The sequence below is a fragment of the Hippopotamus amphibius genome, chromosome X, assembly GCF_030028045.1.
Source record: "Hippopotamus amphibius kiboko isolate mHipAmp2 chromosome X, mHipAmp2.hap2, whole genome shotgun sequence".
NCBI classification, from domain to species: domain Eukaryota; kingdom Metazoa; phylum Chordata; class Mammalia; order Artiodactyla; family Hippopotamidae; genus Hippopotamus; species Hippopotamus amphibius.
The window spans coordinates 35450631-35594809 of NC_080203.1; the positions used below are offsets into that span (position 1 = coordinate 35450631).

The window sequence follows — 144179 nt, forward strand, 5'->3', positions numbered from 1 at the left end:
AAAAAGATCTCCCTCATATTTGGACTTCCTCTGTAGCTTTCACCCATAGTTTAAGTTCTGCTTTCTTGAACAACACAAAGCTAATATTTCCTTTTTTTGAGCAACTCAAATTTAATCTTTTCCTTTTCCCGGCAGAACCCTTGCAAATAGTTGAAAGCCATTATCATGTACTTTGTAAATCATTAGGTCTCAAGCTTTAATATACAAAATAATTGTCTAGGGAGCATGTTAAAAATCTAGATCACTTGATCCTATCCCCAGAGGCTCTGATTCAATAGGCCTGGGATGGATCTTAGGAATCTGAAAATTTAATAAGCATCCCAGGTAATTTTGATGCAGATAGTCTATAGACTACTCATCAAGAAACACTGCCCAGTAAAAACATGTTTAAAACTTTTTCCAATAAACTGTATTTGTAACACTTGATCTTCAGACTCATTGGATATTTCTGTTTATTCTCTTCAAGTGTAGCTCTCATGCTGGAATGAAATATTCAGTTATATTTTGATGACCAAAAAGTAAAATGAAGATATTATCTCCTTTAACCTGATTCATGTACTACTATTGAAATTGTACACATTGTGTCACCAATTTTCAGTAGATGTGTCATATCATTGACTGTGATTCCATTCTAAAACCTGTTAGGGCAGGAATGAATTACAGAGAATGGATGACCCAGAGTCACAGAAAAGAAAGAAAGAGGGAATAGGATGAGATGACAGTAGTTGAAGGCATATCCTGAAGAAGGGTAGGAATATATAGTATTTCCACCAAAGGTGGCACACAGACTCCTCAGAAACTCCAGTCTCCCTCTCCCACAGCCCATAAGATTTCCTGCTGCTGCCCAAGTATAAGAGCTGGTGCTCACCATCACCTACTGATCCTCTCTCTGAAGTCAGCAGGTGAACAATCTGTTTTGCTCTTTATTAGAAAGTTGATAGCCCTGCTTAGCCTACAATAAGAATCAGCACTCTGTAATCAGCCCTGCCACATCAGAAAGAGTTGGACCTTGGCACACTTCTTTGGAAACATTTTTGATGTCTAACAGACTACTGAGGGTACCTTGGCTTATTTGTGGAAGATGATCTAAAGCTCTAAAAATAGCCATGAGCACAATTCTCCCGCATGCATACAATTTGAATAAGTCTGGCAAGATGCTTTTAACCTCATAAAAGTGTCATAGAATGTTATGAATTGGCTTTACATGCTTCAATACACCCGGTGTACAGATTAGCACTTTCTGTTATGACACCCAGGCTCTGTGCCCTCTACTCCAAACAGCAGGGAAAATTTATGAGCTGGTAAAACTTTCTTGGATTTGGCCTTAGGGAAGTAAGCAGTGGAATTTAGTTGCTCACAAGGCTGGAGTCTGAGAAGGTACCCAGGGTTGAAAATAACAAAGGTTTGAAACATGGCAACTTTGTGTTAAATGCAAGGACAGAGAGCCATCCCAACTATGAAGTCGAAAGAGGCGAGTTTAGAACATGATTCTGAGGAAAAAAGGATCATTCTATTGCAGATGTTAGGATTAAATGATTTCAGTTCTCATACACATATATGTGTGTCTCAAAAGGGGTTGGGAACACACTCTTTTAAGTAGTACCCAGGAGCCAAATATAAGGTGTTTATCCTAAGACTTATATGGTAGTCATCTTTGCATTTCTCTATTCTGGAACAAAGATTTTTGAGTATCTACTATGTGCCAGAACCCAAATATGAATTTGACACAGTCCCTGCCTTTTAGGAGTTCACATCTGAGTGAAAGTAAATAAGACAAAAAGGTGATAATGTGTAATAACTAATATGATAGACATAAGCACAGAGTGTTTTGAGAACACAGTGAGCTGGAAGGAAGGCAACAGATAAGAAGTTGAAGGAAAGCTTTTTGGAAAAGTGATGCGTAAACTGAATCCTGAAGGATGAGTAGGAGTTACTCGGAGGAAAGATTTTGGGGAGGTCATTTATCTCAAGAGGAACAGCATGGTGTGTAGCAGGAAATGTAAATGATTTAGCATGGCTAGACTAGAGCATAAAGTAGAAAGCAAGGGAGTGGTGAGACATGAGACTGGAGAAATAGGCAGGAACCAAATCATGAAAGGCCCTGTATGCCATGCTAAGGGAGCTGGACTTTCTTCCATAGGCAATAGGGAAGCTGGTAAGTGGCCATTTTTGATAAGTCACCCTGGCAGCTGTGTGGAGAATAGAAAGGACCAGAGGCAAGACCAAAAGCAGGGAGACTAGTTAGGAAGCTGTTGTAATAATCCAAGAGAGAGATGACTAGGGTCTGAACAAAGGGAATGCATTGGGGTTGGCAGGAAAGGGATGGGTTTGAGTTTGAGACTGTTGAAGAAGAGTTTTGTTGTTCTTGTTTTGTTTTGTTTTGATCGCAAACTGCGTTTGACCTCGAGGTCAAAGTGGTTGATGTGGTGGCAGTAGAGAGAGGGTAATGGGATGGTGTGATGCAGCATCATAAAAGCGTATTTCAGATAAGCTATTTGTTGAAAATTTCTTCTGAAAGTGTTATTTTCAAAAAATACCCTTTTCTGCTCAGCTTTCAAGGTAACCATTTGCTGGAGATTGCTTGCTTAGCCTGTTGGGGGTTAATAACTCGTGTGGTCCAGCCTGCTCTAGGCTAAATTGCACAGTGGGAATAAGAAAGTTAGGGTCAGAACGAGGGAGAAGGGTTCTGCCAGCTGTCCCTTTTTCCTCTCTCCCAAAGCACAAATAGCCTCTAAGCAATCTCACAAAAAAAGAAGCTTTCTGTGCCAGAAATGTTTATTTTGCAAAGGCAGAGTCCAGAAGACTATATGGAATGCAATTGATGATGATATTCAGTTCAGAATGTACAAGAACAGTAAGAAGAAATAACTAGAATAAATGGTAAATTATTAGTACATAATCTGAATCACAGAGAATTAAGTTTAAAATACTGAAGAAAGTTTTTTAAGATAGGGATTGATATATCCATTTAAAAATGAATCTTGTGCACAAAGAAAGTCAGAATAAACAGTGTATCAGATTATGAAATAAGGTTATGATAGAACACAATTTTACATCAATGAAAGTGAACTCAGAATTCTTAATATGGAATAAATTAATCAGGAAGAATTAGATGATATATTATACTTGAATAAGAAGAGAAAAGATTCCAGGCTTAGATTACATAAATGTGACTATGTAATTATTCTTGAATATAGATGTGAAAGGAGACGTAAATGTTAAATGAATGCTAGGTATCAATCAAATGTCAAGGAAACAAGGAATAGAACTAGCGATGTGAGGGAATAAATGTCTAATCTGTCTCCAAGTCCTGTTGAGTCCTCCTATAAAATCTCTCAAATTTGTCTCCTAAACATTTCTGATACCTCTACCTTAGTCTAACGTAAGTTAATCTCCCCTACTCCAGTTTCCCTCTGCTTAAAATCATCCAACATAATGATGCCAGATCCTCTTTGAGAAATTTATCTAATGAATCCAATCTAATCACCTCTTTCTGACTTCAAGACCAACTGTAACCCAGTTCCATCTTACCTATGCAAGCTTATTTTCCCTTCTCCCCAATATACCCCCTTTGCTCTGGTCAGGCCATGCTGAATACTGTTCCTAAAACACCGCATGCTCATTTCTGTGTTTGTTCCTTCCTGAGCTGTCATAACCCTCGGCTCTGTCTAGGCAATCATTCTTCAAGGCTCAGATCAATTTCCAACCCCTTCATAAAGATTTCCTTAACTCTACTCTCTGATTTCCCAGTACAATTATAAATGGGATCACATATTCTATAATTTAATTATTATTTAACTATTTATTATATGCAAGTCTTGCTTCTACAACTACATTGCAAACTCATTGAGGGGATATAATTCACAATTACTTCAATTATCCCATTTGGGGCTAGGCCATTTTTATTCTAACATTTTGGACCATTTTGATACAGTAGGTATTTGGACTCTAAGGACATGTCAATTTCCTAATTATGTACAAATATTTGATTCAGAATTACATTTCACTATTTTTGTCAGGAAAGCATATTAAGAGTAAACTCAACTCACCCAATTTAATTCTTTGACCAATGTATATTAAATGCTATTAAAACATTTATATATCTTTTGTTTTAATTTTTATTTTACTGAAATTTTAATCTTAAAAAATCTTTTCCATGTTCATTTTACAGTGACTATTTTATCAGTTTTAACATTTTTATAGAGCTATAAGTGACATACAATAAACTGCACATATGGAAAGCGTAAATTTGATAAATTTATATATATATATATATCCCCATGTGAATATCACCATGATTAAAATAGTGAATATATCTATCACCCCCAAGAGTTTTCTTGTGCCTTTTTGTGATTTCTCTCCCCATGTTCCCAATCTCTACGTGTCCCCAGGAAAACTCGAATCTGCTTCCTGTCCATATAGATTAGTTTGCAGTTTTTGAATTTTATTTAAATGGAATCATACATTATGTACTTTTTTTTCTGGCTTTTTTCATTCAGCATATTCATTTTGAGATTCATCCACATTGTTATGTTGTATCAATAGTTCATTCCATTTATTACTGAAAGGTATTCCATTGTATGGACATAATCCAATTTGTCTATTCTCCTATTGATAGACATTTGGGTTGTTTTTAGTTTTTGGCTATTCCAAATAAATATTCTATTAACATGCATGTGTATGTCTTTGTACCTATGTGAACCTTCATATATCTTGAGCAAACACCTAGGAGCGGAATAGCTGAATCATATGGTGGGTGTGTGTTGAACATTTTGAGAAATGCCATACTGTTTCCAAAGTGGTGTTACCATTTTACATATCCAACAGCAGAGTATGAGGGTTCCAGTTTCTCCACATCCTTGTCAACACTTGATATGGTTAATTTTTTTAATATTAGCAATTCTAATAGGTGTGTAGTAGTATCTCGTAGTTTTATTTTTCATTCAGTAATGACTAATGATGTTGAGCAGGGGTCCCCACCCTGGGCCACACAGCAGGAGCTGAGCGGCAGGTGAGCAAGGGAAGCTTCATGTGCATTTACAACCACTTCCCATTGCTCACATTACTGCCTGAGCTCAGATCAGCAGCGGCATTGGATTGTCACAGGAGCGCACACCCGACTGTGAACTGCACATGCGAGGGATCTAGGCTGCACACTCCTTATGAGAATCTAATGCTAGCGTTGGGGAGCAACTGCTAATACAGATTATCATTATCAGAGAGGTTTGACTGCACAGAGACCATAATAAATCAATTGCTTGCAGACTCATATCAAAACCCTATCCGTGGGACTTCCCTGGTGGAGCGGTGGTTAAGAATCCACCTGCCATTTAATGATTCATGGGTTTGATCCCTGGCCCAGGAAGATCCCACATGCCATAGAGCAGCTAAGCCTGTGTGCCACAACTACTGAGCCTGTGCTCTAGAGCCTGCAAGCCACAACTACTGAGCCCACACACTGCAACTACTGAAGCCCACGCGCCTAGAGCCTCTGCTCTGCAACAAGAGAAGCCACGGCAATGAGGGGCCAGCGCACCACAACGAAGAGTAGCCCCCACTCACCACAACTAAAAAGAAAGCCCACGCACAACAAAAAAGACGGAACATAGCCAATAAAATTAAATAAATAAATTAATTAATTAAAAAAAAAAGAGAGAAGTTCCTAATTTTAACAACAACAACAACAACAAAAATTAGTTTGTCAATTTCTCCAAAAAAGGCCTGCTGAGGCTTCGGGGAGAACTGGTATCAATAACAATATTGTCTTCCAACCCATCAGGATGATGTATCTCTCCATTTATTTATGTCTTATTTAATTTCTTTTAGCAATGGTCTGTAGTTTGCAGTGTACAGGTGTTTCACATCTTTGTCAGATTTTCTATCCTGCAACTTTGCCAAACTCACTTATTCGTTCTTATAGCGTTATTATAGATTCCATTTATTTTCTACATAGATGATCATATCATCTGTGAATAAAGACTCCTTTCCAATCTAGATGCTTGCCTACCTGCTTTCTTTCCTTCCTTCCTCCCTTCCCCACTTCCTTCCCACCCTCCTACCGCTCCCTTCCCTCTTTTCCCCCTCCTTTCTTCCTTCCTTCCTTCCTTCCTTCCTTCCTTCCTTCCTCCCTTCCTCCCTTCCTCCCTTCCTCCCTTCCTTCCTTCTTTCCTTCTTTCTTTCTTTCTTTCTTTCTTTCTTTCTTTCTTTCTTTCTTTCTTTCTTTCTTTCTTTCTTCTTTCTTTCTTTCTTTCTCTCTTGCCTTCTTACTCTGTCTGGAAATTTTAGTACAATGTTCAATGAATTGGCGAGAGTGGGCGCCCTCATATTTTCCCCTATCTTAGAGAGAAAGCATTTAGTCTTCCTCCATCAGGATTATTGTTGGCAGTAGGTGTTTCGTAGATCCTCTTTTTTGCTGCTGAAGAAGTTTCTGGAAATGCTCTCAAAGCACTAAGATTGGGCATTTGCAGGTCTCACTTCTTTTGTGCCTCATACAGATGTTACTGTTTTTGTTGACTGATATTCAGTGTTTTGAAAGCCATAGTTCTATATACATTGTCCAAATTTTTGGTTGTTTCAGGTAGGAGGGTAAGGCTGGTCCTTTTAGGCCATGTTGGCCTGGAGCAGAAGAACTAACATTTTTTTGGTGTCGTATATAACATAGTAATGATATTTAAAAAGTGAACATTCCCAATAGTGGCAAAAATATTCTTACTTAGGTAATTTGCTGGTGGTACAGTGATTAGAACGCTGTGCTTTCATTGCTGAGGGCGCAGGTTCAATCCCTGGTCTGGGAACTAAGATCCCACAAGGTGTGCGGTGTGGCCAAAAAAAAAAATTCTTACTTATATTATTATTGACAATGTAAATTGGTACAAACCTTTTGGGAAGCAACTTCACAATGTTTATTAAGAGAATTAAGTGTGATGAATTGGGAGATTGGGATTGCCATATATACATTACTAATAAGAAAAAAATATCAAATTGTGCACTTTAAATATATGCAGTTTATTGTATGTCAATTATATCTCAATAAAAGTTCTTAAAAAAAAGAATTAAGATATTTCTACCCTATGATTGAATAACTGAATTTCTTAGGACTTAATATAAGGAAAGAATAAGTAAGAAAAATGCTTTATTCATAATAATATTAATAGAAAGCTTGTGTATAATAAAAGAATATTGGTAAAAATCTAATTATCCCATAACAGATGTACATATCAAGTAGTATATGGTTACATAATACAGAATACTACATAATATATAGTATATAGTTATAATATATGTAAAGAATATGTAATAATAAGTGTTTATATTATTTTATAAAATAAATAAATATTGTAAATATTTATAAATAAAATGAATAATGAATAAAAGAAAAAAATTATGCTAATAGGAAAACCTGGAAACAAATATGTAAAAATCTTATCACTGAACATATCCCTTTGGCTGTCTTTGTGAATTGGGACTACGGGTAAACTTTCATAATGAGAAAAAACCTTTAAAAATGCTGTTGTAATAATTTGGGTTTATGGTATTTTGAAAAATAAGCCAGTCAATATAAGTCCATATAAGAAAGTAGGTTGGCCATCATCAAAAAGTCTACAAATAATAAATGCTGGAGAAAAACAAATATCATATGCTAACGCATATATATGTAATCTAAAAAACTGGTACTGATGACCCTAGTGGCAGGGCAAGAATAAAAATGCAGATGTAGAGAATGGGCTTGAGGACACAGTGAGATTAAGCTGGGATTAAGTGAAAGAGTAGCATTGACATATATACACTACCAAATGTAAAATAGATGGCTAGTGGGAAGCACAGGGAGATCAGCTTGATGCTTGGTGACGACCTAGAGGGGTGGGATAGGGAGGGTGGGAGGGAGGCTCAAGAGGGAGAGGATGTGGACATATATGTATACATATAGCTGATTCACTTTGTTGTACAGCAGAAACTTACACAACATCTGAAAAAAAAAATGCTGTAGCGGGTGTGGAGAAAAGGGAACCCTCCTACACTGTTGGTGGGAATGTAAATTGGTGCAGCCACTATAGAAAACAGTATGGAGGTGCCCTAAAAATCTAAAAATAGAGTTACCATATGATCCTGCAATCCCACTCCTAGGCATATATCCAGAGAAAACTCTAATTTGAAAAGATACATGCACCCCAATGTTCATAGCAGCACTATTCACAATAGCCAAAACATGAAAGCAATGTAAATGTCCATCGACAGATGAATAGATAAAGGTGTGGCATATATATACAATGGAATATTACTCTGCCATAAAAAAGAATGAAATAATGACATTTGCAGCAACATTGATGAATTTAGAAATTATCATACTAAGTGAAGTAAATCAGAGAAAGACAAATATCATGATATCACTTGTATGTAGAATCTAAAAAAATGATACAAATGAACTTATTTATGAAACAGAAATAGACTCACAGACATAGAAAACAACTTTATGGTTACCAAAGGGGACAGGGAGGGGGGAGGAATAAATTAGGAGTTTGGGATTAGCAGATACACACTAGTATATACAAAAGTTAAATAGCAAGGATCTACCGTATAGCACCAGAAACTATTTTCAATATTTTGTAATAACCTACAAAGGAAAAGAATATATATATATTTAAGAATATATATATATATATATATTTAAAACTCAATCACTTTGCTATACACCTGAAACACTGTAAATTAACTATACTTCAATTTTTAAAAAAAGTAAGTTGATTTGAAACTTGATGAAAGTTGTTAGTGAATAAGCTTAATGATATTATGTAAGTTAACCAGGCAGCACTTAGCAACTGGTAATCACTGTTTTATGGAGATAGTTTGGAAGGAGTTAAGCAGCTAAGAAATTTTGGACTGAAAAAAGATACTGAGGCAGATAGATTACTGCCAGAAGTTACAGTGGTTAAGAGCCTGGGTTTAGCAGTCAGACATGCTCCTATTCAAATTTTTGCTGTGCCACTTCTCAACTGAGACCTTGAACAAGTTACTTAATTTCTCTGGACCATAGTTGCCTCACATATAAAATGGGGATAATAAAAATGTCCGCTGCACAGGACTCGTGCAATTAAGAGAGAGACTTTACCTTTCACTGCGGGATATTATTAGCCAGTGGAGTATGTTAATAACAATTGTGACAATGATACTAGCTACAGTTCTTTAAGTTCTTACTATGTGCTAGACATTTTTTAAGTAATTCTAATCCTTACACTATCTCTATAAAGTAGGTAGTATTATCATCCCTATTTTTCAGATGAGAAAATGGAGGCGCAAAGAAGCTAAGGCAACATAATTATTAAGTGGTAGAGGCGTAGAAGCAGAAAAGCCAGTTAGGAGGCTACTATAGTAGTCCAGAGAAGGAGTTAAGGTTACTGCACTAGAGATGATACTAGTAGTGAAACCAGTACGGTGCACTTATATCTTTGGCTTTGCCAATTTATCAAAAGTCTATTGCCTATGACCAGTAGGAGAAGTCATTGCCACCTAAGGAAATTTTAAAGTCCTCCAGAGTTTTATGTATGTGTCCTGGAAAAAAAGGATTTATTCTAAGTAGAGGTATGTATTTAAGATGAAGATTCTATTGAGTGTTTAAGAAATACAAAATTTAAAGTGGATGAAGTCACCAAGGATAACCTAATTGTTTACTAATTAGTACCTTAGAATTATCTACTCCATTATTTAATAACTATGGTTAGCTCTTTTAATAAAGAGACTTTAAAACCACAAAAGAGTGGCAAAGTATGTTAGTTTCCTACATTAATACAGCTGTTAGAGCCTGGAAGTGTGAAACATGAGGTCATCGCAACTGATATATTTTCTCCTGATTTGTGGAACCATACCATAATTGTAGACAAAGGACTCAAGCAGAAGTAAATATCTTCTCGAGGGTCAGCGTTGCCAACATAAACTTATAACGTAAGTGAATGTTGAAATTTCTGACTGCCTCACCAAAACAAAACACATCTAAAATATCCTACAATATTTGATCACACACTCGCTTGTTTAGGGAACAGAGCTTTGACCCTTCCTTCTGACGACCCACAAATAGGCTAACTGGGGTCAGATCATGACCATGGTTAAGAAGAAATAGTCTTGTTGCCACATAGAGAGGAGCACTGGATTTTAGGGTCACATGTGATCCAGTTATCACTTGAAGGCTTCAGGTTTACAGATTCAGTCTTTAAATTTCATCATCAATCAACAAAACCTTATAATTTGCGTACACTGCCACCAGGCCCAGGGTCACTTCAATCACAGTCCCACAGAGATTTATGTCATACGTTTATTTGATTGAGAGAAAGAAACAAAAAAACCAGAAACCTGTAACAGCCATACTTTACCATATATAGTGATGGAGATTTGAAGCAAAATTTAAGCAAAAATTAAGGTAAACAAATATAGATTTGGTAGATGCCCAACTTGATCCTTCATCATTTCATTCTAATCTTCATTTTATACACAGATTTTGGTCCAAATGTTTCTATTTCATTCTGTTTAAGGAAACACAGAATCTAAACCCTTTTGGGATTTTTCTTCTCTCCTAGGGTTTTAATCTGTCTTGGTATTGTAATTCCTTTACTAGGGTTTACTGAAATGTCATTAACATTGTTTTCTCTTTTTTTCCTCTCACAGGTATAGCCTGCTTAGAGGTAACATGATAGTTGCCTAGGTTTCCCATTTAGGAATTTGGATTTTGCTTGAAAAGGCCCTATTTCATCATTTCTCTCACAAACTGCAAGAAGAGGAAGATAATTATACAAGACAAGCTTGCCCAAAAGGCATATGGAATGTTTCCATATTTACCTATAAAAAGGAGACTTTCCAATATAATGCTAAAGAAGACTAAAAAATCTTCCTCAACCTTATATTTTCTAACTGGACATAACAGGTTTAATAATTTTATGTGATGTTTTATTTACTTTCTTTTGGCCAAGCTAAACTAAGCAAAATTCAGCAATCTGTATCTTTTACATAGTACTCTAATAAGAAACTCTTTAGGATTTTTAACAGACCTGTGTTGCTTACACAAAACAAAACATTTAAGACATATTTTTAAGAAGTATTTGGAACAGATATTTAACTGGATTTCATGATATCAGGTAAACATACTAGAAACAAAGAGGTCAAACTCTGGGATTGCATTAGAGACAGTAAGCAAGAATTGGAATCAAGTTACTGGATCGTATAGTGAAAACACAAAGGTTAGGAGAGGCAGAAACCTGGGGTGAGTCAATAAGGATGTAACTTCAAGAGCAGCACAGAGGAAAACATCCATTAGTGCTGGTAGCACAATAGTATAGAGGAATTTAAGAACTGCTATGCTGATAATTCATGGTTCACTCAGAGTTCTACTGGCAAAGTGAACCTAGAAAAAAAATAACTATTATAATATACTATGTGTTTTATGTAAATATCTCATGTAATCCTCACTATAATCTTATGAAATAGCTAATAATGTTATGATCCTTGGTTTATAGATGAGAAATCTGAGACTTTGAGAACTTAAACGACTTGTCTATCTTGCATCTTGTGTTATAGCAGGGATTCTAACCAAGACAGAACGTAATAGTGCTCATTAGCATCAACATTGAAGATTAGGTATGTAATAGCTTCTTTTAAGTAATGGTGATCATTCATACATTTGTCCAAATTCCTGAGTTAATAAATATTAACTCTGATTAATAAATTTGTTAGGATTGGTTAAAGCAATGCAAAGGGGGGATTCCCTGGCTGTCCAATAGTTAGGACGCCATGCTTCTACTGCCGGCGGCTGGGTTCGATCCCTGGACGTGGCCTAAAAAAAGAAAAAAAGAAAAAAAAAGACAGGGGAAGGAGGATCAGGGATGTCATATATAGTGTGCTATAAATTATGCTAAAATAAGTTAATGTATACTCCTCCGAAGGTTCCATGCCAGAACAGGGATTTTGGAAGGGACTGAAGATCAAGTTACCAGAGAGATGAGGGCCAAATAAATTTCTCCTTCCCTCATTTCTCTAATCATTTTAGGTGTACTTCTTAGGGCTTTCTCTAATTCAGAACTTGTGCTGAGAGTGAAGTGAGCAGAACTTCACATCACATTCTAGCAGCAGCTGTGGAATAGTTCAGTATGATGTAAATTAATATTTTTCTCTGATATATGTCTTGATGGTACTCAACATTTCATTGTCTCCCCCTCTCCCCCCGTTGGAGTTTAGTATTTAACTGATATTAAATACTGATGTTTTCAGGAAACAAACTGCAGAGACTCCCATGGCTTTTTTCTTGGATCCTGATCAGGATTAAAAAATATTTCATACTATAGTTTGATCTAGTTAATCCCCAAGTTTGTTGCCTTCTTTTAGATCCTGAGATAAAACATCTCACTTTTGATATATTTATAGGCTGGTAAGAACATTTTGTAGTCTATCCCAATCATCTTGATCTCTAATAGATGAATTTGGAGCTTTGGACTGTGCCTTTCCTTCTTAATATTATTTATAAATGTTGAGTACCAATTTGCTTGGAATAGTGGTGACTATAAACTGACCTGGAATTTCAGAAGTCCCCTCTAGAGTTCTCTTGACTACAAATCAAGTTTGTAGTTGGCTAGTGCTTTATTTAATAGAGGCTGCATATTTTGTTCAAAACCCCTTGTTTTCCTTCTATAATCTTTGATATATGTCATCTAGCCCTGGTGATTTGTCAACATTCAATTTGTAAGTTTGGCTTGGATAATTGTGGGTATTGTCTGTAATTTAACCAATTACCAATGTGTTCATATTGGGAATAACATCGAAGTGGCAATCACTGTAAATAAATCCTTTAGAGTAGACTGAAGCAAAAAATTCATGCAATATGTCAAATATCTTTTTGCCCACAATTATCAAGGAATTAACTGACTTCTTCTTTGGCCTTTTCCTTTTCATGTATTTTTTATTATTTCATTCTCTTTTATGAGGGATATAGGGGTGTAGTAGAGAAATTAACATTTATTGAGCACCTAATGCTATATATACTATTACTTGCACAGAAAATAGTTCCTGGCACAGAGTAATCGCTCAATAAATATTAAATGAATGAATGAATGAATGCCAGGTATTGCAGTGTTACTTTACATATGGATAGCACTTTTTCTTACAACAATCCTATGTGAGGTATATGCTATTTTTCTTCATCCGTAAAATGGAAGAATAATAGTTCCTATTTTACAGAATTGTTATGAAGATTGAATGACTTAATATATATATAAAGCAATTAGAACAGTTCCTGGTAAATAGTAAGCACTCTTTATATATTATTATTATTGTTATTATTAAGTATTATTGCTATTTTCCAGTGTTACCTATGAAGAAACTGAAGTACAGAGATTTTAGGTCACTTTTCCGAGTATTGCACCAGCAGTTAAAGGGTTGGAACAAATTTCTAAATTTCATGCTCCTTCTTCTAAACATTTTACTTCCTGCTAAATTAATTAAACAAGAAGACCATTAGACTGAGGAGGCTGTAATGCTGTAGTGGCCTATATAAGCAAACCGAAATCTACACCTATAAAAGCCTCAAGGTTAGGAAATCAAAATTCTAAGGACAACCAATCACAAACAGCCAACTAGGCTTTAAGCTACAGCCAATCAAATAATTTTTTTTTGCTTCCTTTCTCTAAATTTAAAAATTTTATTTATTTATCTTTTATTGGCTGTGTTGGGTCTTCAGTGCAGTGCGTGGGCTTCTCATTGCAGTGGCTTCTTTTGTTGCAGAGCACAGCCTTTAGGTGCATGGGCTTCAGTAGTTGTGGCACTCAGGCTCAGTAGTTGTGGCTTGCGGGTTCTGGAGCACAGGCTCAGTAGTTGTGACACACAGGCATGGCATGTGGGATTTTCCCCGACCAGGGCTTGAACCTGTGCCGCCTGCATTGGCAGGCGGATTCTTAACCACCGTGCCATCCGGGAAGTCCCTGCTTCCTCACTTTCTCTATATAAGTCTTTCCTTTGGCTCCTACTGGTGAGTACTTTTAACCACTTCCTGTTTGGCACTGCCCAATTCCAAGAGATAAATGCTCAAATAAACTCTTAAAATTTTAATATGCCTCAGTTTATCTTTTAATACTCCTTAGGGCCTTGGTGCTCTTGTCAAAGAGCTCCAGAATGTGTTATTTTGTCTGATTTTCATGTATATCTTGCCTATTTTGTAGGCTTGCTGTTTTTCCTACTTAGACTATCTTTTAAATTCTTTGAAAGATTACTTTCCTTCTTAAATTTGGTTGTACATGGCCTTTTTCACTCAACAGGTATCCTGATCCAGAGGACATATTTTCCTGGAGTCCATACATTGTTTTAAATAATTGCTAATTTTTTTATTGGCTAGTTACTAAACATTTTCCTAATCTTTTCTCTATCTAATGCATTTAGTTTCCCTTTCCACCCCTCTTGATTCTGGAAGTTCTCAACTGACTGACACCTGATTTGATTTTCGATGTAAGAAAGATGAGATATAAGGTACAACATTCTTTTCTGACACCAGTAGGTTTAAATAATTTGATTTCACTTGCTAATTCATTGTGGAGGTCTGATTCTCAGTTCTGTTCCTTCTGTAGGTCATGAATCTGGTAAATGTAATTTCTTGCGACATAATTATCCTTGTTAACCTGTATGGCCACAAAGGAATTTAGAGAAGTTGTAATTCTTTCCTGTATTTTTTTCCAAAGTAGAAATTTTTGTGGAGCTTTTTCCAAGAAAATGAGACTGTTGACAGATTGCTTAAACTGAAATGGATGTAAAAGAGATGCACAGGATATTCAAATTAATAACTAAATATGACCAAGCATTCTGATAGTTTTCTGGGGCAACTTTTCCATTAGTGAAAAAGATTTGAATAACTGAGTGGGAGTGGAGGGATGGCAGTGGCCTGAATGGTTGGGTTCAGGTTCTAAGAATGAGCTCCTAAAATCCAAGATTGATTAGCTTCATATCCACAGTGTTAAATCTTCAGAATTCTACCTAAAACCAAAACCTGCATTTCAAAAATAAACTTTAAGGTTGTTTGATGATCAAAGAGTTTTCCATCAGCCATACTGACATGATGAGAAGAAACTCGAGGTATTTTAGAGATCTTGGCACAACTTCAAAGATTTATAGAACAGAATGCAGAGAACTTTTCCAAGTTTTGGAAGGCAGCAGTTTGGCTGAGACCCACACACACTGAAACGAGGAGGCTTCCTTGAAAACACTTTAAAAGTCTTTTCTTATTTTGGCATTCTAAATTCTGGCAAAATTCGTATAGGCTTAAAACTCAATTCTACACCCATTTTCCTCCCCAAAGTTTCTCTCCGTGTTAACACTGCTAAAGGAGTCCCGAGGCATTTGCGGTAAGCATTTCAATCAGGTAGATGATAGTCCTTATAAATGATGTTTCAAAATATTCTGAAACGAATCCCTTTCATCTCTATCTAATATATTTGCCTTTGTCTTGCAGAACGCAAAAGGTGAAGCAACTTAGAGATTTGGGGGCATATCGCCAAATGACTTATAGTCAAGCTGTTGTCGCTTCGCAAGATTTTGGTACCCAAAGCAGCGGAACCGGGATTTAGCATCCTTCCTCTGATCATACATTTCTTAACCAAGCATTCTACACGTTCGAACATCGCCTCTTCCATACCCAACACCTCCTCCCAGCCCGCCTCCTGGTTCCCTCCCACCCTCTACCTCACCGCCCCCCTCCCCCGCCCCCAGCCTGCGCATGCGTCCTAAGAACCCCCTACACTCGCGGCACAAGCTCCGAGTATTGTCGGGGGCTATTCTCTCTCCCAGGAACATGGCGGCGAGTCAGGGAGGTGGTGGTAACGGTGGGGGCGGCGGTTGTGGTGGAGGTGGAAGTAGCTGTGGCGGTGGCGCGGCCGGAGGGGGAGGTGGTGGAGCCGGAGTGGGAGGCGGAGGCGGCGGCGGGACCCTGGTGGTGCCCATCCCGGTACCGACTCTTTTCGGTCAGCCGTTCCCCAACGGGCCGCAGTGGAACCCGGGGAGCCTGCAGCCTCAACACACCGTGAGGAGCCTGGACCGGGCCCTGGAGGAGGCGGGCAACTCCGGCATCCTGAGCCTCAGTGGTAGGAAACTCCGAGACTTCCCGGGCAGCGGCTACGACCTGACGGACACCACCCAAGCAGGTGACAGGACGGGGAGGGGGAGGGGAAGCTGGGCTGAGAAGGAGGAGGTGGGGGGAGTGGGTGGCTGCGTGGCTGCGTTGTTGGACTCTGCTGGTCTGGGCGGGTGCGCGGGGGCGGCGAGACTGACAAAGTCAGAGCAGCCAGTTTGAATGTGAGGGGCAGAGCAGGGAAAGGGGGGTGGGAGCGGGAATGCCGACTGAAGGGTGTATGGAAACCGGGTGGGATGTGAGGGGTGAAAGAGCATTATTGTTAAAGCGAGTTTCCCCAGTGAGGGGTGGGGAGGGAGGTATTGACACCTTCCTGAATGCACTTCTTCTAACTCTCGTGGATGTTCCCATGTTTCCCGGAGGAAAAAAAGACAATACATAACATAATCTATACATATTCTTTAAAGCCATACATGTCTGCAAGAATGATATATCCCTTTTCCTAGTACAGCATCAGTATTGTTACGGTTTTTTCTGTGTTCTTATTTTGTGTGTGTTTTAATCATCCTAGAATATTCTTGCCTTCTTGTCACGTATGCCTTTAAAGACTGAGATTTGTCATTTTCCTGGTGTTGAGATAGTGGTGGTTAAATTAGTATTTGCTGCAGTGGCAAATTAAATCATCAATCACTTATGTGTCTGGTTTACTAGGGGAAGGAATCCTTGTCTTGAGTTATGTTGGAGTCAATTTTTATTGCAGATATAACCGAAAATTTTAAGGGCATTTTTGAGAAACAATATTAACTCCATTTTTTTTTTGGAGTTGTGGGTTAATGGTTTATCATTTTGGATGAGAAACTGGCTATTGTAATGTTCTTCATATACTCTGGTACTCTTTGTTGTGGATGGCATTTTTGTTATGAACACACTCTTTCCCCTTTGCCTTATAAGCCAATGCTGATTATTTTTGGTGTGTTTTGGTTTGATGAAGGATTTTTTACTTTTCATAATCTTTAAATTTGTTATGTATGTGTCTGTTTTCATCTGCTTTGCTGAAAAATCATGGACAAAATTATTTTAATAGATTTAGTGATTTTGAAGCAATAGAGTAAATTCACTCAATGAGAAGTAATAAAAGACTTCTTATTTTTAGAATAACTGTTTCATTGTGTTATGTTTCTAGATATTAAATCAAGGTGTGTGTTTGGATGAGGGTAGGGAGAGGAGGAAAACCTAAAATTGAAGCCTTCTACCCGATTATTCTCTTAGAAATTATCCTAAGAACTATGAATGCATAATTGATCAGTGATTTTGTATTTTGGAAAGCATGTTTGAGTATTTACTCCTTTACTCTGAACAGATTTCCTAAACAATATGTTCACGTATTCATGATATATTGGCAAGATATTATACTACTTGGTATGTTCTTAAAAGACTTCAAGAAAAATGGTTTCAGACTGCATCATTATAGGGATATATTATTTTGCTTGTTGTTACCGATAAAAGATTTCTCTATCTGTAGGACAAATTTGAAGCATCCTCACTTGGCATTCAGGGCTTTCACTGTCTGGCTCCAATTTATTATTGCAACCTTACTCCTCAAATGCTCCTACGTAGAATCCTCTGTTCCAACTAGGTCAGCTCCCTGTACCTCAAATATATTTTATGAATTTCTGCCTCATCTTTGTAGAAGGTGATCCACATGCATGAGATTTCCTTCTTTTCTCCACCTATTTAATTTTGTTCAAGCCCCAGTTTTTCCAAGATGCTGTCTCCAACTCCCTTAGTCCATAGCAGTCTCCTGTTTCTTTGAATTCCCATGGTACTTACTGTCTTTACCACTAGTGCTGGTTTTATTTTCTTTTTATGTTTTGCTTTCCCTGAGAAGATGGAGTGCTCCTTAAAGGCAGGGAAAAAGTCATATACTTGTTCAGTTTTCTCATTATATATTGCTTATATTGTACTTAATAATATTTTTCGTAAATATGCATATCATCTTATGTGGTTATAACCACTGGCTTTTAAGGCTTCAGTTTGTTTTCTGAGGCAGATTTTAACACAAACCAGAACCGTATTTGCTCTTGGTAAAATGCATCATAAACTTTATCAGTGTTTACAGTAACAGAGAACTTTTTGAGATAATTCCACCTCATTTTACTTTTTAAAAAATTGAATTTATGTTCCTTGTGGGAACACTTCAGAACTTAAGTGAGAAGTCTGTGGGTGACTCATTTGCCATTCATTTTTGACCAAATTCAGCCATGAACTAGTGAGGGGCAATAATCTTGTATGTAAAGAGACTAGTATCCATTATATATAAATGGAACTGAAGAAAAATAGAGCATGTTTGAGATTATACATACATACATACAAATATACATACAGACATACAAATATGTATATACAAAATATTCTCTGCTTGATGAAAACAGTTCTGTTTGTTGATATTGTTATACTTAAAATGACTCCGAGTGGGATAATGTTTCAGTAGCAAACTGATGACAGCAATGGTTTATTGGGTTGGGAAGAGACTGGAAGAAGGGAAAATAGGTAGGAAGCTATTTGTTAATCTAGGTGGTGAGAATCTAGGTTAAAACAAAATTGGATTAGAAGGGGAAATTCGTACATTTCAAAGGAAGGGAGAGGACTTTTCACATTATTTTGCTGTTTCTTACATATATAAGATGAAATAGACCTGTGGTTTTCCACCTTGTCTGCATGTTAAAATTTCAAGGGAGTTTAAACCTATGCCTGGGCCCCACCCCAGACCAATTAAATCAGAGTCTCAGGGGCAAAGAGAGGTTTTGTTTTTGTTTGGTTTTTTGTTTTTTAAGAATTCCCAGGTGATTCTAATGTGCAGTCAGGGTTGGGAAACTCTAAAATAGCTCATTTTTTAGGTACTCAAGAAATATTTATTGTTTGAGTGAATGAGAACACTAATAAAAGTTTGGTGACTAACCTAAAGCTACTTGTCAAGAGGGTCAGAACCAAAGCTAGGAACTAAGAGTTCAAGTTCTAGTTCAGTTTTCTTTTTTTAAAAAATTAATTAGTTAATTTTATTGGCTGTGTTGGGTCTTTGTTGCTGCACACGGGCTTTCTCTAGTTGCGGTGAGCTGGGGCTACTCTTCATTGTGGTGCGCGGGCTCCTCATTGTAGTGGCCTCTCTTGTTGTGGAGCACGGGCTCTAGGTGCGTGGGCTTCAGTAGTTTTGGCACATGGGCTCAATAGTTGTGGCTCAGGGGCTCTAGAGCGCAGGCTCAGTAGTTGTGCCTGGGCTTAGTTGTGTACGGGCTTAGTTGCTCCGAGGCATGTGGGATCTTCCTGGGGTGGGGATCGAACCTGTGTTCCCTGCATTGGCAGGTGGATTCTTAACCACTGCACCACCTAGGAAGTCCCAGTATTCTTTTTGATAGACTTGTGTGAAGCAGACTCATTTTTTTTCATCATATTATGTCTATAGTGACTACAAATTTACCAGGAACCTATACTTTCTCCAATTCCCTACTGTTGGATAAATTTGTGGTAAGAAAATAATGCCCCTAAAATATGTGTCATGTTTTCTCTATTAACAGTCTTCCTGTGAGGGAAAGTGGATAATAGGTGGCTGATGGCAAAATTTATCTTTGGTATCTTTTTATTTCTCTTTGCATTTCTGGTGTCTGGTCTTCACCTGTCCCCTCCCTCCTGCTGCTCTCCTTATTTCTTTTTCCCTTTTCAGCCTCACTCCCCTTCCTTTGCTGGGATGGTGCTCAAGGCTAACTAATTATGGCAGCCTTTCCAGATGATTAACATTTAAAAGGGAGAGTTTGCCAATTTACTTGAATCTCCATTTGGTGGTTTGTGTTCATGACCTTTCTTGAACTGATATGCCTTACAGATACTTCATTTTTTTGGCCCTATGGCATGTGGAATCTTAGTTCACGTGGAGTCTTAACCACTGGACTGCCAGGGAAGTCCCTCCAGACACTTCTTGATTAAAATCCTCACCCATGTAAAGGCATAAAAATGGAGATCAGAAAGTTGTTTACCCATTTCAGGAAAGTGGCTAACTCTGGTTGTAATGTCTTATCTTTGCTGGTCTGTGGGTAGATTTGGCAAGACAAAGGGAAATTGCCTAGAACTTTTTAGTCTGTCTGGATACTGTGATAATTTGTTGACTTTAAGAGAGTTTGAAAATGATTTTAATGGCTACCCAAACAAATCCTGAAACTTTTCATGTTTGACTTTGTCACCATTGCTACAAATAAGTCTAAGTCTTCTAGCAGCTGCTCCCTCTGCTTCTTCATACTTCATGTCCATAAACAATAGGTCTGTGAAACAGATTGAGGAATTCTTTACATATATCAGATTGTGCTGTGTCCTGGTTAATCACGTGTTTTCCTGTAAACCTGGAGTCAACTCTAGTACTTCCTACATGTGCTGGTTCACCTCTTCAACTGTGGGGCATGGTGCATGGTATCGGCTTGTAAAATGGAGCCAGTTAAACTTTGCAGCATCTGATTTTGTAACATAGGTGCAGGCCATTTTAGCGCATTCAATGGAATAAGCTCGTGATTTTGTGGCCTGATTCAAATGTCTGCCTTGCTTTATGTAATAAATATCTTACTGAAAAATTGAATGTGAAGGACACTTTTGATGGTTGACTCATATTTTAATTGCTTCAGATTGAATTTGAGTTGCTGAACCTTGTGATTTATTTTATTCAGTGATGTATGAATTCTTCTATAGCATAAATAGTTGCTCCTTAATTTCTTTCTTTTGCAAGTTCACACTTTAAAATAAAATGTTATCTTAAATTGGAGGGTACGTTTATCATTAAAATAATACCATTTTTACAGCTCTTTTAAAATTCTAAGCACTTTCATATATATTACCCTATTGTATCCTAATAATAACCCCTTGAGCTTTGCAGAGTGCATAGTAATTACTCTTTGTTGTTGAGAGAGGTTAAGTGATTTGCCCGAAGTTAAATGGCTAGTATATGGCAGAGTGTGGGACGAGGCTAGGTTTTCCAACTCTAGCACTATTTCAGTTATTCCTATTGCAACACCTTCTCTTCTTATAACAAAGCTATTATTAAAATACACTGTGCTAATAAATAGGTTATTTAATCTGAAAGATGAATGCTTATTTAACTTCATAGATTATATAGTTTCTTGTGGTGTAGTGTGTTTTGTTTTGTGCATGCTATTTGCATAGCTTGTCTTCATGCCCCTCTGTTGGTTTTCGAATGGATTCATTAAGCAAGCGTTTATTGAACTCTAACTTTGGAAACATGATCCTTGAAGGGTTTACAAAATAGGTGAGTGTTTACAGTAATATATATAACAATTAGAAAAGATTTATAATATATAACAGTATTCAAAATTGTATGTTTTAATAAACTATACAAATAAGTGATATGGAACTGTGGCATAAGGCTTAATTTTATTGGGGGTTAAGTTAGTTTGAGAAAGTTTCCTATAAAATAGTTAGGCATTGCTGAATCTTGAGGTAAATGATCAGTATGGGATCAGGTTATAATTAAGCAGGAGGGACATTTGCAGACTTTCAGGGGAGAAATTGCACTGATACAGAGTTGAGAATGGCATTGCATATTAGGGGCAGATATTAACTGAAGGTTCACTCTGTATTTTCTCAAACATACTTGGAGGCTGAGAGGAGGGAACTAGTGGAGAGTTCAGTATTAAAATGCAAGAGGGGAAGGGAGAATCTTCATGGACTGGGTAGAGAGTTGTTAGCAATGGAAGGGAGGAGTTACCTGACTTTGGTAAGGTGAAGAGGAAGGTAGATGTCTGGGGACATTAATGTCTTAAATTTTAATCTTAAATGAGGCAGTGTTGTCTGGGAAAACAAGGTTACAAGCATAGGAATAAGTACTTAATAGAGCAGAATGCTTTAAGGAGTCATAATGCAGAATAAGCCACAGTTTAGAATTAGGACTGTGTGGTAAGCAGCTAGATTAGTTGCTTTTGAAAAATATGAGCTTACCGTGTTTTCTGAAAAAAATGATCATATATACTGCATGACAGGTAAAAGAATTGGGATATTTTTTAAATTAATTAATTGATTAATTAATTGGATGTATTGGGTTTTCGTTGCTGCGCGGGCTTTCTCTAGTTGCAGAGAACAGGGGCTACTTTTTGTTGCAGTGTGAGGGCTTCTCTTTGTGGTGGCTTTTCTTGTTGCAGAGCACGGGCTCTAGGCATGCAGGATTCAGTAGTTGTGGCTTGTGGGCCCTAGGGTACAGGCTCAGTAGTTGTGGCGCACGGGCTTAGTTGCTGTGCAGCATGTGGAATCCTTCCGGACCAGGGCTCGAACCCATGTCTCCTGCATTGGCAGGCAGATTCTTAACCACTGTGCCACCAGGGAAGCCCTGATTGGGATATTTTTGAATTGGGGTTATAGAGACACTTGCTTAAATTTTAAAATTTAGCATTTTGATTTAGATTATTTGTAACATAAACTCTGAAGCATTTATTTATCATCAAAAGCATAAAGATGTACATGGTCCAGAACCTCATCGACAGCATGAGAGACGTTGTTAAGGACACTTTTCACAAGTAAAAGTAATTGAAGACTTAGAGCATATTGATTTCCTGGAAAGTAGTATTTAAGTTCCAAGGCATGAAGTGGAACTTTGCAAAAGGGCATATCATTCTCCTAGCCTATCCCAGCAGTACACCCTAAGGGATACTTAAACTGTATGATGCCCACCCCCACTGTACAGAGGCTGTTCATCATCATGATGCAGAAGGGGAAACCTTTTACTTTTCTCTACACTTTGTGCGTATTTAGGTAGTTGTTGGAGCATTGTGATACGCTTATAATCAGTTCTCTGAAAAGTTTCAGAAAGTTTTCTCTGCTTCTCTTTTATAGAAAAAAATACCTTAGACTCCAGGGAACCATTTAGTGTAATAAAAGAAAACTGTACAAGTGAGTTTTATAACAATAATTTAAATTTATGTTTAGTTTCACTTTAAACTAGTGTATTCAGTCTGCTAAAAGTCTAACTTTTAATCTTTACATTTTTCCTGTTTCAAATTATAAATTGATAGCATTCCACTTACAGAATACCAGTCAATGGACTGTAATGGATAATTAAACAATGGATATTGTCTAATATATTTTTTGACACAAAAATTTTTTAAAGTTTTTTTTTCCAAGTAGGAAAGTAGCTTCTCTATTTGTGGACGTTGTTAATCTGTGTACTCTTATAACTTGTGACAGAGATTGTTGTCACTTTTAAATTAATTACTTAAGTTTCTTTCAGTGAAATTTTATGTATAATATTAGGGATTCAAGGTGACAAGAGACAGAAATAAAATAACTGTGCCATAAAATTTTATTTGAACTCTATGGAGACTAACCAATTCTAGAACATCTGCAGATCTAGATTTCATTAAAAAATGACTTCGTTAAATAATTATGTCCCTAAGAGACTCTAGAATGTGTAGCATAGAAAATTTCCCCCCTTAAAAAAGTAATTACAATATATAAATCCTTAATACTTTGTGTAATTGGTTGGGGATGTCTGTGTCAATGGGAAGTCAGTTATTTTTAAAGATATTTATGCATTAAAAATAGTAAATTGAACATAGCTGTCTCCTTAATCTACCTTGATGAGTAAGAATGGATTTGTCATATCTATTTTATGTAAATGGATAGGTGATAAAGTTGCTGCCTTTAAGGAACTTGTGATTTCATTGTGGTATAAAATAAGTACTCATGTATCTATTATATAGGCTAGATCAAGCTTTCAAGGAGTGGGGGAACTTGCCCCCAGATATTTGGTAATGTCTGGAGACATTTTTGACTATTACAACTTGGGGATGCTTCTGACATTTCCTGGGTAGAAGCCAGGGATGCTGCTAAGCATCATGTAATGAACAAGACTGCCTACACAACAAAGACTTACCTGGTCCAAAATGTCAAAGGTGACAAGGTTGAGCAATGCTGGACTAGAGTAAGATAAATGTCATAAGTTAAAACAGAGTGATGTGCAAATTTGAAGAGGGAGCGGTGACATCGATTGTATTGGTAGAACGTCAGAGGGGGCTTTATAATGGAAATATAGGATGGGCTTTGAAGGAGGAAGGATCAGATTTTATACGTAATCATAAAAAGAGGATATTACATGAATATTGATGTCCCAGAGTCTTTTCAAACTCAAAATGTCAAAAAAAAAAAAAATTCAACTTCGTTTTTGACCCTAGGCCCCCTGGTCTCCCAGACCAGAAACTTGGGAATTATTCTTGACTCTTCAGCTTCCCTCACCCTCTATATCTGGTTAGGACCTAAGGCCTCTTGATCATAACTCTTTGTAAATTTATGTATGTATGTACGTATGGCTGCGTTGGGTCTTCATTGCTGTGCTCGGGCTTTCTTTCCTTGCGGAGAGCAGGGGCTACTCTTTGTTGTGATGTGCTGGCTTCTCACTGTTGTACAGCACGGTTTTTAAGTGTGCAGGCTTCAGTAGTTGTAGCACACAGGCTTAGTTGCTCCATGGTATATGGGATCATCCCAGACCAGGAATCAAACCCATGTCCCCTGCGTTGGCAGGCAGATTCTTAAACCACTGTGCCACCAGGGAAGTCCCCATAACTCCTTGAATAGCTTTCAGATCTGTTTCCTTCCTGTCTGTTCTCACTGCCATTGTTGTTGTTCAGGTCCTCCTCTCCTCAACTTTCACTGGACCAATCAACAGTTTTCCCAAATGATCCCTGCCTCAGGTTCAGTTTGCTTCGAGTCCAATTAATCCTTCACACTGTAGTCAGAGTACTCTTTCTAATATGCAAATCTGATTGTCACGTTGCTGCTAAAACACCTTTGCGCCAGTCAACTAGCTCCTTAATAATACATTGCTTAGTCCTTGTTTTGAACTTTTTTTTAATAAATTTATTTATTGATTGATTGATTTAATTGGCTGTGTTGGGTCTTTTATTGCTGTGCATGGGCTTTCTTTAGTTGCAGTGAGCGGGAGCTACTCTTCGTTGTGGTGTGCGGGCTCCTCATTGCCGTGGCTTCTCTTGTTGTGGAGCATGGGCTCTAGGTGCATGGGCTTCAGTAGTTGCAGCACATGGGCTCAATAGTTGTGGCTCACGGACTCTAAAGTGCAGGCTCAATAGTTGTGGCACACAGGCTTAGTTGCTCCATGGCACGTGGGATCTTCCTGGAGCAGGGATCAAACCCATGTCCCCTGCATTGGCAGGCGGATTCTTAACCACTGCACCACCTAGGAAGCCCTTGAACTTTAAAAAAATGTAAAACATAGCTAATACATAACTCTGCTTTATATAACTGGTAGTCTTTGTATCATATTACTTAATATTAAGTTGCTAAGATTCACCCAAATTGTTGTATGAAGCTGTAGTTCATTCTTTTTGATGGCTGCATTATCTTTCATTGTGCGACTATAGCATACTTTATCCACTTTCTCACTGGTGGCCATTTGGGTTGTTAGCACATTTTTGCTCTTGTGAACAGTGCTGCTATAAGCATGCATGTCTCCTGTTGTACATGTGCAAGAATTTGTCTTGTGTATATGCTTGGGAGTGGAATAGCTGGGTTACATGGTATGCTAATGTTCAAATTAAGGAGATAATGCCCAATTGTTTACAGTTTACATTTCCTTCAACCTATATAAGAGATCCTGTGAATTCATATCTCCTCCAACACATGGTATTGTCAGATTTAAACATTTTGGCCAAACAAGTTTATTTTTTGGCTTTTTTTTGCTGCACTGCTGCATGCAGGATCCTAGTTCCCCAACCAGAAATCAAAACTGTACCCCCTGCAGTTGGAAGCGTGGAATCCTAACCCCTGGACTGCTAGGGAATTCCCCCAAATGAGTTTAAAATGGCAGTTCAATGAAGTGGTTTTTTTTTTTTTTTGTAGTATGAAACTTTTTTTTATTGAAATATACTTGATTTACAATATTGTGTTAGTTTCAGGTGTACAACAGAGTCACTCAGTTATGTATATATGTGTGTGTATATATATATCTTTTCAGATTCTTTTCCATTATAGGTTATTACAATATATTGAATGTAGTTCCCAGTGCTATACAGTAAGTCCTTGTTGTTTATATATTTTATATATAGTATCTGTTAATCCCAAACTCCTAATTTAACCGTCCCCCCCCTTTCTCATTTGGTAACCATAAATTTGTTTTCTATGTCTGTGAGTCTTTCTGTTTTGTAAATAAGGTCATTTGTATCATTTTTTTAAAGATTCTACATGCAAGTGATATCATATAACATTTATCTTTCTCTGGCTAATTTACTTGATTTAGTATGATAATCTTTAGGTCTGTCCATGTAGCTGCAAATGGCATTATTTCATTCTTTTTTATGGCTGAGTTATATTCCATTGTATATATATCTTCTTTATTCATTCATCTGTTGATGGACACTTAGGTTGCTTCTGTGTCTAGGCTGTTGTAAATAGTGCTGCTGTAAACATCGCGGTGCATGTATCTTTTCAAATTAGAGTTTTTATCTTTTCCAGATATATGCCCAGGAGTCGGATTGCCGATCATATGGTAATTCTGTTTTTAATTTTTTAAGGAACCTCCATACTGTTTTCTGTAGTGGCTGCACCAATTTACATTCCCAGCAACAGTGTAGGAGGGTTCCCTTTTCTCCATACCCTCTCCAGTATTTATTGCTTATAGACTTTTTGATGATGGCCATTCTGACTGGTTTGAGGAGGTACCTTTCTTGATTTACATTTCCCTGATCACCAGTTTGGTTAACATATCTTCAAATGTCTTGCCTACTTGGCCATATGTGTTTCCTGTATTTTGAAATAATTTATTTTGCCCCAAATACTAATACTGTAATAATCATTTGTCAGTTTTGTATATTGTGAAAGTCTTCTAGTTTATAACTTGTCTTTTTTGCTTTTTAAGGAGTCATTTGCTGAAAAAATGTTCTACATTTTAATACAAATTTATCAGTCTTTTCTAGTCACTGTTTTTAGTGTCTTGTTTAAAAATGTGTAAAATATATTCATGTGTGGTTTTTTTTTTCATGTATGTTTTTTACTGAAAGTTTTAAAGGTTTATTTTGGGTGTTTAAGTTCCTCATCAATATGGAATTGATTTTTATGTGTAGTGTGAGGTAGAGGTCCAATTTCGTGTTTTAGTACATGGATCATCTTTTTCCAGATATATTCCTGCCTATTTCTTTTCTTTTTAACATTTTATTGAGATATAATTCACATGCCAAAATTCACCCGTTTAATGTAAGTAGTTTATTGGTTGTTAATTGTACACTCATCACTGCAGTCTAATTTTGGGATATTTTTATCACTTCATAAAGAAACCCCATGCCCATTAGCATATCCCCCTACCCCTGCCACCAATCTACACCTAGGCAACCGCTAACTTACTCTTTGTGTTTATAGATTTGTTGATTCTGAACATTTCATATAAATGGATTTATACAATATGTAGCCCTTTGTAATAGTCTTCCATTTATCATAAGGTTTTAAAGTTCATTTATGTTGTATCAGTACTTCATTCTTTTTTATATCTGAATAATATTCTGTTGTACATTTTGTTTGTCCATTCATCAGCTGATGGACAGTTGGGTTGTTTCCGTTCTTTGGTTATTATTTATAATAATATTGCTATAAACATTATGTAAAAGTTGTGTAGTTGTATGTTTTCATTTCTTATATATGTAGGAGTGGAATTGCTGGATCATATGTTAATTCTGTGTTTAACATTTTGAGGAAATGCTAAATTGTTTTTCAAAGTGGCTGCACCATTTTACATTTCCATTAGCAGTGTATGAGGATTCCAGTTTCTTCATATCTTCAACAGCACTTGTTATTATTCTGTATTTTTGTTTATAGTCATCCTAGTAGGTGTGAAGTATAATCTCACTATGGTTTTGATTTGCATTTTGTGAATGACTGATGATGTTGACATCCTCTCCTGTGTTTATTGACCATTTGTATATCTTCCTAAGAGAAATGTCTGTTTAGATTCTGCCCATTTTCTAATTGGGTTGTCTTTTCATTGCTGAATTGTAAGAGTTTTTTTTTTTCTTTTTCTTCTGTACATAAAACCCTTACCCAAGTATATAGCTTGCAAATATTTCTTTCCTATTTTGTGGGTCGTCTGCTTTGAAACAAAATTTGATAAGTTTGATGAAGCCGCCCTTTTTTTTGATGAAGCCCATTTTATCTATTTTTTCTTATGTTGCTTGTGCTTTTTGTGTCATATCTAAGGAGTCATTGCCTAACCCAGGGTTATGAAGATTTACTCTTTTGTTTTTTTTTTGTTTTATAGTTTTAGCTCTTACATTAGGCCTATTATCCATCTTGAGTTCTTTTGTTTGTTTTTCAATTAAAACTTTTTTTGTTACCAGTAAATACTGTATTTTATTTTACCCCTTTAGGTGTACTGGTACTTTTCAAAATTAATTTTTTATTGGAGTATAGTTTATTTACAACGTTGTGTTAGTTTCTGCTGTACAGCAAAGTGAATCAGCCATATGTATACATATATCCACTCTCTTCTAGACTCCATTCCCATACAGGTCATTACAGAGCACCTAATAGCGTTCCCTGTGCTATATAGTAGATTCTTATTAGTTATCTATTATATATAGTAGTGTGTATATGTCAATCCCAGTCTCTCACTTTATCCACCCCCCTTCCCGCTTGGTAACCGTAAGTTTGCTTTCTATATCTGTGACTATTTCTGTTTTGTAAATAGTTTCATTGGTACCATTTTTTTAGATTCCACATGTAAGTGTTATCATATGTTATTTGTCTTTCTCTATCTGACTTAGTTCACTCAGTATGACAATCTTTCGGTCCCTCCATGTGCTGCAAATGGCATTATTTTATTCCTTTTTATGGCTGAGTAATATTCCATTGTATATATGTACCACATCTTCTTTATCCATTCCTCCATCAGTGGACATTTAGGTTGCTTCCATGTCTTGGCTATTGTAAATAGTGCTTCAGTGAACATTGGGGCTCACGTATCCTTTCGAATTACGGTTTTCTCTGGATATGTGCCCAGGAGTGGGGCTGCTGGATCATATGGTATCTCTATTTTTAGTTTTTTAAGGAATCCGCATACTGTTCTCCATAGTGGCTGTTCCAATTTACATTCCTACCAACAGTTTAGGAGGGTTCCCTTTTCTCCACACCCTTTCCAGAATTTATTGTTTGTGGCTTTTTTGATGATGGTCATTCTGACTGGTGTGAGGTTATACCTCATTGATTTGCATTTCTCTAATAATTAGTGATTTTGAACATCTTTTCGTGTACCTCTTGGCCATTTGTCCATCTTGAGTTCTTTGTGTGTGTTGTGAGATCAGGGTCCAACTTTGTTCTTTTGCTTATGTATATCTAGTTGTCCCAGCACCATTTCTGGAAAATATCTTTCCTTTCTCATCCAATTTTCTTGTTACCCTTGTCGAAAATCAATTGACCGTAAATGTGGGTGTTTGTTTCTAGACTCTCAATTCTATTCCATTGATCTGTATGTCTGTTTTTATCCCGGTACCACTCTATCTTGATTTCTGTAGCTGTGTATTAAGTTTTGTAATCGGGAGGTATGAGTCTTCTTCCAACATTTTTTTCAAGATTGCTCTGACTATTTTGGGACCAATATGAATTTTGGGATTAGCTTTTCAATTTCTTCAGAAAATACAGGTTGGGATTTTGATCAGAGTCGTGTTGAATCTGTAGGTCAATTTGGGGAAGTTTTACCATCTTAACAATACTAAATTTTCCAATCCATGAATATGGGGTGTGTTTTGATTTATTTGTATCTTCAGTTTCTTTGAGTAATATTTTGTAGTTTTCCAAAGTCTTTATTTTTTGATATACTGTTGTATATAGAAAAAATAGGATTTTTTTCTTAATTTCACTTTTGGGATATTCATTGCTAGTTTATTGAAATACGATTGACTTTTTTTTTTTTCGCTGTGCTATGAAGCTGGCAGGATCCTAATTTAGTTCCCTGACCAGGGATTGAACCTGAGCCCTAGGCAGTGAAAGTGTGGAGTCCTAACCACTGGACTGCCAGGGAATTCCCAAAATATAACTGACTTTTTATATAGTAATCTTTTATCTTGCAACCTTGCTGAACTTGTTTCTTCTTTCTAATAGTTTTTTAATGGATTCATTAGGATTTTCTGTATATAAGATCATGTCATATGCAAATATAGTTTTATTTCTTCTTTTCAAATCTGGATGCCTTTTATTTCGGTTTCTTGTCTAACCGTGCTGGCTAGAACTTCTTGTAGAGTGTTGAGTGGATATGGTGAGAGTGGACGTTCTTGTCTTATTCCTGAATTTAGGAGGAATGCATTCAGTCTTTAACCATTAAATATGGTATTAGCCCTGGTATTTTTCATAGATGCCCTTTATCAGGTTGAAGAGATTCCTTTTTATATCTAGTTTTTTGTCTTTTATTGCATTAATATGGTATATTGCATTGATTGGTTTTTAGATGTTATATCCATCTTGCATTCCTGGCCAACCTGCTTTTCAGTTTAGTCTCATAGTGCCCCCAAACTCTACATTCCAGCCAACCAAACTCCATGCTGTTCATTGAAAGTATCATGCTACTCCATGTTTTCATGTTGTTTTTCCCCTTACTGTTAATGTCCTTCTTCTCCCTCTTTTCCACCTCGTGAACTCCTGTAGATCTTTTGTATCCCAGATCAGGCCTTTCTTTATTATCTTTTCCCTTTCCCCCATCCTCTACATGTAGTGATTATTCTGTCCCTCTAACATAGCTGCTGTGATGCTTTATTGCAATTAATATATTTCCCCTATTGTAACATTCATCATCAATTTAATAACTTTTCCAGAAAAAAAAAAAACACTACCACAATAAGCACATACGTGGATTTTAGAAATGTTGACATCAGAAGAAAATGTGCATTGTAAAATCAAGGAAATATGCTATTTGTTTACATTTCTCTTTTTACTAATTTTGGAGTTTTTTGAGTGTAGTTGCTCTCTTGCCACTCCAACATTTAGTACAGTGTGTGGCACACAGTAGGTGTTTAGCACATTTGTTCAGTTTAGCCTGCTTCTTACCCTGGGTGCCTTTTCAGGTCCCTCCGAGTCTGTCTCTTTCCTTTTCTGCTATGTTTTCCACTACTTCTCATGTATGTACCTGTTCTCCAGTCAGATTGGACTTTTCATTGTCTCTCTGATTTTTGTTTTTATTGTTTTGTTATATTATTTTAAAAAAAACTATCAGAAAGAAAAAAATATCTTATTATTGCTTCATAAGCAGAGATATGACTATTAAACTTTAACAGTTGCAAATTAGCTATAATTTTTGTATGTTGTATTGTTCAATATGTTTTTATTTTAGAATAGTTGACTGCTTGTTAATATTTAGGTTAACTAATAACATAGATTTGTAAGTAGTATTTATTACATTAAATAACATGTTTGGCATTGAAAATAATTATATTATAAAATGTTCTGAGGATTAATTTGTTGTTTTAACCAATTCCATCTTGAAAATCATATTTGTAGATGAAGCCCAGGAAAAATTGTGAGGTGAATGCCTGTTTTGTGATTGGGTTTAGCAGTTTTTCCAGTAGTGTAGCTCTAAATTGTTTAAAATTATTTTTGCGTGTCTTGGTCTCGTTTTCTCTTCTTACGTTGGCCTGCTGTCCGCCATTTGCCATAAGCCCTCACAAATAATTGCTGTATATGCTCACTGCTTCTCTTGTAAAAAACCTCATCAACTCATGACTGAATATCTTAACATTAATCTATGTAATGTTGTTGCCTTAAAAGTCTTTCCACTATAGTCTATTGTGTACTTTTCTTCCAAATTACTATTCCTGAGAGTTTTCTTTATGCCACTGTTCCACTGAAGAAGAATGTTTTATAACATGATTTTTAACGACTGCCTAATAGTCTGTTGTATGTATGCACCATATTTTATTTAACCATTCCTCATTTGTTAGATGTTTAAGTTACTATTTAATATCAGTACATAGCCAGGTACAATTGTGCTCTTAGTGTTACATTGCTTCCCCCAAGAGGAGTTTGAACTCCTTGAGGGTAAATAACACTTTCTGTACAAAAATACCCTAGAGTATTTGGTTGACTGCATTGTCTCTCTGCAACAGTTGGTAGTTAATGCTTGTCAGATTTCTAAACTTAAAATTATAGGAAGGAGCATGTCGATTTTATATACTGACTTCTTGTTCTATTTGTGTGACTATAAACTAGAGGAATGGCTTTGCCATGGTATCTTGGTGATCTTGTTCATCTTCACATAGTCCACATAAGCAAGGCTGAACCGCAGTCTGACTCAAATCTTAGGAAAAGACTCTCTGATCCTCCCTGGTACATGGCAAGATAGATGACATAAGGCCATTTCATGTCCACTTCCCTATCTTGTGGGAGGCTGCCTCAAGGCAGTTTATTATCTCCTTCTCTCATTCTGGTGAGACATGGGACATTCTTTCAGATACAGCTGTGAGTACAAAATTGCAAAGCTGCAGTCTAGAGTTGGCTTCTCAATGACAGAGCAACGCTCTTTGCATGTTGTCTGTCATTTGGTCCTTCCCTCCAGTTTGGTTTTATCCTGTGGGACTAGGGACATGGGGAACCTACACCATACTGATCATGCTTTCTCTGTCTGTGTTAGTAATAAACTGTCTGAATCCATTTGGTCTTACTGGTAGCTGCCAGTGTGCTGCTACGAGCCACTTGACCACTTAAAGATAAACTAATGGGGTTTTCTTTGGCTTGGTTTGTGGAATTTGTCATTACTTTATAATTAGTTTACCGTAACTTGCTTTTAATTTTAGCGTCCAATATTTAGTGCCTTGTTAAATAGCTAAAGCAAGGATGATCCTTTCTCTGTAAATACAGTATTTTTTTAAGAAGCACAGTAGACTGGCTGTAAAACGTGTCTTAATCTGGATACATCAAAGATGAAGCAGTTAGTTTTGTTTAGCATAGTAGCTTGCACTTGGGTTTTTTTTTTGTTGTTGTTATTGTTTTTTGTTGGTTTTGTTTTGTTTTATTTTACCCTCCTCCAGGACTGTTTTTGTTTTGGAATCCAAAGCCTACTAGAGTTATCTTGGGAAATCAGTTTGATGTAGACTGTTCTCATGTTATGTTAGACTTTCCTATCTCATGAGTAGAAATGTACTAAGGTATCATAATTCATGCAAATAAAAAGTATTACTGTGTGCTTGTCTCTCAGTATCCACAGGGGATTGGTTCTAAGACCCCAACGAATACCAAAATCCACAGATGCTCAAGTCCCTTATGTAAAATGACCTAGTACAATTGGCCCGCCGTATCTGTGGGTTCCCCATCCGTAAATAAGGAGGGCCTACTGTATAAACAGACTCATTTGATTTTTAGTGACTACTTGATATTGACCTAGGCAGAAAGAACATCAATGTTAGATTAATCATGCATCAATTCAGATGTCTTAGAGATGGTCAAGGTAACATGTTTTGTTATTGCTTACTTCATTATCAGACTAATTATAACAATTCACAATGTATAGTTTTGGGGTTTTGCTTTATGGAAATGATTTACATGAAAGCATGATTTTTGACATTAACACTTGCGTACTTTCATAGTAATTTGCATTTAAAAAATTATGACATATAGTGGAATAGCAATAAAACGTGACAGCACAGTGATAGATGTTTGGTAGCAGACCAAGTTGTGCCCCATAAAAACAAAATAATTGTATATAATACCAACTTATAATTAGCCTATAACTGTCTGTATACATCATTCTTATGAATGAAATACATATGGTTAGAATTCAGTTTACATTCTGAAATATAATACTTTTAAAATACTATAATATAAATAGTGTTTTCTTATAACAGAAGCAATGTTTGCATATTGTAGAAAATTTAGAATATAGAAGCATAAAGAAGAAAATACAAAAGACTCCTTATTCTGCCAACCTTGAGTAAACATTAACATTTTGATGTATTTCCTTCATACCCCCACATTTATTACCTTGTACATACCTGTAGGCCTTTATATATGTACATAGTGATTGTATAAAATGTACATTTTAGAAGGAAACAATTGGCTCATACTGTGTATATAGCTTAATATTTTGAGTGTTGTAGTTATTACCCTCTGAGCATTCTTATTTCCATATTAAGGAATCAAATCTATAATATCATTTTTAAAGGCTGCAGGATATTTCACTTTGAGGGTATACAGTATTTTATTTAGCCTTTACCTATTGTTGGGCATTGAAGTTGTTTCTAATTTTCTACTCTTTTAAATAACTCTGAAATGTACACAGTTTTTTATGCATCTTTATTTGGTTTCAGAAATTGCTAGAGATTGAATTCTTGGATCAATGGGCATGAACATTTGTAAGAATCTTGATTCAAATTGCCAAATTTCCTTCTGGACAGGTTACCTCATTTTAAATTCCCATCAGTGGTGTATGGGGAAGTCCCCAATTCAAACTAGCCTTGCCAACACTGAGTAATATCTTTGAAAACCTTTATATTTGATGGGTGAATTATATAGTGTCTTATTCTTTACATTTCTTTTGATTAACAGTGAGTTTGAACGTACTTTCATATACATCGTGGTCATTGAAAATTTTCATTTTTGAATCTGTTTATGTTCTTTGCCCAGGCTTTATCTATGAGTTGTTGGTATCATTTTGTGTTTTGATAGACTGCAGTTTTCCTTTCTTTTTATGTACCTAAATCTAGAGATCTTTTCATTTGTGAATTATTTCTTTATTTGATACTTTGAAAGTCCATCCCCCATTCTAGAATTGAGTGACTGTTCGCTAAAATGTTTTTCTATTTTTTTATGGTTCATTTTTCATGTTTATCTTTTTCTTCCATCTGGAATTTATTTTAGTAAAAGTTATGTGATGAGGCCATAACATTTGTCTTTTGAAAATAAAAGTTTTTCAAGAACCACTTAATAAATAATACTACATGAATTCAAAATGCCAAATTTATAGTATAATAAATTTTATAGGGGTTGAAGTATAATGTCAGTGTCAAACATCACTTTGATGTTTGAATGTCATTATACTGCATTATTTCTTGGTGAAATTGAAACACTTTGTAGAATTTCCTACAGACAACTGTGCATAGAGCTGCCCCTCCCCCCTTTAAAAAGAAATAAAGTCTTGTCCTTCCACGTGGCTTAATAGTTGCATGACTCACAGTCCTTTTCTCACTGAGCATGCATATAATCTGCCCTCTGGTTAGCAGCTGTGGTTTCTCCTTGCAGCATCTGTTTTTGTTTGCCCCCTTGCTTCTCAAAGTGCCTCTGCTCAAAAGGAGCCTTCCATTATTGGTTGCTGCAGGTCACTGAGGTCTGCTTGTTATTGTTTCTCATAACTGTTGGCTTTAAATATTTTTTCTTCACTTTTTCTATTTCACAGTTTTTTTTTCTCTCCACTATACTTATGGTTATTATTTTAACTCATCATGGAGTAGCTTAGAAATTCTTGAGCTATACATCTTATTCTGTACATCTTACTCATTAAACAAGGCTTCAATGACTGACTTTTCATTATCTTGTCCTGAATGACAGCACAGTACCCTTCTAGGGAATACTGAATCAAGAAATCACCTGTCTTTGTTGCGGGCATCTGTTGAAAGCAGATGCCAGAGCCATGGGGTTGTCATTTCCCATCAGGTTTCAACATCAGAGTCTAATACTTCAAAGACACTCTCCATTCTTGCGTTGACAGACAGCTGTGGTGCCTCCTGTTTTCTTGTTGCTTTTGTTCCTAGTCCTAACATTTTTTTAGTTGGAAAAATAGATAAGGAAGCTTTAGTATTTGAGAGCATATTAATAAGATTTTACGTATTGTAACTGCTCACATTTGAGTAATATCAATTACTGAAGAGCACAGAAAGTTTAATTTTTTTCATTTTCATGTTAGGAAATAAGTATTTTAGTTAGTTGATTTTATACACTCTCCTAAAGTCATAATTCTAGCATATATTTTCCATGTAATAAGAACTGAATATAATAGTCAATTTCCATCATTTTATTTTGTATCTTTGTCAACATTATATATCATTAGGTGCAAATTGATAATTTTCCTTTCATTTCTTTTGCTTACTTCCTCTAGGGATTTTAGGTTGTTACAGAATGTTTACTGATTTCCAGTAGCTCTGAGATAGTGGGGAGAAGTAATTAAGTGATTTTGGCAATCTTTTATAGGTAATCATCAATAGAATTAGATTATAGTTCAGATACAGTCTAGTGTTCATCTACTAAATAACAGTTATACCTCATTTTTCAGTCTGTAGGACTTCTGTAAACTGTGAGATATAACCCAAGGTTGATGAAATATTGGTTCCATCACAACAGCTTTGTAAAAATCACAATTTTAGTCGAACTAAGAGGGGGTGATATTTTGTTTTTACATAGTTCCTTTCACTGAAGTGTTATTATCTGAGCCAATAATATTTGATGCTAGAGTGGAACAATAATTGGGATTGCTTAGGGTTGGTGCCTGACTGGCTTTTAACCTACCCTAAGACGTAGTACCCAGTTCGTGGTGTTTCATGGAATTTTGAATGAGTGGAACAGGCCATGAGTCAAGTTAGAATGCTGCCTGGGAGATAAGAATGAGACTTGGAAGGTGAGAATCAGGATTTGTCTGCCTCTGTCCCAGACTCTAAGGGCAGAACCACAGAGAATTTGATGCTTATGATATTTAATTATTTTACATTGTGTATTTTCTGTGGTGAGGCTGCAACTTCTAATCCTTGGTTGATAAGGAATGTACCATGGTACAGTTGGGAGATAATTTTCCATGGGTCTCATGTTTCTGCACATCTTGCTAGTGAGGCACTAACTGCCCTTTGTTTGGGACTATCTTTTGGAAGAATGGGATACTTTCTCTCTCCAGAGCAAGGGACAGTCATGCTTATTATTCAGTAATATAATGTCTCCCTTTGAACAAAGTGCAGGCATGTGTACTGTCTATTATAAAAGATTTGAGTTCCCTCAGCTGAGTTCCTCTCCTATAATGTGATATATCGTATGTGCAGGTATCCATCTATGCCCATATATATTGCCCCTGTGAGATTTGATGGGGGTGGGGGGCAAGAGGAACTGATACACATTTGCTGCTCATGCCACTTGCTGTGCTATGAGTAATAAAGTCGTTTGACTCATACAGGAATCTCATGCCTTCTGCCAGCATCCATTCAACTGTGTTAGGCTAGCTTGTTGGCTGACAAGTAGGCTAAAGTCTCAGATCCTTTAGAGTTCTTGACAGGTACTCAGCCTATAAGATGTTACAAACCTTTTGAAGAAACTTGTTTAGTTTTCTTTAATCCTTGTTTATTGAGTTGGTTAAAATATTGAAAAATTAATAAGGGTCTGTTCTTTAAGGAGCCAAGAAAGCTATGTGTTGGCTCAAACTAAACAGTTGTGAAATGGTAAATTGGAAATAGCTGAGAGCTTTATAATGGTGTTCATTATTTTAACTAAAAATTGGGACTTGAAGTAAGATTTATGTTCTGCTTCCTAGAGCAAGAAGAAACCTAGGATATGAATGAAGTTAGGAGATTTAGAATTTCTCTGACCCTGCTTTGTGGTTCCAGTGGAACAGAATATTTGAAATCTGGGACAGGAAGTCACAATAGTGTGTTGGAGGAGTGGAAAAGCACACCTAGAACATGGACTTTGAAGTCATAACTGAGTTTGGAACCCCTCTGCTGTCAGTTATTACTAGTTTTTTAACATTAGTCATGCCATTCAATATGTCTTTGAGGGACTTCCCTGGTGGTGCAGTGGTTAAGAATCCACCTGCCAAAGCAGGGGACACAGGTTTGATCCCTGGTCCGGGAAGATCCCACATGCTGCGGAGCAACTAAGCCTGTGCGCCACAACTACTGAGCCTGCGCTCTGGAGCCCGTGAGTCTATAGCCCATGCTCCACAACAAGAGAAGCCACCACAATGAGAAGCCCACACGCTGCAATGAAGAGTAGCCCCCCCCCCCCCCCCACTGCCACTCGCGGCAACTAGAGAAAGCCTGGGTACAGCAATGAAGACCCAACACAGACAATAAATAAAATAAATTAAAAAATATGTCTTTGATTCATATGTATAATGAGGAATAGTGGCTACCTCATAAGGTTGTTATGAGGATTAGAAATGATTATGCAAAGCCTATAGCCTTCTGATCTAGCATCTATGGAGAGAGAGAGAGAATGTGTGTGTGTGCACACACGCGTGTATGCATGTGCACTTGGGCACTGGCTCATGCATGAGACAATTGCTTCAGTTCCACTTAGGTTATTGTTGATGTGAATTTAAAGTTCTGATTTCAGATTATTTCTCTACTTAACTGTCATGTTTCTTTAAGCAGAAAATTCTCTGTCTCTGTTAATGATGAGTCTGTGTTCTAAAACACATTGTTAGAAGTTTTTCCATAGGTGAAAATGTGACAGTTTTTCAAACATAGTCTAGGATATTTATTTTAAATAAGAGGGACTATTAGCAATCTATATTATTAATTATCACCCAGAGAAGACTCATGTATCTTAGTTCGTTTTAACAATTTATGACAAAAGTCATACAGCCTTTTGTACACTAAGATAAAACTATAATTAGTACAGTATCATAGTATACCTTCTGAAAGTCATTTTCTATACCTTGGCAGAAATGCTAGCCAGTGGGCCAAGAATTGCACTGGGTGACAGATGGACCCGTCTGTGGCTCTTGTGGCTGCAGCTTGGGAGGCAGCAAACAGATTTCCATCCCATCTGACTGCTCTCCTCTCTTCTCTAGCTTCTTTGACCTCTGAAGCTCAAGAGTGATACAGAACATAATTTAGATCAGATTATTTAAAATCATCTATTAACGTCTCAACAGGCTCCCAGCAGTTTTACAAGGAGCAATTTGAAGGAAGGCAGGAAACAGTACACAGCAGTCTGTCTACTGTTGAATTATTGCCAGTACTGCTTGATATGATTTATAATAAAAACCAAGACAAAAGAAAAATAGTTTAGTGGTTATAAATGCACTTATCCTCAAGGATACTAAGTGAGATATCATCTTACTGCTTAAGAAAAAAAAGTACAACTATTTAATTAAAAAGTTTTTTAATTCTCTCATTAATTCTGATAAACTATTTTTGAGAAATGTGTTTGTTTCCTGTGGCTGCTGTAACAAGTGGCCACAAGCCATTCTGAGACCAGAAGTCCAAAATAAGTCTTTTGAAGCTAAAATCAAGGTTTCAGCAGAGCCATAAATCCTCTGGAGAGAATCCATTCCTTGCCTCTTCCAGCTTCTGGTGACTGCTGGCATTCCTTGGCCACTTCACTCTAATGTCTGCCTTCGTCTTCATATGGCCTTTTCCTCAACATGTCTGTCTCATTTCCCTCTGTCTTTCTCCTGTAAAGATACATGTGATAGCATTTAGGGCCCACCTGGATGATACAGGATAATCTCCATTGCAAGATACTTAATTATATCTGCAAAAAATTTTACCCTATAAGCCAACATTCACAGGTTCCGGGAATTAGGATCCGATATCTTTGAAGACCACCATTCAGCTCACTACAGGAAGATACGGAGCAAATTTTAATTTCCTTTATTTTGTGTATGGTAAAAGTGAAACATCTTTATATTGTCTTTTCCCAGGTCCTTCTTGTCCCCTAAGAAGGCAGACTTTTAAAGCTGTTGTGAAATGAATCTCCCCATAAGGAATAAATCAGTGGTTTGTTTTCCATCTTTAGATGGAACCATATTAAATAAAATACTGATTTGCATGTATTTCTTGTGTATAATATGTTCTTTTTTAGTCACATTATTCTAGTTGCCCTAGTGCACGTGTTTATTAAATGATTTTTAATATTGTAAAAACTTTCTTATGGTTTAATTGTACATCACAAGATAAAAAATTTAAATCAGAGTTTAAATTTTATCGCTTATGTCTATGTAAAAGTTAATTTTCACGTTTTTGAAGGAAAATGTGAGATGCTGTTAGTGTGAGATAGATCAAGAAATTAAAATACAGATTGTTTTGTGTTATTGTCTATCTTTGCCTCTATGGTTGTAATTTTCTTTTGGCACTGTTATTATGTTTATCCAATTCTTAGAAAAGATATATATAGAGATTTAAAATTTGAAAAAGCCTAGAATAAGATTTCCTTAATTAGAGGCTTTATAATGGCTTCAGTTTTAATTTTGACTTTATTATGCTTTATTTGCCTCACTCAATTAAATTAGAATAATTAATTGTAATTTTAAGTAGCATTTATTAAATAAATATATTAGCTCATTCAGAAAATAGTTTATGAATGCAAATTTAATTAAATTCCCTAAGGGAACTCATACATTATTCTGTAATTTAACTAAATAATCTTGTTTTTGGAGGGGAAAGAACATAAAGCATCATACAATAATATATAAATTATTAAAATATCTTGATATTATTTGTTATTAATACTGGTATTTTGGCTCTTTCTCCAGTTACTTCTTTGAACATTCTCTTTATTATGGTTCTTGTGTTTTCTGTTGACTATTATTTTCAGTCTTCTCTGCTTGCTGTTTTTTTCTCTCTCAATTTGTAAATGTTGGTCTTCTGGACAGCCCTGTCTTGAACTTTCTTTCTGACTCAGTACTCTGATTTTAGGTGATGGCTTCCATTTCTATGATTTTATAGTACTAACCATATTCCCACAACTTTCGGTCTTATATATCCCAGACCTCATGTCTGAGATCCAGAATGATCTGATCAATTGGCCATTTCACAACCCCCTTTTGGATATCTTTCAGATATTTCAGTTTGTACAGATATAAAATTGAACTCTTGATTCTAACCTCTGCTTCAAAAAACAAAGCAAAATCCTACCAACAAAAACAAGAACAAAAATCCTGTTCTACTCCTCACTCTTCTATTAAGTAGCATCATTTAGTTGCATAGGCCAGAGTTCTGGGTGCCATCCTTGATTACTCCCACTTATTTATCCCACATAGACAATCACTTGCCCGATTCCTATAAGCACTAATAACAAATGTATTTCAAATTCTGTCTACTCTTTTTTATCCCTATTCTTGCAGTCTCAATGCAAGGTACCATCAGCTGTTTCTAGGACTGCTGTATTATTTGTGAGTACTTACTAGATATTATACAGAATAACAATCTGGCATAATTTTGTTTTTAGGAATTCAAATTAACTGTAATCAGTAATTTTGAACTCCCAGGATTCTGAAGTTACAAGAATAAGAGGTAAAAGTCAAATGTAAAAGAAACATTCTAAACTAAAAAACAAAACAAAACAAAAAAAAGAAACCTTAATTTTTCCCCCTCAATACAAGTGCATGATGCTTGGGTGTCTAGAGGAGGTGAGCCAGGAAATTGAAAACTTCTATTTCAGGTTCAGATTTTGGCTTCTAATAATTTTGTCTATCATTTTATTTAGTTATTCAGAATCTTATGAGAGGAAGAAGAATTCAGATTAACTTTTATGTTATGTAATCATAACTAATGTTTTCTTTAGCCAATTACGGAATTTTGCCTTAGGTGAGTGAGAGTGTGTGTGTGTGTGTGTGTGTGTGTGTGTACACACATACGTAAAACATATTAATACATATATATTAATATTCTGAATAGGGAATTTATTATGTTGCTAAATAAATAGGTCTCATGCCTCAGAGTGAGGAAGTTGAGTGTTGGTAGGAAGCTAGTCTTATGAGGGCAGACCACATGCTAAATGAGGTACACCGTAGATGTTCTTCTTGACAGCGGAAAATGGTAAGTCTTCTATTTTTAACCAAATAAGTCTAATGAAGTAGTGTAAGCAAAGTATATTCCTGTGGTAAGATAGCTAATGTGATAATTGTTCAGGCAGTGATTCTCAACAGGGGTAGGAGAGTTTGTACTCCTGGGACACTTTTTGGCTTCCATCACTAGAGGGTGTTACTGGCATCTAGTAGGTAGATGTCAGGAATGCTGCTAACTATCCTGCAATGCCCAGAATAGCCCCATACAACAAATAGTTATACAACCCAAAAGGTCAATAGTACTTTGGTTGAGACTCTTTTAGGGTATTTTTTTTCAACCTGCCACATGATATCCTAAGTATTTTTCAAATTTTCATTTAACATATAAACTGTCAATAGAGGTATAATAGTTATAATAAATCCATGATTTTATTTTAGTGAAAACTTAAATGAATAGCAGTATATTTGTGTGTACTTGGAATAATTTAGGAGAGGAAGGAATCAAGGGCGAATGCCAAGTTTCTGGCTTGAGCAGCTCATGAGGAGGATGTGGGTGACATTATCTAAGATGAGAGAAACAGATGTGTGGAAGATCTTCAGTTCCGATTTTACACTTGGAGAGTTTGAAGTGGCTGAGAGATATCAAGAGGAAGTCCTAATGATTAGAACATAGGTGTTCACACATATATTTAATTTGAAATTTGTCAGTATAGGAATACTAACCCCGGTTTTGGATAAAATCACCTAATAGAGTATATATCTTACGGAAAGAGTTAACTTATGTCACAGTCCTTAGGAACACTAACATTCACAGTATGGCTAGTTGAGAATCTAGCAAGGGACTAAGAAGTAGCCAGGGAGATAATAGGAAATGATCCAGAAGTGTAGTCTTCCAAGCCAAGGGAAGAGAAATATTTCCAGATGGATAACTGGTGGTTGATATGGAGGCTGTTGGTGACCTTGGTGGGCATAAGAATGAATAGAAAGCACATTACAGTGGATTGAGAAGTCCATGGTAAGTAAGATATTTAGTTATGTTGTAGATTTATGTAAGTTTTGCTGTAAAAGAAGAAGAGGTGGATGGAGGGGGATGTGGGATCAGGGGAGGGTTTTTTATGTTTTTAAATATCAGAGAGAATTCCTCATTGCTATTTTAAAAGATAATGTTTAAAGATATTGAAATATATCAAGTATATTTCTCTGTATTTTTTGCCTTCAAGGTCATCGTGACCTGGAAGGCAAATGGTCAAGGTCAATATTTTAAATAGTTGCTTGGATTCTAAGTGATTCAGCAAGACACTCAAATATTACTTTTATTTTTCAGATCTTTCAAGAAATCGTTTTACAGAAATTCCTTCTGATGTCTGGTTATTTGCACCTCTTGAAACGTTAAATTTATATCATAATTGCATCAAAACCATTCCTGAAGCCATTAAAAACCTACAGATGTTAACATACCTTAACATTAGGTAAGGTAACAATTTTGAGGGGGGGGTAAATTTTGTTTTTTATTACAGTTCTAATTCTTTTTAGTTGCAAAGGAATGTATTTGGTTTGGCTGTGTAGCCTTATTTCAGTAGTATCTTATTTGTATTTTTTATATGTCCACATTACTTTATAGGCTTTTGGTCTTGTTCTTGATAGCAGTGCTTCTCAAACTTTAATGTGCACAGGAATCAGATGCAGATTCTGATTCCACAGGTCTGCAGTGGGGCCAGCATTTCTAACAACTCCCTGGTAATGCCCATGCCTGCTGGTCCTTAGATCACTTTGAGTAGCAAGGCTTTAGATCAGAAATATTTTACTGAAATCACAGTACTGCAACACAGGTTTATTTATGTGCATCCTCAGTTAAAGTGGAACATTATAAAGAAACAGTTCTTGAGTTATATTTTTCACTCTTGTGACTTCTTGTTGCTACTTCAAGGATGGATCTATTGGGATGGGAGTATTGGAAGGTTAGGAAGTAGATAATAGTTGATGTTAATAATAAGTGCTTACTGTGTGCCAAGCAGTGTTACAAATACTTTACCCATATTACCTCATCTCATCTTCACAACAGCATTTTGAGATATGTGGTTGTTATCCCTGCACTGCAGGTGAGGAAACTGAAGCACCTAGAGAGGTTAACTATTTGCCCAAAATTATGTATTTTGCAAGTGGTAGAGCCAAGATTCACATCAAAGCAGCAGTATGGCTGTAGAACTCTGATTCTTAGCTATTACCCTATATTTATAATAGGGTGAACGTTGAATAAATATAAGAAAAAAATTGCCCTATCAAATGAGTGACATTGAATGGAAACTGGTATATTGTGACTTAATTTTAGAATCTTTTTCTTATTTTTCTTTTATGTTTTGAGTTATAAGGAATAATTTCTTCCCCCCTCCTTAACAAAGTTACTTGTCTAAATTCTCATATAAGGAAGTAGTAAATATAATTAATATACATAAATAATAACATTCCTTTCTCTCTGTAATATATTATTTATTATGTATGTCTCCCCCAATGGTGTCACCTGGCAGTACATACTATAACTGAATATAATACTTTAACTGAAATCATTTTACACCTTAAACTGTGTGAGAGGAATTTCCTTCCATACATGTTGGTCATTTGGGTTGCTCCTTTCTCTAATTGGGTACATAATCTCCTTGGTCTGGCTTGGGAAAGGTTTGAGGAAAGTGAGGTATTTTTAAGTTTTTTTTTGTCTTTGTTTTATTTTGTTCTTTTATGAAAAAAGTGATTTGTCAAAATTGAATTGCATTTCTATGTTAACATCTGTGGTATATCTTAGAATAGTTTTACTAAAACTTTCTGTGATTCTTTCCTGTTTTGATCTCTAAAAGTTGACTCCTGGTTTTGTTTGCAGTCACAAAAATTTTTGAACACACTATATTAAAATAAAATAACATTTGTTCTAGTGACTGACTTCCTAGTGAAAATTGATGACTTATTAGCTGTGTGTAAAGAAATAGAGAGCTGACTGCTAACTCAATAAACCTGCTTCTTAAGGGAAGAAAAAGAAGCCAATTTTTAAACTTTCTTGGTCTGAGGGAGATTAAAATGAGTTTTTACGTGCCATTCTTTTCCCTATTTATTTTTCATTTTGGTGAAAAGATCTTGAGAAACTTGTAAGATAATTTTTTAGCTCTTTCTTTCTTCCTGTATACTACTCTCCTTTGTAGTAGAATCCTCAGGAAGATCCTTGTGTGCTCTAGACAGACCACTTTACCAAGGATCCTTACTTGATCCTTAAAGTGCAAGGTTTGTGACAAGCACCTAGCATATTTGACATTCCAACAGTCTGGCTAGGATTGCTGGTCTTGGGGCGTTATCCTTTTTTATTAAAGTCTGTGCCATGTGATTAAAGCCAGTCTAGTGTTTCTGAACATCCTCTGCAGGCATAAAATGGGGTGAAAGGTCTTGAAGTCCCCCAGTGGGGTAATATTGGGCTTTTGTTGCTCTGCATGTTACACAAAATGCTAGGTACAAGTCTATAAATATTACTTTGAAAAGTAGGAAAAAAATAGCAAATTGCTAATGAATGCTTGATAGTGTGTAAATATAATGATACACTTTATATGTTTTGGTAGTAGGCTTGTCTTAGTCAATGATCTTGTGGTGCTATAACAGAATACCATGGACTGGGTGGCTTATAAACAACAGAAATTTATTTTTCATAGCTCTGGTGGCTGGGAAGTTCAAGTTCAAAATGCCAGCAGATTCGTGTCTGGAGAAGATCTGCTTCCTGGTTCATATAGATGGCTGGCTCCTAGCTGATTCTACACATGGAATAAAGAGCAAGGGAGCTCTCTGGGGTCTCTTTTTAAGGCCACTAATCACCTCTCAAAGGCCCCACCTCCAGATATCATCACATTTGGGATTAGCTTTCAACATTATAGTTTTGAGTGGGGAGAACACAAACATTTAGTCTGGAGCAGGGATTGTTTGGGCCAGTCTGCACTGGCATGTAAATTTGACCAAAATTAGTTTGAGGGTAAGGGACCCAGAGCCAAATTGCCTGGATTTGAATCCCGACTCTCCCACTTAACAGCTCTGTGACTTTGAGCAGTTTGCTTAATCTCTTTTAGACTTTTTCTTCATGGTAAAATGGGCATCATGATAGTATCTATCTTCCTAAAGTAGGTTGTTTTGAGGGTTAGTCAAGTTAGTTCATGTGAGATGCTGTGAACATGGCCTGCCACATAGTAAGCACTAAATAAATGTTAGTTGTCCTTAGGGAGTGTTGTATCAACCTTGAGCTGAGATAAAGGTGCTAGTAGACTATTCTACCATAAATCCATAACAAAAGAGAATGGGTTAGGGTTACTACATGTTTTTTAAAGATACAGTCCTATTAATTCTTTCATAAATTTGAACATAGCACATGCAAATTTATCCTTGGAGCCTTTCCCTAGTTAGAGGTGTAAAGGTATTGAATATAGTAAAATTATACCAGAGAGCAAGGTTCTGGCAATTCTCTAGCTCAGGAGAATGATTCTAGGTTTTGAGGGTTAGTGGTGTGTAGGATAATATCATGGGTAACAGCACAGGCTTTGCAGTCTGCTGTGCCTGGGCAGGTCACTTATGCAATTTTAACCTTTATTTTCTACTTGTATAATGGAGATAATACTACCTATCTTGGGGGGTTAACATGAGGATTAAATGAGATAGTGCATGTAAAGATTTAGCCTGTTACAAAGTAAGCACTCATTAATTGATAGTTATTATTTAGTGAAAACTTATTTACTTTTGAGGTGATTTGTTCTTTTTCAACATAACATGTCAAGTTTCAGACATATTTCTCATAATGAGACTTTCTTATTCTTTTCAGTCGAAATCTTTTATCAACATTGCCAAAATACCTATTTGATCTTCCCCTTAAAGTTTTGGTCCTCAGTAATAATAAACTGGTATCCATTCCAGAAGAAATCGGGAAGTTAAAAGATTTAATGGAATTGGTGAGTAAAATAGTTGCATCGATTGTATATAATATGCATAATACATACCTTTATATTTTGGAGGATTAATTCCTTTATGGAATTTCACTGTAATTAAAAAAAATAACCTGGTGTATGTTTAAGCTCACTTTAGTGAAATTTTGAGGTACCATTGCTTACATCTGGTTTTAGCTCACAGCTACAATAAGAGCCTGGTTGTTCCTCAGTCCTAGTGAGGTTAGAAGGCTTGCTCACAAGTCTTAAGAAATGGTTTCAAACGAATAAGCATTTGTCTATCCATTTTGTGGACAGTAAAGGTCTTAGACCAGGAAAAGATAAGGTTTGTTTTTTATTTAAGGTTTTTCGGGGCTTCTATGAAAGCCTCAGAGAGAGGAGAGTACAGTGCCTACAACCAGTAGAATTAATAAAATGACTTTCCTGTATCCTCGTGTGATTTTATAACACTTTTACAACCAAGATAAATGGAAACAGGCCATTTATATAATTGATTATAGAAATATAGGAATAATTTAGAGTAATTATTTTGAACATACCATTTTAGGTATTAAAGGACGTTGAACTCTGAGAGAAACATAATCAAATCTTCAAAGCACTGAGCTGTTTTCACATCTTTCTGTTATTTTTACATCACACGATATACCATGCTGTTTATTTTTATTTTCTGTTTTATCTTGAGTAATGCTTTCCCAATACATGGATTTTTTTAGAAGTGTCCATAAATGTGACTTTTTAATGTGTGGAGGGCCAAAAGTTTTCTTGAGGAATTTATGTACAATTTTATAACGGGAAATTAATGTGCAAATAGAATGGAATAAACAGAAATTTCAGGAATGCTTTTTTTTTTATTCATTAGAGAATACCTGCACGTGCAATTGTAATGCAAGGAAACTTCCTTGAACTTAGTCTTGTTCTGTTGTAGAACCACAGAATTTTAACATTGTAAGAGATCTTGTAAGTGGTCAGCAATAACCACTTCCTAATGCAGGAATCCCTGACACATCTAGTTGTATATTTTCAGTGGTAGACAAATTTTCACATGTGTGTATCTGAGGCAGTCCTAATTCTCTTTTGCAAAATTTTGTTTTCTTTCTTATTTTGAACTAAGATACATGCCCCTGTCACTTTTATCCATTGGTCCTGGGGCTGCTGTGTGAAGGAGTATAGATGATGACAACTTTTCTTCCCTTCAGTTGTTTGTAGTCTGTTGTTTATCTATTCTCCATTTCACCAAACTCTAAGACCTGTTTTTCTGTAGCTTAAACATCTTTATTTTATTCCTTTTTATATTTTCTATATTTCTATTCTTTATTACTTCTTATTTTTAGCTATTTCTATACTGAAAATGCTCCCTTTTATTAAGGTGTCTTTTAATGTTACACTCACAAATGAACGTAAGATGCCAGATGTGATCTAACAAATTCATAATACAAGGGACCCATTACTTTCTTTGACTTGCACACTGTTAATGTTTTAAAAGATTTTTTATATATACTTTAAGATTCTGTGGCTCTGTAATTTCTTTTGCATTCAGTTTTGGGCCCTATGTTCTAAATTGTATTACATGAGATAGTTTTTTGATTAATGAAATTTCAAAAATATTTAGGATGTTTAGATTTAGTGTAGTATTTTTATTTAAGTAGAATATGAAAAAATATTAACTATTGTTTTACTAGGCACTATAAAATTATTTTGCTTTAAACTCTCAAAATCAATAACAGTGGATAGGTTGCATTAGGATGGCTAATTGACAATTTTAAATCACGTAATGAACTTGGGGGTATTTTCTGTCATTGGAATGTTTTCCCAGGACACTATTCCATAAGAATGTGGTAGCCAGCTATAGTGAAGTTCCGTCATTAGATCTAGGAAATACTCTCAGGCCTTCAGTTCCCAGCAGAGTATTTTGTAGAGTACCCATTGGTGAGTGGGTCAATGTCCTGTGCCTGGGTTTATTTCTTCTGGGAAATGGCAGCTACTTATCAAATTTTTATGGATTTTTTTTTGTATTGTTATCTTCAGTATTAGCCACCTTTGGGAGGAAGCCATAGTATTTACTTTAATGGGCATTTTCCCAAAATTTTGTTATCCATCATTTGGACAATAGCCTATTCTCAACACAACAGCTAAGGTGATCCTGTCAAAACATAAGTCAGATCACGTCATTCCTCTGTTTAAAAGTTTCTGGTACCTGCCCACATCTCTGAGTAAAAGCCAAAGTCTTACCCCTCCCTCCATCCAGCCGTCCCCTTGCCCACTTCCCTCTAGCTACATTGGATTCCTTGCTGTTCTTTGTAAATGTCACACATGCTTTGCCTAAGCGCCTTTACATTTACTGTTCCTTCTGTCTGGAATATTCCTTTCTTATGTATTGACATGGCTCATACTCTCACCTCTGATAATATTACTCACATATCAGCTTCTTCATGAAGCCATCTAAATTGCTAATGTCCCTCCCCACTATTACTAGCACTACCATTTTCCTTTACCCTGCTCTGTTTTTTTCTTCCATAGCACTTAGCACCTTCTAGCATATTGTATAATCTACTCTACTCCCCTTGTTAGAATGCAAGCTCCATAAGAAGCTATAAGGGCAGGAATTTTTGTTTGTTTTGTTCATTGATATGTCTCCAGAACCTAGAACAGTGCCTAACAAATAGTTTGTATTTGACAAATATTTGTTGTTAAATGAAGATGCCTTAGCTGTAGTTTGAAAGAAGTATGTAGGATGCAGTCTTATTTATTTATTTTTAACTTTTTAGCTGCACACGGGTTTTCTCTGGTTGTGGTGAGCGGGGGCTACTCTTCGTTGTGGTCCATGGTCTTCTCATTGCAGTGGGTTCTCTTGTTGCAGAGCACCGGCTCTAGGTGTGCAGGCTTCAGTAGTTGTGGAACATGGGCTCAGTAGTTGTGGCGCACTCTCAACCACTGTGCTACCAGGAAAGTCCCTAGGATACATTCTTTAAATCATCTGTGGGTTAGATGATGAGATATTATTTAGTATTCTTTATCTTCATTTGAATTTACCCTCCTGCCTTTTTTACTTTTGATAAAACAGTATATGTGTGTGCCACTCATCTCCCTCCAAGCTAATATCATTTCCAGTGAAAGTTGGAAATTGGGGGCAGTTGCAGCAGAACATGAATTTCATTTGCGGTGTGTCTGGAATGACCGCTGTCTGAGATCTTGTTGCGGTTTTTCTTTCCTTTTTGTTGATGTGATAGTAAGAAGGGGGAGGGAGAGGGAAGTACAGTTAAATAGCTTAAGCTGTGCCTTTATCCTCTTATGGAAATGTGGTATTGTTTACCTTTAAATTGGGGTTTGCATTTTAACTTAACCCTGAGACATTTCTGATTAGATCTCCTAGAATGCCTATCGGTTATGATGTGAGCCACAAAATTTTGAGGTTGTAATCCCTCATGTTTTGTATCCCTTTGAGAAATAGGTTTTAAATCGATTCTGACCTTGATCTTTGGTTCTTCAGGTCACATTTGTAAATCCTTGACTTTCTCAGTCTTTGCCCAACCAAGTATCTCAAAACAACTACTGTAATTGACAAATTATCACAATAATTGATAGTTGTCTTTCATTTTACCTATGAATGAAGAGCATCTGCATCATCCTTACTTCTGTTTTTAATTGGCAAAAGTGGTCTTTAGTTGAGATTTTCAAAAGGCTGACTTATGTAGTACTAAGTTTTAACCTCACATTTTTGCACAGAAAAATTTATGTTAACTATGCTGGGTTGATTTCATAATGTAATATAAGTGGAAATCTGCCTGATAATCCATGTCTAGAGAAATGACATAAGAGGTGATTTTTGCTAGCTATTAGCCATGTGCTTTTATTTAAAAGTTGAGATACGTCTCTATTTCTCTGTTAGTTTGTTATAATTTTATTTTCTTGTTTTCCTTAGGATATTAGCTGCAATGAGATTCAGGTTCTTCCCCAACAAATGGGAAAATTACAGTCACTTAGAGAGCTAAATATAAGAAGAAATAATCTTCATGTGTTGCCAGATGGTAAGATGCTCACTGTTCTTACTCACATGAATAAGAGAGTAACTGTGTAGAATTTAATTTAATTATTTTTTATTTCTGAACAGAATTAGGAGATCTTCCCTTAGTCAAGCTGGATTTCTCTTGTAATAAAGTGACAGAAATTCCAGTTTGTTACAGGAAGCTGCATCATTTACAAGTAATAATTTTGGATAACAATCCACTGCAAGTACCACCAGCACAGGTTTGTAATTTTAAAAAAATGATACTTGTTTCTTCTATTTTTATTAAGAATTATGTCTGTTACTGGTAAATCAAAAAGCATCAGAATTAGGAGTCAGATTTGTTTTTGAGGCATTATTGTCTAAAAGTTTTTCTGAGAAGTGACTTTTTCACTTTGGTAGGAGGTTTAGCTTACTTTCTAGAGAATAGGATTTGGATAACCTGGATATCAATTTTCTGCTTGTGAACTGATAATTCTGGTTGTCTGTTATTTTAAAAGGATAGACTATGGAGTCTCTCTACCTCTGTCCTACTCAGGTATATATCTACTTGAGATGTGTGATTGACTGGAATACATTTTTAGCACTGATAGGTGGAATCATAACAGGAACAAAAATATACAAGTGGAAAAATATTAATTTATACTTTTAGTTTGAGAATTAAATCCACATGGAATCCAGTAAAATGATAGTATAAGAATACACTGAGCTATAAACCCATGAGGACAAAGAATGAGAGAGAAGAGGACAGCAGGGGAGAGATGGCAACAGAATTTTGGAAAATGGAAAATAGGTGAAATAACGGTAAATAGGATCTCTACTTACATTGCATAAGAGTATCTGGCCGAGGAGGCACATGGTAATGAAATGCCAGCCTGCACTCTATTTCTAAGCTTTGTGCCCTGGCACTGGGTTTGTATACATCCAGAAGACAAGTTGACTTTTTCTTCCTACAAAGGTGTGTTCCACTCATTGCAAAGGAGGTGCCTTTTCTAAATTCAGATAAAGGCTGGCTGGGGTCCTGGTAGTAGCTGCCCTAGCAGGATGGGGAAAACTGAAACTGTGTCTGCTGTGGGAGAAGGCAACAAGAAGCAAGTTGATTTTACTGTGTTAAACCTGGGAATGGCTTGAGTGTTTCTTTTGTGATTATTGAAGGAAACATGTAACTCTAAATATAGGGATGAAAGATTGAAAACATGAAGGTCTGTAGAATATCTAAGGCTCTGATATCCAGTAGAACTTTCTGAATGATGGGAATGTTCTATAATCTGTGATGTCCAATACCATAGCCACTTGCTATTGAGTATTCAAAATACGGCTAGTGTGACTAAGGAACCAAATTTTCAATTTAATTTCATTTTCATTAATTGAAATTTAAATAGCTTTACATGACTAGTGGTTAAACATATTTGACACTACAGGTCTGAGTTTACACTCTGATCCTTGCCCTTAGCTCTGCAGCTACATGACTTCCCCTCCCTTGCCTCAGTAGAAGCCTAGGATTGACTCTGAGGAGTGGGTGGATCCTCACAGATTCTCTTCCTCAGCTCAGCAGCCAAATGAGTATTGTTCCTTACCTCAGTATAAGCCTGGAGTTTACTCTTTAGAGCAGTGCTGTCTGTTAGAACTTTCTGTGATGATGGAAATGTTCTGTATCTGCACTGTCCCATATGGTAGCCACAAGTGGCTGTTGAGCACTTGAAAGTATATAGTGTGACTGAAGAATTGCATTTTTAGTTTTATTTAGATTAAGTTTAAATTGAAATAGCTACATGTGGCTAGTGACTACTGTATTGGACAGCACTGCTGTAGAGAGACTCAACCAGAGTCAGGGGTTCCAGATACAGCTGTGAGTAGGAGTGAGCCCCATGTGGAAACAGTGAATGCTTACATACTGAATGTTGGGACTCTGCAGTAGACGCCTCTTGCTTGGCTCTCAGAATGCTTGTAGCCTCTCTTATATATCTCAGGCAGAGTTGGAGGATTTCTCTCTTGGTAAGCTGATTGAACTAGGAGAAAAGACCTATAGATATACTGATCGTTGGCAGTCCCCTCAAGAAGTGTGCACTCACTGAAATCTAGACAGTGAGGCTCACCATTGATAAACTTCTCCCTCATAGATAGAGCTTCCATTTGGCTTCTTATTGTTTCACTTTTGGAAATGGACAGCAGTGGATCACTAAATATTGCAGAAATAATTTCTAACATGAAAGACAGAGACCAAAACACTGAAAGGCTTCCATTGAAACAAAATGGGTCACATCCATAGCAGTGATAGTCAAAGTGACTTCTCGGCAGCAGCATGGGAAGCGAGAAGATGTTAGAATGATGTTTTCGATGACTGAGGGAATATCTCCAACTTTATAAAGTCAAACTATCAGTCAAATGTAAGATAGAAAAAAGACAGTTTCAAATATGCAAGATCTCAGAAATTTTAGCTCTCCTGTACCCTTTACTAGGAAGCTGGCAGAGGGTATACTATATCAAAATGAGGGAGTAAGTTAAGAAAGAATTCTTCATGTCCAAGATAGATAGACCTAGAGAGCAACCAGTCAGTTTAGAATAGGGGGGTTGTCTCCAAAAAGAAAAAAGAAAAAGAAGAAAGAAGTTGATAGCTGGCTTGATGTGTTTGACAATGTGGAGAGATGTTTTACAGTTCTGTCAGTCAGGAATGAATTGGTAATAGGCATACAGAAAATTATGCACAGGGAAAAAATGGGCCAAGTAGTCATCTTAGGAAAAACAAAAACTTACAGGAGAAAGGAAGTGTAAACTAACTAACCTATGTGGTTCATCTGTGAAAATTTTCTTGGTCATAATACTGTACATACTGGATTTTGATTTAATGAAAAATTGTGACATAGTTATAATAATAGCAAAGATTTATATGGCACTTACCACGCTCTAAGCACTGTTGAAAATGCTTTACATGCATTAACTCATTTCTTATAGCAACCCTATAAAACAGGTACTGTCATACCTCATTTTATATAGGAGGAGACAGAGGCGTAGATATTTAGTGACTTGTCCAAGGTCACATGGCTAGCATGTGGTAGAGCCTGGTTTCAGACCAAAGTAGTCTGACTCCAGAGTCCATCCTCTAACCACTGTGTTATGCATCTGAAGAAGGAGGAAGTATGTTTATATGAGTTGATAGGGATTGGAGATGGGAGGATGGTGGTTTGATGATATGTGATAGTGGTGGTGATCTCGTGGAGACAGCAGTGAGAGGTGGCTGGAAGCAAGATCTTAGTTCCCTGCCCAAGAATTGAGCCTGGGTAGCCTGGGTGAAAACCAGGAATCCTAGCCACTAGACCACCAGGGGCTAGAGGCTAGAAGCAAAGTTTCCCTGGCTCTTGCCGCATTTGAAAGCAAGAATGTTTCAAGGAGGCAAAAACTGTAACACAGGAACAAAATTTAGAGACACAGCACAGCAAGTGGGAGAGCACACAGAGAAACTATTTGTTTATTTAAGACAGAAGCAAGGCTGAGATACATCCCCAGAGAGAAAGGATGTGGGCACCCTCCCTAATGAGCAGGAGTGCACCAGAGAGGTGACTCAAATCATGTATATAGAGCCTTTCTTCGGGTTTCCTCTGGCCAGTCATCTTGCTTTGCCTGGCTCTGAGTCCCTGTTTGGTTTAACTCAGGGTCCTCCCCTGTGTGCGCATGCATCTTTTAGCTCAATGGACAGTGCAAGAATTTCTGGGAAGTTGACCAAACATATTATGGTCTGGTGCCCCCTCCCTTCTCTGACCTCTGAGGAACCTTTCTGTGCATGTATAGTTGGGAAGGTCTCCTTGACCTCAGGAATGAGAAATACATGATCTCTCTATCTTCTATCCAGGCAGGATTCAGCTCTTCCTTATTCCTGCCATTATCTTTATCTTGGAGTTTCTGTCCATAGGGGACAGATTCCAGCTGCTCAGCCTGGGGCTTATCTATCTCCTGCCTGGGTAGAAGTGGTAACGCAAGAAATCTAAGTCCTCATCTTCCTTAGTAAGACCTCCATTAATAAAATATATAATTGAAAAATTTTAAAAAGCACTAGAACCATATTATTTATAAATATGAAGGTAAAAAGCACAAACCAGCTGAAAGAGTTGAATGTGAGGACTGGGTCTTGGAGATTGAAAGGAGCGGAATGGGGGGTTAAATTTTTGTTATCAGTTTTATAATTCACTTTGATTTTTAAAACTATGTACATGAATTATTATGATATAATTTAAATTTACAAAAGAAAGTAATTTACCAGCATTTAATTTGGAAATAAAAGATAATTTAAAAAAATTAGTTTGGACAGATAATAGGATACATTTTAATTGGTAATGTATTTATATTCTAATAGCTCAAGTGTTTTAAATTTTCCTTTTAAATTAAGTTTTGCAGTGGTCAGGTCAGATCTGGTATCTATTAGATTTATCTAAGAAACATTTTTCCTTTGTACCTGGAATGATAATTACATTTTAATGTACTTTTCTTACTGCTTTCTTTGTTGATTGTTTTTGTGTGTGTTGCTAGATTATGTGCGCCTATAAAACAAAATTTTTTTACTCTAACTTTTGAGAAATATTTATTTGATAACACTTATGGTGGCTGCAGTTAACCTTTGTAAAGCTGGCTTATTGATTCCCTACTGCTCATTGCCGATCTTTTTTATATAGAATACTTTCTTTCACATAGTATTTTCCCCTTCATTATTCCTTTTTTTATCACAAATGAAAATAGCTCTTCAGGGTATTATTTTAGTTGAATTGACCATTTAAAAAATCTATTTTATTCTAACTGGCCTACCATCACATCTTTCAACAAATTCATTTTTCCTATATTTACATTCTTTTGATTAGCTTTCTTCCAGTGTTTAGGCCAAATGACTTAGTGCTTCTGATGAGATTACTTTATTTATTTATTAAAGATTTATTTATTTATTTTTTGGCTGCGTTGGGTCTTCGTTGCTGCGTGCGTGCGGCGAGCAGGGGCTACTCTTTGTTGCAATGCGCGGGCTTCTCTTTGCGGTGGCTTCTCTTGTGAAGAGTACGGGCTCTAGGCATGCAGGCTTCAGTCGTTGCTGCATGTAGGCTCAGTAGTTGTGGCTCACGGGTTCTAGGCACAGGTTCAGTAGTTGTGGCACATGGGCTTAGTTGCTTTCTGTGGCATGTGGGATCTTCCCAGACCAGGGATTGAACCCATGTCCCCTGGATTGGCAGGAGGATTCTTAACCACTGCACCACCAGGGAAGTCCCATAATGAGATTAAAGAATTACATGGCTTATTGTTTTTTTCTGTTCTCACCACTACAATGAATATATTTCTTTTCATTGTTTTCTAATAAAGGCAATTTTCATGAATTATAAATTTTATAGTTAGTGGTTCATACATTGTGCTCTTAACAAAAAAACTTCAGTGAAATACAGAAAAATTAACTACTTTTTCTCGTAAGAGCAGAGACCACAATAGAATTTTAGTTGGTATCAGTGTTATCAGATTTTTTTTCACCTAGTGTCAGAAGTACAAATTATTTAAATATGCAAAGTATCTATCATGATTATATCTCCAAATAATTTGAGATTATTAAAATTTATCAGTAAATTGGTAGATGACATTTGTGTTTGTACCTATATAATTAAATCTTTATTATTTATTGACAGATATGTTTAAAAGGTAAAGTACACATATTTAAATACTTAAATATCCAAGCATGTTGCAGAATGGATAAGAAACCCGATTCTCTGGATCTTCCATCATTGAGTAAAAGAATGCCCTCCCAACCTCTCACAGACAGGTAATGTAATATTCTAACAGTCTCATTTCATAATGATTGTGTCTTCTCTCTATATAAAAGATATTTATTAATCTTGAGGGTACTGAATATACTTAGGCTGATTGGCTCAGTGTTAAAATCAATAATTGGCTGAAGTGAAATATCACCATCATAGAATGAACTCCTATGATGTTTATTCTATATACACTAGAATAAATTTGGAATTTTCTCAAAAAATTTATTATTAAAGCTTTTAGTAGTAAAATGTAAAGATTTGATGTTATAGTACAGAGACTAATTTCTCAGCACTTGACAACTGTTAATTTACTCCTGTGATCACTCTGTTGTACATTTGAAATAACAAGTAAAATTTGACTTTTAACTGAGGTTAGTGGAAGAGCAAGACATTTGGGGATACCTTTCACCTTCATGTCTGGATCAAAGATGATTTAACATTGATGTTCCGTGTGATGTTGGTGTTTTTCTCTTCATGAGATTTTGAAATGTTGGATGTGATATTTTGTTTTTAATTCATCCTTTTGAGATATAGATTGGTCTGAAAGATTTTATGAAAACATAATTCTGTCCAGTAGCATGGAAAATAATTTGGAGTTGAATGGGACTATAGAAAGGTAGACTATGCCCCTGCCTAAAATATTTAAAGGTTTGTTATTGTATTTATGACATAGTTTAGACTACTTGAAATGGCAGTGTAGTAAGTACTGTTGTTAACAGTACAAGTTCTTGAATTCCCAAATAGGACTTTTTCTTGAATATTTTTGATACCTCAGTAGAATTAAATATCTGAAAATTAAATTTAGTTCCCCCAAATTATTTTGTTTAATATTATAAATGATAGACCAAACAATTCTATAAAAATTACAATTAATTCATATACTAATCTCTATTAGCATGCTTTATATTTATTTAAAAATTCCTTTAGTAATAGCATTCATTATATTAGTCATTTATTTATTTTAAAAATATCAGTTGAAAAAAAATCAGTTGAATGTCTACCTGTAGGTTCAGAGTATGTTTTGTTGAATTATATACACATTGGTCTCGGCCCTCATGAAGCTCACATTCTAGTGGAGGAGGAGTCAGTCAGTAAATAAAGCAAGAACACACACGCACACATATAATTTCAAATTGTGGTGAGTGCTTTGAAAGAAAGGATCATGTTTCAGGAGTGTGGTCAGGGAATGTCTCTTTGGGAAGGTGAGGTTTTAAGTCAAGACCTGGAAGGAGAAAAGCTAGCTGTGGAGAGTGAGGAGAAGAGCATTTCAGGCAGAAATAATGACATGTGCAAAGGCCTTAAGTTAGGAAGAAACTTGGTGTGTTAAAAAAAACTGAAAGGAGGCCAGCATTGTGGTACAGGTTGATTTTGGAGAGGTAGTCAGGACTGAAGTCATTTAGGGGCTTTGGAGGCTGTTTGAATTTTATTTAAAGTACAGTGGGAAGTCATTGGACAGTTATAAATAGGAGAATAACATGATCTGAATTATGTTAAAAAAAAACTATTTTGGCTCTTACAGGGAGAATACATTGGAAGTAAACAAGAGTAGAAGCACAGGGACTAGTTAAGTTGTTGTGGTACTGCCAAGAGATCAAAGGGTCTTGAATAGGGTTATTGCAGTAGAAATGAAAAGGAGTGGACAGAATTGAGATATATTTTGGAGATGTTCTCTAGCAGTGCCATCCAGTAGAAAGGCAATGTGCGCCACATAAGTAATTTTAAATTTTCTTGTAACCCACTTTAAAAAAGTAATAAACAGGTGAAATTAATTTTAACATATGTTACTTAACCCAATATAGTAAAATGTCATTTCAACATATAATTAAATATAAAAAATTAGTAAGTTATTTTGCATTCTTTTTCTTCCTTTTAAATCTTTGAAATCTAGTGTGTATTTTACGTTTATAGCATGTCTCGATTTGGGCTAGTTACATTTCAAATACAGTGGCTACTGTATTGGACAGTGCAGGTCAATAGAGTTTATTTATGAATTGGCTTTTGGATGTGCTTATCTCTTACAGCTGGTACTGAATTATGTAGAAAGTTCTCACGTGTACTTTCTAGTTTCACACTCATGTTCTCGGCTATATGGTTCTTACTACTTAGAATACCTTTCTGTGCCTTGACTATTTTGTAAACTATTTTACATAGGTGTTACAGTAGCTATACTTATCATCAGCTTTTGGAATCAGACATAATATGCCTGTGAAGCTCTTCTCCGACCCTTAATAACTGTATGTCCTTGTGTCATAATATCTCTGGTTCTCAGCTTTCTTATATGTGAAAAGGAAAATAATCAAACGGATGCTGTTGGGATTAAATGAAACAATGTATATAGCGTACTTAACACAATGTCTTACTGTAATAATTCCTCAACAAATAGCTCATTATTATCATTGTCGTCTATTACAAATACGCAGATGTATTTTAGTATAGTACATGGATGTATTATTGTGCAGTGGAGTCAGATGGATTTCAGTTCTAATCATGGTTTAACCTATTAATTCCTCTGTGGCCTAAGTTATTTAATCTCTCTGAGCCTGTTTCTTTATTTAAAATGTTAGCAGTACACACTTCATAAGCTTGTTGTGAGAATTAAATGTGTGCTTGGCAACTAGTTCAATAAATGATATTCAGTAAATGTCATAATCTTTCCCTTTGGGAAGTTAACTTTTATAAGCTTTATTATCTTCATTTGTAAAAAGAAATAATAATGCATAAATTGTATAATGTAAGAGTTATAAATAAAATATGAGGTGCACCTGGCATTGTATCTAGCACAGTGTAGACACTTAACAAATGCTAGCAATTGTTGCCTCTTTTCATCCTTCAAGATTAATCTCAAATGCCATTTTCTTGGATGAGGCCTTTCCTAACCTTATCAAGGAGAGTTAGTTAATCTCTTTTTTTTCTCACAGCACTTTATATTTACCTTTGTCATAGTCTTCAAAACATATAAACATACTCCCTTCCCCTCCGGGCTGAGAACCCTTTGAAACCAAACGTTTAAAAATTCATCTCATCTCATCCCACCTCAGGTGTTCAGCATAGTGCCTTGACAGTTGGTAATTGCTTCCCTAAGTTTGTGGATATACTTCTGAAAAGTATAAAATCAGTATTTGGGGAGGAAATATAGCATAGTGATTAAGATCAGGGACTTTAGTGTTAAAGAATCTTGGAAACTAATTTAGACTGCCATTTGCAAGTTGCACGTCACTGGGCAATTTTTTCAACCTCTCCTGGCCTCACTTTCCTCTTCTGTAAAATGCGAAAGCACCAATAACCTGCTAGAGTTCTCAGAAGGAATGTATAAGGTATTTTCTTTAAAGCACTTAGCCTAATTCTTGGCACATAATCAGTGGTCAGTGTACAGTGTATGGTAAATAAGCAAATTAAAGTGAAAAATATTTTGCAACCTGGGTGGCATACTGTAATTCAGAAATTTGCAAGGACAGCTTTAGACTCACACCAAAACAATTGCTTATGCAATGCTTTGCAGACTTTTTTTGCCTTTTTTCTCTTAATTACTAAGTGGGCCTTATTTATAAAGCTAAAATATTTTCAGAGGTAATGAAGAATAAACTGTATGAATTAAAGTTAAAAAACATTTCAGCATTCTATGGTGAAATTTGTCAAACTGATTAGAAAAATAGGTCCTTATCAAGATGATTTTCTAGCAGAGCTATCTGCTTTTCTGACTGTCTCAGGAGAAGAAATAAACTATTGTTAAGTTTTTACAACAGACCACACGAAAGAAAAATATTACATGAGGGACACGAATAAAGTGTTTTGTATGATCTTTTTCTCCTCATGTCTTTAAGGATCTTACACATCAAAAGTGTGTAAGACTATGTTATCTAGGGAAATTTTAGGTCAGTTATGTATTATCTATTTAAGAAGAATACCCTAACTGCCCTTAGAATTTGTATTTCCATAGTATGGAAGATTTTTATCCAAATAAAAATCATGGCCCTGACTCTGGAATTGGAAGTGATAATGGAGAGAAACGATTGTCCACAACGGAAGTGAGTCTTTTCTATTACTGACCTATTTTATTTTAAAATTTTATTACAGTTTTGAAATAGATAGACATATGCACACACTTGATTTCTTTTGCTTAAAAATATGATCATCATTGAACTTTATGACTTCAGATAAAAAAAGACCTGCATATTTTAAAAAGCACAACAGTAAACCTCATATTAATTTTTGGTTTGAAAACTGGACGTTTAAATCAGATGTTCTATAGTTCATAAGCGAAATTAAAGCAACTTAATCCTTATCATACGTTTAAAATGCCTCATTTTTACTTTTTGATTATTCTGTTCAGCCATCAGATGATGACACAATCAGCCTTCATTCTCAAGTCTCAGAATCAAATAGAGAGCAGACATCAAGAAATGACAGTCACTCAGTAGGAAGTAAACCCGACCCTCAGAAAGGTAATTCCTATAGTGTCTGCTATTTTTATATCATATACACACCTCTTATTAAAAATGAATATTTTAGTAAAAACGGGCTTTAAAAAGTATATCTTTGGCCAGTGCTTTTATTGAGAAAATATAGCACTGCAGTGTCAGAGCACACTGTTTACTTTTCATATTTTCTAATGAATATTAATCTATACTTAGACCAGGAGGTGTATGATTTTACTGATCCCAACACAGATGATGTAGCAGTCCCTGAACAAGTTGATGCTCATATTGGATCATTTGTTGCTTTCCTTAAGGTAATGAAAACTTTGAACAAATATTAGTAACATGTTCTCCTTAATTTCACAAAAGTGAACCATACAGTTTAAAATGATAACTTTCTTTTATATAAGGGAAAAGAAAAAGGTCCTGAAAAATCTCAGAAAAATGAAGAATTGGGAGATGAAAAAAGGTAAGCACACATAAATTCTCAAATTGAAATGTTACTTATTAATACTTGAAACATTTGTTAGATATTTCTACTTGAACGGATTTTTTTTGTTCATTTACCTAAGTTCAGATAGTTAATTTGTGAATATTTCATCTGTCTGCATTCCTCAATTAAACTGAAAATTATAGTAAACATATAAGTTGAGTGTAGTATATACACTGTTTTTTTTCCCCCATAAGTGTAATTATAATGTCGCCTATTATTACTGAAGAAGAGTGTACCTTCCCATGCATTGCCTCATTTGAGCTACTTAACAACTCTTGAAAACAGATGGTATTGGCATAATTTGACCAATAAGGAAACAGACACCTGGGGTTTCAAATGTCTGGAACTCAGGTATTCTGACTCTTTGGTCTAATACACTTTCCATTTCATCATACTGGTTATGGTAATTTTAAGGGTATTTACTTCTCTATTTTATTAAAATAATTGTACTTTCGATCTTTTCTGTATCATTTTTCTTATGAAATGATGGAATATGAACTGATCTACCACATTTTTCAGTCACTCCTTCAAGTTACTTCATAGCTGCAGGAAGGAAGGAGCATTTGTTGAATACCTACCATATACCAGGTTCTGTGTTATATGCTTTCCCATGTTTCTTACTTAATCTTCTCTAAATCCTGCAGGGTCGATATTGTCCACATTTTTACAGATGAGGAAGGTGAAGCTTGGAGATTTAAGTTTCTTGTCTAGAACCACTTACCTAGTGTCCACTAGAACCTCGAGTGTAAACCTAGCTCTCTCTGATCCCCAAGTTTTTCTCTTTTCTCTACATTGTGCTTCCCCCAAATGACCTCATTGGTAACTGTTTAACAGTCATTAATTAATCATCTCTGGTACCCCATAAGGAGATACAGTGCTTTGTCTTGTACTCTATATTTCATTCTTCTCTTACTTTCTCACCTTATCTCATGAGGACAGTTGCCTAAACTTGAGAATTTCCAGTGGCATGCAAGATATGGTAAAGATACCGAGTCTTAGGCTTGATACTGTTTTTTAAATGAAATACCTTTGGGATAAAATTACTAAAGTTTGGAGGACAATTTTAAAATTTCTTTGTTCTTTGAATGATAAAATTATATATTTTAATGAGTATTTTTTGGCAAATTGCCAGTCCTATCTGAATGTATTTTGCATTTGTACTACTTAAACATTTTATGTAGAGATTTTTAAAATCAAAATGAATAAACTGGGATTTCCCTGGTGGCGCAGTGGTTGGGAGTCCACCTGCCAATGCAGGGGACACGGGTTCGAGCCCTGGTCCAGGAAGATCCCGCATGCCGCGGAGCAACTAAGCCTGTGCACCACAACTACTGAGCCTGCGCTCTAGAGCCTATGAGCCACAACTATTGAGCCCACGTGCTGCAACTACCGAAGCCCACATGCCTAGAGCCCGTGCTCCGCAACAAGAGAAGCCACCGCAGTGAGAAGCCCATGCACTGCAACGAAGAGTAGCCCCCACTTACCGCAACTAGAGAAATCCCGCGCACAGCAATGAAGACCCAACACAGCCAATAAATAAATAAATAAGTAAAATAAAAAATAAATTTATAAAAAAATGAATAAACTGATAATAGTAGAGTGGCTTGGTAAAATGAGGGATTTTCATGACATTTTCTATCTATTTCTAAAGATAGGCCAAATAGAGCTCTGCAGTCCTTAGTATACTCAAGATGGAGAATATGTGTTGTTAAATTACTATGGACGTTACACATTTCAGAAATTATAAAATGGTAGTGCAGTTTACTTTGTTAGCCATTAATTATATTAATATAACCAGTATGCCACATTTCCTATTTTTATATTCCTTAAATATTCTTTATTTCTTATTTTAACATTTTAAATACAAGGACATTAGGGTTTTAGCTTTCACATGCTATTAAAAATAAAAAAATAGTTTCTGCGTCTGGAAGCTGGCATAAAATATCATCTGCCTTCCTTTTTGGATAACCACGTTTGTGTCATCTTTCAGACTTGGGAAAGAACAATTACTTGCTGAGGAAGAGGATGATGGTTTGAAGGAAGTTAATGATTTGAGGAAAATAGCCGCTCAGTTATTGCAGCAAGAGCAGAAGAACAGGTATTTTTTTCAGTAATGAAATTTAAATGGGCAACTTTTATAATCATTAAATCTGAGTATTTAAAGATGATCAACTAAACAGTGAACAATAGGACCATCTTAAGATCTACTTCAAGGGACTAACTACTAAAAGACAATAGGAAATACTTAGGAGAGAAATATAAAGTTACATAGACAATTAACAGAATACTTTATACTCATCTAGTCATTATATTTAATTATTGCTTCAGTGTCTCTTTTTTATTCCTGGTGCTAAATAATAGTTGTTGGTATTCATCTTAGCTTACAATAGTATTAAATATGTTACAAGCACTTTTTTCCAAGTACATGTCACAAGTATATAGTATGCTTTTTATCAGATTTTGAGTTACTTGGGATATGTGTAAACGCCTTAAAATTGAACTAAATTATATAATCATTGATTAAATCAGTGTGACAATTTGAGAGTCACAGGTTCACTTTAGTCTGTTTCTTGATCAAGGAACATTTTTCCCTCTGGCTTAGCTTTCTCCAAATGTGTGTTAATTGGCAATGAGGAGGACGTTGTGTTAATGAGTGTAAAATCAGTGCAAGTCCATTTTTAATACAGGAAAACTTCTGTGTGCTGCTGAGGGTCGGCTTTATTGCCATCTTCATGTACTGAGAGTACTACATTTATAGTTTTGAAGTAATAAAGCAGATCTGAGATTTTTTTATTTTGAGAAAATTAAAAGAATAATTTTGGTGCATTTAACGTGGGTAAATACTAAGCATTTACTTATTCAAAGCAATAAATGTTTATGGATCATATGACCATGTTTTGGGAAGCTTAAAAACGTATACTGGCATTTGCTTAAAGATGCTTTGGAAAATAATTGCTATTAAAACTTATTCAATGACAGATGTGTGGTTTTAGGGGCCACTTTTTTTTTTTAAATAATTACTATCTTTTTTTGCACTGCTACTACATTTATAGAATTAAAAACTATACTAGAAAATATCACTCATCTTTATCACTGCCATATCTAATGTATCCTCATTCTCAATTGACATTTTTCTCCTCCCATAACTTTGTCACCTTTTTCTGTGAAGCTTAGCTTCTAATCTTTTCCTATGATTCATTTCTAATGGGCCTTTTTTAAAATTGGCTACTTATGAGGTTGTGTTTTTTTTCCCTTCAGTATAATTAAAGTATTGATTTCCCCATTGGTTTAAGAGGTTTGATGAAGCAAGCCACCACTTGCTCTGTGTAGCTTAAAAACTAGTTGAGTTTCTACCTCCTCTAGCTGGCAGGTGAAAAAATTGCATTTATCATTATGGGCAGAGAATATTGATTTCATAAGAACCCACAACAACATCCATTTCTCTCACTGTGTTAAGAATAGCATTTGAGTGCATAATTTTAGATTTTAACATTGCCATATATAACATTTCTATATTTTCAATTTTCTTCTATTGTTGTATTAGTTTTTCATCTATCCCTCTGACAGATTATTCTTTCTAGCCTAGATACAACATCAAATGATGTTTCATAGGTCTTGTTTTTGTGATAGTTTTGTAATCAGTACAAAACAGTGCCTAGCATTGCCTCGTACATAGTAGGTACTCAGTAATACTGTTAGTTAATTGCTTGAAAATGATATCAACAAATTTAAAGCTAATAGGAACCATTAATTTAGTTAATATGTTCTTTCTATATAATTTCTGTTATTTTTTGAGATTTATACAAAATTAATTTCTGTCTCTCTCTGAACTCTCTTTTTCATCTTCCTTTTCAGATGTTAGTACGTACAAATATAAGAACTTTTTGGATTAAATATTAATGTGCAGTGACATTAATGTTATAATAACTATGTCTAATTTTCAAAGGCATTAAAATTTTATATCTGGTCACAAAGTAAGGAGTACATTTTACTTTTAAAATTTGTAATCTGTAGACAATGTAAATTAGATCGCTAGCCAATTCTGTTAATGGTCGAACTTAAACTGATCTCAGAGTTTTCGTATGCTGAATTTAGTATTTTCTCCATTAAATGATCTCATCCTTCCTTCTGAAATATGTTGCTATTGCTTATATCCCTTAGATGTAGATAATTAAAATTTTTGGTTTATTGTTACAATACTAACATTTGAGTGAGTCCAAAAAGTCAAAAGTAATCTTTTATAAGAATATATTCCTTAGAGGATTTGAGTTTTTATGCCTTCTTTGGTTGTAGATTTTCCCTTTCACACTGTATTGTTTCAGATTCCAACTTTATTAATGAAGAGTCTGAAATGCTATCTAAAATTGCAAGTCAACCAGGAGTTGTAACATTTCTTTTTAAGTTTTAACATAATCATTGCAGTATTTTTTGTTTGTTTATTATTAGTCTTGATTTAAAGTAATTTGTCTGGGGTAAGATTATCTTTGTATATCAGGAAGTACCACTTAGGACTCCTACTTTGACTGTATGCTTACTATTTAACTGTTCTTTAGCTAGCTACTAGTCGAAGGTAAATGCAGTGTTAACTCTTAGCTAAAAGAAGCCATTGCATGTACTCCAAAATTAGAGACAATTTAAAAACTGCTTATGGTGAGTTCAGTGATGATATTCTTAGAGGAGCTTTGCCACTTGTTTAGTTTGTACTATTTTTTAAAAATATCTGTGATTCTTTAAGAAGGTTTATACTAGTACTTGGTGGATGAAACTGTCCCAGGAAAGTAACGAGAGGATATTAACACAGAATTAATAAGCAAAAAGGGTGGGGAAAGGGATCACCAAATAAACCATCAAGTAGGTAACTCATAAGTGTTCAAAGTCTGAAGCCTAGTCGTTTAGAAGACTGCCCCTTCTTTGTCTAATTGAGATGCATAGATTAAACTACTTTGTATTGACAGGTTATTGCTAAATTTTTTAAAAGCTAATCTTTATCCCCCTTGTCAAACTATTGGATTATTTCTACTTGTATTTGAATGTATTGAAGTCCCCCGAATCAATGACCTTGTCTATATTAAAATAGCTGTTCCACAAATCATAATTTTATCTTCACTGTAATTTGGGAAGTTAAATAAAAAACTATTGTCTTAAAAATCATTATTTTAAAATAATGTTGCTCTGTAAGTTATTTAGCCAATTCTTCAAATTTCCACCAACTCTACTTATGTATGTTAGTGTTAGAGAAGTGGCTACTGCTCGTTCTTATACTGATTATCTTATTATGTGGCTGATTAAGTAGACGTTTAGCTGGCTTCTTAAAATTTGTTTATCATCCTAAAGAAAGAATTATAATATATGCAGGCTTTTGCAATGAATAGCTTCAGTTGACTGATTCCCATTGCATGCTCATTCCTGCTAACTTATTCTATAGTATTTTCTATTACGTCTTTACTTTTAATAATTATTTTATTTGCTTTTAGGTGTGTCCTGAGAGTTTTTACTTACTGTGCAAAGACGTGCTTCTGGGTACTATGTAATATAGCTAAATTTAAAAAAGTAATTATGAAAAGTTATATTGAAGTATAATTAATTAAGGATCGTGGAAAGCAAAATCAGATTTTGAGCAGTTTATCATTTTGGTTTATAATTATAGAAATTATGTACATTGCCTTTTCGTGTGTTTTTTTTTTTTTCTGATCATATGAACTCTAATTTGAGGAGCGTCATGTTAATCTCTAGCTTATTGTAATTAATTAGGTAGTTCTCTCAACCCTTAAAATCTATCCATTCTTTCTTTTCTGCTTGCTTTACTAATGACTTCCCTATCCTCTCCCAAAACATCTTACTTCTTCCATCTTTTGGTTTGGTTGATGTACGTGAAATGTGAATACAGACGGAGGCCTTTATGTTATAGAGCGTCATTCAGTGAAAAACTCTTCCAGAGGACCAGAGCAGCAGGACGTGCATCAAGGTATCTAGAGTTTGTGGACGCCTTAAGTATTAAGGGGCCAGATTGATGCAGCTGAATTATGTAGAATTATGTAAGTCTTTTACTTAAAACTCAGTACTGGTACCTGGATTAGGGAAATGTTTTAACAATCTAGAATAGATATTTAGATGAAACAGACATTTATTTTGACTTTGAGTATCACAGAGTAAAACATTAAATATCAATGTACACAGAATTTTTCATAGGAGAATTTTCAAGTACATAAAATATATTTTATAAGTAAGTAGATCTTAGCTTTTTTTGTTTCTGCTCCAATATGACTTATACACATTAATAATCACAACACTAGCGAGTGTGGTGTGGGGAGAATTCAGAATTTACTGCAGTGAAGGGCATTGTAGTTTGACCTCCTGTTCCCAGGGAATAATTCTGACATCCCCCCCCCCCCCCAGGAGACTTTGCACTGCTGCATCTCCTTTTTAAATTAGAAACTTTTTTCTCTTTCATTTTTATTGAGATATGATTGGCATACAGCATTGTATAAGTTTAAGTGTTCAGTATAGTGATTTGAGCTTACATGCATCAATGAAATGATTATCACAAGCAGTTTAGTGAACATTCATCATCTTGTATAAATACAGAACGAAAGAAATAGAAAAAAATTTTTCCTTGTGAAGAGAACTCTTAGGATTTACTTCCTTTTTTAAAAATCACTCTTTAATGATGTATTTTTCCTAATAGTCTTAGATATTTTATTACCTAAATTCTTCTGTGCTTGGGGATTCAGTACAGTTTTAGTGCCTGCCCACACAAAGAAGAATAAAGGTGTCAGTAATCTCAAAATTGTTTGATGGAAATCTATACTGCTTTGCCTGTGATACTTGACTTTTGCCCTTTACTGTGACTTCCTCCTGGTAAGGCTTTACTAAATCTAAGCTAGTGAGGAAACTGGGGTAATGGAAATTGGTTTCTTAATGTTAATCATCTTTATGGAATTACCAACTTATAGTTATTTCATTATGTATTTTAGTAGTCAATATGTAGCTTTAATTTGGAATTTCTTTTCTCTTGTGTATTATTTTGATAGTTGACATCTGATATTATTTTGAATAAAAGGCAGATATTCTACTCATAAAATTAAGCTTAAAATTGAAAATTAACATTTATATCTGTAGTAAATAGATAAATATTAAGAACTCAAATATGTTACTTATATTAAAGAAAGGTAGTTAATTCATTACTTTTGACTTTGAGGTTAATACTTAGAATTATATAGAATTATGGACAAACAGTTCTCTCATACAATAGTTTATCATTATTTTTCTTTTTCTTTTTTTGGTTTTCTTCGAATACTGTTTCACTTGGTTATTAAAAGTTTAATAAACTTGTGGAGTTTTTTTTTAAAAGAATTGAACTTTAGCACTGGCTTTGCATTTTGAATTAAGATTTATTATTTGGCATTTGGCAAAATGATTATTACATCAACATGATCCTATCATTTGCTATGCTGGGAAAGCTAAATCAGTTCTGATGGTACACAAACAATTTGCATCTCTTTATCTTCTGTCTCAGCCAAAAGTTAGATATGCACAGGGAAATAGCATGGCTAGAAGATATCCAAGCCTTGAGAAAAGGTCTATAAAAGAAGATGCATGGGAGAGTTGGTGAGCTTCATTCCTTCATAATAGCCAGTGCTCTTATGGGCATCTGATCTAAATAACATTTAAATATTGTTTTGTAGCAAAGATCTTCATGGACCAGATGCAGTTTATTATGGACATCTTTTATATCATGTATATATACTATTCTCTTTAATATATTATGGAATTAATGTGTTGATTTACTTCTAGGATTCTTAATCATTCAACTTCTGTCACAAGAAACAAGCCAAAACAAACTGTGGAATGTGAAAAGAGGTATAAAAATATCTTAGTTCTTATAGTTAACATTTTATAATGAGAGTTGATCCATTGACAGTAATGTTCCTATATGTGGGCTTTAATTGAATAATTGATATCAGTTTAATAGAACTAGAGAATTTAAAGAAGAAATGTGTGTTTTTTTAATCTTTTTCTGAAGAAATGTGTTATATAGCACAAGTTAAATTGACTTTTGATGTAAACAAATCCAAAAGTGCTGATTTGATCTTTTTATGCTCATACCTGCATTTTGTGTTGATGGCAGATTCATTTATCCATTTAGCAAACATTTATTGTATTACTATTATTGTCGAGAAAAATGTATTTCTTCATCATTGATTGTACGAGGGTGAGTCAAAAATTATCCGTACTCTGGCTGTAGAATTTATTTTAATTAACTTTTAGAAAAGACAAATACATCATTTTTCGACATTATCTGCTTGCTTTTCAGTACACTTTGTCCATCTGTCAACAAGCTTTCGTATTCCCTCATTAAAAAAATGTTTTAGGCTGAGCTGCGAGCCACAGATGCACCGCTGTCTTCACTTCTTCCTCAGAAGTGAATCTTCATCCTCATAGGGCTGCTTTCAGGGGACCAAACAGGTGAAAGTCCAGTGGAGCAAGATCAGGACTATAGGGAAGCTGCTTTAACAGCTCAAAACAAAGTAATCCACGACAGACTTAGGTTTCAAAAAGTCTGTGTGAGATGGGTACTGAAACAACTCATGGGAGAGCATGAACAGAAGCGTTTGGATATCTGCAAACAAAACTTGGACCCATACTCTAAGGAAGGTGAAAGTTTCTTAAAGAGAATCATTACTGGTGACGAGACATGGATTCATCACTACGGGCCTAAGAGTAAATAGCAGAGTATGGAATGGAAACATCCTCAATTGCCGACCAAGAAAAAGTTCAAAAGTCAACCATCAGCTGGAAAATTGACAGTTACAGTTTTCTAAGATGCTCAAGGGCCAGTATTGGAACATTATCAGGAAAAAGGTTCAACAATCAACAGTGCTTGCTACAGTGAAATGCTTACTGAAGAGCTGAAGCCTAAATTTTGGATTAGACGCAGAGGACTGCTATCCAAGGGCATTGTGATCTTTCATGACAATGCATGTCCCCACACTTTTGCCAACACTGCCGACACTGTACAGACTTCGTTTTGAGATGTTAAAGCATCCTCCCTATAGTCTTGATCTTGCTCCACTGGCTTTTGAGAGCCTCGTCCCATATGCTCTTCCACTAGCACCTTTTGAGGCTAGGAAGAATAGTACTCCTTTCTTTACTCCAACATGGTTTCACATCTCTGTGTCCTATATCCTGGTATCTCTGCTGGGATTACCCTTTCTTCTTCCATTTTTCACTTAGGCTTTTAGAATTCAGTTCAGGTATAAGACGACTTTTCATACTCAAGTCTAGAAACATTCATCTGTCTCAAATTTCACTTAACTGGATTTAACCCACTCTCTTCCTTTTTGAACACTGATTCTTTTTCTTACATATTTGTTGTCCTTGAAGTTTCTGTTATTACCTACTTTCTCAGTTCCTTTCATTTCTGTCTTAAGCTTCCTCACCTCAACATTCTCTTGAGAAAGCCCCAACTACCCAAACTTCAAAACTGTGATATTTAATCCTGGCCTTTTTTTTTTTTTTTACAGAATTATTTCCTCCACTTTTCTCATTTTCAGAATAATCACCCAATTTCTTTAAAAACAAAACAAAAAAATCTTTGATTTTTTCTGATTATAAGAATAATGTAGTTTTATTGTTAAAAAATTGAAACATTTTATCACAAAGAAAAAAATACATAAACATCATCTATTATTCTACTTCCCAGAGATGACAAGTTATCTTAGTATTTTGGTATTTTCCCCTTTAAGCCAATTTTCTATATATATGCATAAACATTTGCATGTGCAAGTGTGTATGTATATATGTACAAAGTTGTGTTGTAGAGTTGTGTTACCTGTTACCTACTCAGCACCTCCACCTGGATGTATAATAGGCATATGAAACTTAACTTTCCAAAATAACACTCTGGTCTTTCTCTTTGTACCTCTCAACTTGCTCTTCTTGCATTTTTCCCCATTTCAGAAAATGTCAACTCCGTCCTTCTAGTTGCTCAGCTCAAAAACCTCAGAGTCATCCTTAACTTGTAACTTGTAACTTTTGTTCACGCCCCATAACTAATCCTTTAGCAAATCTTCTTGACCCTGCCTTCAAAATATGCCCAGAATCTGATCATGTCTTACCACCTCCACACCTACCACCCTAGCCCTAGCAATCTCTTACTTCAGTTATAACAGCCTGATAACAGGTCTCCTTTCTGCCCTTGCTTTCCTTTAGTCTGTTTTCCAAAAAAAAAAAAAAAATCAGATTGCTTTTTTAAAAATGTAAGTCAGATCATGTCATTCTTCAGAATTCTCTAATGACCTCTCATTTCATTCAGAATGAAAACTAGAGTCCTTTAAGGACTTGTGAACCTCTACATTATGTGGCTCCCTACTGTATTCCTCTTGCTTCGCTCTTCCTGCTGATTAGTTCTTCTCTAGTTATACTGGCCTCCTTGTTGACTCCCAATACCCCAAGGGTTTTCCACCCCTTCAGAGCTTTTGCCTCTGCCTGGAATGATTTCCCCTCAGATAACCGTATGGCTTACTCCCTTGTCTTCACATTTCTGCTCAAATTTCACTTCATCAGCAAGGATTCCCTGAATAACTTATATAAAAGAGCATGCCTCCTCCACTCCTTTGTCTCTTTCCCCATACCCTGCTTTATTTCTCTCCACAGAACTTAATACTGTCTGACATTGTAAATATAGCATTCTCAATATATACTTCTTCATTTGTTCATTTTTTGTCTTTACCACCCCACCACCACCTGGGTGCACTATAATGTTGGTTTTATCAGTTACTAAGAGAAGAAAGACTATTTGAAATCTCCAGCACTAATTGTGGATTTGTCTTTCTCTTTCAAGTTCTTTCATTTTTCCTTCATGTATTCTGAAGCTGTTATTAGATGCATAAATGTTTAGGATTGTAATGTCCTTTTGGTGAATTTACACCTTTGTCATTATAAAATGACTTTTTAAATATTCCTGGTTATATTCTTTGCTCTGAAGTATACTTTTCTGATATTATATAGTCACCTCAGCTTTCTTTTGATTAGTGTTAACATGATATATCTTTCTTTTTCCTTTTGTTTTTAACCTATTTGTGCCCTTATGGAGAAAGTGGGTTTCTTGTTAGTATATGGTAGTATCTTCCTTTTCTATCAAATCTGACAATCTGACTTTTAATTGGAGTCTTAGGATTGTTAATATTTAATTGGAACTATTGGTATTCATGGATTTAAATCTACTGTATTATTATGTATTTAATTTTTGTCTTATTCATTCTTTGTTGCCATCTTTCCTCTTTTTCTCCTGTCTTTAGAATTATATTTTAAAATTCCTATTTATCTCCTTTGTGGGCTTATTTAGCTATAACTTGTTGTTATGTTAGTGATTGTTTTAGGGTTTAAAGTATATTTAACTTATCACAGCCTGCCTTCAAGTGCTATTATGGCATTTTATATATCATGTAAGAACCTTACAAGAGTATACTTCTGTTTCTTTCCTCCTGACCTTTGTGGTATTGTTGCCATACGTTTTACTTCTATGTTACGTATTACATTGTTATTATTCTGGCGATTATTCCGGCTTTAAATGGTCAATTGTTTCTTTAAAGAGATTTAAATAATCAGAATAATCTTTACCCCTTTAGTTACCATCTCCAGTGCCCTTTATTCCTTTTTATACCCCTGTATTAACGTGTATATCATTTTCCTTCTACCTGAAAAGAGATATTTTAACATTACTTTTACTGCTGATCTGCAGATGTTGAATCCTTTCAGTTTCTGTAATGTTTTAAAAAGTCTTGGGAGTTCCCTAGTGGTTCAGTGGTTAGGACTTGGCGCTTTCACTGCCGTGGCCCTGGGTTCAGTCCCTGGTCGGGAAACTAAGATCCTGCAAGCTGCGCAATGTGGCCAAAAAAAAAAGTCTTTATTTTACCTTCATTGTTTTTTTTTCACCTTCATTTTTGAAAGATATCTTTGCTAGTATAACATTCTAGGTTAATATTTTTGTTTTCTTTCCGTACCTTAAAGAGGTTTTTCTACTGTCTTCTGGATTGTGTTGTTTCCTGTGAGAACTCTTCTGTCAGTATTTGTTTCACTGAACCTAATGTGTCTTTTTTCTCTGGCTGCTTTTTAAATTTTCTCTTTATCATTTGCTTTTTTTTATCATTTGCTTTTAATTTGGTTATGATGTATCTTGTAGCTTTCTTCATATTTCTTTTGCTTGGAGTTCATTGAGCTTCTCAAGTTTGTGGGTTTATTGTTTTCATGAAATTTGAAAATTTGCAGTCTTTATTTATCTTTAAATATCTTTTCTGTCACCTAGCTATATTCTTCTGGAACCCCAATTATATGTATATTAGGCCACTTGAAGTTTCTTATAGCTCATCTAAAGAAATTATTATTTTTTTTAGTTTTTGGTAATGATTTTAATATAATAAATATCCTGTTTTTTGACTGTATGTCTAGATGTACATTTCTTTTGGCCTCTAAAAAGTTCTTAGTGAAGCTCTATACATAGGGTGTTATTAAATAATAAACCTATTTTGATTTTTTTTTTAAGGAGCATAAGTTATTTGGAACTTGAATATGTTTTTTGTCGAAGTTTTATGTTATTAGTTCAAAGCATAGGCATGGGTGAATTCTTTAGATCTCTGGTAAAAAAAAAAAAGGTAACTTTATAATGTTAATAGTGTATACCTAAGGGTAATTCTAACTATTTTAGTATATTAAGGCATCTTTAATTTTTTAGTGTCTCAGCAGATGAAGTTAATTCACCATTATCACCCCTCACATGGCAGGTAAGAAGAAATTAAATTACTGCTATGGCTAATATTGTGTTCTTATTTATTTAGTTAAAAGAAATTATCTTATTACAGCCCTTAGAAAATCAAAAGGATCAAATAGATGAACAACAGTGGCCAGAATCTCAACCTATAATATGGCAGAGTGAAGAAAGGAGGCGGAGCAAACAGATTAGAAAAGAATATTTCAAGGTACTTTATTAAGCTTTAAAATTTACTTTGTAATTATTAGTTTTGCTTTTATCCATTTTATTTTACATTAATATGACAGAATATAACTCTCTGGTTAAGTATAGTAGATGTGTTATTTTATCTTGATTTCCTACATGTATGTGGTATAGACATATGAGGCAGTTATTTCCATAAAATTTCAGTAGTTCAAAATAATTAAGAGTAGATCAGTGTGAATTGTGATTTGCCAGATACTTTACAAGAAACATGAATGTTTGCTACATTGCTAGTTGTAGCAATATGTGATAGTGTTTTAAAAGAATTGCCCAAAAAAGGTCTTTCATTGGATCTGTTTCAGTGAAGAGTTGACACATTTTTACAGTTAGCATTTAACTGTTTCTATGTAAATAAATGCTATTTACATGATTCTAAAAATGCCTGAAAGCATTTCCCCCCATTTTCTTTTCTTATTACCTTAATGTATTTCTTAGGATGGTCTTTTAGCTAAATTAAAAGCTCAGACCATCTGAATTATCTCAAATTTCTAGTTAGCAGGGTTTTAATGAAATTTCATTGTGTACACCTTTGTAAATATTGTAATATTGCCTATTTGTGATTAAGGTCTGCTGTATTTGTAGTGGCCAATCATTAGAATTGGAGTAATCTTCAATACTAGTTAGAATTGGTTATTGGAATTTCTGACTCAAATGAACAGTGCGAACAAGCTCCTGCTCTATGAATAGCAAATTTTGTTGTTTTTGTGGACTTTTTCTGTTTCCCAAAACTTAATTTTTATCTAATAATAAATACATAGTTCTAAGTTAAATTATAGATAATTTGAAGTTTATATCACTAATAAATAGGATTATATATCATGCTTTTCTCAAAGTAAAAGTGGTTCTCTGTGCACATTGATCATTTTCCTTATTATGGGAGTGTAACATACATTTGGCAGTAGTATCACATGACCAAAACAAAAATGTTACATGTTTTAGTCTGTGATAAGTTTAATCCTTCAACAAATAATTACTGAATTCTTTTAATAAGCCTTATGTTACTTGGTCAATATGAGAGATAATGAAGAAATAAAAGACATAGGGAAAAAGGGAACGACATTCTAAGCAGAACCCTGGTCAGTACCCTTTAGAAATCTGCAGTTATATTTACATTCTGGCATTTATTAATTTAAAGTCCCCTCTTTTAGTTTATGGGACTTGAACAAACTCACCAAAGAAAATTTGTTAATAGATAAAACTTGGTGAACAACTGATAATGTGGTAGTAATTTTAGTATTTCTAACTAATAAAAGAGATTTGATATTTACTTGATCTATTAGTATAGTAAAAGCATACAAATTCTGACTGTTTATCAAAATACTTAACATGGCACTTAGTAAGTGCCAGGAGCTGTTCTAAGTACTTTACAGATATCAACTAATTTAATCTTCATAACAACCCTATGCAGTAAGTGCATTTATTATTTTTCCGATTTTATAGATGGGGAAATTAAGGCGCAGAGAGGCTGAGTAAAATGCTTCAAGTCACTTAGCTAATTCTTAACTTAGTCAAGACTTGGACCCAGAACCTGTGTTGTGCTGCCTGTTGATCTACTGTAGATAGCCTAATATCAAGTGAACACACTTTCAGATAAATGCAGTTTTATTGTCTTTTAAATATTTTATTGTAACTCAAGTAAATTTCTCAGTAAAGTCTTAATAGATGCCTCAGTGAACCTTTATGTTATTTTTTTTCTCAGTGAACCTTTAAAAACTAGTTATTGGATTTAATAGTATCATTTGTTGATAAATATTTCTTTACGGCTTAAGCATACCTTCCATAATATTGCTGTTTTATAAGTTAATAAGATATCAAATGAGATATTTGAAGAGTCTGTAGTCATCATTCAACAAATGTTAATTTCTACTATAGTTAATAAAGTAGGTGCAAAGTTAAGCTTCAGTAACTGGGAAATGTTTTAAGGAGATATGTAGTTCTCCTCAGTAGTCAGAAGATGTCAGTGTTAGGACACTGTAAAAAAAATGGAAATGTCAACGTGTTTTTCCAAAGATGTTAAAAAAAATTGTAAATTGAGATACTACTCTCTAAGTGAAGACAAAACAGTTATTCAGGTTTGTATTTTCATGATTAAAATATCTTTCTATGGAGTGTCTTTCTTTCAAAAAGAAAATTTGTCTTAATTAGTTCTCTCTCAAGAATCAGAAGGCTTATTCATAAAATAATATTATTGAACTTAATTTCGATATATAGTTAAAGTATACAACTCTAGAGATATATATCAAATTATCACTAAGCTCACTCAGTGATGGTTCCTTTAGCTTTGCTTTGTTATGAAACATACAGACTTTTTGTGCAACTTTATCCTAATACATATAAGTGACTAAACTATAGGATTTCTTTGTGTCCCATGGTAAATTATTCATGATGCTGTTATTCAGAAGATTTATTGAAAGTGTGTGTGTGTGTGTGAAAGCTAGCTCTCTGGTTTCTTAGTTGCTAAGACTGATTTTGGGAGGTATGTTTTCCAGGTAAGCCCCTGAAACTAAATTAAAAAAATGTTTCAACATAATTGGCCAGGTTATGTGAGTAAGAAGATAGTTTAGATCAGATTATATGAGTAAGTAAATTATTGTAGGAGAGTTATATTAACTCTTTTAGACTCTTGGCCACTCTTGTGTAGATTACTATTCTAGTAAATAAAATTTAATGTCGTTGCTGAAGTAAAATCGCTGCATTTCTCAAAGTAAAGGTATTCCAGAAAATACATTACTTTATTAAAAATCTGTTACAGAAATTTATTAATATCATTTGAACAAGATATACAACAAGGTATGAAAATCTAATCTTTTGTTGATAATGTTCAATGTAAATTAGTAGCTTTAATTCCTTTAAGAATGACAACACAAATTTCTAAATGCATTTGATGATTTATTTCTAAATAAAAAAGTTAAAAAACATTAGAATAACTATACCAAATTAGTTTTAAGGATTATTTGATTTATTTAAATGCCATATATATTTGTCATCAAATGTATCTCACTACTTTTGTGATAAAACATTATAATGACTCTTAAAATACATATCTGATTTCATAAATATTGTACAATATTTTAATTTAATGGCTAACCCCAAGGAAAATATTTTCATATATTTTCTCTGACCATGGTTAATTATATACTGGAATAGGGAAGCCAGTTGGGCTTGTGAAATAACCTGATTTGTCTCGAGTCAGAGTTTTTACATAAGTACTGTCTCTCCTGTGAAATTAATATAAACTTCAGAGATGAACTGATCTTTGTATTTCTGAACAGGCCTTTATTGTAGTATTTGAATTTAGATATAATCAAACTTCAATTATTCAGACTAATGTTAATTGAGGACAGCTGAGTTGAATTAGTAAGAAGTTGGACTTATAGAATATTTGAAAATCTACGTATATATTCAGATTTGGGTTTTAGGACCTTTATGTGCAGTAATGCAAAACCAAGTATCTTTCTAAGTGTTCATGTATAATGATTATTTTAAATTAGAATAGCAGTTGAGTAACAATAATATGTCTCATTATCTAAGTTCTTGACAGCATCATCCTCTGTTTCTTTCCTTTATCAATTATCTGCTCACTCTTCTATGTCTTTTCTCTTTACCTTCCATCTTATAAATGTGCTCAGACCTCTACCATTATCCCCGATTCCCCTTTCAGCTGTTGCCTTATCTCTTTGCTTTCTTCTAGGGCCAAACTTGCCATTTCTAGATCTGCAGTTTCTGATTATTCCTTAATGCACTGCAGTCTGGCTTTTACCTCCATATCTCCATTGAAATAGGCCCTCACTAGAGCCTAACATGTACCTACTAATGGCAAAATCTAGTATAGCATTTGACAGTGATGACCACATCTTTCTTCTCAAAACTCCTTGCTTGGTTTCTGCCTCATTTTCCTTCCCTAATTCTTCTTTTTTCTTTTTGATGCTCCTGGCTAACTTTTCTTCTGATTTTTCTTCTGCTTGTTCTTAGGGTCTCATCTCTCTGAAGCTTTTATGATTCCAGATGTCTCATATTCTCCTGGGTCTAAAGTTACATTTCATAACTTTTTTTTCCCTGGTCTCTGCAGCTGTGTTTCTAATTGTCTGGATGCCATGTATTTCAAATTCAATATGTCTCTCCTTCCTGCCCCACCACCATGGAACTTGCTCATCCTCTCTGTTCTTTATTTTAGCTATAGTGGTATTACCCACCCAGTTCTCTAAGCTCTATACCTCAGTCCTCCTTGATCTTGCTCTCTTTTTTTCTCCTTACCTAATTGGTCACCAGGATGCTAATTATGCATCTTTTTCCAATTCATTACCTTCTCCATATTTGGGGCCCTTGCTTTTGTTGGAACCCTCATTCTTTCTTGTCTGGGCAATTGTAATAAGTTCTTAATGGTCCCCCTTCCTCTAGTTTCACAGTCCTTAGAGAAATCCCTGGCTTAAAATTCTTTATTGGTTCCCCATTATCAGTTACATAAAATTTGGACTTTTAAAAAACTTCACAACCATCCTTACCTACTTCTCTAAGTTTTATTACCTGCCACAATTCACTCTCCTCACTAGCTGCTCTTTGTTTTTTGCATAAGCTGAGCTTTTTTATTCCCTTGCGATTTCCTTCTTCAGAGCATGCCCATTCTTTTATTCCCGAAAAATTCCTACTAATCATTTAGGATATAGGTATGAGAGTATAGTATAGTGGTTAAGAGCCTTGACCTCAGAAGTCAAACCACTTTGGTTCCAGTTCTTACTTAGATATCTACTAACTGAGTGACTTTGGCAAATTATCTAATCTTGCTGAGCTTATTATTTTTTTTATCTTCAGATGACTCTAATAGTATCTTTCCTCACAGGATTATTATAACTACTGAATTATTTAATAATATAAAGTGCTTAGAACAACACTTGCCAAAGAGTATACACTTAGTAAATATTAACTTATTATTCACTAAAACGTCATTCCTTTGTTTTGTTTTTTGTTTGTTTTTCTACCAGTCATCTTTTATCAGATGTTGATTCTCAATTAGGATATGAAAGGATTCAGCAAAGATCAGGGCTGCTGGGCAAAGAAGGTCGTGGTCAGGAATGCAGATTGTGTCCTCCTCTTCAGTGGTATTTGTGTAACTGCTCATGTTTGAGTTCCTTATAAGAAAGGCAGTAGTTGAAAAGCACATAGGCATAGAAACTCCAGTGACCTACTTATAATACTGGTAGTAACCTCTTTGAAACTCTCCAACAGTGGCTTTGGGGTGAAATCCTGCATCAGTATCAAGCTTGGGCAGCTCCCCTGTTTTGACATCCATGAGTTTCTTCTCCTTCACTAGTATGACTGATGCCATCTTGGGGTCCTGGTGTCCACTGTCCAAATGTCACTCTTTTGTTGAAGTAAAACAAGAAGTGCCATCAGTGGCACTGTGGCTGAGGATGGCAAATAGGTTTATTCACACATGCCAGCTGTATTCAGTGGCTATCTGGAACACTGGATTGAAAGTATATTGAGGCTGTGTCTGGAATCAGCTGGAAAGAACACCTTGGTAGATTAGTGATAGTTGTCATAAGTCACAGAAGAGACAGTGGAGGAATTTAGGTCTTGTATTTGTAATCCCTAATGCTGCTCATCCTCCAGTTTATGGTAGGGGTAGCAGGTAGGGTATCTATTTTTCCAAGAGTTGTGGAAGATAATGCTGCATAAGTAAAGGGGGCCATTAAATAGAACCTTGAATACCAGACAGAGAAACTTGGACATAATCTGAAAGTTAGGTTTTTTTCAATAGAAGAGTCATGAGTTGCACGTAGTGTTTTGAAAGGCCAATCTGCCACCGATTTGCAGGATAATTTCTTTGCGAGGAGGAAGCAGAGAACTTTAGTGGTTGTCATAATTGTATTTCCGTGATTCTTGATGCTAAAGACAAGCGCTATTTTACATTCTAGCATTTGTAATATTAAGCATATTATCTCTGTACCTCGATATAAGATGGAGATAATATTGAATAATATTTACCTCAGGGTTTTAAGAATATTAAATGGGTTCATACATGTAATACACTTCAATCAGTGCCTGGTGCATAGTAAGCACTAGTATAAGCGTTAGCTATTATCACTGTAACTATTATTGTATAGTCAAAATATACATTTAATGTAGTATTTTTTAACCTAAAATCAGTAGGTTTCTTAAAAATGGATGACATTTTTGAATGGTGAGATTACAGACTAGGCATGAGATAATGGGGCCTAGAGCAAAATAATAGTTGATTGAATTCAGAAGAAGTAAGTCTGAGAGAGATTATAGAAAGAATTGACTTGATGTTTTGTATATAGTGGTTTAAGAGAAAGGAGGATTTAAGACAACACTCAGGTAGCGAACCTGAATGAATGGGAAATGGATTGGTTTAGGAAGGAAATGTTACTTGATGTATGTATTTAGAACAATGTCTTGCACAAAGAAAGTACTGTTTATGTTAGCTATTAGTCAGTAGTACTGTTTAAACTGATTATATAATTAAACAGTTTAATTTATATGTCTTTACATATAATTTACATTTTATATATGATTTAGATAATTTAATAAAAGTACCAGAATGTGAGTGAGCATCATATATAATTTACTAGTTAGAGAATTCATATGTTCAAGGAAAAATAAAACATGTGATTTAAATATTTTTCAGTATAAATCATCAAGGAAGAGTTCAAGTGGCAATGAAAACGATGAGGTGAGAAAAGAGGGTAATATTAGCAATTGTTTAAAATATTTACTTTTTATAGAAGTTGGTCCAGTCAGAGTAAAATGTAATTCATCTTTCAGTTTGTTATTGATTTAATGCACGGGTTTTCTCCAATAATAAAAAAACTGAGCATCATTAGACAATTATTAATTTAATCGTGTGATTTCCATATGTCCTTTGTAGTTCAGCTTTAGAATTTTATTAATATTCATCTTGAAATTGTAATTAATTTAAAATTTTTACATTTTCCTATATTTTATCTTCTTAAATCAACCTGGTGGTCAGTTGAGATTTTTCCTTTGAAATTTATTAATCTCTTTTCACAGCTCTGTATACTATTTTAACATTTAAAATTAGATTTCAACAGTTTGCATTACTATAAATTTTTCTAACTCATCATTTTAAGCTGTACAGCAGCCTGGCATTTTTGAAATGATACAGTCTCATCACCATAAATACTTAAGCTTTGTGTTTTTTTGTTTGGAGGGGTTGGTAATTCATTTGATGTTGGATACTTGGCAGGGCTTCTGAAAACTTTAATTTTGGGAAATGGAATCACCCAAAAAACGTTTGTTGTACACTGATCTAGAGGTTCATCTTGGATGTTTTCCCTATTCCTTTATATATTATATCCACTTTGGTCCTGCCTACTTCAATATCTAATCAGTTACTAAAACCTACTTTTTTTTTAATATGGAAATATTTTGAATACATTCCCACCTGCATTTCTGCTGTTTCTGCTCTAGCACAGGCCCTCATCATTTCTTTCCTGTATTACTGCAATATCATTCTTGATCTCCCTTTCTCCAGTCCATTCTCCTCTCTTCTGCCAATGATCGTTTCAAAGAACACAAATATGATCAGGCTATTCCCTTGCTTAGCAGCCTTCACTGTCCCTTATCACTTAGAAGGTAAACTCAAGGTCCTTTTGATCAAGCTCCTGCTTACCACACCAGCCTCAACTCATGATTTGCCCTCCTTTCACCATACTCTCCAAAAATATGGAACCATAAGGTTTTCTGCACTCACCCTTACATTTATTGCTTCTGTGCCTTTGTCCTTGTTGTCGTCTCATCTTGCAAAATTGTTAAACATATACTCAGTTTTTTAGTTTCTCGGGAAGCTTGCCTTTATTCACCACCCCCACCATTTCCCCAAGTGCCCTTTATCTGTGCCTCATAATATGTCATGCATAGCTCTATCACTGTACTGAGAAGATTGTACTACCCATGTAAATGAATCTGTTTTCCCCTTAGACTGAGAGATCCTTGAGTGGATGATATTTTATTAAATTTAAATATTCCCAGTGTCTAGCACCAGTGCCTGACATATGATAGATAGTCAGTAATCATTTGTTGGTGATGAATACATGTCCTATGTGGTATGCATATTCAAGGTTAAATGTTAATATTTTTGTATTGTTTAGTAGTAGTCATTGAAAAAATAAGGATCATTTAATAGTATTTTATGCAGTTCAGTTCTTTGTCATTATTTCTAAGCCTGTGTTAGACACGCATAATTTTCTAGGTAAATGTTATTTGGGGTGATGGAATTTTTGCATGTTTCCATGTAGCTGTCTCAGATTGTAACATATTATTGCCATTTCCCATCAGGAATTAATTTTAACACATGGCTATTTTCTAAGAATATAGAAACGTTTTTCATTTGTGATATTTAAAGGAAATAAATTTATAAGAAAATATTTGATGTAAGTAGATACTACTTCTAAAACTTTAAAGTGCTTATGAATCACCTGGGGATCTTACTGAAATACAGATTCTGATTCAGTAGGTCTTAGGTAGGGGCTGAGATTCTGCATTTCTAACGAGCTCCTAGAGGATGCTGATGCTACTGGTCCACAGACCGCACTTTGGCAAGGTGGTAGATGGTATTTTCCAGATTCTTCCTTTAGTAGTTAATCAAAAAATTTTCAGTTTTCCTTTTATATGTCTTAATCATCATTCATATTTTAATTTCATCTTTCATCTTTTTATTTTTATATTTTAGCAAGACAGTGATAATGCTAATATGTCACCACAATCTCCAGTATCATCTGAGGTACAAGTTCTGTTCTTAAATGTGTTTACATAGGTTTCTTTGTCTCTTCTCTCTAACCTCATCTTTTTTTTAAAATATAACTTATTCACCCATATTTCAAAGTCCATAGTAGGTTAATTTGTATAAACCTAGCCTATAAAAGATTCTAAGAATGTCATATTTTTGTACAAATATTCATCATCAGTATCCCTTAAATTACTTATTGAAAAATGCCTATAGATTACAGTAAATAACTCACTTTATAAATTTTTTGTTTTATAATTCATCCATATTTTGAAATAAATGATAAAAACAGCTTTCAAAAATTAAATTTGAAAAAAGTAGCTCAGCATTGTGCAATGGCCTTTGGTTTTTCTCATAACCAATTAGGTCTGAAAGCAATGCAAGAAAAACTTCCTTTTTCCACGAGAAACATCCCTGTAGTGGGTTGTTCCTATCGACAAGAGGGTACACATTTCCTATCATCTTAGACCTAAGGAGGGGCATGGGAAGAAGGGGTAGATGAAAGTTAGAGTTTCTGAGATCTCAGCCAAATACTCTGGTGGTTTCAATGATTAACTCTTCTAATTTAGTTAAACCTGTTGCTTCACAATAAGAGATAAATTAAAAAAATTCTAAACAGTATCTCTTCTACTTCAGATTATTTTCTACTCTAAAAGTGTATTGGCATTAGTAACTAGATGATTATAGATTCATTTGGTGAATTCAGGACTTTTGTCTAAATGTTTGGATGATCCAAATTCACCATATAACTTTGGTTAATTAGCCAGTATTTCATTTTATATAGGTGATGTTAAATTTTTAAAAAGCCAAGATTCTTTGTCTATTGTTTTGGGTGAGTTGCATTGTAAAACTTTTGCATGGGCTTGGACATTAGTTTTATAAATATGTTTTTAAATTATTTATATGGCAGGAAAATGGTTTACATTCTTTTAGAAGATGATTTAAATTAGGATATCCTAAAATTAGTCTTTGTCACATGCTTTTGTAAATCCTTTTTTTAACTTTCAGTTGTAACATATAAGTGATGACTTACTTAACTAGGGGCTTCATGATTTTATGATCTATGCTCATTGGGAAAGTATCAGTGCCAGTTTTCTCAAATAAATTATATTAATTTTATAATACATTTTTCCTTACATTTGGATAAGTGAAATTTTTGTCTGGAAATTCGTAACACTTTAACCACAAAATAATCAAGACAAACTGAGGCTTGTGGAGGGATAGGATGGTGAGCATGTATTTTAGTAGCTCAACTGACATTTAACTTGAACTGCTTATCACCTGTTAATCAGAAAATTAAGAGAGTCAACAGAATTCTGATTGTTTCAGTTTCATCTGTGAGAGAAAAGTGGTAAAAACAGTTAGCATAGTGCTTTACTATTAACAAAATGCTTGCCTATACATTTAAACCTAAGAGCAGTCCCATGAGCTGGGTGTTATCCTCATCATTTTACAGCTGAAGAGTCTGATAACTTTTCCTAAAGACTCCAGTCAATAAATGGTAGAGAAGTGACTGAAGCCCAGACTGTAGCTACTTCACAGTTGTACAGATTAAATAGGATGCTGCTAAAATTACATTATCTTTCCAGCTTATAATTTACAAAGTGCTTTCTTTTAGTTAGCTCAGTTACTGTTTACAATATCCCATTTTAAAGATGAAGGAACAGTTACAGAGAAATTAAATGTTTTGCTCAAGGCTTAGCTTAGACTTTCTGACTCCAAGTTCAGATTTTTTAAATATACCAGAGTTTTTTCCAAAGCACACTACTGTGTGAAACCACTTTGAAACAATGTGCATTCAGATAGAAGAAATAATACTTTATCTGTCACTCTGCACCCCCTATTAGTATGAATGTGTATATTTGCCTCAGATTATCTACTAAGGGTCTAGTTGATAGTAGATACTGAGTAAGTGTTACTAATTTCACTTATCTTTTCATTGAAGCTTTTCTTTCATTTTGGGTGAGACTTTATTCTGGTTCTTCATTCAAAAAATAATATCTATTTTATATGCTTCAGTACTTTTCCTTTTCATTTTCCTTATACTATGAGGGAGAAGTCAATTAGCAAATATTTAAAAACCTTGTAAAAGTGAAATGTATCAATTTGAATTGAAATGCAATTTGCTTTTCTCTACTCCACTAATCATGGAAAAAACTACTCAAAATTGGAATGGATGTGAGTAACTACCTTGATTATTTTGAAAGAAAAGAGGTTTTATTTGTTTTTTTTGTTTTTAGGAGTATGATAGAACTGATGCTTTTTCACATGGTCCCTTTGGCTTGAAGCCTAGATCAGGTAAATATATATTCTGCAAATAAAATTTATTGGTTATATATGAAACTAGAGTTTCTCAGCTTAAATGGGATTGATTCCATAGTTTTAAGTACACATAGATTCTTTCCCCTCTCCTAAAAGTAATTTTCTCTTAACCTTATTTGTCTTTCCAATTCCCATTCCCCATTTCTTTCTTCCTCTTTACCTTCAAGCTCCTGAAACCTCAGCTTTTTGCCTTAGATATACTGCAGTCTTATTTCTACTCTACTGTGACTGCTATTAGAATGACCACTCTGCCAGCAGACCAAACACTGTTTGAAATTATAGCACTCCATTATATTGTGGTTTTAAAAAGGGATCTTTTCGCATTTGGCAAGCCCAAAAGAAAATGGATCCATGTTACTTGGCAAGGTATTGAATTATAGTTTTTATTCCTGAATAACTGTATTGACCTTCAAGAATAATTTCCTTTTTCTTTAAAGATAATAAAGGTTGATTTGTGTTCAATAATAATCTTAACCTGGATCATAAGTGTCTAATAACATATGTTTAAGAACATGTGTAGGTGGTAGAAATTGTTAGACTTGTCTTCCCTGTTGCTTTCAATTATGCGGATAAGTAGATTTCATTTATATTCTGTAAAAAATATTTAGAACTTATTAATAATAGTGTTTTATGTCGTTTTATTCTGGTTCTTTTTATCATGTCTCTTTCCCCACCGATGGTTGATCCTTCCTATTAGCTTCATAATAAGCTAGGAAATTTCTGTTTTTATAGCTTTTAGCCGCTCATCTCGCCAGGAATATGGGGCAGCAGATCCAGGTTTTACAATGAGAAGAAAGATGGAACATCTACGGGAAGAACGAGAGCAAATACGACAACTTCGCAATGTAAGTCAGATTGACCTTTCAGGTCTGGTTTGTAGAAATGGGGTTAGCTTGGAAAATTAACAAGGTATATTTTATTTTCAGCACTCTTTGAAATTTTGAATTGTGTAATAATTAGTTATATAAATATATAACATATGTATTTAGATAGAATATCTGTGATTTATACCCATTTCTTTTATAGAATCTCGAATCCAGGTTAAAAGTAATTTTGCCTGATGATATTGGAGCTGCACTGATGGATGGGGTTGTTCTTTGCCATTTAGCCAATCACATAAGGCCACGCTCTGTAGCTAGTATTCATGTGCCATCACCAGCAGTGGTAAGTTTTGTCCACAATTTGTTAGTTCTCTGAAAGAAGATAGAGCTTCTTGAAACAATCTTTAAAAAATGTACTTCAATAAATTTAATTTTCAGTTTTTATTAATTTTGTATAAAGATACCTGAAAATATACCTTTTTTTTCTTACTTTACAGCCTAAACTTAGCATGGCAAAATGTCGAAGAAATGTAGAAAATTTTCTTGATGCATGTAAAAAGTTGGGTGTCTCACAGGTAATTATTTTTCTGGCAAAATGATCATTTAAATATTAATATATTGCATGCAAACTGGATTCTTCTTCACAATAGGAAAGAATAATGCTTTCTGAACATGAAAATGAATACTTTCCCTTGGTACCTTCTACTGAGTTCCAGCTTTAACTGTAACAGCTATCTGATGAATGATTTTAAGCTGCCTTTTTTTTTTCCAGATCTTTATTGGAGTATAATTGCTTTACACTTTTGTGCTAGTTTCTGCTGTACAACAAAGTAAATCAGCTGTATTTTTACATTTATCCCCATATCCCCTCCCTCTTGAGCATCCCTCCCACCCTCCCTACCCTACCCCTCTAGGTCATCACCAGTCATCAAGTTGATCTCCCTGTGTTATTCAGTTGCTTCCCACTAGCTATCTGTTTTACATTTGGTAGTGTATAAATGTCAGTGCTGCTCTCTCACTTTGTCCCAGCTTCTGCTTCCCCACCCTCCCCATGTCCTCAAGTCTGTTCTCTACATCTACGTATTTATTCTTCCCCTGCCACTCAGTTCATCCGTACCATTTTTTTAGATTCCATATATATGTATTAGCATACAGTATTTGTTTTTCTCTTTCTGACTTACTTCACTCTGTATGACAGACTCTAGGTCCATCCACCTCACTACAAATAACTCAATTTCATTCCTTTTTATGGCTGAGTAATATTCCATTGTATATATGTGCCACATCTTCTTTATCCATTCATCTGTCGACGGACATTTAGGTTTCTTCCATGTCCTGGTCATTGTAAATAGTGCTTCAGTGAACATTGGGGTTCATGTATCTTTTTGAATTATGATTTTCTGAGGGTATATGCCCAGTAGTGGGATTGCTGGGTCATATGGTAGTTCTATTTTTAGTTTTTTAAGGAGTCTTCATACTGTTTTTCATAGTTACTGAATCACTTTACATTCCTACCAACAGTGCAGGTGTGTTCCCTTTTCTCCACAGCCTCTCCAGCATTTATTGTTCCTAGATTTTTTTGATGATGGCCATTCTGACTGGTGTAAAGTGATACCTCGTTGTGGTTTTGATTTGTATTTCTCTAATGATTAGTGATGTTGAGTATCTTTTCATGTGTTTGTTGGCCATTTGTATGTCTTCTCTGGAGAAATGTCTATTTAGGTCTTCTGCCCATTTTTGGATGAGGTTGTTTCTTTTTTTCATATTGAGCTGCATGAGCTGCTTGTATATTTTGGAGATTAATCCTTTCTGTCAGTTGCTTCGTTTGCAAATATTTTCTTCCATTCTGAGGGTTGTCTTTTTGTCATATTTATGGTTTCCTTTGCTGTGCAAAAGCTTTTTAAGTTTCATTAGGTCCCATTTGTTTATTTTTGTTTTTATTTCCTTTATTCTGGGAAGTGAGTCAAAAAGGATCTTGCTGTCATTTATGTCATAGAGTGTTCTGCCTATGTTTTCTTCTAAGAGTTTTATAGTGTCTGACCTCACGTTTAGGTCCTTTATCCATTTTGAGTTTATTTTTGTGTATGGTGTTAGGGAATGTTCTAATTTCATTCATTTACATGTAGCTGTCCAGTTTTCCCAGCACCACTTATTGGAGAGGCTGTCCTTTTTCCATTTTATATTCTTCCCTCCTTTGTTGAAGATAAGGTGACCATATGTACGTGGGTTTATCTCTGGGCTTTCTGTCCTATTCCATTGATCTATATTTCTGTTTTTGTGCCAGTACCATATTGTTTTGATTACTGTAGCTTTGTAATATAGTCTGAAGTCAGGGAGCCTGATTCCTCCATAAGCTGCTTTTAAAGTAATTGTAAAACAGCTACATATACAGAAAAATTTACTAATCATGCACATCAAATAAACATAACTTATTGGTCATACGACAAGTTGGTTGTGATGCCATTGCTACTCTTATTTTTCCTGATAGAGGACATTTGGACTCCTTCAATAAATCTATGAATAGACTCTGGCAGATTTGCATTCAATATGACAGCATTTTAAACTTTAAAATGTCAAATTGGAAATCCTAGTAACATATTGTGATAATACCTCACTAGGTATACTTTGACATTTGTAGGAATTGGTTTATGTTTCATATAATAATTGCAATACTATAAAATTAACAAAGCAATATTGTAACTATATAATGAAAATAAAAAATCAAAATATTGCTTTTTTTTGAAAACATTATAAGCCTGACATCAACACGACCGACTGTTGAGAGGACATGGAAATGTTAGCAGAGCAGTCTAGTTGTTCTTTTTTTTCCCTTTATTTTTTAAAGTATATTTTTATTGAGATATAATTGATGTAACATTTTGTAAGTTTAAGGTGTGCTGTGTGTTGATTTCTTACACTTATGTATTGAGTTATGCTTATTAAGTTCTCTTTTCAACAGTGTCATAATAATCTGGTCTACAGATTCTACTTTAACCTCTTTCTGCAAGTGAATAAATATAATTTGTATAGAGAGAATCAGTTGAATTACAGTCTAATTTGGAAACTACATGCTGTTCTCCTCTCGTTACTTCTTCTCTATGCTTGACATGATGTTTTAAAATTTTAATTCTTAAACATTTTTATGTTCTTTCTTTTTTATACTCTCAATCTCTTAGTGAGAAAATAGAAAAATTATGAAGTTTTTTTTCGAGTTGTTATTGCATTATATGTATTTTCCTGTTTCGTCAGTTTTTGTTTTAAGAGTTTTTTGGGGGAGGGGGTTCTCAATAAACATATGTTGAATGAATGCACATTTTAGAGACGAGAAAACTAAGACACAGAGAGCTTAGGGAGTTTGTTCAAGTGAAGGCAAACTATGAACCCCAGTGGTCTAATTCCAGAGCCTACCCTCTAATTTGGATACTCTCTCTTTCTGTTCTTTTACATGCAAGAAAAGACAGCCTAACATACTCCTGACACCTTCTTTATACGTTAGGCAAGGAGGATAAGGGAAGGTTTTATGAAAACTGTTCTACTTAGCATACTCTTGTCTTCTCTCTCCAGCTTATTCTAGGGCAGGGTTAGTGACTCACCCATCGTTACCATAACTGGGGGCTATGGAGGGACCATTCATCAACTCTTATTTTCAAAACTTTCTAGTACAACAAGAAGCTCTCTAGTACAGCAAGAAACTAACACAACATTGCAAAGCAACTATATGCCAGTAAAAATTAATAAAAAAAAACTTTCTAGGTATTGGCAACAAAGGAAGAGTTTCATTTTTAGCTTCAATTTGTTTTTCCCTGACTTGGAAATAGTAATATATAGTCAGTTTTTTTAATTTAATTTTTTAGGGATATTTTTGTATTTTTAACAGTTTTATTGAAGTGTAATTGACATACAATTAAGTGCATGTAAATAAAGTATACAATATGATAAATTTTGGCATATGCATACACCATGAAATCATCTCCATAGTCAAGATAATGAACATGTCCCTCACCCCCCAAAGTTTCCCTATGTCCCTTTGCAATCCTTTCTTCCCCAGGCAACCACTAATCTGCTTTCTGTTATTATAGTTTAGTTTTCATTTTCTATCTGGAGTTGTATATAACTGGAATGATACAATATGTACGATTTTTTTCTGGCTTCTTCCACTCAGTATAACTATTCTAAGACTCATCAATGTTGTTGCATGTATAAAAAGGTCATTCCTTTTTATTGTTATATAGTATTTCATTATATGAATATACCACAGCTTTTTGGTCCATTGACCTGTTGATGGCCATTTGGATTGCTTCCAGTTTTAGGGACTACTACAAATAAGACTGCTATGAACATTTGTGTACCAGTCTTTGGATATATGCATTCTTTAATTTCGGGCAGATGCATGGGAGTGGAATGACTAGAACATATGGTAGGTGTAGGCTTAACATTAAAAATATAAAACTCCTTTCCAAAGTGGTTGTACATTTTACATTCCTATCAGCAGTGTATGAGAGTTCCAGTTCCTCCACATCCTCAATAATATTCAATATGGTCAGTGGTTTTTTAATTTATCCATTCTAATAGGTGTGTACTGGTTTGTCAGTGTGGTTTTTAATTTCCATTTCCCTGAAGACTAATGATGTTGCTCATCTTTTCAAGGGCTTATTTGCCATTTGTATGACTTCTTTTATGAAGTGTCTTTTTTAATTGGGATGTTTTCTTATTGAATTTGAGATTTCTTTATAAATTATGGATAAAGTCCTTTATCAGATGTGTGGTTTACAAATATTGTATCCCAGTCTTTACCTTGTCTTTTCATTCTCATTATAGTATTTTTCTTTTTTTTTTAATGAATAAATACATAGCACACTTTTGTTTTATTTTCACCAAGTTCATCCTCCCTTGTTACAACACAAATAATTCCTGGTTTAGAACTTCAATTTAAGAAACAAATATGCAGAGTGCTATTCCTCAATGTGGCTGTAGAAAAATTTAATTGAAGGAAGTGCAATGATTGAGATTAGGCAAAACTGCAGTAAATATGTTGTCACCGTCACAACTATAATTCAGTCCTAAAGGAGTGAACCATCCTCTATCCAAAGTCTAACAGTAAATGGGGGTGGAATGGTAATCTGTGTATTTTACCTTGTTTTTAATATAGGATGGATAATGCATTCTTTAGATTATCCACATTAAATATGCTTTAGACACAAAATTCTACTTGATATTTTGACAAACCCACACTACTTTCCTTAGGTTAATTTTTACATTACTAGTCATCGTACTGCTACAGCTAAATCAATGAAATATCAGTTTATGTAGTGTTGCTCAAAAGATCTATAAACAGCAAGGCTGATGCTCACCTAAAAAGGGGGCATTTTTAAAATAAAGGAAGAAAGCAATAATGTTCCAAATGAATGGCACTGGACAAAACACATATAGCCAGTAACATGTTTAGATGGAGAGTATCAGGTGTCCACTGGTTTCTCTTATATGCATAAAATGCTTAAGGAAGATCTTGAAAATATGGTTCCTCACTCTAAACTTTTAGTTTCTACATAGTGTCAGATGTTATAATTGGTATGAAGGGTAAATGCTTTTAGGCAAAAGTAAAAATTCATGTACAAAGTAAAATAGCAAAATCTGTAGTGACTTTCTGTAGAAGGCTCTCTTCTCTGGTGGTAACATCCTTTAGTACATATCCAGGATAGACTAAATTGAAACAGAATATTTTGATACAGTAGCAATCCTTTCATATACTCTTACTAAATATTATAAAATTCCAAAATTACATAAATATTCCTTGTACCATGCATTATACATCAGTTTGGGCCTGACTGATGAGGTCATGGTTACTATTTTAACAGTTAAACAGTGCATCTCAGAAGTTCTGCCATCTGTACATGGTGAATGGGCACAGTGGTGAGGGCTCTAGAGAGATGGCAAACTACCTTTAAAGTGAAAAGTTTGTGATGGAGTGTCTCCAAATTAGAGGAGAGGAGGATACGGGGTAGGGGAGGTAGGCAGGGGAAAAGAATTTTAAAATAATACTGCTTAGGAGTATATATTTAAAGATAGCTACTATACCTTGCCAATCCTTTATCCTAATCTGGAATAACTGCATGTTTGTGCAAAATAAAGTCTCTACTTTATAGGAAGAGGAGCAGTCTGTTAGGAAAAGTATGTTCTTAGTCAGGGGAAGATGTGAAGACATCTCTCTCGTAAGTGCTATTTTATTTGGTAAGTCTTTTGGCTACATCACTATATGCTATTTCAACCTCCTTATCACTGGGGCAGGTATTGGTGAACTCATCCCTATTATACGCGTTAGTTAAGTATCTCCAGATGCCGGTCATTCCTTTTGGAATATCAAAGTTGTGATATTTTTTGGCCACCACCTTGACAATGTGCAGTTTGGGCAGCAGGTTGCAATCAGCTAGTGTCATTTCATTGCCATCCAGAAATTTACGTGTGGAAAACTTAATGTCCTCCATACTATTCTCATCAATTTCATCAGGGAGGGGAGAATTCAGATATTCATCCAGTTTCTGCAGTGTGTTCAAGAGACCCCTCTCCAATGCTTCATTAGTCTCTGGTCTTGAATTCTTGATATATGCAGAGAATTTGGCAAAGATGTCCATTCCAGCAGTATTTGATTCTGGGTGTTTTGGTGATAGCTTTAAGTACTTGAGGGGGCATAAGACTTCTTCAAGAAATTCTTCAATCTTATTTACATCCGTTTTGACCTCATTGTTGAAAGTTATAAACGGTGGGTGGGTCCCCGGAGCCAAGTTCTGCAGGTCTGCAGGCTTCCTTTTCAGGTCAACAGTTGTGACACTAAACACAACTCCTTTGAGCCAAAGAATCATGAAGAGCCTCTGGGAAAAGGGGCAGTTTCCTATGCTTTCACCATCACTGCCAGCCTTGACGAAGAGCTCGATGATGGGCTCTTTGTCGTCCTCCTTCAACCCGTTCAGCGGCATCGACAACGCCTTGGCCGGTTGGCTGGGCTCCGCGGACTGCGGCGGCGGCTGCTTCTGCTCCGGGGCTGCTCTGGCTGCGGGCTCCTGCCTCGCGGCGCCTTCCTGGACAGTCCCGGCGTCTAGCGTCATTATAGTATCTTTCAAAGAGTAGAAATTTAAAATTTTCTATAGTAAAGTTTGTCACTTAAAAAATTGATTGTGCATTTGGTATCAAACCAAAGAAATCTTTGCATGACTTAAGGTCACAAAGATTTTCTCCTATATTCATTTCTAGAAGTTTTATGGTCTTAAGTTTTACATTTAGGTCTACAATCAAATTTTAGTTAATTTTTATATATGTTGAAATGTATGGATTGAAGTTATCTTTTTTAGGCCTGGGATTAGGCAACACATTGTTTTCTATTTTTAAAACATTATTTCTGAGATATAATTAACATACCATAAAATTCACCCATTTAAAGTATATATAATTCAATGGCTTTTAGTATAGTCACAGAGTTGGGCAGCAATCTAAGTGTAGAATATTTTTATCACCCCATAAAGAAACTTCTTACCTGTTAATAGTCCCTCCCTGTTAATAGTCCCTCCCCTGTTCTATCTTTATAAGTTTGTCTAATTTGGACATCACATGTTAATGACATCATATGATATGGATCTTTGTCTGGCTTCTTTCATTTAGCATAATGCTGTCAAGGTTCATCCATGTTGTAGCATGAAGCACTACAGACATACCCAGTTTTATTGCACTTCACTTTATTGTGCTTCACAGATACTGCATTTTTTTTTTTACAAATTGAGGGTTTGTAGCAACCCTGCATTGTCAGATGATGATTAGCATTATTTAGCAATAAAGTATTTTTTAATTAAGGATTTTTAAAGCATAATGTTATTGCACACTAATAGACTGTAGTATATAGTGTAAACATAACTTTTATATGCACTAGGAAACAAAGTTCATGTGACTTACTGTATTGTAATATTTGCTTTATTCTGGTGGTCTAGAACTAGAGTCTCTCTCTGAAATAAGTCTCTACTTCATTTTTTAGGGCTGAGTTATTACTCATCGTATGTATATACCACAGTTTGTTTACCATTCATCATTTGATGGGTGTCAGGGCTGTTTCCACTCATTTATTATGAATAATGCTGTTATGAACATTCATGAACACATTTTTGCTTGAACACTTGTTTTAGTTCTCTTAGTTAACTAGGTTATATGGTAGGTTATATGGTTGCTGAGTTATATTTAATTCCCACCAGCAATGTATGAAGGTTCTAATTTCTCTACATTGTCACCAACAATTATTATTGTCTACCTTTTTGATTGTAGTCATCCTAGTGGGTCTGGAGTGGTCTCATTGTGTTGTTTTTTTTTTTTTAATATGTATTTATTTGGCTGCACTGGCTCTTAGTTGTGGCACACGGGATCTTTGCGGCATGCAGGATCTTTAGTTGCAACATGTAGGATCTAGTTCCCTGACCAGGGATCAAACCTGGGCCCCCTGCATTGGGAGCATGGAGTCTTAACTGCTAGACACCCAGGGAAGTCCCGTTGTGGTTTTGATTAGCATTTCCTTAATGGATAATGATGTTGGGCATCTTTTTGTGTGCCTATTGACTATTTGTATATATTATATATTCTTTGGAGAAGTGTCTTTTCAAATCCTGTGCTCATTTGTCAATTGCATTAGTCACCTTTTTATTATTAAATTCTTTATATATTTCCAGGTATAAATTCCTTACGAGATACGTTATTCTCATTTGCTGAGAGTTCTTACCAGGAATGAATGTTGAATTTTGTCAAGTGCTTTTTTCTTCATCTACTGAGTTAACATTTTTTTTTCTTTCACAGCATTGTGAATTCCATAGGTTGATTTTCAGATATTAACTCAAACCTGGACTCCTGGGATAAACCCCATTTGGTCATGATGGATTTTTTATTGTTGTTATTTTTATGTTGTTGGATTCAATTTGCTGAAGTTTTGTTTAGCCCTTTTGCATCTATGTCAGTGGGGTTATTGGTCTTTAGTTTTCTTTCTTTTACTATTTTGCCTGGTTTTGGTGTCAACGTAATGCTGACCTCATGGAACATGTTAGGCAGTATTCACTGCTCTTCACTTTTCTTGAAGATTTTGGGTATAATTGATTTTTTTTATTAAATATTTAGTCAGATTCATTATTGAACCTTGAAGCCATCTAGGCAAGGGTTTTTTTGTGTGTGTGGGAAAGTTTTTAACTACAATTTCAATTTCTTTAATAGATATAGGGCTATTCTAGTTTTCTGTTCTTGTATGAGCTTTGATATACTGTGTCTTTTGAAGAATTTGTCCATTTCATGTAGTTTGTGAAACGTATTGTTATAATATTATTAATAATGTCCCCCTTATTGTCATATTAGTATTTGTGGACTCTCTTGTGATGTCACTTCTTTTATTCCTGATATTGGTAATTTGTGTATTTTCTCTCTTTTTTGTGATTAATCTGGCTAGGGATTTTTGAATTTAAACAAATTTTCTTAATGAACTAACATTTGGTTTCATTGATTTTTTTTCCCTATAATTTTCTGGTTTTTTAAAAAAATTTATTGTTTTCCTCTCATCTTCATTATTTCCTTCTTTCTACTTACCGTTGGTTTAATTTGCTTTTCCTAGTTTCTGAGGTGGGAGCTGAGGTCATTGATTTGAAACCTCTTTTTCTTTTCTAATACATACTTTAGTGGTTTTTTGAATAAATAAGGAAAGTATTAGGAGGGCAACAAATGTTGCAAGTAAAAATGGAGTGAGAAGATAGTTTTTAAGAACTCGTTTGATAAATGGGATATTATCAGTGGTATTTGGTGATTGAGTTATGGGAGTAAGGAAGAAAGAGACTATTATGATTCCCAGGTTTATGTTGAGAGAGACTGAATAGTGTGTTACTGACTGAGGTATAGAATATAGAAGGAGAAGTTAATTTACTAAGGAAGTAGTTCTGTTGTGGACATATTGATTTTGATATGTCTGTTGGATATCCATTTGGCTGTATCAAGTTGACATTTCTTACTGGAGCTCAATAGAGAGATCTTGGCAGAAAATAAAGATTTGAAAGTCATCAGGATGGAAAATATAGTTGTTACTATTTGGGAATAAGTCTTGCCAAGGCTTCCAATGTTTCATGAAACACTGGATTAAAAAAAAATGTTTCTAGATTTGTAAAACACTGTGCTAGCCAACGAAAACAAATTATGGACCAGATGGGACCTGTAGATGATCTGTTTGCCACCCAGTCTATCCATTACTAACTTATTTTCCTGAGATGAGTGAGTGTCCCAATTGAAGCAGTAGGTTGCGTCGTTTCTTCAAAAATGCTACCAAATTTATTTCATGTTGTGCATATGCATGCAAACTTTCAGTTAAAACCCTTGTGGTTTTGATGAGGCTTTGAGAATACCAAGGAGAGGATATAGTTTTAAAAAGAGAAGAGGGTGAAGACAGAACCTTTGGAAACATTAAGACTGTTAGAAGAGGATCAGTGAAGGCTAATGAAACCTAATGCAGAGTTGTCTCTAAACTCTCTTTCTCATAGAGTTGTGAAGATCAAATGACACATGATAACTTAGAAGAGAAGGCAGTTGTTATTTATCAAATTCTAGACTATTGGAACTAAGAAGCAACACATCACTTGAAGTTGGAGGGAAGTAACTTTTAGAAAAAAAAGAAAGTACTGGAGTGCTGTATACATCACAGACCATGGTACCTCAGAACTGGTAGAAAGAACCAGAGTGGCTAGTTTTGTACAGGAATGGACAGTTTACAAAGTGCTTCCATATATAGACTGTTCTGTTTGTTTCTCACACAGTTCCATTTTCAGGAGGAAAAAACAGAGTTTCAGGGAATTTTAGTATCTTTAGTACTTCATATGGCCCTTAGATCCCTTGGCTGGAAATGTAGTGGTCTTTCTGCTCTAGCACAAGAACTTAGGGAACATCTAGCACCACCATCTCACTTTAAAATATTTGCTTACTGTGTGGATCGGATCAACCTCAGATCAAAATACAGCCTGTGAAATAGAATTCCATACCATAAAAATCTGTTGAAACAGACATTTTAGGATTATATTTTAATTTAATTAGAATTGTTTACTTTTTACTTGAAGTTCCATAAAAACCATGTTTTAAAAACCCAGTTCTGACTTTTTCAGGTTTTGCTGCACTATTAAAAAGCAAATGTTCAGGTATCATTTGTTTTGTTTTTTCAGGAAAGACTCTGTTTGCCTCATCATATTTTGGAAGAAAGAGGTCTTGTGAAAGTTGGTGTCACAGTTCAGGCTCTTCTTGAATTACCTACAACGAAGGCATCTCAGCTTTCTACGGCTTGATATAACATTTAAAAATCATAAGTGTCTAGTTTCATTTATTTGAAGTGATTTCAGATATCTCAAATTTAAGAATAAAGGTGTCTAATCAAAAATAATTTTATTAGATCAAGCCTTAGGTTTAAGAAAAATTATGTTAAAACATTAAAATTCAATTTTGCATTGCCCAAACTTCTCTTGGGGGAAAACTGGATCAACTTAAGAGTTTTTGATAAATTCAAATTCTCTTTTTACTAAGTCAGCTGATAACCTTGATTATTTTTCAATGATCAGATTAACACTAAATTTAAAATGTGGTTTCAATTGAATAATCACATTAGGTTTAATTTTTTTTATCATAGCATACTGGTGAACATGTGGATAAGGTAATCATTTTTTACCAATTTAAAACAATTCTATATTTGAGTTATTTAATATACTTGTAATTCTAGTTTATACATAATTTCTTCAATCTTTGGTCTTAGTTTTCTAGAAAAAAAGTGAGTAGAAATTACAGAACTCTGGCTTTATATTGAATTCTTTTAGTATTATAGGTTGGTGCCAAAATATTTTCAGTTGTACTGTAGATTGTTTACATGTGAAGTGCCTGTGTAATTGATGACTCTTATGTAGTCTTAAGCATTTTTGCAATTTCTTTTTATGTATTAATGGAATCAATGGAATTTTAAAATATTTTAGTAGATTTTGTAAGCTCAGTAATATGTGAGGATAAATGTGCCTCACATTGTGACAGTTGTGTTTTTTTTATTTAGTCCATTGCAGTTTTTTTAATTGGTTATTTCATGTTGTCAGAAAAACAATGTTAATATGCTTAATTTATGCTATTTAATTTTGCAAAACTTAATCATCTTTTAAGATGTATTATTTGAAGAGTATTTTATTTCTGTATTGAAAATGTTACACAAAGCAGTAAGGTTTTTGAGAATTAGCAGAGTACTTAATTATCAAGGACATTTTGATAAAACTGCCACAGTTTGTGTTTATGTTTTGACTTTCAGGAATGTTATGACATCAGTGTGCTGCCTTTGCTTATATTCAAATTCAGAGAGCAGCAATTGAGGAATAGGTTTTTATTCGAAAATATTTCCATTTGTGAATCCTGTAAGTCTTAATTTATCCTCAATTAAGAAGACGTTGAAATAAACACAGACCATTCTATAAATCTTTTCATAAGTATACTGGCTACATAAAGTCCTTGTTTAATTTAGAGATGGATAAATTTACATTGGCAGTAGTGCAGGAATTTTTCAAAAACATTACTGTAATGAATAACTCAGTTTCCTATAGAAAAACCTTAGTATAGTTACTTTTGTAGTAGTCATGCAAGTATCATATCTTAAATATGTGATTCTTTGCACTTGTTACCTCTTAATATGGATGCAACTTATTAAAAACATTGGCCTGGATATTTCAAAGGTATTTATAAAAGGTAAAAACTATTGTGCCAAATGGTATAGTAACGGTTGATTTAGGAACAGCTCTACTTCTTTTTTGATCAGTTGGCATGAAGCCATATAATTAAGTTTTGGCTTTAGGATTCAGATGTGTTCTTTACATTCCCCAGTGGTCAAATTGAAGCTTTTAAAGAATTAAAGCTTCTTGTGACTAAAAGGTTTAAAAATTAACTGTTAGTAATTTATTACTTTAAATATTTGAGCTAATTAGTTATTATTTTTTCAGTTGGATCTAAAAAAATGGCGTTGACATAATCTCTCTAGTGAAAACTTGGGTAATAAAGGTAAGAAATGACAAATAAATACCTTAGTTGTTAGTTTTTAATGTAAAAATTTGACAATGTTACAAATTAAGTGATCATTAAAAGCTACAGCAATCATTCATACTGTTTTCATAGTTATCATGCTGTAGGATTCATCTTATTAATCATTCTAGATGTTAATTATTTTACAAGTATTTTCATGTTTCATATTATTGAAATATTAGTGAAATTATGGGCCATTTCCTTATTGCATTTCACTTACTTGCCAATTAATTATTACTTTAAAGAGAAAATACACCAGAACCTCTGTAGCATTCTTTACTGCAAAGCAAAATTCCATTTAAGATGGGTCTGCGGTCCATACCATGGCAGTTTATTTACTGTAGTGGCAAAAGGCAACACCACCTCTATAACAGTTTCACAGTGTAGTCCTCAAGCACACATTATACCAAGGCTCTGATGTTTTTCTTTTAGTTATTTTTTAATAAGTGTAAAATTTATTCTAAATGGTTTTTATGGTTATTATATATTTACTTCATCAGTTATTGAATTAAGAATGATTATCATTATTTGAATTGGATTTGCGATTTGAAGAAGGTTAAATAGTGAAACTAAAATATTTTATTAGGCCCTAAAACATGCAGTAGATAGCTACTTCTGCTAAATTTTATTCCTGTATGGCACAAGAAAGAAGTGATGTCAGATATCTTAGAATTGAAATAAGGAGTAAAAATACAGTACCATTTGTTTAATAATTATCTTTACAGACTGCTAGTTTATTGACTTTTCTAACTGAATTTTTTGAAGAATTCAGAAATGTTTATATTGGTCACAGATCTATCATGACTGATTTTCTGATGCATTTAAAAATAAATGGAACACTAAATGTATATTACCAATGCAAACTGGATAAAGTTGAATGAAAAAATTAAAGTCTGAGATTTCTTTTCTCCCTTTCTACCTCTTCTTTTAATCATCACAGCATTCATTTTTTGTAGGTATTTGATAGCTTGTGTCTATGTTCTCTAGTATGGAAAAATAGACTTCGAGAGGATATTCAAAGTAAGTTGAGTCTAGATTCTCTTTACATCATGATATTTTTAGTAGGCAATGCTTTCTTTAAAAAAAAAACAATTTCCTCAGATGTCTTCACAAAATTATGTCATCTTAATTTTAAGGTAGATTCTATATAACATAAATGTCCGATAAACCTTTACATAAAATAAAACGTAGGACGCTCACTTCTGGCCTGCAGATTTTCTGCTGAAAAATTAGCTGATACCTTATAGGGATTCCCTTGTATGTTATTTGTTGCTTTTCCCTTGTTGCTTTTCATATTTTCTCTTTATCTTTAATTTTTGTCAAATTGATTACTGTGTGTCTTGGCATGTTCCTCCTTGGGTTTAATCCTGTATGGGACTCTGCACTTCCTGTCGTTTAAAGTTAGGAATAAATTCATTTTTACTGTGCTCCATTGATATGCATCGAGTAGCTACCTAAATAGATGAGAAATGCATTAGGTATGTACATATGTAAATACATAAGAAGAAATAGAGTTTTCAGTTAGCCAACTGAATTTTCTAGAACTTTGTTCAGATATCTGTCACTTCTAATGCAAAGAAATACAGAGTGATGCTGTATAAGTTATAAAGTAGTAATTAAAATTATACCTTAGGGCAGTGATTCTTTTATTATGTAAGTTTCAAATATACAGCATTATAATTCAACATCTATATACACATTACAAAGTGATCACCACCACAAGCCTAGTTGCCGTCCATCACCATGCAGTTTACCCTCTTCACCTATTTTGCCCTTCCCCAACCCCCTTCCCCTCTGGTAATCACTCATCTGATCTCTGTACCTATCAGTTTGTTTTTCTTTTCTTTTTTTTTTTTTAGATTTAACTTAGCATAATACTTTCAAGGTCAATCCATGTTGTTGCAAATGGCAGAATTTCATTCTCTTTTATGGCTGGGTAGTATTTCCTTGTGTATATAAACTATATCTTCTTTATCCATTCATCCATCATGGACACGTAGTTTATTCCCCTATCTTGGCTATTGTAAATAATGCTGCAATGAACATAGGAGTGCATATATATTTTCAAATTAGTGTTTCTGTGTTCTTTAGATTAATACCCAGAAGTGGAATAGCAGGGTCATGTGGTAGTTCTATTCTTAATTTTTTGAAGAATCTCCATACTGTTTTCCATAGTGCCTGCATCAGTGTACTATCCCACCAGCAGTGTACAAGGGTTTCCTTTTTTCCACATCCTCACCAACACTTGTTATTTCTTGTCTTTTCAATAATAGCCATTCTAACAGACAGATGGTATCTCATTGTGGTTTTGATATGCATTTCCCTAATAGTTAATGATGTTGAACATTTTTTCATGTACTTGTTGGCTATTTGTATGTCTCTTTTGGAAAAATGTCTATTTAGATCCTCTGCATGTTTTTAATTCAGTTTTTTTGTTATTGTTGAGTTGTATGAGTTCTTTATATATTTTAGATATTAACCCCTTATCAGATATGTGATTTGCAGATATCTTCTTCCATTCAATAGGTTGCCATTTCATTTTGATTATGGTTTCCTTCGCTGTGTGGAAGCTTTTTAGTTTGATGCAGTCTCAGTTGTTTGATATTGCTTTTATTTCCCTTATCTGGAGTCAGAGCCACAAAAACATCATTAAGGCTGATGTCAGTGAGGTTACCACCTATTAAAATTTATAGTTTTTCATGCTCATGTTTTCCAAGCTAATTTTTAAAATTTACCTCTCAGTACTACATTTGTCACTGAATATTCACTTCTGCTAGTTGGTACCAACATTCATATTTCTTTGAAAAATAATTCTATTCATTTTGTCAACTGCTCCTCCCGCACTAATTTAAGCTCCTTTTTATACATTCTCATACATGATGTTAAAAATTGTTTCCTTATTATTTGTTCAGTTGATGAATTATATATCAAAATAATCTAAGACTATATCAAGTTACTTAGAGATGGGGTCATTCCTACCTATTCCAATTTCAAAATAGTTTTACAATAAAGGCTGTAAAGAAATATTAAGCCCTGGAAAATGTATGTAGGTCATTTAGCATAGTTCATAGAGGGTGCCAATCTATATATTCACAGGTCAAAAGTTTTTCATTATGTAAAATTATGGAAAGTCCTCAATTGCGTGAATATAGAGAGTTAAGTAATAGTTAAAAGGAGGCCATTTGTGTTTTTTAAAGAGCATTTTTGAGAAAAAGGGAGAGAAAAGGGGGAGGAGGAAAGGACAATTTTGAGGAGATATTTAGAAAATTGATGAATTGTCATCTTGCAGAGAGAAGGTTTTAAGAAATGGGATAAATAGTACTTTGATCCCATTGTGCATAAGTTAGTATGAGGATTTAGAGTAAAATGTTTTCCAAAGATTGGAATTTCCAGTGATTTAAATAATTCTCATGACAGATCTTCCTCAGGGTTTTTAAACTTTAGCACAAAGTTTTAAAGGGTTCTGACTTTAAAGTAGTTAATAAAATGAACTGTAAGTGAGAATTAGTTCAAGATGGTGGAGTAGGACATGCATTCAATCCCTCTTGCAAGAGCACTGGGATCACAATTAACTGCTGAACAGCCATTGACAGGAAGACACTGGAACTCACCAAAAAAGACATCCACATCCAAAGACAAAGGAGAAGCCCCAAGGAGGAGGGGCACAGTCACGATAAACTCAAATCCCATAACCACTGGGTGGGCAACTCACAAAAGGGAGAACAATTATACCACAGATGTCTATCCACTGAAGTGAGGGTTTGGAGCTCCACGTCAGGCTTCCCAACTTTGGGGTCCGGCAATGGGAAGAGGAATCCCCAGAGAATCAGACTTTGAATGCCAGCAGGATTTGATTGCAGGACTTCCACAAGACTAAGGGAAACAGAGACTCCACTCTTGGAGGGCACACAAAAAGTAGTATGTGCACCAGGACCCAGGAGGAAGGAGCAGTGACCCCGTAGAAGACTGAACCAGACCTACTCGCTAGTGTTGGAGGTCTCCTGCAGAGGCAGGGGGTGGCTGTGGCTCACTGTGGGGATAAGGACACTGGCAGCAGAAGTTCTGGGAAGTGCTCATTGGCATGAGTCCTCCCAGAGTCTGCCACTAACCCTGCCAAAGAGCCTGTAAGCTCCATTGCTGGGTCACCTCAGGCCAAACAACCAACAGGGTGGGAACTCAGCCCCACCCATCAGCAGGCAAGTGGATTAAAGTTGTACTGAGCTCTGCCCACCAGAGCAACACCCAGCTCTACCCACCACCAGTCCCTCCCATCAGGAAGTGTGCACAAACCTCTTAGATAGCCTCATCCACCAGAGAGCAGACAGCAGCAGCAGCAACAGCTGTAATCCTGCAGCGTGCAGAACGAAAACCACAGCCACAGAAAGACAGACAAAATGAAAAGGCAGAGGACTTTATACCAGATGGAGGAACAAGATAAAACCCCAGAAAAACAACTAAATGAAATGGAGATAGGCAACCTCCCAGAAAAAGATTTCACAATAATGATAGTGAAGATGATCCAGGACCTCATAAAAAGACTGGATGCAGAGATCAAAAAGATGCAAGAAGTGTTTAACAAAGACCTAGAAGAATTAAAGAACAAACAAACAGAGATAAGCAATACAATAACTGAAATGAAAAATACACTAGAAGGAATCAATAGCAGAATAACTGAGGCAGAAGAAGAGATAAGTGACCTGGAAGACAGAATGGTAGAAATCACTGCTGTGGAACAGAATAAAGAAAAAAGAATGAAAAGAAGTGAAGATAGCCTAAGAGACCTCTGGGACAACATTAAATGCACCAACATTCGCATTATAGGGGTCCCAGAAGGAGAAGAGAGAAAGGACCAGAGGAAATATGTGAAGAGAATATAGTCAAAAACTTCTCTAACATGGGAAAGGAAATAGCCATTCAAGTCCAGGAAGTGCAGAGTCCCAGATAGGATAAACCCAAGGAGACACACGCCAAGACAAATAGTAATCAAATTGACAAAAATTAAAGACAAATTGTTAAAAGCAACAAGGGAAAAACAACAAATAACATACAAGGGAACTCCTGTAATGGTAACAGCTGATTTCTCAGCAGAAACTGCAAGCCAGAAGGGAGTGATATGATATATTTAAAGTGATGACAGAGAAGAACCTACAACCAAGAATACTCTACCCAGCAGGGCTCTCTTTCAGATACGATGGAGAAATCAAAAGCTTTACAGAGAAGCAAAAGCTAAGAGAATCCAGCACCACCAAACCAGCCCTGCAACAAATGCTAAAGGAAGTTCTCTAAGTGGGAAACAAAAGAGAAGGAAAGGACCTACAAAAACAAACCTAAAACAATTAAGAAAATGGTAATAGGAACATACATATCAATATTTGCCTTGAATGTAAATGGATTAAATGCTCCAACCAAGACACAGACTGGCTGAATGGATACAAAAGCAAGACTCGTATATGCCAACAAGAGACCCATTTCAGATATAGGGACACATACAGACTGAAAGTGAGGGGATGGAAAAGATATTCTTCTCAAGTGCACAGGGAACATTCTTCAGGATAGATCACATCTTGGGCCACAAATCACGCCTTGGTAAATTTAAGAAAATTGAAATCATATCAAGCGTCTTTTCCAACACAATGCTATGAGATTAGAAATCAATTAAAGGAAAAAGAAACTGTAAAAAAACACAAACACACGGAGGCTGAACAATATGCTACTAAATAGCCAAGAGACAACGGAAGAAATCAAAGAGGAAATCAAAAAATACGTAGAGACAAATGACAACCAAAACACAATGATCCAAAAGCTATGGGATTCAACAAAAGCAGTTCTAAGAGGGAAGTTTATAGCAATATAATCCTACCTCAAGAAATAAGAAAAATCCCAAATAAATAATCTAACCGTACACCTAAAGAAACAAGAGAAGAACAAATAAAACCCAAAGTTAGTAGAAGGAAAGAAATCATAAAGGTCAGAGCAGAAATAAATGAATAGAAACAAAACAATAGCAAAAATCAATAAAACTAAAAGCTGATTCTTTGAGAAGATAAACAAAATTGATAAATCTTTAGCCAGACTCATCAAGAATAGGAGGAAAAGGGCTCAAGTCAATAAAATTAAAAATGAAATAAGTTATAACAGACACTGCAGAAATAAAAAGCATCATAAGAGACTACAACAAGCCAATAAAATATGCCAATAAAATGGACAACCTGGAAGAAACGGACAAATTCTTAGAAAAGTACAACTTTCCAAGATTGAACTATGAAGAATTAGAAAATATGAACAGACCAAACACAAGCACAGAAATTGAAACTGTGATTAAAAATCTTCCAGGAAACAAAGCCCAGGGCCAGATGGCTTCACAGGTAAATTCTATCAAACATTTAGAGAAGAGCTAACACCCATCCTTCTCAGACTCTTCCAGAAATTTGCAGAGGAAGGAACACTCCCAAACTCATTCTGTGAGGCCACCATCACCCTGAAACCAAAAGCAGACAAAGATACTACAAAAAAAATTACAAACCAATATCACTGATGAATATAGTTGCAAAAATGCTCAACAAAATACTAGCAAACAGAATCCAACAACACATTAAAAGGATCATCCACCATGATCAAGTGGGATTTGTCCCAGGGATGTATATATTCTTCAATCAATGTGATACACCATATTGACAAATTGAAGAATAAAAACCATATGACCATCTCAATAGATGCAGAAAATCTATTGACAAAATTCAACACCCATTTATGATAAAAACTCTCCAGAAGGTGGGCATAGAGGGAACCTACCTCAACATAATAAAGGCCATATATGCAAACCCACAGCAAGCATCATTCTCAATGGTGAAAAACTGAAAGTGTTCCCTCTAAGTTCAGGAACAAGACAGGAATGTCCACTCTTGCCACTACTGTTCAACATAGTTTTGGAAGTCCTTGCCACAGCAATCAGAGAAGAAAAAGAAATAAAAGGAACTCAAATTGGAAAAGAAGAAGTAAACCTGTCCCTGTTTGCAGACGACATGGTAGTATACATAGAAAATCCTAAAGATGCCACCAGAAAACTACTAGAGCTAATCGATGAATTTGGTAAAGTTGCAGGATACAAAATTAACACACAGAAATTTCTTGTATTCATATACACTAGCAACAAAAGATCAGAAAGAGAAATTAAGGAAATGATCCCATTCACCTTTGCAACAAAAAGAATAAAATACCTAAGAATAAACTTACCTAAGGATGTAAAAGACCTGTACTCAGAAAACTATAAGACACTGATGAAAGAAATCAAAGATGACACAAACAGATGGAGGGATATACCATGTTATTGGATTGGAAGAATCAATATTGTGAAAATGACTATACTACCCAAAGCAATCTACAGATTCAATGCAATCCCTATCAAACTACCAATGGCAATTTTTACAGAACTAGAACAAAAAATCCTAAAATTTGTATGGAGACTCAAAAGCCCCTAAATAGCCAAAGCATTCTTTTTTTTTTTTTTTAATAAATTTACTTATTTATTTATTTTATTGGCTGTGTTGGGTCTTTTTTGCTGTGCACGGGCTTTCTTTTAGTTGCAGTGAGTGGGGGCTACTCTTCACCGTGGTGTGCGGGCTCCTCATTGCTGTGGCCTCTCCTGTTGCGGAGCACGGGCTCTAGGCGTGTGGGCCTCAGTAGTTGCAGCACATAGGATCAATAGTTGTGGCTCACGGGCTCTAAAGCACAGGCTCAATAGTTGTGGCACATGGGCTTAGTTGCTCCACGGCATGTGGGATCTTCCTGGAGCAGGGATCGAACCTGTGTCCCCTGCGTTGGCAGGTGGATTCTCAACCATTGCGCCACCTAGGAAGCCCAGCCAAAGCATTCTTGAGAAAAAAAAAAATGGAGCTAGAGGAATCAGACTCCCTGACTTCAGACTATACTACAAAGCTACAGTATCCAAGACAGTATGATATTGGCCCCAAAACAGAAATAGAGATCAGTGGAAGAGGATAGAAAGCCCAGAGATAAACCCACACACCTATGGTCAACTAATCTATGACAAAGGAGGCAAGGATATACAATGGAGAAAAGACAGTCTCTTCAATAAGTGGTGCTGGGAAAAGTGGAAAGCTACATGTAAATGAATGAAATTAGAACACTCCCTAACACCATACACAAAATAAACTCAAAATGGATTAAACACCTAAACGTAAGGGCAGACAGTATAAGACTCTTAGAGGAAAACATAGGAAGAACACACTGACATAAATCACAGCAAGATCTTTTTTGACCCACCTCATAGAATAATGCGAATAAAAACAAAAATAAACAAGTGGGACCTAATGAAACTTAAAAGCCTTTGCACAGCAAAAGAAACTATAAACAAGGTGAAAAGAACCCTCAGAATGGGAGAAAATATTTCCAAACAAATCCAACAGACAAAGGATTAATCTCCAAAATATATAATGTTTATATATATATATAACTGTTTCATGAAGTTCAGTATCAAATAAACAACCCAATCAGAAAATGGGCAGAAGACCTAAATAGGCATTTCTTCACAGATGACATACAGATGGCCAAGAGGCACATGAAAAGCTGCTCAGCATCACTAATTATTAGAGAAATTCAAATCAAAACTACAATGAGGTATCACCTCACATCAGTTAGAATGGGCATCACTAGAAAATCTACAAACAGTAAATGCTGAGAGGGTGTGGAGAAAAGGGAACCCTCTTACACTGTTGGTGGAAATGTAACTTGATACAGCCACTTTAGAGAACAGTATGGACCTTCCTTGAAAAGCTAAAAATAGAATTACCACATGATCCAGCAATCCCACTCCTGGGCATATACCCAGAGAAAACCATAATTCAGAAAGACACATGCACCCCAATGTTCATTGCAGCACTGTTTACAATAGCCAGGTCACGGAAGCAACCTAAATGTCCATTGACAGATGAATGGATACAGAAGATGTGGTACATATATGCAATGGAATTTTACTCAGCCATAAAAAGCAATGAAATTGGGTCATTTGTAGAGACATGGATGAACCTAGAAACTGTCATACAAAGTGAAGTAAGTCAGAAAGAATAACAAGTATCGTGTATTAGCGCATATGTGCGGAATCTAGAAAAATGGTACAGATGAACCGGTTTTCAAGGCAGAAATAGAGACACAGATGTAGAGAATAAGCATTTGGACACCAGGGAGGGAAAGTGGGGAGGGTTGGTGTGGTATGGAATTGGGAGATTGAGATTGCCATATATACATTACTAATAAGAAAAAAAATCAAATTGTACACTTTAAATATATGCAGTTTATTATATGTCCATTATATCTCAATAAAATTCTTAAAAAATTAATTGTAACTGGTAGAATGATTTTTTTTCTGACAGGGAGAATTCTGGAATCTGTAAAACGTAGATCTTACAAAGCTAGGAGAAATAGCTCCTAGTCTCCATTGGGCACTGGTGTCTGTCACTGAATGAGATCAAGGGAAATGTAATGACAGTAATGATAAGTAGAAAAGGACTAATTACTAATAATTTTTGTCATTTGATTAAAAATGTAAGTGAGCTCCTATCTTGACCTATCCCACAGATTATCATTTGATAAAATTAAGTTATGGTTAGATTAGATACATATGATCAAGCATGCATCTACATGTTTGTTTGTTTGTTAACTTGGAAGCATGGTAAGCCATCAAAGAAGTATTTTGTTCAATCTCTCCATTAAAGTAATACACTCTACAAGCAATTGACAATAGATACTCTATTCAAACATATTAACCAATGGTAGTACATAGAGTTTGCAGGTGCTGTAATAAAAACTGTGAGATTGTAAGGGGACTGATTTGCTTATTGCAAATAGTGGTGCCAAAGCAGAAATATTACTTGACCTTGTATTGTAGTTATGTCTAAAATGCCTTCTATTTAACATGCTTTTAAAATGTCTTGTGATTGGGGACATATTATTTTGTTTTTATAAAGACAGTTTCTTTAGAAAAGGAAAGATTATTGGTCAAAGTAGAATTCTCAGACCTGTTTTGATTACAGGGACATACTTGGGAGTCAGAGATGTAATGATTGCAATACAATGGCAATGGTAATTTATTTTTCTTCATATTGAGAGTATGTTTTGTCAACACCACCTTCTAAATAATCCATTATTTTTCCTTTGATTTGTGGTACCACCTTTATCATATTTCAAATTCAAATATACATGTGTATCTATCTCTGAGCTCTCTGTTTTGTTCTATAGGTCTGTTTGTTGCAACAATATCAGTATTTAAAAGTGAAAATGTTATCATGGCCCTTTCTCCATCTTTCTTAAGGTGGGCATAGCAGCTTGTGGACTTCTATTACACTGTGTACATTTTTAGTACACTTATTTACTGTCTTTAAAAATCAACTGGAATTTTGATTGAGATTATGTTGAATTTAAATATTAATTTGGGGATAATTGATATATTTATAATAAGTCATCACATTCAAGAGCATGGAATGTATCTCTATTCAGTTCATCTCTGACCTATATTAGAGTTTATAATTTTCTCCGTAGAGGCATTAGGCCCTCCTGATTAAGTTAATGCCTAGATATTTTATAATTTTGATGCAATTGTGAATGGTATATTTTAAATTCTATTTTTAATTGGTTGTTGCTGGCATGGGAAAATGCTGTTGATTTTGTATGTGGAAGTCTTGCTTTACTCTTCTCAGTTTTAATGATTTGCTGATTCTACTGACTTGTCTATGCAAATGGTCATATCACTTTCAGATAATGATGGTTTTAAGATCTTCCTTCTAATTCCTAAGCCTCTTTATATTTTATATATATTTTTTATAACATTTCCCAGGATCTGTAATACTATGTTAAACTGTGGTGATAGGTGGCTGCTTTGTCTTCATTTTGGTCTTAACAGAAATGTAACTAATGTTATTCCATTAAATATAATATTTTCTATAAGTTTTTGAACATTTATCAAGTATCCCAGTTTTCTAGACTTAAAAATAATCATAAGTAGAGGTTGAACCTTATCAAATATTTTCCTGCATTGATTGTAATTTAATCCAATAGTGTATTATACAGAGATTTGTGTTAATAGATTTTCTGATATTGACTCAATTTTGTATGGATAGGATAAATATTACTTGGTAATGATTTTTTTAAAACCTCATATTTCTTTTGGCTGCCCTGATATTAGCCCTATGGTCATGTATACCTGCTCTTATTTCTGTAGTGTAATGCTTATTTTAAGGAGATGCAGACTAGAGGCAAAACCAAAATGTAAACCACTTCTTTTCCTAACTAACTGTTCCCCTCACTGCTGCCTCTAGCTAACTTTTGCACCAGACTTCGGTCCCTTTCTCACCTTCACAGGGGGTTTTCAAGGATTTTTAAAATTATTTTTGGTGGTCTATGTTTACCATTATAATTCTCTCCAAAATTAATTTTGAGAAAGAAAAGCTAGTAATTGTGCTAGTTTTCCATCATTGACAGGATCTTTTGAAGTCTTGCTTACGTATTTTATATATGAACTACTATTAAGCTAGAGTCCCTTCTTCTGTATTTGTACAATTTAGTTTTTGAACCTTTACATTTCTTCTCAATACATTTTATTGTTAGTTGTCAGACCTTTCCAAAATATTTTCAAGTCTTGATTCTGCCACCTGTACACTAACAATTATCACCTCCAAGTTGTATGAGCGCACCATTTATGTCTTTTCTTTTTTAAAAATAAATTTAGTTATTTATTTATTGGCTGTGTTGGGTCTTTATTGCTGCGGGGGCTTCTCTTCGTTGTGGTGCACAGGCTTCTCTTGTTGCAGAGCACGGGCTCTAGGCATGCAGGCTTCAGTAGTTGTGGCACATGGGCTCAATAGTTGTGGCTCATGGGCTCTAGAGTGCAGGCTCAGTAGTTGTGGTGCACGGACTTAGTTGCTCTGCGGCATGTGGGATCTTCCTGGACCAAGGATCGAACCCATGTCCCCTGCATTGGCAGGCAGATTCTTAACCACTGCACCACCAGGGAAGTCCCACCATTTGTGTCTTTATCTAAATCTTTATACATTGTGTTGTTCAGCATTTTATCAATATGGTGTTCTGGTTGAGATCTTATTCATTATTGATAGCAATCAACACTATGAGTGTAGTTTGTCAACCAGCTATGAACCTACCAGAATCATCTTGGCTAGTGCTTCTCAAACTTTAGTGTGCATACAAATTACCTGGGAATCTTGTTAAAATGAAGATTCTCATTAAGTAGGGCTGAGGAAGAGCCCGAGATTTTGCGTTTTTAACAAGTTTTTTTGTGAGGTTGTTGCTGATGGTCCATGGAACAGACTTTGAGTAGCAAGGACCTAGGCACATTTCTTAATCACAAGTAAAATAATCACGAGCAGCTTTATAAATAAGTTTTTCAGGAAGAAGATACATTAAGAATAAGGCTTTCCCTGATTTGCCTACCTGGTAAGACCAATAAAGACATTAAATTTGCTCTATAAACTGCCACAGGAAGCTGCCTGCTAATCTATCTGTACATTGCCCAGGATCCTGAAAACACTGAAGATGCAATTTTTGGTAACAGTGATATTAGTAATGAGCCCTATTTTGAACCAGCTTTGTTTCTGCCAAGTCTTCAACAAACTCAGACAGAGTGACAAATTAGACTACAACACTTTGAAATTCTCATTCACTTCTTTCCATCTATTTACCTGCATGTTTCTAGGCTCCTGGTTATGATGAAAATGTGGAGGAATGCTTGATATACAGATATGATTGATTTAAAATCATCTAGATAATGGTAAGTAGGTGTTTTCTAAAGTGTTTTAGGGTGCCTGTAAACACTTTCCACATATTTTAGACATGCCATGAAAGGCTGTTTTTACTTAGCTTAATTCATTTCAATTATTTATGAAAAACAATTTGTTAAGCAAAAATAGAACAATCAAAATTTTGTCTGGAATATTTGTATCAGTGCAATTCAAATATTTTAATGATATTTAGATGTTTAGAACAGTACTTCAAGATATGTTTCCTATGTTATTATAAGTGAAATAACATGAGACCTATCCACCTCCTTAAAAGCGCTGGATTATATATATACATATGTGTGTATATATATATCTCAAAAAGTGGTGAAGTGACCATCTTCCAAACTAAAGTTATAAAGGGATCACACTATAAAAATAAAATAAAATAAAATAAAATAAAATATATGTTGCTGAAGACATTGCTGAACTGATAATAAGGCATCCATAAGTGCAGATCAGCCTGAGATTTTCTGACAAAGTTTCTGTTCTGACAGTTGCATGGGACTTGAGGATTGGAGATAAAATTTGAAATTTTTCATGGTTGGCATTCCAAAAGGAGAATGTGGCATGAAGCTTAGACTTCAAAGGGTTGTGTGATGTACAAAAGAGGAAAAAGAAACTTGCCTTGCTTGACTTTGACATTGAGTGGAAAAGAAAAAAAAAGTCTCCCATAAGTATTTGTAACCTCAAATTAACCATCTCCAGCATGGGCTTGTGACTTATTGCCCATTTTTGAGTGTATATTCCCAAAACCTCAAGCATAGAATTTAATTAAAGTGTACTCTGATCGGTAGTGTTTCAAGGTAACTGAACAAAGCAAAAGTGTATCTCTTCTAGAGGAGTGTGTCTTCAACCTCAAATTCCTACAGATAGGGTTCTATAGAATATGAGCTCACAATCAGATTTCAAAAACAACCCACAAGAAAATAAGGGTTCAGCAGAGATAATAGAAAACAGACTAAGACATGAAAAGACTTTAGATATTGGAATTATTGGGCACAGAATATAAAATAAGATTTTTGAAGATGTTTGAAGAAATTAAAAATGGAAATTGACAGTATGAGTAAAAGGCAAAAGACTATAAAGAAAGCCAAGCAGATTTTTAAAAAACTATCAAAATTATCTAAAAGTTATTACTAAATTTAAAACTCAGTGAACAGATTTTGGAGGTAGCTGAAGAGAGAATGAAGAAATTATCTGGAATTCGTCATAGTGGGAAAAGGAGAAATTTAGACATGGAAGATAAAAGGGGGAAGGTCTCATCTCTGTGTAATGGGATTTCCAAAAGGAGAGGTGAAAGAAAATGGGTGAGAGGGAACATTTGAATAGATGAAACCTGAAATTTTCCAAAATGGAAAAAAGACAACAATTCTTAAAGAGCCCAACAAATCTCAAGGAAAATAGAGATCCACTCTTACAAACCTTGTGGTAAAATAGAGAATACCAGAGGAAAAGCAAAAGACAAAGCACCTAGAGTGAAAAGAGCTACAAAGCATTAGCAATTATGCTGATTGCTTATTTCTCTAAAACAACAATGAAAGCTAGACAGTAGAATAATATCCTCAGTATCTGATAGAAAATCATTATCAGCCTATATTTGTATAGTCAGTGAGACTGTTTTTTTTAAAAACTAGGACAAAATATTTATAGACATGTAACAACAAGGATTGTTTACCACCCATAGAATCACATTAATGAAACTTTTAAAGGAAGCACTTTTGGCAGAAGGAAAATGACCTGAGATCATCTAAGATTCAAGAACAAATGATAAATAAAAGTAAAGGTAAATATATGGGTAAATCAAAACAAACATTGACTCTATTAAGTAACAACAATGGCTAATTTAAAGACTATATAGGATAAAATGAAAATACCAGACCATATTTAACATACCTTTGAGAGGGAGGTGTGATTTGAGTTAATGTTCTATGACGCTTGTCTTTTCAGGAGAAGGTAAGATTTTTTTTTTTAACTTTAGATTTTAAGCATGCATGAAAAAATACCTAGGGTAAAAACTAAAAGATTAAAGAAAAATATTCTAAAATAAGAGGAGAAAATGGTGTGAGGAAAAAAGTCAATCAAAATGGAAGGATGATGAGAGAAGCACTTCCACATTGGTAGAGTAAGAACTTCTGAAAATCCATTCCTTCACAGAAGATATAAGAACACAGCAAAAATTGGCAAAATTAACTTTTTCACAACTCTGAAAATTTACCAAAGGCTTGCAACAATCCAAGGAGCATTTATATTTTTAAAAATGGCTGAATCTCAATAAAACAGTGAGTGTTATGAAGTTTTGACTTGCTCTTTTTCCATTCCCGAGTTCTGGGGTAGCCTTGAAAACCAACAGTCTCAGGACCATGTGTAGCTGTGAATAACTGCAGCCTCGCAGACACAGAAGGGAGCAGAATGGATTTCCAGCTCCCTAAAGAGCCTCATCCCCAGAGAAATGTCAGCATTTGACCTTTTTAGCAGTTCCCTGGGAAATTCTCATTATCAGGAGTGGCTTCTTTTTCCCTACTCAGATCTTTATTGGAGTATAATTGTTTTACAATGTTGTGCAGTTTCTGCTGTGAATCGTCTGTATTTGCACATATATCCCCTTATACCCTCCCTCTTGAGCCTCTTGACCTGACTCTTGGCTTGCTCAATGAGAAAAAACCTTATCCTTAGGACATTTTTCATTAAAAAAAAAATTAGAGACAATTGTGTAACGTCACAGTCTCGCGAAGGGGCCATTAATAGTTGAGGCAAACAGGCAGCAGGCCAAAAAACTTAAAAATCTGGGGAATGAAATGTCCATAGGGATCTTTGAGATGTTCTGATGTATCCCTGGGAATCTAGATGGCCATGAACACGTGCACCTCTGAGCAAATACCCAAGAAAAAACTGAGAAGACCCTATTCTCTTATCTGACTGACCTTGAAGCTCTGCAAAAGCAGGAAATAAAGGCTAAGGCAGGGTTGTAAACCACCAATATTGACGGCATTTTTCAACAAACAGAATCTCAGCAAAGGGTGGGAGACTTACTAGTTTGAACTAATCTGCTCAGTCAGCTAACCACTCAGCTTTCTGAGCAGAGACTTCAATGGCCACAAAAGCCAAAGAGTATAGACTCTAAAGAATTAGCTAGGGCTTCCCTGGTGGCACAGTGGTTAAGAATCCACCTGCCAATGCAGGGGACACGGGTTTGAGCCCTGGGCCGGGACAATCCCACATGCTGCAGAGCAACTGAGCCCATGCACCACAACTACTAAGCCTGCACTCTAGAGCCTGTGAGCCACAACTATTGAGCCCACATGCCACAGCTACTGAAGCCTGCATGCCTAGAGCCTGTGCTCTGCAACAAGAGAAGCCACCACAATGAGAAGCCTGCATACCACAACCAAGAGTAGCCCCCACTCACTGCAACTAGAGAAAGCCCATGCAGCAGTGAAGACTCAATACAGCCAATAAATAAATAAATAAATAAATAAGTAAATAAATTTATTTGAAAAATGAATTAGTTAAAGGATGTCACTAACAAGCAAATATCAACAACAGCAAACCCTGGGCAAGAGAGATCTGATTTCCAGGGTTGCCATGTTATATTATTTAAAACATCCAATTTTCAACAACAAAACATTATGACACACAAAGAAACAGGAAAGTATGGTGCATACACATAAAAAATGTAATCAATCGAAAATATCCCTAAGGAAGCCCTCAATTTTGATATACTACGTAATGAATATAAATAAGCAATTATAAATATGTTCAAAAAATTAAAGGAAACCAAGTCTCAAGAGTAAAAGGAAGTATGAGAATGATATTCACCAAATAGAGAATATCAATAAAGAGATAGGATTTATAACACAGAACCAAATAGAAATTTTACAGTTGGAAAGTACAGTTCATTAGGGTCAGGCTCAGAAGCAGATTTGAGCTAGCAGAAGAAATAATTAGCAACCTCGAAGATAGGACAATTGAGATTATCCAGTGTGAGGAACAGAAAAAATAAGATGAAAAAAAAATGAATAGAAATCTGTGGGGACACCATCAAACATAGTTACACATAAAACTCCCCAAATTTGATGAAAACATTTATCTACACATCCAAGAAGCTCAAACTCCAAGAAGCTCAACAAACTCCAAGGAGGATAAACTCAAAAAGATCTACTCCAAGCCAAATCATGGTCAAACTGTGAAAAGACAATGAAAGAAACTTGAAAACAGCAAGAGAAAAATGACTGATTATGTACAAGGGATGCTTAATAAGATTCACAGCTGATTTCTCATCAGAAAGAGTGGAAGCCAGAAGGCAGTGGGATGACAAAATGCAAAAAGAAAGATTCATTTAAAAGTTCTTTAGCAAAATTATTCTTCCAACGTGAAGGAGAAATTAAGATACTCTGAGATAAAAACATAGAATTTGTCACTAGCCAACCTGCACTACAAGAAATATTAAAACCTGAAATGAAAGGACACTAGACAGGAGCTTGAATCCACATGAAATAAAGAGCATTCTAAAGGTAACTACATAGATAAATAGAGAAGTCAGTGTAAATGCAATTTTGTTTGTAACTCTTTTCTTCTATCTGATTTAATAGACTTCTGCATAAAGCAGTAATTAGGAAACTGCATTGATGGGCTTATAATGTATAAGGATGTAATTTGTATGACAATGATAGAACAGAGGATGGGGGAGGGGGCAGAGAAATATTGGAGCAAAGTTTTCGTATACTAGTGAAATTAAATTGGTACTAATCTGAACTATATTGGTTTAAGGTTAGATGTTAATTGTAACTCTCATGACAACCACTAAGAAAATAACTAAAAAGAGATTAAAAGAAACAAGGGTATGAAATGGTACACTAGAAAATATCTATTTAAGAGAAAAGAAGACAGTAATTGAGGAATAGAGGAACCAAAAAGACATAAGATATATAGAAAACATTGCATTTACATGTACATTTATAAATACAAAACTGTAATAAGATACCACTTCACACCCACTAGGATAGCTATAATCTAAAGCACAGATAATAAAAAGTGTTGGTGCAGGTGTGGTGAAATTGGAACCATCATATATTGCTGATGGGAACGTAAAATAGTGCAGATGCTTTGGAAAATAGTCTGACAGTTTCTCAAATGGCTAAACTTAGAGTTACTATATGACCCAGCAATTCTATTTCTAAATATGTGCCCAAGAGACATGAAAGCATGTCCACAACAAAACCTTGCACATAGATGTTTATAGTAGCGTTATTTATAATAACCAAAAAGCAGAGACAACCCAGATGTCTGTTAAATGATGAATCAATAAGCAAAAATTTGTATATTCATACAATGGCGTGTTATTTGGCAGTGAAAAGAAATGATGAATTGATACATGCCACAGCATGGATAAACCTTGAAAACATGCTAGGAAGGCCATCACTAAAGATTGTACATTATATGATTCAGATTATATGAAATGTCCAGAGTAGGCAAACCTATAGAATATAGATTAGTGGTTTCATAGGATTGACAGGGTGAGAGAAGGGGATTGGGTGTACATGCTAATGCATGTGGGGGTTTCCTTTTGTGGTGATGAAAATATTCTAAAATTCATAGTATTGATGGCTGCATAACTCTGTATCTATACTAAAATCTATTAAATTGTACACTTTAAAAGTGTGGATTTTATGATATGGGACTATATCTCAATAATATTGTTATTTTAAAAGATAAAATATAGAGAAAAGCAAAACAAAAAGTAGAAAATAACTTTAGACAATGTAAATGAAGCTAAATTTCCAGTTAAAGACACGGATTGTCAGACTGAATAAATATATATGAAAGACAAAGATAGACAAGTATATGCTGTCCGCAAGATACACTGAGAGGGAATTTCCCAGCAGACCAGTGGTTAGGACTCTGAGCTTTCACTGCCGAGGGCCCAGGTTCAATCCCTGGTCGGGGAACTAAGATCCCACAGGCTGCACAACATGGTCCAAAAAAAAAAAAAAGATACACTGAGGTTGAATACCACTGAGGTTATAAAATCATGGTAAAGTTAGCAGGCAATTTTTAACAATAAAAAGCTTATGTGTTATACTGAGGCAAAATAGACAATAAGTGTGACACAGTCCTTGCAACAGTTACCATGTAATGAAAGTCTCAACTCATCATGAAGGTTTAGTAAGTCCAAATTTGTGTGTACCTAGTGTCTTAGCCTTAATATATATAAAGCAAAATCTCTATAGATAGAAAATTTAAAAATTAACAAATCTACCATCATAGGTATTTTAACATATCCTTCTTAGTTTGATTCATCAAGAAGACCCATCAAAAATGAGTTAAGGCTAGAGAAAATTTTGACAGCACAATTAACATATCTGATTAAAATCACTTTTATATAGAATGGTGCACCAAGCAAGTGTAAGGCCACAAAACATGGGAGTTAAGGATACTGCCAACAGAAGATTGAAGTGATAGAACATGAAATCTAAATTTGATGGGGAAGAAAAGCAAAGACAAAAGAAGGTTAATATGGATTAAGCAGATGGGTCTGTGAGATGGTGGGTGAAGAACTGAGGTCTTGATATTGATAGGCTGAGAATCCTGAAAATATTCTCAAATGGTATAGTGACCAAATTTATTTTAGAAGGAATTAATTCTGGGTGACTATAAGGTCCAGAGTGTTGCCATAGAAGTGCACAGCTGAAATGGGGTGGAAGTCATGGGAGATAGAGATTAAGGTACTGAAAGTTCACAATGATGGATATGTCATTAACATAGGTTTGAAATATCCTAGGATGTCAGGATTTGAAGTGGAAAAAAGTTCTAAACTAACCATAAGTCAAATCTTCATTGAGTGGAGGAATATTAGCAGAAATTGGTAGTTCCACAACCAAAGAAGGTGTGGTTAGAGCTAGATGGCATAAACCAAGGTTTTCACAAGCAACTAAATGTATGAGGCTCTAAAACTAGTATGAAATAAAGAGAACACTGGTCCCATCACTTACCCAGAGCTGAATTGAACATGGGAGAAATGGTAGCTGAATAAATTTAGATCCATACAAAGATGGCAGATATGTGGATTAAGCTGCTTGAGAGTTATAAGAAATCCTGGCTTTCCCCTAGTGGATGGTGACAAACAGGTGTAGGTCCATTGCACCTCTGAGAGGATTTGAGTCTTTGATGGATTCAAGGGAGGGAGTTATTATCTGGCTTGAATTCTAAGGGGTCTGGCTCATAGCTCTAAAGATTCAGAGTAGATGTGAGGTTCCCATTACCTCTTTTTCATTTCATTAAGTCTTTTGAAGAGTCCAGGCTAGGTGTTCTGCAAGATGTCCCACACTCTAGGTTTATTTGAAGTTTTCCTTATGATTAGTTTCAGTTGAAACATATCTAGCAAGAGGATGACATGGGCAGTGTGTATAATTCCCACAGCATCACATTAGGATGCATATCATATCAAGCCATACCATTATTGTTGAGGTCAAGCTTGACCACTAGGTTAATGTGGTGACCACCAGATCTGTCCATTGTAAAGCACTTTTTCCCCTTTGGTCTAATCAGCATAGCTTGAGGGTGAACAGGGTCATTTGCTATAGACCATGGTGGCATATACCTAGCAGGGTTGTAAGAAACAGGCAATAAGCCATGACTGGTATACACAAATAATCCACATATGATATAAATTGATAAGAACTGTAAGAGAATTGATTATCGAAACATACATGAGGGAGCAATCATTTCTGTGTGCCTAGAGTGGGGATGGTGGTTGTGGAGGAAATAAGGGAAAGCTGTGGAGCAAGGGTGATATTTGAGAGTTGGATCTTTCAAGATGAGTTAGGGCTTATTAGTAGTTGAAAGAGATAAGGGCATCCCAGGCTGAGAGAAAAAGCATGAGGGGAAAAAAACAAAAACAAAAATAGAGGCCTTAAATTATATTGTTCAGCTGGGAGAAAAAAATCCTGAATGCTAGCATATGATACATGGAAATGGGTGACTGGGAGTTAAGGTTGGAAAGGTAGACTAAGATAAGTTATGAAAAATCCTGAACTCCATGCTAAGGAATTTAGCCATGATTCTGTAATTAATGATGCTAAAGAAGGTTTCTAAGCAAAGGAATATTCATATTGGGCTTTTAGAGAGATGTGTGAATGGCAGTGTGGCAGAATAAAAGGGAAGATTGGCAAGAAGCCTGAGACAGGTTTTTGTGAGAATTGATGAGGGCACAGACTAGGTCAGTGGCAATGGGTAGAAGAGGAAGGGACAGATATGAGAGATATTTTAGGGGCGAAATCAACAGAAGTTGATGAGTGGCTACATGTAGGCATTGGATAGGAAGTCAAGAATATTCTAGGCTTTCTGAGTTGAATCATATTCATGGTGATGCCATTAGCAATATAAGGAAGGTAGGAGAAGCAGATTTGGAATATGGCAGTTAAGTTCTACATATATTGAATTTGAGTTACATAAAGTTACCTTTACAATTTTCTACTGTAATTTCAGTTGATTTTTTCCTCTTTTTTATTTTTTTATTTTTATTTTTTAATTATTGGTTGTGTTGGGTCTTCATTGCTGCATGTGGGCTTTTCTCTAGTTGCAGTGAGGAGGGGCTACTCTTCGTTGTGGTGCGTGGGCTTCTCACTGCAGTGGCTTCTTTTGTTGTGGAGCACGGGCTCTAGGCGCACGGGCTTCAGTAGTTGTGGCACATGGGCTCAATAATTGTGGCTCACAGGCTCAGTAGTTGTGGCACCTGGGCTTAGTTGCTCCGGGGCATGTGGGATCTTCCTGGCCCAGAGCTCAAACCCGTGTCCCCTGCATTGGCAGGTGGATTCCTAACTACTGTGCCACCAGGGAAGCCCTTTTCCCTCTTTTTTATAAAGCTTTTTTCTCCATTTTATTCCATAGTCCTATTTGGATCACAGGGAGTAAACTGGAGTGATGTATACAAGTTCCAAGTAGGCATGCAGAAAGCAAAATATGTCCTTTAACTAAAGATAACCAGGAAGGAATCAATCAGTTGTTCTCTGGGCTATACATTGGCAGTCTAATTTTGTTATGTCTGAACAAACTTGGATTAAAACTCTAAGGAAGACCTGTTGTCAAAGGATTTGTGTACCTACTCATTGATATGCTTTATGAAGTGACTTGAGCCATTTAATTTCTCAGTCAAATGAGAAAGTCAACCCATAGACTGACCCTCAACTTTTAAAGATTTGGAAGGTTTAATTAGATAAAATGTTTCTCTTTCCTTAGAAGCCAAGGGTTTTTTATATTAGTCCCAACCAAGATAAATTGTGTTTTCTTTTTCTCAAATTTGTTTTTCTGACAAAGCTGTTCTTATTTGTTATTCAATTCCACTGGACTCTCTAATTTCAAATATGCTAAAAATAAATCCCCTAAAGGAGAAAAAAATAATGAACAAAAAGAGAAAACAAGCCAACATTATGACATGGAGCTGCATGCACAGCTGGCTACACACTAATAAACAATGTCCAAGAAGACTGGGTTCTGAAGAACATTGCCTTAATTATGGTCATGATCTGTGCCTTCCAAGAATAAAATAGTATGTGCAGTATTTAAACAAGGGTAGAAAAGACATTAGTAATAAGATCTCTATTTTTATTAGAACTTTTCAGGTCATGACATGTATGTAAAAATGTCTATCATATTTTCCTAGTAAGGTAGGATAAGAAATTTTTAAGCTGTAAAAGGTTGATAATTTTGAAAATTTTTAAATGGAAATGATAAATTTATGAAACTTTAAATAAAACCTCAAGATTTCTAGGATGCTCAGGAGTTTCAAGGCGTGGGTGTTTTCCCCCTCTCTAATTCAAAGCAAGTTCCTTCTTTTGGAAGTTCTACTGACAATTTCCTTTTTTGTTTAATTTAGGTTATGTTGTATAATGGGCAGGGTTTATAACTCAGTCTTCCCAGATGTGTTTTATTTTAATGTTCTTTCTCTGGACTATCTATTAGTTTTTTCTAGTCTAAAGATTGTCTAATATAATTTTAATTGTGAATGTTACTTGAGGTGAGAAAACAAACTGAGATTGAAGCACTCTAATGGGAAAAAAAAGAGCCATAATACATATTTGCCTGTACTTCATATTTCCCTGTTTATAACTTGGCTTTCTTCTTGTATGCTTCCTCTATTTGTGCCCAGAAATTTCACACTGATTCTTTATCTTTCAATCTGCTAGATTGACCCTGTCTGGATTAGGAATTAAAGAACAGTGATTAGGAAATGAAGTATAGAATAAGGAATCTGAAGAAAAAGAAAAACAAAGAGGGAACCAGAAGATCTGGAGATGGACCTAATCAAATTTATGAAGCAGACAAGCACACGTCTTTGGTCTCTTCTGTTCTCCTTGTTCAGCCTCTCTCCCGACCTCCATCATCCTACTTTTGCTCTTTCATCCCCTTCCTACCCAGCTTGATTTTCCTTCCTGTAGGGGCCCTTTGCTAGCTTATCAGCTGTTTCCTCTAAGATAATAATGGACACATATAAAAGTATCCTTTGCACAAGTATTTGCATTTTACTAAAAGTCTATTACAGAGTAGAATTTTCTTTAGGCCCAATAGTGAGTTCCTAATGACTTAATGGAATTTGCTTCGCCATTTGTATATGGGTGTACTTTGTGCTCCTAACTTTCATACTTCTCACTTTCGTGTCTGCTTCCCTCCTGAACGTCATTCTTCCAGCTATCCCAGTCTGACTAGGCTTTGTACATGTTCAATTCTCAGAAGATATTGCTACTTTCACCAGGAGAGTCAAAGTGAAGTGTGATGCTTGTGTGTATGAGAAGAGTGGATAATACCTAAATGTACACACACACACGCAGGGACAGGTTTGCAAGCTTTACTGGAATCTATAATTCCAATCTCTGAGGAATGAAGATTCTTCCAGTCAACATAAGGGACATCTGCTTGACAACTGTATTCAGGGAAAGAGAATTTTATCTATTTCAGGAAACTCTTCTTGTATCTATTATTTTTGGATTGTTTTCCAGTGAAGTATGAATATCAGATCTGTGATACAGGCTTGAAAATAACCTTTTTTTAGTTACTCTGAAATTATTTAGCAAGTGTCTCTCTCTCTTTCCTTTGAATTAGCTTTTCTCTCCTTTTCCATGGGAACGGTATGTATTTGCAGGGATAGAAACTATTCCCTGTTGCTCTAGGGAACATAATACATAGCCAAGATGGCCTTGGGGAATATGGGAGGGAAAAGAGAATACATAGAGGCTTAATTCTTTTGAAGGCCACTTTGATCATAAAGATGGGCTAGGAAAAAAAAATTGTAACCCTTGCCAGGTCATGAGGAGATAATCTGTTTTAGTATGATGTTCTACAATGCCTGTGGGAAAGAGGAAAAAACAATTTGAATAAAGATACAGATGGGACTATAGACATAACCGTTTTATTGTGTTTTGCAGTTACTGTTTTTTATAAATTTTTTTGTTGGTGGCAACTCTGCTTTAAGCAAGTCTATTGGCGCCATTTTTCCAACAGCATTTGCTCATTTTGTGTCTCTGTGTCACATTTTGGTAATTCCCAAACTTTACTTCAAACTTTTTTTTATTATTATTATACTTGTTATGCTGATCTGTGGTCAGTGATATTTGATGTTACTATTGTAGTTGTTTTGGGATGCCACAAACCTCACTCATATAAGATGATGAACTTAATTGATAATCATGTGTGTTCTGACTGCTCCACTGGCCAGCCATTCCTCCATTACTCTGCCTCTCCACAGGCCTCCCTATTCATTCCTCCCTGTAATGATATTGAAATTAAGCTAATTAATAACCCTACAATGACCTCTAAGTGTTCAAATGAAAGGAAGAGTCACATTTCTCTCGATTGGTTGATTGCTGGCTGCGCGGCTTGTGGGATCTTAGTTCCCCAACCAGGGATCTAACTTGGACCCTTAGCAGTGAAAGTGCAGAGTCCTAACCACTGGACCACTACATTTCTCTTACTTTAAATTGAAAGCTAGAAATGATGAAGCTTAGTGAGGAGAATGTGTGTTGAAAGCCAAGATAAACCAAAAGCTAGGCCTCTTGTGCCAGCCAAGTTATGAAAGCAAATGAAAAGTTCTTGAAGGAAATTGAAAGTGCTACTCCAGTGAACACATGAGTGATAAGAAAGCAAAACAGCTTTTTTTGCTGATATGGAGAAAGTTTTAGTGGCTGGATAGATGGTCAAACCAGCCACAACATTCCTTTAAGCCAAATCCTAATCCAGAGCAAGGCTCTAACTCTCTTCAATTCTGTGAAGGCTGAGAGAAATGAGGAAGCTACAGAAGAAAAGTTTGAAGTCAACAGAGATTGGTTCATGAGACTTAAGGAAATAACCCACCTCTAAAATATTAAGTGCAAGGTGAAGCGGCAAGTACTGATGCAGAAGCTGCAGCAGGTTATCCAGACCATCTAGCTAAGGTAGTTAATGAGGGTGGCTCAACTAAACAATAGATTTTCAATGTAGAGGAAACAGCCTTCTATTGGAAGATGATGCCACCTTGGACTTTCATAGCTAGAGAGAAGTCAATGCTTGCCTTCAAAGGACGGGCTGACTGTCTTGTTAAGGGCCAGTGCAGCTGGTGACTTTAAATTGAAGCCGATGCTCATATACCATTCTGAAAATCTAGGGCCCTTAAGAATTATGCTAAATCTACTCTGCTTGTGCTCTATAAATGGAACAGCAAAGCCTAGATGACAGCACATCATGTTTACAACATGGTTTACTGAATATTTTAAGCCCACTCTTGAGACCTACTGCTCAGAAAAAAAAGATTCCTTTCAAAATATTCCAGCTTGTTGAAAATGTACCTGGTCACCCAGAAGCTCTGGTGGAGATGTACAAGATTAATATTAATTAATATTAATATTTTCATGCTGGTTGACATAACATCCATTCTGCAGCCCGTGGAACAAGGAGTCATTTTGACTTTCAAGTCTTCTGTTTTAAGAAATACATTTTGTAAAGCTATAGTTACCATAGTGATTCCTCTGTTGGATCTGGGCAAAGTCAACCGAAAGCCTTCTGGAGAGGATTCACCATTCTAGATGCCATTAAGAACATTCCTGTCATGGGAAGAGGTCAAAATATCAACATAAACAGGAGTTTGGGTTAAGTTGATTCCAACCCTCATGGATGACTTTTAGGAGTTCAAGACTTCAGTGGAGAAAGTCATACCAGGTGTGGTGAAAATAGCAAGAGACCTAGAATTAGACACGGAACCTGAAGACGTGAGTGAATTGCTGCAATTTCATGATAAAACTTTAATAGATGAGGAATTGCTTCATATGGATGAGCAAAGAAAATTGTTTCTTGAGGTCGATTCTACTCCTGGTGAAGATGCTGTGAAGGCGGTTGAAATGACAGCAAAGGATTTAGTATTACGTGAACTTAGTTGATAAAGCAGTGTCAGGGTGTGAGAGGACTGACTCCAATTTTGAAAGGAGTCCTACTATAGTAAAATGCTATCAAACAGCATTGCATGCTACAGAGAAATTGTTCATGAAAAGAAGAGTTAGTTGATGTGGCAAACTTCAATGTTGCCTTATTTTAAGAATTTTCTCCAGCCACCCCAACCTGCAGAACCACCACCCTGATCAGTCAGCAGCCATCAACATCAAGGCAAGACCATCTACCAGCAAAAAGATTGTGACCTGCTGAAGGCTTAGTTGATGGCTAGCATTTTAGCAAATAAAGTATTTTTTAAATTAAGATATGTATGTTGTTTTTTTAGACATAATGCTATCACACAATAAACTACAGTGTAAATATAACTTTTATATGCACTGGGAAATTTTTAAAAATTGTGTGACTTGCTTTATAGCAATATTTGCTTTACTGTGGTGGTCTGGAATGAAATCTGCAATATCTCCAAGGTATGCTTGTATAATAAATTGGGAGATATGTAAACATAGTGATTTGGTTGTGAACCTTTTCTCCAATAGCAGTAGTGTATGTTCCCCCAGCCTTTCTATAAACTCTGATTCCCAATACATACAGACATCGTTGTCTTTCTTATGTCTGTTCAAAAATCAACTGAAGACTGATAACTGTCTACCAGTCTGTTCTGCCCTACTTCCTGTGCACCCAGCTAGACTACATTTCCCAGCTTCCCTTGCCTTTAGATTAGGCCATTTCACTAAGTTCTGTCTGATGGAATGGGAGCACAGGTTACAGATGTCAATTCCAGGACTTGCCCATAGAACCTCCATATGTGCACTTCCAAGTTTTATTTGCCTTTCCATGGTAAAGAATGATGGCAACCAAAGCAAAATTGGAAACCATATGTTGAAAATAGAAAGATTACCTGGTGACCTGAATACCCACTCTGGAATAAGTGAACAAGAATTAAGCCTTTGTTGCATTTGAGCAATTGCATGTTTGTGCTTGTTAACAACAGTTTAACCTATCCTACTATGTTGTAGTAGGAGAGCACAGTATTCCCCACAAAATGTGGCACAATGCTGAGCATAGAGTTGGTAATCAATAAATATTAGTTTAATGAATGAGCCACTACACTAGTCCATTCATGAAAACTCTCCCAGAAGGTATAATTACCGTGGAACACTAAGCTGAAAATTTTGCCCCATTTGCACATAATTTCATTTATTTTAAGTGAAAATTGCTATTCAGTTATTGAGCACTTACTGAATGACATGTTTTACTCACAAAAAATTCTGATGAGGGAGATGATACTACTTCCATTTAACATCTGAGGAAACAGGTTCAGAGAATTAAGCTACTACTTTCCCAAGGGCACATAGTTCCTAAATGGCTGAGCTGGGATTTAAATTCAAGCCTCTCTGACTTCAGAACTCTTTCCATTACATCATGCTGCCTTAAATATGTCTGACTTAATACACCATGTTTATTGTTTAAATTTATTTATGTGTGTATTTTTTTTTCAGCTGTGTCGGGTCTTATTTGCAGCACACAGGATATTTGTTGAGGCATGTGGGCTTCTACCTAGTTGTGGCGTGCAGGCTCCATGGTGCACGGGCTCTTTAGTTGTGGAGCACAGGTTCCAGAGCACATGGGCTCTGTAGTTTGTGGCACGTGGGCTTTCTAGTTGAGGTGCGTGAGCTCTGTGGTTGTGGCGCATAGGCTTAGTTGCCCTGTGACATGTAGGATCTTAGTTCTGCAATCAGGGATCAAACCCGCGTTGCCTGCATTGGAAGGTGGATTCTTTACTACTGGCCCACCAGGGAAGTGCTATTGTTTAGATTTATAATCTTGAGAATATAATATGGTTCAAAGCAAAGTGCAATCACTTGGAACTTAGTAAGCCTCTAAATAAAGTAATAACACATGAGACATGTAATCTTAGCCTATTAATAGAACCATTTAATTAGTCTGGTAACCAGTTTATGACCATCTCTTCATTCTTTCTAAGTGATCTTTAAAATTATAGAGTAAATATAGTGAAAGCTCAGGTAGAAGGCATGGGGATTGATTTGAGACACCATGGCTAGACAATTTTCTGTTTAGGGATCAGAAAGCAACAGAAAACACTTTTTAGTCCTTTTTGGAAAATACAGTAAAGCCTTGGATTGCGAGTAACCTGTTATGGGAGTTTTCCACAAGACAAGCAGACATTTCTAATGAATTTTAACTTGATAAATGAGCGATGTATTGCAATATGAGTAGTAGGTGATGCCGAATGTCACATGATCACAACTGAGCCAATGGAGCTGACCACTGACAAACTGATGGATCTGCATCGTGAGCAACAGCAAGAGGTTATGGAGGAGATCTCGTCTGCAGAGGAGGAGGAGAAAAAGGTGGAGGAACCCCTCACTTCAAATGAGATTAGGAAGATGTGTAAAATATGGGAAATAGTGCAAAATTTTGTAGAAAAGCACCACCTGAATAAGGCTGTAACAGTGCAAGCAATAAATCTGTTTAACGACAATGCAATGTCACATTTCCATGAAATCCTCCAAAGGAGGCAAAAACAAGTGTCATTAGATAGGTTCCTTGTTAAAGTTGCACGAAAAGAAAAAGATTCCATTGAGCCAATAGATAGCAGTGATTCCGTTAGTGATAGTGAAAGTCGTCCTACACAATAACCCTTCTCTCTCTTGTCTCCCTCACACCAGCTACCAAGGTTTTAAAAGGTAAGTGAAGGTTAATTTGTTTATTTTTTTATATTTTGTATTTTCTTTATTATTTTGTATTACTGTACTGTAATCGTTTTTTTCTTTTCTTTTTTTTTTCTATTTATTTATTATTTTTTTGGGGGGTGTACACCAAGTTCAATCATCTGTTTTTATACACATATCCCTGTATTCCCTCCCTCCCTCGACTCCCCCCCACCCTCCCTCGAGTCTCCCCCATCCTCCCCCTCCCAGTCCTCTAAGGCATCTTGCATCCTCGAGTTGAACACCCTTTGTTATACAACAACTTCCCACTGGCTATCTATTTTATAGTTGGTAGTATATATATGTCTGTGCTACTCTCTCGCTTCGTCTCAGCTTCCCCTTCACCCCCTGCCCCCCCAAACCTCAAGTTCTCCAGTCCATTCTCTGCATCTGTGTCCTTATTCTTGTCACTGAGTTCATCAGTACCATTTTTAGATTCCGTATATGTGAGTTAGCATACAATATTTGTCTTTCTCTTTCTGACTTATTTCACTCTGTATGACTGATCCTAGGTCTATCCACCTCATAACATATAGTTCCATCTCATCACTTTTTATAGCTGAGTAATATTCCATTGTATATATATGCCACATCTTCTGTATCCATTCATTTGTTGATGGGCATTTAGGTTGCTTCCATGTCCTGGCTATTGTAAATAGTGCTGCAATAAACATTATGGTACAAGTTTCTTTTGGGATTATGGTTTTCTTTGGGTATATGCCCAGGAGTGGGATTACTGGATCATATGGGAGTTCTATTTGTAGCTTTTTAAGGAACCTCCAAATTGTTTTCCATAGTGGCTGTACCAACTTACAGTCCCACCAACAGTGCAGGAGAGTTCCCTTTTCTCCACACCCTCTCCAACATTTGTGGTTTCCAGATTTTGTGATGATGGCCATTCTGATCGGTGTGAGGTGATACCTCATTGTGGCTTTGACTTGCATTTCTCTGATGATGAGTGATGTTGAGCATCTTTTCATGTGTTTGTTGGCCATCTGTATGTCTTCTTTGGAGAAATGTCTATTTAGGTCTTCTGCCCATTTGTGGATTGGGTTATTTGCTTTTTTGGTATTAAGCTGCATGAGCTGTTTGTATATTTTGGAGGTTAATCCTTTGTCCGTTGTTTCATAGGCAAATATTTTTTCCCATTCTGAGGGTTGCCTTCTAGTCTTGTTTATGGTTTCTTTTGCTGTGCAAAAGCTTTTAAGTTTCATTAGGTCCCATTTGTTTATTCTTGATTTTATTTCCATGATTCTAGGAGGTGGGTCAAAAAGGATCTTGCCTTGATGGATGTCATAGAGTGTTCTGCCTATGTTTTCCTCTAGGAGTTTGATAGTGTCTGGCCTTACATGTAGGTCTTGAATCCATTTGGAGTTTATTTTTGTGTATGGTGTTAGGAAGTGTTCTAATTTCATTCTTTGACATGTTGCTGTCCAGTTTTCCCAGCACCACTTATGGAAGAGGCTGTCTTTTTTCCATTGTGTATTCGTGCCTCCTTTGTCAAAGATAAGGTGCCCATATGTGTTTGGGCTTACTTCTGAGTTCTCTATTCTATTCCATTGATCTTCCTTTCTATTTTTGTGCCAGTACCATACTGTCTTGATCACTATGGCCTTGTAGTATAGTTTGAAGTCAGGAAGCCTGATTCCACCAACTCCGTTTTTCCTTCTCAAGATTGCTTTGACTATTCGGGGTCTTTTGCGTTTCCATACAAATCATAAGAGTTCTTGTTCTAGTTCTGTGAAAAATGCCATTGGTCATTTGATCGGGATTGCATTGAATCTGTAAATTGCTTTGGGTAGTACAGACATTTTCACTATATTGATTCTTCCAATCCAGGAACATGGTATGGCCCTCCATCTGTTTGTGTCGTCTTTGATTTCTTTCATCAATGTCTTAAAGTTTTCTGCATACAGATCTTTTGCCTCCTTAGGCAGGTTTATTCCTAGATATTTTATTCTTTTTGTTGCAATGGTGAATGGGAGAGTTTCCTTAATTTCTCTTTCTGCTCTTCCGTTGTTAGTGTATAGGAATTCAAGAGATTTCTGCGCATTAATTTTGTATCCTGCTACTTTACTAAACTCATCAATTAGTGCTAGCAGTTTTCTGGTAGAGTCTTTCGGGTTTTCTATATATAATATCATGTCATCTGCAAAGAGTGACAATTTTACATCTTCTTTTCCAATTTGGATTCCTTTTATTTCTTTTTCTTCTCTGATTGCTGTGGCTAAAACTTCCAAAACTATGTTGAATAATAATGGTGATAGTGGACACACTTGTCTTGTTCCTGTTCTTAGAGGGAATTCTTCCAGTTTTTCCCCATTGAGAACGATGTTGGATTTTGGTTTCTCATATATGGCTTTTATGATGTTGAGGTAATTTCCTTCTATGCCCATTTTCTGGAGAGCTTTTATCATAAAGGGATGTTGAACTTTGTCAAAAGCTTTTTCTGCATCTATTGAGATGATCATATGGTTTTTATCCTTCCATTTGTTGATATGATGTATCACGTTGATTGATTTGCATCTATTGAAGAATCCTTGCATCCCAGGGATAAACCCCACTTGATCATGGTGTATGATTTTTTTAATGTGCTGTTGGAGTCTGTTAGCTAGTATTTTGTTGAGGATTTTTGCATCTATATTCATCAGTGATATTGGCCTGTAATTTTCTTTTTTTGTGACATCTTTGCCTGGTTTTGGTATCAGGGTGATGGTGGCCTCGTAGCATGAGTTTGGGAGTGCTCCGCCTTCTGCAATATTTTGGAAGAGTTTGAGAAGGATAGGTGTTCACTCTTCTCTAAATGAGTGAATTCGCCCTTGAATCCACCTGGTCCTGGGCTTTTGTTTGTTGGGAGATTTTTAATCACTGCCTCAATTTCTGTACTTGTGATTGGTCTGTTCATAGTTTCTGTTTCTTCCTGGTTCAGTCTTGGAAGATTGTATTTTTCTAAGAATGTATCCATTTCTTCCACGTTATCCAATTGATTGGCATATAGTTGCTTGTAGTAGTCTCTCATGATCTTTTGTATTTCTGAGGTGTCCGATGTTACTTCTTTTTCATTTCTAATTCCATTGATTTGCATCTTCTCCCTTTTTTTCTTGATAAGTCTGGCTAATGGTTTATCAATTTTGTTAATCTTCTCAAAGAACCAGCTTTTAGTTTTGTTAATTTTTGCTATTGCTTCCTTCCTTTCTTTTTCATTTATTTCTGCTCTGATCTTTATGATTTCTTTCCTTCTGCTCACTTTGGGGTTTCTTTGTTCTTCTTTTTCTAATTGTTTGAGGTGTAAGGTTAGGTTGTTTATTCGATAATTTTCTTGTTTCTTAAGGTAGGACTGTATTGCTATAAACTTCCCTCTTAGAACTGCTTTTGCTGCGTCCCATAGGTTTTGGGTTGTTGTGTTTTCATTGTCGTTTGTTTCTAGATATTTTTTGATTTCCTCTTTGATTTCTTTAGTGATTTCTTGGTTGTTTAAGAGTGAATTGTTTAGCCTCCATATGTTTGTATTTTTTGCAGTTTTTGTCCTGTAATTGATATCTAGTCTCATGGCATTGTGGTCTGAGAAGATGCTTGATATGATTTCAATTTTCTTGAATTTACTGAGGCTTGATTTGTGACCCAAGATGCGATCTATCCTGGAAAATGTTCCATGTGCACTTGAGAAAAAAGTGTATTTTGTCATTTTTGGGTGGAATGTCCTATAAATATCAATTTAGTCGAGATGGTCTAATGTGTCATTTAAAGCTTGTGTGTCTATTTATTTTCTGTTTAGATGATCTGTCCATTGGTGTAAGTGGGGTGTTCAAGTCTCCCACTATTATTGTGTTCCTGTCGATGTCCCCTTTTATAGCTGTTAGCTTTTGCCTTATGTATTGAGGTGCTCCTATGTTGGGAGCATAGATATTTACCATTGTGATATGTTCTTCTTGAATGGATCCCTTGATCATTAGGTAGTGTCCTTCCTTGTCTCTTTTAATAGTCTTTACTTTAAGGTCTAATTTGTCTGATATGAGTATTGCTACTCCAGCTTTCTTTTGACTTCCATTTGCATGGAATATCTTTTTCCATTCCTTTACTTTCAGTCTATATGTATCCCTTGGTCTGAAGTGGGTTTCTTGTAGGCAGCATATAGAAGGGTCTTGTTTTTGTATCCATGCAGCCAGTCTGTGTCTTTTGGTTGGAGCATTTAATCCATTTACATTTAAGGTGATTATTGACATGTGTGTTCCAATTACCATTTTCTTAAGTGTTTTGGGTTTGTATTTGTAGGTGTTTTCCTTTTCTTGTGTTTCCTACTTAGAGAAGTTCCTTTAGCACTTGTTGTAAGGCTGGTTTGGTGGTGCTGAATTCTCTTCACTTTTGCTTGTCTGGAAAGCTTTTGATTTCTCTGTCGAATTTGCATGAGATTCTTGCTGGGTAGAGTATTCTTGGCTGTAGGTTTCTCTCTCTCAGGACTTTCAGTATATCCTGCCATTCCCTTCTGGCCTGCAGAGTTTCTGTAGAAAGGTCAGCTGTTATCCTTATGGGTTTTCCCTTATATGTTATTTGTTGCTTTTCTCTTGCTGCTTTTAATATTTTTTCTTTGTGTTTAATTGTCATTAGTTTGATTAATATGTGCCTTGGTGTATTTCTCTTTGGGTTTATTCTGTATGGGACTCTCTGTGCTTCTTGGACTTGGTTAAGTATTTCCTTTCCCATGTTGAGGAAGTTTTCCACTATAACCTCTTCAAATAATTTCTCAGACCCTTTCTTTTTTTCATCTTCTTCTGGGATGCCTATAATTCGAATGTTGGTATGCTTAATGTTATCACTGAGGTCTCTGAGACTGTCTTCTATTCTTTTTATTCTTTTTTCTTTTTCCTGCTCTGTGGCAGTTATTTCCCCCATTCTATCTTCCAACTCACTTATTCATTCTTCTACCTCAGTCATTCTGCTGGTTATAGCATCTAGAGTATTTTTAATTTCGGTTATTTTGTTATCCATTGCTGTTTGTTTTTTTGAGTTCTTATGAACTGTTTCTTGTACTTTCTCTATTTTGTTATCGAGATTTTGTATCATTTTTACTATCATTACTCTGAATTCTTTTTCAGGCATTTTTCCTATTTCCTCCTCATTTATTTGGTCTTGTGGGTTTTTTTCCTGCTCCTTTGCCTGCATGCTGTTTCTTTGTTTCCTCATGGTTGTCCAAACTTTTGGGGTTGCTTGTCCTGGTGATAAAGGTGTTTATAGAAGACTGTCCAAACCTCAGACTAATGTCCAAGTGTTGGGTTAAACAAATACTATGTCTAGGAAACACATACATGTATGAGACACACAATTACTGAATCCATTAGGACATAAGGCTCTGGAAAGACCTGACAGAACCCCAGTATGCTATCACATATTCAAAGAGAAACCCAACAGAAATTGACAACTGAAACAGAACAAATCAGAGACAAAAGCAAAAGCAAACTAACAAACAAATAGCACCTTACACATACAAACACTAATCCAGGGAGATTTTGTAAGCTAGAATCTAATATAGAAAAGAGCTAGAGTACCACCAGACAGAATGGAGATTCTCAGATTGAAATTAGACAATTATACTAAGAACTAAGATAAAGACAAAAACCTAATATTAAATACCAAGGCAGTGTGTTATCTGGAGAATAGAGCAAGGAGTCTGAGCAGATCGATAGTGTTGCTTATAAGTATGTTAAGATAAAATAAACTAAAAATGGATGGAAGAAAGGGGAACAGAAGAGCGTAGTGTGATTGGAAATATGCAAATAAAAAGAAAGGAATAGAAATGTATGAAAGATAGGGATGAAAGGAAAGTATGAGAGATATATTGTCCGTACTACCAAAAAAACTTAGCTAGAAATAGAAGTATATAAAAAGGCAAAAAAAAAAAAAAAAGAATAAAAAATAGCATTAAAAAATTGGGTTATAAAACTTATAGATCTCTTAGGACTAAGATCGTAATTAATAAAGGAAAAAAAGAAAAAAGAAAAAAAAAATCCAGAACTGATCCCAGAATGGACCAGTTCAACAGGATTGATACTAATATTTCTGTTTCCTTAGAGTCTCAGCTGTAAGTGTCCTTCTACTCACCTTGGGTTTTTTTCCATTATTCTATGACCAGTAGAGCTTCCTTAATTGTTCTTCTGTAAGCGTTGGTGTGTGGAGAGGGAGAGGGTACAATAGTGGCTTCTTTCCCTGGGAGTGAGTGAGCAGTGGCGCACTGTTGTTTCAGTTGGGCTTGAAGGTGCCTGTTGCAGAGGGACGCCAGTGGCTCAGGTGTAAACAGAAAGTCTCAGAGTTGGGCCTCTCTCGGTTTTTTTTTTTTTCTGTAGCCTCCCTGCTGCCTGCATTCCAAGGGGTTTTAATCTAGCCCCGCCCGAGTGCCTGAGGGTACTTGTTATCCCTGAGCGCCTTAGGTGGCCCACAGGGCGTCTCTCCACTGCCTGTTGCAGAGGCGCCAAAAGAGAGAGAGAGTCTATGCCCGCGGCTCCTCCCCCCCACCCGTGAGCTTGCAGCATCCAGCCGCCATCATGGCCGGGCAGCTCTCAGGGGCTGGCACTCCTCGCTGCCGACCTCTTCCATCCTGTCCTCTCAGTCCGTCACCTTACTGGCAACAATTTTCTTCACCCTGAACCAGCTCTCTTGTTCCCACGCTCCCGCTCCCGGACCCTCTGTTCAGCTGTGAATCGAGGTCTTGGTCCAGGAACGCTGAGCTGCAAGGAGGACCCTCCGTGTGTTTCTCACTCCCTCCTGTCTGCCACAGCTCCGCCGCTTCACCCTCTTTGAGCTGTCGTAGATGCCTCCCTACTGGTTATGTCGGGATCCTTGAGGTCCTTTCTGGTGTCCGAGGCCGTCTGCTGGTGTTCAGCTGGTTCTCTGTGGGAATTATTGCGTCCTTCGATGCATTCCCAATGCATCTGTGGAGAGGGATGCATTCCATGTCTCTCTACTTCGCCATCTTTTTTTCCCTGTAATCATTTTTATATGAATACTTTTGGGTTGTGGAATGAATCATCTGAGTTTCCATTATTTCTTATGGGGAAATTCGCTTTGATATCCAAGTGCTTTGGATTACAAGCATGTTTCTGGAACGAATTATGCTTGCAAACCAAGGTTTTACTGTACGTCAAAATTTAGAAATTCATTTTCTGACCATCGTCCAGACTGGTGCAATGGTAACTCAAGCTAGAGAAATATACTCTAGGGATTGTTTTAGGGGGGCATTGTTGAGTATACATATAAGAATGTCTATTTACACTTATTTTAATCAAAAATAATGAATCTTTTATCATATATAACAAAATACTATGTATAATTACATATATATATAAACAATGTTGTCATCACTTAGCCTGTTTGATAACAGAGGGTCATGTGATGTCATATAATATCTCTGAGGTATCCTAGAACAAAAGTGTAGAGGAATGGACCAAAAAACTCATTTACTAGTCTAATTTCACCACAGTGCAAGATACTGAAATTTACATGTTCCCAGTTAGATTTCTCAACCACATTATCAAATTTTAAACTAACCCTCACAAAATGACTCTAAAAGATTCCTGCAAAAAATATTGACCATATTACTAATATTGTAAGCATGACTAAATGCGAAATTGATAGCATTCTTTGTCAACTACATTCTTAGTTTAAATACGAAACAAAAGAAATCCAAAATACATAATGATCTAATAAGACCTGCTAAAATGTCAGCCTACAATGTTCAAAGTTATCAAGACTTTGATATATGAATTTATATCCTGTATATTAACAGTGAACTTCATCTTGAAAATGTTTTTTGCCTTAAGATATTAGCTAATTATGACACTATGTGTGTAACTTATAAATGGACATACATCTACTGAGAGGATGTGTTCAAAATAAGAAAACATGGTAAATTTTATTATCTGCAAAGTTTGGAGACCACCATCTTAATACAACCTCTTACTGTATTAACAATATTTATTTACATGTCTATTTTCTGTACTAAATACAAATTTCCTTGAGGGGAGAGAGACTGTGTCTTATGTTTGTACCTGCTGTATGTAGCTCTTGGTTTTTCAGTGGTAGGTGCTCAATTAATATCTGTTAAATGGAAATAGAAGAATATAGGAATACAGACAACATGAAAAGGCAGCCTGATTTCTATTACCAAACACAATTTTTTATGTGGTCTTGGAAAATGCACTTTTATTTTCCTCATCTAGAAAATGGAGTGAATACTTCCTGTTCTTCCTATCTCAATGGTTTCTTATGAAACTCACATGTAAAAATAAGTATAAAATTTAAAGCCATGTACAGCTCTGATGTGTTCATGCTATTTTCAAATATAAACTACTTTGGAAGCTTAGTATCATAAAAAACAAAAAAAATGACAGAGGAGAAAAATATTAAGTGTATCCTGAAAATTAAATGCCTTTTTAGAGTGTTTTGCCTTCAGAATGCTGATACTTTCCTCCAGTTGTTCAAACAAGTTGTTTCAATGAGCATATTGTAAATGTTACAGGGTGTTTTTGAAAAGGAGAAAGGGAAATGTAGACATTGCTTCCCATTTCCAAATGCTTCCTATAGTTCAGGTGGTGTCAGCATTCCCTTTGTTGTTGTTTTAGTCAATTCTACTTAAAAAGAAATCACTAAGAGATAAGAAATGAAAATGGAAAGCACAAAAGGGAAACCATTGGGGCAGTTTCCCCATTTGGTTTCAGACTAATTTCCAGAGAATGTGAAGGCTGATAGTCACATGAGAAGGCAAGTCTAATACTTCATTTCTGTTTTGTTAATTAAGGTAACCAAATAACTTGGTTTTTTTGTTTGTTTGTTTGTTTTGAGTGTGAGGAAACGAACTACAGCAGTTTAATGAAACCAGGGAGATATAGCACCTTGGGAGAAAGGAATTTGGTATTAAAATCTCAGGTTTTGGGCTTCCTAGGTGGCGCAGTGGTTGAGAATCCGCCTGCCAATGCAGGGGACATGGGTTCGATCCCTGCTCCAGGAAGATCCCACATGCCGCAGAGTAACTAAGCCCTTGCGCCACAACTATTGAGCCTGCGCTTTAGAGCCCGTGAGCCACAACTATTGAGCCCACGTTCTGCAACTACTGAAGCCCACGCGCCTAGGGCCCGAGCTCTGCAACAAGAGAAGCCATGGCAACGAGGAGCCCGTGCACCACAATGAAGAGTAGCCCCCACTCACAGCAACTAAAAAGAAAGCCCGTGCACAGCAAAAAAAGACCCAACACAGACAATAAAATAATAAATAAATTAATTAATTAATTAAAAAAAAATCTCATGTTCTTAATAGGTAGGGATCCCAAGAGCAGGTAAAAAGGAGTGAGGTTTCTGTGGAGTGAGGCTAACCTATCCTACCTGATTGAAGTTAAGTTTCATGAGAGAGCCAGGTAAGATATTTCCTGATTCTGTCCTAATATATCACCTCTAGATTTTTTAATGAGCTTGAATTAGGACTTTTTCATTTTTTTAATTTATATTATTTTGCACTGTGGTTATCCAGCTACCCCAAAACCACTCTCTTCAGCTACCCCCAAACCACTTACTATCCTCCCACTACTCAAATCAGCCCATGATTGTCTCCATTTTATTTTCACTTTCCTTCTGCTATTCTCCTTTATTCCTGTTGGTTCTTCCATATGTGCTCTTATCTAAGTGTTTATAGATAATACATATGTGGTTGTGTATATGAATATATATATATCTGTATAAATAACGAAGTTCAACTTGTAAGCACTGCATAAATGTTTTGAAATAAACAAAAGTAACATTCAATAATATTTAGCAATTGGATGAATAATACTTGCTATTTCTGTTTTCAACGTAATGATTTAACTGATGATTGATGTGTTCAATAGTATATCAGAGTAGAGCATATCATAGTGCCAATCTGTATACTAGTGAAGAGGAAAATTAGAAGTTTGCACTCAGCTAGAAATAACTTCATGCTTGCTCTGCTTCTGTAAAATCTGCTTGCTGAGATGAGATAAGAACAAGATGACCTAGCAATCAACTGTAACCTTAAGATGTTCTGATAAGTATGGAATGTTCTGCTCCTGCTCCTGCAAGTTTCTGTTTGGAAACCCCCTGCGCATAACCCGTAGCAACTCCCACACTCTGTAACTGCCCATAACCTATAGTAACCAGGTAACCAACCAACCAATGCTAACTGTAACCATGTGCACTGACCCCTATAAAAGTAAAGCTCACCCTGAGCTCAGGGCCCCAGAACTTTAGAGCATTAGTTCGTCTGGGACCGCCAGCTAAATAAACCTGAGTTCTCCAACCCTGCATGTGTGGTGCTTGGTTTCTCGACAGACCGATTCGATTTCCGCAACACTAGCTATCCCTCAGGGATTATTCAACTCATTCATTCATTTAGAACATATTTATTGAGCACTTAATGTGTATCAGGTACTAGTTTTAGGTACTTGGGCATCATCAGTGAACAAAATAGACAAAAATACCTGCTGCATAGAGCTTACAGTCTAGAGGAGGGAGACAGGCAATAAATGACAAATTGATTAATTCACTGACTAAATGATATTGTATATTAGAAGGAAATGCATGCTTTGAAATACAGAAATAGTAGGTGTACTCTGTGTGTGTGTGTGTGATTGGAACAGGTTGCAATTCTAAATAGAGTGGACATAGTATAGGTCTTATTGAGAAGGAGATGTTTGAGAACCTAAGAGAGCAAGTCAGGTACTGAATCAGACATATTTTAGGGCCCTTCAAATCTCACTACAAAGGTGATACCTATTCTGCTTATGTGTAGAGTTGGTTCCATTTGTACAGCATGTCAGGGTTAAATCCAAAGGGCACCATTACCTTCTCTTGTTGAGTCTGATTCATCAGTAGAAGACAGAAGCCTTAGAGAGGCATTAGTTCTTGTGCTATTATGTAATATATAGGAAGACAGCTTTTATATTGGCAATACCTTCATACATTCCAAAAGTTCAAATTTCAGATATATAACATATGGCTATTACACCATAAAAATTCACCTTGGGATGCACTATGTAATTCTCCAAAGAATCTAACTTCACAAAATGAAGTGGTCTGGAAATGAGAACGAGCATTAGTGCTCAGCCAAAATATTTCTCTGGTGACAAGAATTAGTGAGCCAAGAACCGCATCACCCACTCCAGATTTCTGGCTTTCTCCCAAGAGTCTAAACATTTATTTCCTGAGAAATACCACTTGAATAAGTTCTTGGCTTCTGGACAGGATACCAGAAAGCTAAAACTGCATTGCTCTTATTTTGTGAGCTTGAATTAGGACTTTTACATTTTTTTTAATTTATATCATTTTGCACTGTGGTTATATAGCTATATTTTGGATAATCCAGGCAATTGCTTAATATTATTCTGGGAAATAAAACCTTAGATAAGGAGCAGATACTGTAGACCCCATGTAGGTTCTAAATACATTCTAAAGGATTTTAGAGTGTGAAACAATAAGATGAGAAGCTCAAATCTAGACAGGCCTTACCAGAATTCTGAAGCAAGGCATTTACCTAGAAAAACAAAAGAGGTCATGGGACATAAGAGATGTGCTCTGAAGGGAATGTTGAAGGCACAGTATTCATCAACCCAAAGAAGAGAAGACTGAGGGATAATTTAATAATTGTCTTAAAATATCAATGACTCAGATGCAGAGGATAGTCAAGAGTCTCTTTATTCTTAGATGATAAAGTTAAAAAAGGGCATGGGAGATTTTTGTTAGACCCTAAGGAGGAATCTTGATTGTGAAACACTGGAAATGGATCCAGAGGAAATTTGTGGAATCTTCTCTCCAAAGAGGTTTATAAATAGGGGAAAGTCTCATCTGTCTATGATGGTTTGAGTGTAGCAGCAAGACCCAGCAACCCTAAGGATTCTTCTGTAGTACTACATTTGGTACACTAGCTCTTTTGGAATCATGTTGTCTGTATAATAGACATGGAGTGTACTGGGATGATTTGCATTTAAACTATTAGTTAAGTAATATTTTTAAAAAATCTTCTGTAAACAAATTATAATCTTTAGTAGTTTCCTCTCATTTCAAACACAATGATAGTCTGAGTAATACCTCAGTATGTTTCTTTACCATGTCAGTAATAGTTATTTCATTGGTGATGATTAGTATTAATATTACCCATTCTTCTTGGAAGGAGGGAAAATAATGTGAACTATGCCAGTCCACACAAGTTCTGTTGCGTTAAGCATTTTAGAAAAGCAAACAGTATTTATTTGAATAATTTCCTTTCCACAGATATCATCAAGAGGTTACCACATTTAATATGTTCTTTCCTATAAGTTCATTTGCTTTTAACCCATATTACTCTTCTTACATAGGCCTTGTAGAGACAGTTCACAAGACGTGGCTGGATCTCACACATTTGGAAAGGTAAGTTTTAACTTTCTTAAAATTTATAATAAAATTATATAAAAAATGTATTTATAATAAAGCAAATTTTATTTTAAAGTATTTTTGTAGAATAGTTAGAGCTGGATATGACTTTGTAGGTCGTCAAGCTTATTTTACTGTTGAAGAGATTGAGGTCTTGAGAAAATGAAATTTGTATCCAATGTAACACTGATAGAATTAAGGACAAATCTCAGGTCCCCTAAGTCAGTCTAGTGCTCTTAATACACGTCACTAAATCTTTCTCTATTGTGGTGGTTATTTGTCTGGTGAGGTGCCATGAGTATCTGTGTGTCTGTGAGGGATAAGAATCTTTTGGTCCATAGAAATGTGACAGGCATGTGAGAGAGAGATGACTTAGAAGAGCATGTTCTTTAGACGCAGAAAGGGTACCATGGCAGAGGGAGACTCACACAGAAGATATTTCTTATGACTTTAGAGATGACCTTTTTCTTTTCGGACTCTTCTAGAGTAAGGGGTGAGGAGGAGAGGGGAGAGATACTAATTTACCATGCATGGAAATTTAAAAAAAAAGGTTGACATCATGGGAATTTTTCTCATAGGAAATATCATCGATGATAGTTAAATTAAATGTGACATATTTGCCACAACAAATCCCACCCAACCTTATGAAAAAGAATGTTTACAGCTATGGAATTTTTTTTAAGGTGTCCATAGTAAGCAGCATCTATGTAGCTTGGAATTAGAATCTGTCTGTGTCATTAAGTATTTGGATGACATAGCAAATGAGAATTGTCAAACAGTGTGGCATTCTAAAAGACTCATGGCAACGTGGAAGGCCAATATCACTGATACATTAAATGAAAGAAAAAATGGATAGCCCAAATTTACACACACTCAAGCTCCCTTGTCCTAAATAAAAACGATGTTTGCTGGACCCATTTCAAGTTCTCCCTCTCTGGACAACTCAAGTCCTCCTTCATATTTTTCTTGTGGGGCTAGAGAGGGTGGGTCAGAGGGAAGATAGGGAATAATTTCAATAATTCAAGAAGAATATAGTGGGATCTCCTATTTATTGTTTATCTTCTATTTATCATTTAAAACTCCACTTAGACATCATCCCCTCACTGAAACCCATAGCCTGGATTTCTATAAACCCATATGGAAAAAATTGCTTCTCTCTATCATAGTATTTAGGAGACTGCATATTTGTCTTTGTACCTTTCTACCTCCCTGGACTACACTGTGAGCTTCTTGAAGTAAGGAGATAGATTTTTATGCCTTTCCCCTAATTTAGGTTTTCCAACCTTTAGGAAGGTTGGTAAATGCTAACTGCTTTTCTACATTGGCTTCCTTACAATTTTTTATTCTATTTTCTGGGTCTCTGAGATTTTGCGGCCTACTCTGACATATGGAATTGATAAGCTAGGGAAGGAACCTGGTTGTTATTTAATGTTTGGACACTTAAAATTATCTGTGGATGTTATATCCTGAGACACTCTCTGCTTCATTTTTTCCAAAGGAGGGGCCTCTTTTGTATCAATAATGAAACTTGAAGAATTTCTGTTACGCATTTACAGGAAATTGTTCCTCTTACTTAAAAAAGATGCAGGAGGCTTAGGCATAGTTGCCAAGTGTGGGAATGAGGTCTTTGATGGTTTAGCAATTCCTGCTTTCCCATCTCCCTCCCTTTTGATATTTTTTCATTGTGTTTATCCTCCCTCTTCTAGGATTTTTTATTTCATTCATACGTGCATCCATGTATTCATATCTTCATTCCTTACAGATCACTAAAATGTAGCTCTCCTAGTCTCTGAACTTTGCAAAATACTCAAGATAAGAATTAATCATACCGTGCAAATGTGAAAGATTAACACCTACCTGCTTCTTTCCCATACAGATCTCTTGAGTATTATAGGTGAATTTAAATGGATGCTTTAGAGAAAATAATTCCTGCTTTGAGAGCTTATCACAAAGGCATTATGCCAAATGGGGACTTGTAACTGCAGTAGGTGGCAAGGGATAAATCTTGACAAGTAAATGGACAGATGGAGCTTTATTTTATCCAACCCCTGCCCAATCTTCTGATTAAAATCTTCTATCACCTAATTCACACATAGGCTTACTGTATGCCAGGCACATAGTAGATGCTTTACACATATTCATTTAATTCTCACTACAATCCTGTGAAGTAAGCCCTATTACTATCCCCATTTTAAAGATGAGGAAAGAGAGGCATGAAGATGTTTAGTACATTCTCTAGGGTCATACAACTAGTAAATAATGGTGCTGAGATTCAAACCCAGATTTAATGTTCTTAGACACTATACTAAGATCTGAAACTTTTATGATTAATTTAGTCTGTGTATCTGCATTTCTTTTAGCTATTCTGTGTCTTCTTCTAAATGTGTGTCACATATATATGCTAGAGAGCAACTCAGAGCCAAGGAAAATGGTATGTAACTTTGCTCTCAGCATTTAAACACTGAAAACAAGAATTAATGGGGAATCTACCAGAAATATCAATTGAAACTAGTAGTAACAGAAAATCAGTGCAACAATTTGGTGACACAGAATGAAGGAAGATTTTTTAAAAATTATTTTTAACAGCTTAGTGAGGTATAATTGATATGCAAAAAAACTGTACATATTTAATGTGTACAATTTGATGAGTTTGGATGATTTTTTTAAAGGTATCTTTTGAGCCCTGAAATTATGAGTCTCTGAACAACTTTCTCTTCAGGGAAATTTTCATTTATCACCCCCTAGTTGTCACATGAGCACAAAAATTTTTAATTGGTCTTAAAACTTGATAGAAAAAGGAAATGAGGGGCAAGGAAGTTTCATATTTTAATGCAGTAATGCCACCAGCCAGGCAAGGAAAGTTCTAGAAAAGAGCTTTGTAAGAATGAGTCTTATAAAGTGAATAAAAGACTGTGTGGCTTTTAGAAGCTTAGTGATTAGCAATGTGGTATTAATATTGCTGAAACTTTGACTATTTAAAATAGAATAAGTTAAAAGAAAGAGGACTGAATTAGTTCTGACAGGTTACCATGTGAAATAATATACTTTTGTACTTGAGAATAAAAGACAGAAAGATTAAAACCAAAGAACATCATTTGGTTTATCTAGTGATATTTGATAATTGTTCCAATCAGCAAATGTTCATCTTTTTTTAATGGTGTGGTAATTCTCTAGAGTTTCTAATTTTCTAGTTTTAGAATGACCCATGCCTCAACCTGCTACACAATCCAAAACAAATGATCACCAGACAATCTCATTCTCAGTCTCAGAGCTTTAAGGACCATGTATATATCATTAGCTCTCAAATTTTATCTCTAGTACTGAACTCCCCTATGCTGCAGTTTCGTGTATCCAACTCTCTAC

The 144179-nt window shown here is 35.4% G+C and overlaps 2 protein-coding genes and 1 non-coding gene across 3 annotated transcripts; 2 read left to right on the top strand and 1 right to left on the bottom strand.

The window, feature by feature from the left end:
* Positions 1-15784: 15784 nt before the first annotated feature.
* Positions 15785-98032, top strand: LRCH2 (leucine rich repeats and calponin homology domain containing 2). The gene is made up of 21 exons (XM_057719274.1): positions 15785-16157; positions 43138-43282; positions 46651-46777; positions 50691-50796; positions 50880-51016; positions 56423-56556; positions 60489-60576; positions 60882-60993; positions 61183-61280; positions 61377-61435; positions 63450-63557; positions 69254-69319; positions 74193-74241; positions 74320-74436; positions 81121-81165; positions 83185-83235; positions 85479-85536; positions 86293-86405; positions 86587-86724; positions 86879-86956; positions 97589-98032. Exons 1-21 carry the CDS (start codon positions 15809-15811, stop codon positions 97706-97708), a joined length of 2298 nt encoding a protein of 765 aa, XP_057575257.1. The 5' UTR covers positions 15785-15808; the 3' UTR covers positions 97709-98032.
* On the top strand, positions 83562-83690 carry LOC130842771 (small nucleolar RNA SNORA35). The gene has a single exon (XR_009050564.1). It is a non-coding gene; the product is annotated as a small nucleolar RNA SNORA35 (small nucleolar RNA).
* Positions 92220-93470, bottom strand: LOC130842602 (chloride intracellular channel protein 4-like). The gene has a single exon (XM_057719275.1). It carries the CDS (start codon positions 93350-93352, stop codon positions 92603-92605), a length of 750 nt encoding a protein of 249 aa, XP_057575258.1. The 5' UTR covers positions 93353-93470; the 3' UTR covers positions 92220-92602.
* Positions 98033-144179: the final 46147 nt, after the last annotated feature.

Bases quoted from the DNA above. Each gene is read 5' to 3' on its own strand.
- LRCH2 (XM_057719274.1), top strand. From the start codon at position 15,809: ATGGCGGCGAGTCAGGGAGGTGGTGGTAACGGTGGGGGCGGCGGTTGT. The intron at 16,158-43,137 runs GTGACAGGACGG...TTTATTTTTCAG, and splicing joins GACGGACACCACCCAAGCAG to ATCTTTCAAGAAATCGTTTT. The intron at 61,436-63,449 runs GTAAGCACACAT...GTCATCTTTCAG, and splicing joins GAATTGGGAGATGAAAAAAG to ACTTGGGAAAGAACAATTAC.
- LOC130842602 (XM_057719275.1), bottom strand. From the start codon at position 93,352: ATGCCGCTGAACGGGTTGAAGGAGGACGACAAAGAGCCCATCATCGAG.